The 144,179-nt window shown below is 39.6% G+C and overlaps 3 protein-coding genes across 5 annotated transcripts; 1 reads left to right on the plus strand and 2 right to left on the minus strand.

The window, feature by feature from the left end:
- Positions 1–3,552: 3,552 nt before the first annotated feature.
- Positions 3,553–57,299, plus strand: CLOCK (clock circadian regulator). 3 transcript variants are annotated; one of them, XM_060778540.2, is made up of 22 exons: positions 3,553–3,671; positions 21,793–21,919; positions 22,281–22,372; positions 24,444–24,503; positions 26,397–26,545; positions 27,660–27,751; positions 29,187–29,276; positions 31,445–31,565; positions 32,430–32,543; positions 35,110–35,228; positions 36,219–36,301; positions 36,502–36,608; positions 37,248–37,395; positions 38,837–38,912; positions 40,641–40,782; positions 41,973–42,073; positions 43,866–43,955; positions 45,447–45,605; positions 46,718–46,924; positions 47,763–47,968; positions 49,130–49,496; positions 52,191–57,299. In XM_060778540.2, exons 3-22 carry the CDS (start codon positions 22,326–22,328, stop codon positions 52,371–52,373), a joined length of 2,661 nt encoding a protein of 886 aa, XP_060634523.2. In that variant the 5' UTR covers positions 3,553–3,671; positions 21,793–21,919; positions 22,281–22,325; the 3' UTR covers positions 52,374–57,299. The 3 variants fall into 3 exon arrangements, with proteins under 3 accessions (XP_060634523.2, XP_060634521.2, XP_060634522.2); XM_060778538.2 differs by lacking the exon at positions 3,553–3,671 and adding an exon at positions 3,685–3,848; XM_060778539.2 differs by lacking the exon at positions 3,553–3,671 and adding an exon at positions 3,876–4,136.
- Positions 57,300–58,848: 1,549 nt separating this feature from the next.
- On the minus strand, positions 58,849–74,557 carry TMEM165 (transmembrane protein 165). The gene is made up of 6 exons (XM_060778536.2): positions 74,129–74,557; positions 67,349–67,574; positions 66,015–66,190; positions 64,524–64,706; positions 62,764–62,869; positions 58,849–60,090 (listed from the first exon to the last, which is right to left on the minus strand). The coding sequence occupies exons 1-6, from the start codon at positions 74,525–74,527 to the stop codon at positions 60,014–60,016; spliced, it is 1,167 nt and encodes a 388-aa protein (XP_060634519.2). The 5' UTR covers positions 74,528–74,557; the 3' UTR covers positions 58,849–60,013.
- An 8,811-nt stretch (positions 74,558–83,368) lies between these two features.
- Positions 83,369–92,728, minus strand: SRD5A3 (steroid 5 alpha-reductase 3). Its single transcript, XM_060778535.2, has 5 exons — positions 92,500–92,728; positions 88,785–88,957; positions 87,039–87,233; positions 85,775–85,897; positions 83,369–84,112 (listed from the first exon to the last, which is right to left on the minus strand). The coding sequence occupies exons 1-5, from the start codon at positions 92,709–92,711 to the stop codon at positions 83,853–83,855; spliced, it is 963 nt and encodes a 320-aa protein (XP_060634518.2). The 5' UTR covers positions 92,712–92,728; the 3' UTR covers positions 83,369–83,852.
- Positions 92,729–144,179: the final 51,451 nt, after the last annotated feature.

Below are 144,179 nucleotides of genomic sequence, written 5' to 3' on the forward strand. Positions count from 1 at the left end.
AAGCATCTATCAGTGATTTGATTTATAATAGACATGCAAAGTAATAGCTATATCTCAGTTGCCCCAATAGCTCATAAACTGTGAGAGAAGTACTATTCTATAGGATGTCCCAAGTCTCCCTTCATAAGGAAAATTGCAGCTAAATATGCCCTTATTTACAAAATTTTCACTACAAATTTTATAAAATATTGACAACATACTCTCTGCATGTTGTATATCTGAAAGTATACAAACATATAAGCATATACATATATAATATAATATATTTATTTTTAATTAAATATATTATTATATTATATTAATTTAATTTAATTTTTCCAATGTATGGAGACTTTTGGGATGCCCTGTATATTCAATTATGACAGACTTTATTGTTGTAACGACATTAGGCAAATTCCCTTTGAAATCAATTGGTATTTCCCAGCTGCATTCTGATCTCTAACCTTCTGATAAAACATTACATTTGTAGTTTTTTCCACATCAGTCTAGAGGTGGACTACCATGAGCACTGACCAGCATAGCCGGTGGAAAGGGATGGTAGAAGGTATCTGGAATATTTGAAGGGCTTTCCATTTTGTGCTTCATGCCATAGGTGAAGGAAGGGTGGGCTCCTAATGTTGTTGCACTACACCTCCTATCATTCCTGAACACTGGTCAAATTATTACGTTGGATGAGATTTGCAGGCCAATATCAACTGAGCACTCACTTTCACTCTATTTCACAGTATTTTGTTGCAAATATTTAAAGACAACGTTTTTCTACTGAATAGCATATTCATTTTATACATGTTTATATAGTCCAATAAATTCTATGTGAAGCTCCTTAAGAAAATAAGATAATACATACCCAGGCTTAAATAATTCTTAAGCCATGTGTGTGGCCAGGCTTAAAAGTTCTACAAGGAATAAAATATTTACATTTTGAAACAAGGCCTAATGTTTGAACGTGTTGCATTATGCATGCTTAATTTCTTAGGCTTTGCTGATTCTTCACATAAATGAATGAATGCTGGAAAAAAACATCGTTCTAGAGCAGTGACATCTGTTTTGTGGGAAATCATAGGAGTGTCATTCAAAATAAAATACAAAACATGTATTCAGGACAGCCAAAGCATGCCTTCTTGTGTAAGAGAGTCTATTGTGAAGCTACCATCTTTGAATTCAGCAATAAACCATGTCTGCTTTAGGCTTTTAATATTTTTAAAAAGTTTCACAATCATAATTACTGCGAAAATATTTTCTATGAACTAAAGATACAAGTAGGGGGCAAGGAGATTCAATGGCATATCTAGCATTTTTGATACCCAGAGTGGATCATTTAAGACACCCCTTTCTCTATTGCATCTATCTATTTATCTATCTATCGCATGGAATGAAACACATAAAAACATAAACAAATGCAGACAGTGAAATGAACTGTTATTGAACTTTACAAATACAATCAAATCTGTATAAATGAATGAATGTGATATATATAAATATATATATGTTAGATAAATATAATATAATTTATATTACATAAAACCCTGTCCGAATGCATCCCCCCTATGAACCATCATGATTAAGATCCTCTGGGGAGGCTCTGTTCTCCGTCCCGCCATTGTCACAGGCGCTACTGGTCACAGGGCCTTCTCGGTGATTGCTCCCTGGCTCAGCATACTCAGCACTTTTTAATCTGTGCCCAGTACATTTGCCCGGCCTAGTTTTATTGTGTCAAGGTGTGCTGTTTTTACCGTTTACTGTTATTGCTTTAATGTTTTTGATTTGCTTTTGGTTTATATGTAATTAGGTTCTTGTGGGTTTTTTCAGGCTATAGGGCCATGTTCTAGAGGCATTTTGGGCCCTACAGCCCGAAAAAAAAACCCACAAGAACCTAGTGATTCCAGCCATGAAAGCCTTCGACATTATATGTAATTGTTATATTGTTGTTTTATTGTGGCCTTGGCCTTTGTAAGCCGCATAGAGTCCTTCGGGAGATGCTAGAGTGGTACAAATAAAGTTAATAATAATAATACTAATAATAATGAGTCCCCTTCGGGGTGGGAAGGCTGGAATCAGATATTTATGTATTTATCATGTCAGAAGCAAACCAAGGGTACAGTTGTAGTGTATTTAAAAACACAAAGGGCGGATTCCAACAAACAAAAGTCAAACATTCAATGCCTTGACAAGAGCATAAATGCAAATACAAGTACAGTACCAACCTGACCAAGTCCTAAAATAAACCAGCATCCACATAAATTGACATCTATATCTACAAAATAAACCAACATCTATATATATATATATATATATATATATATATATATATATATAAATGCTCTGTGCATAATGAGTACCTTAAAAACAAAAGAACCAATGAACACACAAAATTTGGCAACAAAATGTCTCACAACACAAGGAGTGACCATCACTCAAAAAATTATGGTTTTGTCATTTGGGAGTTGTAGTTGCTGGGATTTATAGTTCACCTACAATCAAAGAGCATTCTGAACTCCAACAACGATGAAATTGAACCACACTTGGCACACAGAACTCCCGTGATCAACAGAAAATATTGGAAGGGTTTGATGGGCATTGACCTTGAGTTTGGGAATTGTAGTTCACCTACATCCAGAGAGCACTGTGGACTCAAACAATGATGGATCTGGCCCAAACCTGGTACAAGCACTCAATATGCCCAAATATGAACACAGATGGAGTTTGGGGGAAATAGACCTTGACATTTGGGATTTGTAGTCACTGGGATTCACAGTTCACCTACAATCAAAGAGCATTCTGAACCCCACGAACAACAGAATCGGGGCAAACTTCCCACACTGAACCCCCATGACCAACAGAAAATACTTAAGGCCATCCAATCCAACTCCCTTCACCAGGGCAAAAAAACGTAATCAAAGTCCTAATGACAAAGAGCCATCCAGCCATAGATATAGATAGATTGATAGATATGATTAACACAGAGAGATATAGTATCATAGATTTGAAAGGGACCTTTAAAGAAGGACAATATGTTGCATGTTCCAGGGTGGGCAAACCAGACACTCTCCACATCAACACTGACAAAGAAACAGCAAGAAATACTGTTTACCCACAAGCATAAAGAAATTACATATATTAGAAACCAGCACTTTCTCATTACTTTATTTTTGAGTTCAACAGATTGGGCCACAGCAACGCGTGGCAGGGGACAGCTAGTCTATTCATAAAGTTGTGGATCAGAAGCACTCCTTTCAAATCCTGACAAAAGAGGAAAAGGAAGCCCTAAACCATGGAACAAAACCTGGGAGGATTTCCCTTTGAGTGGCCAAACCTCCCCTCCCTCCCTGCTCCCTCCCCTCCAACCCACTCTCACTCTCCAGCGAGGTAATCTAAGGTCAGGCAAGAACAGCGTGTTCTTTCGCGACGCATGCGCAACACACCCCTCGGGGCGGCTCCGGCGGCGCATGCGCGGAGCAACCACCACCTCCCTCTCCTCCCCGCCCGCCACTTTTGACGAAGAAGGGGAATCACCATTTACCCCCGCGTTGGAGTATGACGCCACTGCGCATGCTCGGCGGCGGCCAGGGAAACACAAGGAGGGCTTCGTTGCGGTTTGTCCCTCAAGGAAGTGACGCATGCGCAGTACGGCTTCTCCGAGCTTGGCGGCTGCTACTGCTGCTGTTTTGCCGGTAAACTCGAGGGTGGCGCATGCGCGGTGCAGCCGAAGGCAATTTCACCTCCCCCCCCCTCCTTCCACAGGCCTGGTGGTTGTTACCATCGGAAAAGGGAGAGGCGAAACCATTTGCTCGGCGAAAGCGGGGGGAGTCGGCTGAAGAGGATGAAGAGCGCGAGACGCGACTGAGGCAGTAAGGAGGGTGGGGGCCGTGGCCTCGCTGAGGGAGAAGGGGCTGTGTGTGTTGAGGCGGTGAAGGGGCTCTGAGGTAAACTTTGACCTGAGGGACGGGATTTCATAACGGAGACCGAGGGCGGAGAGGGAGGAGGAGGAGGCCTGCCCGTGCCTTCCCTCTCGGTGGCAGCCTGCCTGCCTGACTGCCTGGGCGGCAATGAAGGATCCCGAAGGTCTCCCGAAATTGAGGCACCCCGAACGAGGGCGGTGGGCTTGGCAGCTCCTCATTGACATGCTGTCAGTGCAGGTAAGGAGGGATGCCCTTCTTGTTCCCCCCTTGTGAGGGAATCCAGGGCATTGGATCTGCCAGAAGAGCGCCAGGAATATCCATTCCTTCGCTTATTTATACGCAAATCCACTGCTTATTTACTCTCAGTCTATTCCCGCCAACACACACTTTGGCCCCTTCCACACAGCTGAATAAAATCCCACATTTTCTGCTTCGAACTGGGATATATGGCAGTGTGGACTCAGGGCCCTTCCACACAGCCCTATATCCCAGAATATCAAGGCAGAAAATCCCACTTTAAACTGGCTTATCTGAGTCCACACTCAAATAATGTGGGATCGCCTGCCTTGATAGTCAGAGATATAGGACTGTGTGGAAGGGCCCCCAGATAACTCAGTTCAAAGCATATAAATATAACTACTGAAGCACAATATGGGTGAGGGAGCAGAAGGGAAGGGGAAGCAGGGTAAAAACATCCAATGCATCTTCCCTTCTGCTCCCTCACCCATATTGTGCTTCAGTAGTTATATTTATATTTTTAATGTACCAAACATACCAAGTTTGTATGAAAATGTGACTATTTCCTGTGCTGGTCAATGACCAAAATAAATGATTTGATTTGATTTGATTCAAAGCATAAAATGTGGGAGTTTCTGCCTTGATATGCTGGGTTACATGGCTCTATGGAAGAGCCCTAAAAATGCCTCAAATCTTCGACCTCTTTCTGAGTCTGACTTGCTGATTCCCAAAATTACAACGCCCTGTTTACATTGGCGAGATTGGTGGGGATGGGGGAGAGGGCCTTCTTGGTGGTGGCCCCCCGACTCTGGAACTCACTCCCCAAGGACATCAGACATGCCCCAACCCTGGCAGTCTTTAGGTTGTTGTTGTTCATTCGTTCAGTCGTCTCCGACTCTTCGTGACCTCATGGACCAGCCCACGCCAGAGCTCCCTGTCGGCCGTCACCACCCCCAGCTCCTTCAAGGTCAGTCCAGTCATTTCAAGGATGCCATCCATCCATCTTGCCCTTGGTCGGCCCCTCTTCCTTTTGCCTTCCACTTTCCCCAGCATAATTGTCTTCTCTAGGCTTTGCTGTCTCCTCATGATGTGGCCAAAGTACTTCAACTTTGTCTCTAGTATCCTTCCCTCCAGTGGAGCTTGAAAAGGTGGTTGTTCCAGTGTGCCTTCCCAGAATAAGGAAAACTCTCAGCAATATGCCCTCAAATGCACTTTACCACAGATTTAGGACTGACTGTGGTTCCCTCATCTCTCTTTGAAAACCCTATACCAGTTATATCCTACCTTGTTCATGCCCAGTGTTGTTGTTTTTTTTATTATTTTAAACTATTACATTTGGCCTGGCCATAGGTTTTTACATGCTTGTGTGTTATGGTTTGTTGTTTATGTGATTTATATTAATTGTATTGTATTGACTGTTTTTGTTATTGCTTTTGTTTATTGATATACTGGGGGCTTGGCCTCATGTAAGCCACACCGAGTCCCTTGGGGAGATGGTAGCGGGGTATAAATAAAGTTTTATTATGATTATTTATTACATTGCCGTATACTAATCGGATTATAAAAGCAGATCATCTAAATTATCTGCTCTGAACTGGATTATCTGAGGGCGCTTCCACACAGCCATATAACTCCAGAATATCAAGGCCGATAACCCATATTATCTGCTTTGGATTATCTGAGGGCCTTTCCACACAGCTATATAACCCCAGAATATCAAGGGCGATAATCCACAATATCTGCTTTGAACTGGATTATATGAGGGCCCTTCCACACAGCCATATTTTCCCAGATAATCAAGGCTGACAATCCACAATATCTTCTTTGAACTGGATTATATGAGGGCTCTTCCACACAGCCATATAACCCCAGAATATCAAGGCTGATAATCCACAATATTTGCTTTGAACTGGATTATATAAATCCCTACAGCCATATAATCCAGTTTAGTGTGGATTTTGTACAACTGTGTGGAAGGGGGCTGAGTCCTCACTGTCATATAAACTAGTTCAAAGCAGATAATCTGGATTTTATATGACAGTGTAGAAAGGCCCTGAGAAACTAGATGCTGTCTATCCAATGCAATTTTCTGAATCAGCACCTCAAATAACCCCAGGAACAGGCTTAAAATATGTTGTTTATTGCAATCAAAGGGTCCTTTACACAGTCATATATAACCCAGAATAACATAGAAGAAAAGTTGCTACTCTGGGGGTCCTAGAAGTATACCATCCCCCCCCCCCCATCTCTTCCCCTTCACATTTTTTCTTTTCTTTTTTTTCTCTTCCTCTCCCCCCACCCCCACTTCCTACTTTCTATATCACATTATTCCCACTGTAACCATGTTACCTTTTTCTTAAATGGTCAAAAGCAAGTATTTCACTATGCTCTACTTTCTTGAGAACAACTTTTATTCTCAGTAAAAACAATTGAAAAAAGAATATCAAGGCAGAAAATCCCACAATATCTGCTTTGAACTGGGTTATCTGAGTCCACACTGCCGAATATTCCAGTTCAAAGCAGATAATGTGGGAGTTTATCCAGCTGTGTGGAAAGGACCAAAGACCATTCTCCATCTTCCCTTTAGTGACAAGGAGGGGATAGGACAAGCATGTTAGGACACTGTTACAGGATGCTGAAGTCTATGCAATTTGATTCTTGACCATGGGCCCTTCCACACATCCATATAACCCAGAATATCAAGGCAGACAATCCAGAATATCTGGTTTGAACTGGGTTATCTGAATCCACATTGCCATGTAATCCAGTCCAAATCAGATAATGTGGGATTTTATACAGCTGTGTGGAAGGGGCCCATGTTATCCTCTTCCTGTAATATTATAGGCTGGGTAACCTTTTTATCGGAAATGCTTGGCATCATAAGTGTTTTGAATCCCTCCCCCCCCCCCCCAGCTTGATTTTGGAATATCTGCCTTTTCATATGCATGCATAATGTGTTATCCTAGAGATGGGATCTAAATCTCAACACAAAAATTAATTTATGTTTCATATGTAATCTTATTTTATCCACAATATTTGTAATCCTTTTGTGCGTGAAGCAAAGTTTGTGGACGCTGAACCACCAAAGGAGATAATTGTGAATTTTGGAGTCTTTCAGATTTTGGAATTGTAGATAAGGGATGCCCAACCGGTATTTGTGGGTGTCTAATTTGTATAAAGTGGAATGCTTCCTGCTTCTCTAGCATTGTGCTTCTTTCTATTATTTTTCTAAATAATGCTCAAGAAAAAGTGCAAAATTAGAAACAAATCTTGTTCAATTCAGAGATTTCTTATCAAGATTCAGGCCAAATACAGGCATTCCCTGAGTTGCAAACATCCAACTTACAAGTTACTCATAGTTAAGAATGGGACTGAAACAACAGGAAGTGAGAGAAATGTACCCCTCTGAATAAGAAATTTACTCCTGAAAGAGCTATCATGGGGGAAAGGGGTTTCCACTGTAGGTTTCTTACCAATCCTTGTTTTCACAACAAACCAATTTTTCCCCAAATCCAAATAGTTTGGGATCCATTTACTAAAATCTGTTAACAGTCATTGTATAAAGCACTGAGTGGGCAGGACAAATTATAGCTCTGCCTTGTTTTGTATATAGTGTTCTGTAAATGATTCTTCTTGCCTCAGGTGTATATATCATGGTTTATTTGTAGTCTTAGGGTTGATATCTTGTTGCTCTCCATTTAATTTCAAAAGCCTTTTGCAAATGTACAGATTCTGTCCCTAAACAAAAGGAAGGAAGATAGAGAAAAGGGGGAAGGATCACCTGCTTTAAGGCTTATCCCCCACCCACCCATCCTTTTTGGTCTTTCTCGTCAACAGTTTATTACTAAGGAAATGTAAACCTTAACAGAAGAAAGGATTGCCCACTGATTTGTCTGCTTTTGAATTTGGAAAAATTTCTTGAATATGAAATAAAAATTGAGTCTGTTTTAGCTTCAAAACCTGAAACCTCTTTAGAGCTTTAACTATGTGTGGGTACAGTGAAAGTGGATACTTTGGGTGTTTTGTACACACCATTATATCGTTTTGGAAGAATCTGTCTGCGTCAACTGGCAGCAGTGTAATGTTGATAATACTTCCTCATGGCATGTGATGTGAGTGGGCACAGTGGTGATTCCATTTTGTTGGGATATGTTGCAATGTATTAACTTGTTAGAAAATTTATAGTTGTGAATATTAGTTTTACATTTTATTCCTGAGATGCAGAATTTAACTGAGAGTCAGTGTTGTTGGATTATGGGTTTTTTTAGTATTGCAAAAAGATTTATACTTCTGAAAGAAACCTTCATCAGACACTCAGTGGTCAGAGACCCTACTGCTTTAGTTATGTATGAATGTGGATCTTCAGAAAATGTATTTTTGAAATATAATTGGCTCATATCAGTATACAGTATATACTTGTTCCTTGATCAGTTCCGCCTAAAGAACAGTATATATGTGCTAACCCTGCAGCTGGGTCTGTCCTACTGTGATACCCAGTTGCATAGACTGGTTAACTTTTTGTGGGCTTTTCTGGCTTAATTGCATTGCTGTCCAATATACTACAGTGCTTATATTTATTATATTGGTGCTCCACTGTCAGAAGGCTAAAATCAGTATTTATATCCCAGGTTTGCAGGAACTTTAGTTTAAAATAACTAGCATAGCCTTTCTCAACATTTATATTTTCACCCATTGGTACTATTATATTATCTGGGTGGAGGCCAAAAGGGGACGCTAGACAGAGAAGGATAGTCCATTTCCGGGGGGGGGGGGGGGGGTTGCCGAAGGAAAACAATTTCCCCTGTTTTCACTGGTTACTTCCCCTTCACACTTTCCACTTCATGAACGGGGGTTGATTCCACTGTGGTGACATGGGTGGGGGGAATGGGACTATCCTTCTCTGTCTAGTGCCTCCTTTTGGCCTCCACCTGGATAATGGAACAGTAGCCACCCTTTTGACTGAAATTATTTTGACATCTGTTTAGAAACTCCTGCTCTAACTTGTGAAATACAAGAAATGGTGTTGGATGATTGCAAGGCAAGCTGCAAGTAATACAAGACAAAATAGAAGAGCACGCAGCACCAATTTAAATAGACCTTTGATGGGTTATTGTAATTCCTTTTCCTCATTATAGTGATAGATATTACAGTTTTATACTGTCACTTTGAATGCTTAATATTATTTCAATGACTTCACTGTTATGACTCCATTAAGAATAAAAAGCACATGTTTGTCCAAGAGTCATTGATTGTGTCGTGTAGATAAAATAATTGCAACAGGCTAGTGTATTTTATCCTGTGTTAAAAATATTTTGTTTTGCTGTTATGTGCCTTCAGGCTAGTATTCTATTATAGAGTTTCCTTGACATTTATTTAGAAGAGGGCTGCCATCGCCCTTCCTCATGAGCTAATATATAAGAAATCTTTCTGCAATGTTTTTAAAAAGCACATGTAATTGTTTTAAAAATGTAACAACAGATCAGAAGGCACACACAATCTTTTATCAGGAAACTAGGAGATTACAATATAAAATTTAAAAATTCAGTACTCTGGCAAACAGCTTGGTTCAGTAAAAAACCAAACACTCCAGATTGCCATGGGAGAAGATTCTAAAGCTGGGACACCAAGTATTTTTAAATAGCATTATTTGTATGAACTGCTAATTGAACATAAGTGCTTGCACATTTTGTAGCAATGTTGATTTTTTCCCCTTTTGACTTGTTGGTTATTCATAATGTTACCCTATATACTCATGTATAAGTCTAGACATTATAGGTTAAATAAATCAACCCTCAAAAACCTGGGTTGACTTATCCATGGGTCAGTGTGAATATTGTACCTTACCAAAAAAGGAACCATCCACCTCTCGTGAGGAGAGTGATGAGAGCTCCTTAGCCCATCCCAGGAGAATCTTTAAAAAGCACAAACCTCCTCTGCTCTCTCTACTGTGGTGCTGCTTCTGACCTTTTTGCACGGGAAGCGTGGTCTACGAGGGATGGCTGACCCTAAAGTGGCATTGGCATTTTCCTCTCTCTGCAGAACAATCCTCAACTTATCCATGGGTCGTAATTTGACACAAAACTTGACTTATACATGAAGTCGATTTATACATGATATATATGGTGTATGTGTTTGTAGTTTTTCAAGAATTTTTCTGCCAGACCTTTGAAGATTATTAATATTTATGCCTTTAGTATATTTGTTTGAACAGTTCGCTTAATTTATATTACCATCTTCCGTGTCTTCTTCCAGGTATCAACGATGGTTTTAACATGTAGCAATAAGCACATTTATGGGTTACAGTGGTATTGAATCCCCTGCTACACATTTTGCATTGATTTCTGATTTGGCTGTTGATTTATATTATACTCACACACACCCTGCCCCCCACACAACTGGAAATACTAGGTTTGCTTTAGTTGACCATTTTAAGAATTCATACAAGCCATTGTCAGATTGGAAATTATTATATGTATTGGAGTTTTTCCGTATACATAATATATTTGCCATTCCTCGTTAGCAAGTATGACTAACCAACTAGTTCTTTAAAAAGACATTACCATAATTGTGTTCTTATGCTCCTACATTACGAAACATTTGGATTTGTTTATATCATTGTTGTCATCATCTATATAATACCAACATTGTACTTGGTACTTTTCAAGTAAAAGAAGAACAAAATTGTTCTCTGCCCTCAGGATTACAATCTAATGAAGACTTGACATGAAAAGAAAAGAAAAGGGGATGGCATTGTGGGGCAGTTAAGTCCTAGACATGATATAGCTGTGCTTGTCATATGCAAAATTTGCCCATACAAGATGAATACTAAAGTTTTCACTCTCATATCATCAGAATTACATGTAGATGGAACGTAATCCTGTACAGTTTTACTCAAAACTGAATCCTACTGATATCAGTGATAACTATTTCTAGTTTAGGATTGCATTGCTATCTGCTGAAATATCTAGTTAATATTCAAAACATTCCCTGTACATATATTTAGACTTTTGGTCCCGATTTTGCTTCTTTGCATCTGCTTCTTTAGTGATGCAGTTTTATATGCCTGTAATAGGTTTGTATGTGAATTAGGATTACCTATGGGTGTCTGCACTTTTCTCCTGAGTGCTGAAATAACTGCTCACTTTTTTATTTTTGGTATTTTTTATTACTGGACCATAAAGGTATCTTTGCAGCCTATGTGAAAGTAAACTTCTTAATGAAAGTAGTTTTTGAAATAAGGACACTTGAAAGAGAAAAGACGTCATTATAGTACATTCATGAATCCCAGCTTGGGAGAAAGGTGAGGCACAAATACAAGAATAAATAAAGTAATTTTTCAATTACTATCATTCTGGGAGAGAAGTTGGGTATAAATCCAATAAAAATCAGTTTGCAATTGCCTGAATAGTTATTAATCTCTTCCAAAAGGAGACTATTTTTAAAAAGCTCAAGTAAAGATTACCAAGTTATCTCCACTTCTTACACTTCAGATTTGGCGGATTCTTTCCTCTACCCTTGCCCCTACTTGCAATTTCTAGGGAGAAGTGAATGTGAAAACTGTAGCTGAGGCCGTGTGCAAAAGCTGAGGACTTTGCCTAAGTTGTTAGCTCTGCATTGGAGGTGTTTCAGTGTGTTCAATATTCCATTGTCTTTGGCAGGGCTAGACAGGCCTTTTTCTCTTAAGGGCTTCACTCACTTGTGGGTATTTATACAGTGGATTGCTAGAGAGGAGAAAGATCACAGGTAAAGAGACCTTCATATTTATAGAGGGCTTTTGAAGTTCAACTGAGGGATATATAAGATTGAGTTGAGAGTCAAAGGGTGCCAATCCCTTGTATTTTGTATTTTTCTGACGTGATATAACATTAAATGTTCAACATTAAATATAACATGATATAACATTAAATGTTCAACCTTTCCAAAATCAGCAAAGCCACCACTTTATTACACAATAAAACAAAATCTTTACTATTATTTTATTTGTACAGTGCATCTTAAAAAAATCTTCCATACTTAATTCTTAAGAGGTATAGTTTGAAAAAAGTATTCCTAGTTAGTGAAGTAGGAAGAATAAATTAATAAACCCATCTGCACTTCCCAGAATTCATCTGAAGGGCCAGTTTGCAATATACAACCACTTTTAGGTAGTCTTTCTACTTTAATCTCATTTGGGGGTTTTCTGTTCCCCTTCAACTTGGAGAGTATGTAGAAGTGTCTGAATGAGAATGGGCAGAACTGATGCAGAATTGTTAGGCATTGAGGTGAAATAGGTGGCATGTATGTGGTTATAAGATCAAGTTTGTAATGTCTTGAAAGCTCTTGAAGTGACCTACCATCCTTTCCCCCCGAAAAGCTTTCTCTAGCCATACTTAACAGTAGTAGTGAGAAAATTATACAAAGATATGTAGAAAAGGTGTCACAAACTTTTGAAGGTATGTATAGAGTAAAACCTGGTGATATAATAAAAAATAATAAAACATTATTTATATTCTGCCCTATTTCCCCAAAGGGACTCAGGGCAGAATGCAACAAACAAAAAGGCAAACATTCAATGCCTCAATAACAATAACAACAAGTGTAATAACTCAGAATAACCACACATAAAAAGACAGCTAAACATGACATCTATAACTTAGATGAAAACAATCTATCAAAAAATATAAAAAAATGAACATAAGACATCTGAATTATTTTATAAAAGCCAACGAAAGGACTAGTTTCCTGTATTGCTTTGAAATACACATTGGAAAATATGAATTTAGGATTCATCAGAACATTTCTCTATCTTTTAATACTCAGGTCTTTGTCTTCTGATTCTTATAAATTATACGTAGCAGCTCCCAACAATTAAAGCTATTAATAAAATTCCCAAACAATATCATGATAAAACAGATACAGCAGATAAAACATTTATCATAACTAAGAGAGCACATCTCTAGGTGAAATAGTTTCCGTTCTTTGTTATTTCTTGTACTCATGATATTTTCCATTGTATTTCTTTAAAGTTATCAGTTGAAGATTGTATGCTTTAAGGAAATTTTGGACATAGTTTTTTTTGTTAGCTACGTGGTACTTGTTCCTATATCAGCGTGCATGGAATGGCAATTTTTATCTCATATATCCCCTTACATGTGGAAACATAGGATACATATGAAAAATATATGGTTGCATTTAGCTAAGGAGATATGCAGAGTACCTAAAATAGAATTAATCTACACATTTCACCATGTATAATACCACACGGTGAAGTGTGTAGATTAATTATATTGTAGACCTTTCCTTTTATAAAAGTGAAAATATACATAGTATGTATATGACCTGTAAAGCTCTATACCTAGATCAAGAATTGTTTGAGGCACTTTATCTCTCCATAGGGAAAAATGTAATTCTATTTTAAAGTTGATCTTTTGTATGTGTTGATTTTATTGTGTTCATTTAATTTATAAGATGGTTTGAGTCTGGTTTGGGGGAGGGAATGTGGTGTAAAGTTGACAATGTTGACAATGATGACAATAATTACATGATTTGTATGTGAGGCTATTAAACATTTTTGGACTATAACCACATATAGACAGTCGCTGAGTTACAAACATCCAAGGTACAAATTACTCATAGTTACAAACGGGATTGAGATAACAGGAAGTGCAAGGAATTTACCCCTAGGAAGGGAAATTCACCCATGAGAGAGTTATCATGGGGAAAAAGTGCCTCCACCGAAGCTTTATCACCAATCCTTGTTTCAACAACAAGCCAATTTTTTCAAAACCTTGTTTCACTATGTAACAAAATACAGAAAAAAATCTGTTCCTGATTTGAAAGTGTCAATTCCTGTTTAATTGTGGGGTACTTACTTTGAAAGTACTTGTTATTATCGAGAAACTTTGTTTTTGTGGCTGCCACAAACTATGTGAAATTGGTTGAGACTTTTATTATGACTGTATTACTGTAGTTGGGCTTTGTTTCAAACTGTGCCTCTCCAAAACTTGGGAACCAAAATCTGACATTCACTGCTGCTATAATATAATATTTTGTGGTGGTAAATGAGGCAACAGGTGATCTACTGGAGAAGAAAGCATTTCAGTCATTTAATTGATAGGTACAAGCATTTCTTTGAGCAGATGGGGCAGTTGGGCCTCACAACAGGGAGATGAGGATCAACACTACTGAAGTGATTGGATAGCAGGTGCACCTGTTGCCCTAGGACAGTGGTTCTCCACCAGTGGGTCCCCAGATGTTTTGGCCTTCAACTCCCAGAAATCCTAACAGCTGGTAAACTGGCTGGGATTTCTGGGAGTTGTAGACCAAAACACCTGGGGACCCACAGGTTGAGAACTACTGCCCCTAAGAGAAGGTAGCTGGAAGATGGCTCTCTGAGCCATCTTCCTTGATGGGACATCAAGGTAAGGGAAATGATGTATGCAAGCATGCCCATCACTCGTTCTATGGGAATAATACAGTTAACTCCCTGGACTGTTCCCAGCCTTTGAACTGCCAGGCCAATGTGAAACTGTTTACTAGGGACTGTTGTACACAAAATAACTCTTTTCGATGCAACTGCACAGCTCTCAACATTAGGTCAGTATTCTCATAAGGATTCTGAACCCATTCTCCTTTTTGGCAGGGCCACACCCACTGCACATGGGTCTCAGATGTAAAATTTAGGCAGTACTCCCTTGCAGGGCTTGTTTGTATGGGTTTTTTCGTGTCAGGAGCGACTTGAGAAACTGCAAGTTTGTATGGGTGCCATGCAACTATTTCCCAAGCCATATGGTTCATGGCTATTCAAACTGGGAAACGTGTCAAAAAGCTGTGTGATGTGGCATATTGGTTTGCTCTCCAAAATACATAAACCCACCCTTGAAAAACTCTGTTTATTTGATGTACACAAAACATTTCTCTGAGGATATTTCTAACTTGTCTTCCTGTTTTTCTTTGTTCTTTCTCTTTCACTTTTTTCCTTTACTTTTGGATTTACAAGGCAAATCCAAATATTCTTGCTTTATGGTAAGAAACTTGCTTGAGAGAAAACTTCATGGTTGCATAACAGTTGCAACTGGAAGGTATCAAGTAAATTGCTGAGACAGAAAGACTGAAGCTTTCCAACAACTACTATACAATTGAAGCAGAGAGTAGAAGACTGACTTGAAAGGGCTAGTAAACAATATTGTGCAGGCCTACAAAGGGTAGTCCTAATTCACTTAACTATTCAAACTAGGTAGTTGATAAGAGTATTGAGAGATTATTGTCCTTTTCCTAGATAAATAATCACCCATTCAATTGCCCTTCCTAAAGATCCTTGTCTAGTATGTATATTGCCCTTTAGGTGCAAAATAAAGCACAACTCACTAAAAAGTGGTTATTTGCAGCACAAGCTATCTTGAAATCAGAATGGATAAGAAAAGCTTTAAGGGTGCTTTAAATAAACTGATGATCTGAAACAAAAGGAAAAGAAAGAATTGCTGCATTGGATTAATAAGTAGGAAACTTCAAAAACCCACATTTGACTTTGCACTTGTGACTAGTTTGATGCACCTACGCCTTGAAACAAAGCCAGGCAACTGTCAGAATCAGATTTTTTTTCGTGTCAGGAGCGATTTGAAAAATTGCAAGGATGGTAAAACATCAAACATTGTTCCCTAGGCAGTGTCCTTGCAGACGGCCAATTCTCTCACACCAGAAGAAGAATAAGAGAAATCTATGCTATCCAAGTCAGGCTTTAGCTACTGTGTGCCTAGAGAAGTCCCTATGGAGAGAAAGGTGGGATATGAATAAAGTTAAAAAAAAAAACAAAACAACCCAAGGCCCTTCCAGTCCGCTAAGTCTGTCCATTCCAAGTCTGTGAGGAAGAACTGCCAATAGCTTCATTCCTCAAATTACCCACTCCCAACTTCAAGTTGTGGCATCAATTAGAAGCATCTTCAACCTAGTATTGGACAATGGTATTGTTCTGCCTGCCTTAGTGGGAGCAGAGTTACAAACTCACTAAAAAGGTGTAACAATAAACAAAAATAATTTAATTAAAAGCAAGATTAGTACCCTAACTCCTCCCAGGTACTGTGATCTTAAACTCATGGATTTCTTTACATTAATTAAGATTATTGCTTTTTTCAAAAACAAATAAAATTATCTGTTTGGAAGGTTTTGTGTTGATGTTGAACATTTTGTTGAAAATAATATTATACCACATCTTAGCATGCATTGCCATGCAGGAATATACGTAAAGAATTCGTGAAAAGTGCCAACCTGGCTTTTGTTCATAGACCCCCAAAGAAAGAATCCATCACTTTCCAAGGCAATATGTTCCACTGTTAAACAGCTCTTAACAATCAAGAATATCCTAACATATAGGTGAAATCTCTCTTCTTACTATATCTGCTACATCCCTTCAGATAAAGATGGAAATCATGTCACCTTTCAGTCTTCTCCAAGCTAAACATTCCCAGCTCTTTTATCTCATACATCGCAAGCCTTGAATTCCAGTCCTTTGAGCATCCTGGTTGCCCTTCTCTGGATATATTTCAGCTTGTCAATAACTGCTTTGAATTGAAATACCTGGAATTAGACACAGTATTCCAGATGAGGTCTGAGCCAAGCAAAATTGGGTGACATTTCTGCGTTCTTTCAGACAGCATGGTGTAATGGTTTGAGTGTTGGACTATGATTGGAAACCAGTGTTTGAATCTCTGCGCAAAAATAGAAACCCACTGGGTGACTTTGGGCAAGTCACACTCACTGCCTCAGAGGAAGGCAAAGGCAGACTCCTCTGAAAAAAAAATTGCCAAGAAAACACCAAGATACAAGTTAGTATAGAGGAAAGAGAAATAAGGAAACAATGGGAAAGGGAAGCGAGGGATGACACGGGAGAGCAGAATTAGCAGGTTGGGAAGTATTCCTAGATTTGCCCTTTTCCTAGTGTAGAGGAACATTTTAGGACCTCCTGCATGTAAAATGTGAGCTGTTCCACCTTATTGCTGTGTTCTTGGGACTAGTGACCAGGTATTGTAGGAGAAGACAAATGTCTGATGATATTGTGGGTGCCTGCTGTCTCTGGTTTTGTCCCTAGCATGTTAAGTCCCCATCCCAGGCATAAAAAGGGGGATAGAGTCATATATCTCACCCATGCAGTTGGGTTGGATGTTCTTACTTTAGATTTGCTGCCTAGAGAATGGTATGATATTTTCTTTCATTCTCATATGTGCATTTTGTTATAAAACAGTAAATGACATGAATCAAAAGAGATCCAGAATCTTGTTGTAGAGATTCTTGGGGTTTGGCAAGTGCAAAACCATTAGCAGTTGTGGCACATTGGAGCTAACAGAGTGGGATGCTGTGGTACTGATGTATGTGTTGTATGTGGTAAGACTGATGTGTAGAAACAAATCCCCACAATAGGTTAATTGGCTGGCTCTGTACATGAGCAGTATGTGTGTGCCATCATTGGCAGAATCTCAGAGGACACTGATGGAGTTTCTAGGCATGATGTTTGTTTGTTTTCTTATTTTACAATTTATGTTTTTCCTTACCCAAACAAACTAAACAATGTAGTGAATAAGTCTGCTACTCTGCTAGTGCAGCAGCACTGGATCTTCAGACCTTGAAAACAATAAGTGTAGAGTTAGTTTGCTTGTTTTCCCTAGTAAATATATTATACTCCAGTTACTGTTGGACTCTCCCTCCCAGTGAACCAACATCTCTGCTTCAGTTTTCTTTTTGCTGTGTGCTGAATTCTTGTATGTTGTGCAAGAATAAATGAAATCCAGTATGCGTTCTGCTCAAAACTTGTTTTAACACTGAGAAAGTGGCACTCTGCTGCCCTGCTGGTGTTTTTGACTATTTCTGATTAGTAGCATTACATATGAATAGCTTTCTGAAGATGGGAAATGGATTGAGTTTTCAGTTTGGATAGTGTTTACTCATTAGGAATAAAACAGATAGTCAGGTGCCTAGGTATTTGTCAGAACAATGTTCCAAGAAGAAATCTCAGCAAACAGTTGTTCCAGGTCTTTGCTACTAGTAGTATGGTTTCATAATTCCATCTTAAATTGCTTATGTTTTCTCCTCCAATTTTCACAGTCTTTTCAGCAGAATCTAAACAGATAGGGTAATAACGTAGGCTTGTCTGATCCCCCTGCCTGTTAGAAACCACTCTGTTTCTCAATGCCTCAAATATTCCATTCTTCTTCATTTCATTCTGCTGATTGGGTAGATTGGGACTAAAATATACTGTACTCTATTCTTTTGCTGTGTTGAGTAGTAGGTGCTGATCAAATCTGGCATTAAATGTTCAGTGCTGAAGAAACAAACAGTAGCCTCACCTGGAGTGTTGAAAGGAGCTAAATGTATTTAAATAAAACCAGTTTTGGAATTACATCTTTTTTTGCATGTTACTTGAAAACATTTTTGATGTTGAACTTTCCATAGCTTTAAGCTGAATATGAGAAAGAATTTATAATGAGGTGTATTTAAGTTCTTGTAAATAGCAATTCTTTTGTTTTGCTTTGTAGAGTTAAATATTTTATGCTACTTAATAATACAAATAAAAATCCATGAAATGTTACGTGTCATACATGCATATTTCAAGTGAATTTTGTGTTTGATTTTTCAGTATTATAGTGGATTTGTTGACTGTATACTCATCCCTGTCAGTCTAATGTAGATATCTGTGTATGATCTTAAACCTACAATTATATGCTTTTGTCCTGCTTAGCATAGCCAGACATTAGACTGTAGGTGGTGCCTTGATGACACTTAGGCAGTAAAATTTAAGTGTCCTGAAAGTGGGCAGATATTTTGTTCTTCGGTGTGATATTGTATTTCAGCTGCCAAGGTTTTGGAGACACAGATTTGAAATTTTCTGCTCCATGTACTAAAATAACTTCCCTAGCATTGGGTGCAATGCATCTTTATGTGGGTGGAAAAGGAGTACCACTTGTTGCTCTACCAGAGGCAGCAAACCTCTTTGACTAGTTTATTCTTGTCTCTGTGTAGTTTGCTAAGCCATAGCTTTTTCTTTCCTTTGTTAACCCATTGTATAAAATGTTCCTCATTCCTGGTTTATGTCAGGAAGCAAACAACAGTGCAAATTCTTCCAAGGTACCAAAGTGACTTTAGGTTTATGTTTTTCCCCAAATCAGCCTATCCTCTCTTGTAAGGCTTCATATTAAACCACTTTTAAAACTGTAGAAAGCAAAAAAAAAAAAAAAAAGATCAAAAGAAGAGAAAAGAAAAGAAAAGAAAAGGGTTTGCTCTTGGGAGGGGTGGGGGAAGAAAAATTACTTTTGAACATGTTTAGAACAACTGATACCTGCCATAATAACCTAATATTTTACATTGTGTACTGCATAGTGAGAGTTAGACAAACTCCAAAGACTGACTGTGTGGGAGGTAAAACTTGTCTCTTTGATATTTTTTCTTAAACCTGCTTAGTTCTTAGCAAGCCACATTTTAAATGTTTTAAAACACTAGTTTCATATTACAGTGCTCTAGATTTCATAAAGTCTATTTAAGCATATTAGTGGATACATTTGCTCCCTGAAAGAAAGAAGTCTATTCAAATGGGAGATAAGGGCTTAACTCCCATAACAGGAAAAGTAGGTCAATAGGACACTAGGCTATCAGGCCAAGAAGACACAAGCAGGTTTTCTGAGTCATTTTGTGGTTGGTGCTCCTCCCTACCTCCACCCTCTAGGCAGATTCTTTTTCTTTGTATTTAGTTCCTACTTTTTAGCATGTGTTTCAAAAATAAGTTTGGATAGTGAAAGTGCCGGGAGGCTATATTAAATTAAGGTTAAACATACCTTTTGTAATTGTCTCAGGATGGAACTGAAAATAAAAAATTCAGTGATTGGACAGAAATAATTCTGAGAATGCTTTGTTTTTAAAAGGTTCGTTATTAATAGTGACAAAAAAGAACCGAACAAGGACAGTATTGCATTTTCCCCATCCTTATTACAAGACAGTAATATAATGGAAGGTAGCAGTACTTATTCTCCTGCCCCAAAGATTATGAATGGTCAGTGTACAGAGTTGTATAGCACTCTGATGACTTTTTTACTGTTAGGCCGGATTGTGTTGTATTTTGGGGTTTGTTTGGTTGTGTGTGTGTGTGTGTGTGTTTTTGGAGTATGGTGCTCGGTATTTGGGACCCACCTACCTTTGTGACCGCATCTCCTACCACAAACCTGCACAATCTCTTCGATCCGCGGAAGAGGCCCTTCACTCGCCCCTTCCTCTATCACAGACTTGTCTTATGGGCACAAAGGAGAGGGCCTTTTCCGCTGTGGTCCCCCGCTTTTGGAATTCGCTGCCTAAGGAGATCAGGCAAACCCCCACCCTAGCTGTTTTTAAGAAAGACCTAAAAACTTGGCTCTTCTGTTGTGCTTTTGGAGAATGACCATTCAACCCATCTGGTTGTCTACAGCTGCCCTCAGAATAAAGCATCTTCCCCCCACTCCCTAAAATGGCTAAATCCCATGGTTCCTCCCTGTTGGGCTCCTTTCCTACAAATGCACTTTTATCCCTATCTCACCCAGGGTTTTAACATTTTTTAACATTTTACCTCACACATTTGGCCCACCCTCCGTGCCTGGTTTCGATATGCTGTTTTATATTGTTGATTTTGTTATTTTATATTTTGTTATGATGTATTTTGTTACTGTGTGTTTATTATGTTGTATTATTTTGGGCTTGGCCTCATGTTAGCCGCACTGAGTCCTCTTTGGGGAGATGGTAGCGGGTTATAAATAAAGTGTATTATTATTATTATTATTATTATTATTATTGTGCTATGGAAACTGAAGTTGACATAAAAATAATTTGGCAAATGTTGCATGAAGAAAAAAATCAATATATTTGGAGATACTGCTAAAAAAAGAATGATGTAAATTTTAGAGACAAGAAAAGGAATGGAAATTATTAATATGTATAATGTCATCCAAACAATGGATGGATGCCAAGGGCTGTGAGACCAGAAACGAGCTTGCACAACAAATTTTTATCCTTCCCTCAAAAGCCTTCTAGATAGAAGCCCATTCCGAACTGCCATGTTCAGTATTTTAGGAAATAGTAGCAGGGTTAGGGGAATCAGTTAAGATCAGAAAGTAAAAACTTCGTTTAATATATTTACCATCAAATTACATTAATTATATTAAAACTGAAATGCAAACAGCCTCAAATAACATACAGTGCAGTTTTAAACCGCACTATATGGCAGTGAAAATGGGGCCTTTCTTTCTCTCACATTGTAATAATAAATTGAGTTACCCAGGGAGGCTAAGTATCATAGAATTTGGGACAGGCAAAAGGAAGTACTCCACAGGACACATAGTCAGTTGTGGAAATTGCTTTCACAGCTTGTGGATTTCCAGGAAATAAGACCAATGACTGCTGTATTGCTGTTATTGGAGACAGTTTGCATTTCAGTTTTGGTTGCTGGAAAACATCAGTAGGAGGTTTCATGTTCTACATGGGTGCTTTCCATGGATGCCTTGTCCCCAATGGGAAAATGGTTTTGGACTAGAATTTTATCCAGCAGGTATTTTCTTACTTTCTTACATTCTTAAACATATTTCTTTGTTCCTAAAGAGGGGGATTATATTATGTAGAAACATTAATTAGATGCTAATAACATGAACGTTTTTTCTTTTTCTGTTAAAAGAACCGAATTGGAGCTCCATGATCTTCTCATATGAATATAGTTTACAACACTCATATCCTACAGTTGGCTTCTTCAGGAATTGATCATTCTCAATCATCACCATTCATCATCCAGAAAAGTGTAAACGGTAATATGTCAAAAGATTACATTTAGATCATTAAGGTGCAGTATCAGCCACAAGAGAAGCTACTGAAAAAATGTTGGCAAGGATTTAGAGAGCTTTGTTTAGCATGCTGTGCTTTCCAGTAGGATTAAAAATATATCTGGCTACCATACAATACCATATCACAATCTGCTTTTTAAATTCTATTCAGTTTACATTTTTTCCATGTGGTTTAGTTGGGATGGGTATCCTGTTTTAAGAGATACGAGTTTGAGACTGAAATCTAAATAATTTTCTTTGAAAATTTCCGTATTGATTTCTTTTGGGGCAGTATGACCAAAAGAACTGTGATTGAGAAATCACTTTTTTCCCCATTATCTCATAGGACAGAAATACAAATGTCTACCACAAGACTAAAGTGTGATGTGTTATGTTCTTTACCATAAGTACCCATAAAATGAGCTCCATTGCAGACAGGTAAGTTATGTGCTGTTAATGATTTTACACATGCACTGTTATTCATGATTTAGAATGATTGCTTAATTTGCTACTTCTCTACTTGCCCATTTTTGTTTACTTACCATTTGTGGCACAATGTGAAATATTTTGCATCTTCACATTTTTGAGTATATTATACAGAGCAAGTGATAACAGTGCAACTTAGATCCATCTCAGTTCCAGGTTATCACACAACAAAATGTGAAATAGTCATCGAGTTGCATGTGTGAGTACTTCTGCAAGAAAGTGTACATATAGTATAATCAATGTACATAGTGCTGAACAGGCAAAAAAGCAAAAACATCATTTGCAAAAGTGTCAGATTATAATACAATTCCATCATCAATATGGGATCAAATAAGGATAACATACCAAGAGAAAACAACAACCACCCAAAAACTGACCTATGCAAAAACACAACCAAAAGAAAACAGGAAGATGATGCCAGCCAGACCATCGAAATAATGGTTAGAGAGATGATAAAGACAGAGTTGGTGAACCCAAAATCATAAAGGGAATCTAAAGACATGTATGATCACTGTGTCAAAAAAGGTCAAGAAATGTAAGAATCATATAAAAACCTATCAACATGGCAAGAAGAAGATTATCTGTGATCTTAGTAAGGTTTTTTTTTAAGAGAATGCAGTCTCTCTCTATATATATATATATAGAAAAGAATCCAGTGCAGAATCAAGGCAGCAAGTTTTAATACTTTCAGATCAAAGGACAATAAAGGGCAGACAAGAAGATAGTGGGAGTAACATTGGTTAAGAAACAAGGAGGAAACGATCAAGAGAAGACATAGAAAGATTTCAAAGCCACAGTTCATCCACCAAAGCCGGAACAAAACCTAAAAGTTAGAAGAGAAAAGAAATGATTGAAAAGTTGATAATGAAAGAGGATCAGATAAAATAGTTTCAATTTGAGTATTAAAAAGGAAACAAAGTAATCAGGGGGGGGGGGATTGAATTAGTGATGTAAAATACTTTTGTGCTGTGAAAGAAATACTGTTGTTTACAGAAGCGGGAATACATTTGTATTCAACTTAATCTACCTACTCCTTCTTCTTCGGAGGTGTTCAGTTGTTTGAGCTCATGGATGAAGACAAGACTTGGTTTGAGAACTCAGAACAAAACATATTAACAAAGGCAAAATTATCAAGAACCGAAGCAGAATTAAATGAAAAAATAGAAAAATCCAAACAACCTACATAAGTCAGGGAAAAGAGGGAAATAAGGCAATATTTGTGAAAGAACCTCACTGTTATTGCTTAAAGAATGAACAATAGAATTCCGGGGAGCCAAACTATGAGCAAGTACAAAAGAAACAAGATGAGGGTCAGAGAAAGGAAATTCAGTAGACAGAAAGCCAGAAACAGAATAAATAAAAGAAGAATAGTGCAATGAACGTGGGAATGTGTAGCTGAATCAGACTAAAGGCCACGATATAAAGAAGATAAAGAGAAAACCTAATTCCGTAGAGTCCAGGGGATTATCCACATGAATGTTAAAAATGCCCATGTCAAAGTTAAATAGGAGAAAGGAAGGCAGTCAGGTAACTGTGAATTAAAGTCCAAGGTAAATGTTAAAAGTGAATTTCATGGGTGCAGCCTTGAAAGAAATGTCTCACTGCATTGATCAGACAATATTTTATGTATCTGGGTTCTGAGCTGTTTAAGGCTCTATTTGGTAAAGCTTGGCACCTTGAATTAGGTATTTGGCACCAACGTCAAGTTTTCAGAATTGGTGTTACTATGTTTGTTCTTTGCTGCTCCTCTAACCACTTGGTCTATGACAAACATATTTAGAAGGAGGATGGAATTGCAAGGATTCATTGAAAGTATTTCACCACCACCGCCCTATCTTTGGGTGAAATAGAAAAAGTAACAGCCATTTGAAACAGACTTTGTCCGTTATAAACAATTTAAAATAGTTTCTTCTTCTACTTTTTTGTAACTGGAAGTCTGTTCTGACAGGCTTCCCTAATGTGTTGCATTGGGGAATTTATGTACCATGTGACTGCTTTCTGATCCTTGGTTTGGCTTTTGTAGGGATGATGGTAGCATTTTTGATGGTCTCGTGGAAGAAGATGACAAGGACAAAGCAAAGAGGTTTGTAATTGTTTGTTATTTTATTGTGAGCAGGAAATATATGGGGTGCATTTCTTTTTGATGCAGTGTATTGTAGATGGTGCTTAGGCGGGAGGCATGTACAGCAATAAGAAGTCCGTGCAAAGTACTCTTGCCCTTTTACATACATTGCCAAACAGTTGGTCAACAATCGGCTATAACAATGCTAATAACCTAGATTGGGAGTGGGAAGAAAGGAAAGGAGGCTGAATATAAGACATTTATTCCCCTCTTACCCTCTCAACTGTAGACAAAGTTGACACTCTGCCATCATATCAAAAGAGGAGATAGTTGCAAGTAGTCTGCAGTCGTGTTCTAAGTTATTGGGTTGGCAACTGTGGGTTTTGTGTGTGTTTGACTTGCTGATAACATTAAAAGACTGCAAATGAAAGATTAACATGAATATATATTGTAAAAGCATATGTTATCCCTTTAGAACGCCTTGTTTCAGGCTCTGCTGCCAGCAGATACCTACTGTACTTTTCATGAGAATCCTTGAATGCATATGGCACAGAATTGCTGTGCTGCAGTCTTCTGCATTTGTATAGAATCGCTATCCATTTCTGTTAGTTTCATTCATAAGGCCCTGTTTTAGTTTTCGTGCGCCTCTCCTGAAAATGGGTGCCTTTCCGAATGAGCTTTTTTGTGCTGGGTCCAAAAGAAAAAAATCAGGCCATTGGCCAACATGGGTGGCCTTCCGAGGCACTCCTTTCTCTCAATTTTAGGGCTAGAGGGGTGAAAATCACCACACATGGAGGACACATCTACCACTCTTAGCCCACCAAGTTTTATAACTTTTGGTCATTCCCCTGATTTTAGGGATTTTTTTCTTTCTATAATTAAAATCTCTTTAAAAACATTTCCTCCCTCTCCCCCCTCTAACTTCTCCAGGAGCAGCAGCAGGGGGGAGGCAGGGCAGGGAGAACACCATCTCTTCCTTCCAAATGATGCTCCACACACACCCCAGTGCCCAGCCCCACTCACTTCTTCTTTAACTGTCAGCAGTGGGGGGAATTCCCCTCCCTTTTTCATCATTTTTGGCAATTGCATGGTTTGTCTTGGAGAGCTGCCACCTTGAGTCCTTGCTTGCTCCTGCTGTGCTAGGCACCCTCCTCCATCTCTCATGCAAGGAAGGCACCTCTAGCCCCTCTCCTCTTTCTCCTTTATGCCTATTACCCTCTCCTCCTCCCTCCTTCTTGGCTCTTGGAGCTGCCACCGGTGCCTTGGGTCGTTGCTGCTGCTGCTGCCTGGCCACCTCTAGAGTAAGAGGCACGAAGGAGGAAGAGGAGGGGGCTGAAGGCACCTTACTTGCTTGAGAGGTGGAGGCAGCAGCAGCAGCAGCAACCAATGACCCAAGGTGGCACCTGGGCAGCTCCAAGAGCCGAGGAGGAGGAGCCACGCACGAACCACTTTCAGATAAGGAAGAGTGATGACCTCCTGGAAGAGAAGAGTAAATGAGGGTTTACTTTTTGTTTGCTGGGGGATTCATAAAAAAGATTAAAATGTGCTCATGAAAAGCAGGTACACAAATGGTTACCATTCAAACTTTTCTTTTGTTGCATGGTTGTTTTCATACGCCATCCGATTGAATGAAATAGTACGAAAACATGGATTAAATAGCAGAAACGGTTACCGTGTACATGACTACTATGTTGTTCACGGTGCTCCTTTTCACCAATAAAATAGCACTTGTGCCACACTCAGCAACCTTTTAGGTGGCATTTGGCAGTCCTTAAAATTATTCATGACTAACTTAAATCCTTGTGACTCAATGGGACATATGACTAACTTAGTGAGGAGCCAGCCCGTTAGCACAGAATTTGTATAAAATCTTTTTTTCTTATAATTGTCACAATTGTTGTTGGTTTTTTTTAGAGTATCAAGAAACAAATCTGAAAAGAAACGCAGAGATCAGTTTAATGTACTCATTAAAGAGCTGGGATCCATGCTTCCGGGCAATGCTCGGAAGATGGACAAGTCTACTGTACTGCAAAAGAGCATTGACTTTTTACGAAAGCACAAAGGTAACTTTGAGATTTGATGTTAAACTTATAGAATCTAAGTTGTTTTATATGCACTGAATTTTTTGATAATTATTTGGAGATAATCAGTCATATTTTAGCAAACAAGGGGTTACTTCTGCAATAATTTTTTTTGTATGTGTACGCCTCTTTAGCTATCAGGAAAGATAGCTGAATGAAGAACTGCCATTTCTAGGCTGACTGAAGGAGCAATCCACAATAAATCTCTGTTCACTGTTTAGTGTTAGATCAGAAACCTAGATGATGATTTTGAATATTATGTGTTAGAAGTTTTGGTCTAACTTCTGATTTCAGCATTGAATAGCTAAAGTAGCAAAAGGCCTTTGTAGTAAAAAAATTTAGGATTTCTAAGGCCTTCCACATAATTTTTGCAGATTTGATTATTCATGGGTTTGTACTACTGTACTCCACCACCTCACCCAATCTTTTTGTCAATCCAGATCTTCCACTGCTGTCTTTTCAACAGTGCCCATATCTCACTCCCTTCCCTAACTTGCTATCTAAGCATCGTCAACATTTTAGACGGCCCCCCATTGCCTCCGCTGGCATTTAAAGACCTACTCTTATGGTGGGATAATAGGCAATGGAGTCTGGGGGTGTACTGAAGGAAGGTGGAAAGAGGAGAAAGGTTGTGTAGGGAAGAAGCGGATGGGCAGAGAAGGCTTCTAAATTTGGGCTGATATATCATGGTGGAGGGGTCGGGGTGGGAGAAAGGTATTATGCCATCAAGGGAGAAAGAAACCTCCCTTGATGGCATAATATTCAAAATCATCATTCTTTCATTAGTAAAATAAATAAATAATTCTTTTCCCATCCTTTTTTGTATTTTGTCTCTGTGTTTTTTCTCAGAGTGCAAATGCTGAATGTTGCTATGAGTACTGCATATGTTCATCCCCCTCCCTCTTTCCTTCTTTTAATAGTAACATCTTTCATTACTGGAATGGTACACAAAACAGTTTAGTTGGAATGGAGGGAAGGACCAGTGACTTTATTTTTCTCTAGGGGAGCTTTTATTCCTTGTGCTGTTAATTAGCTTGCAAATATAGATGTGTATATTAGAATAAATATATGTGCAGATAACTTGTTTTCTTTACAGAAATCACTGCCCAGTCAGATGCTAGTGAAATCCGACAAGATTGGAAACCCACATTTCTTAGTAATGAAGAGTTCACCCAGTTAATGTTAGAGGTAGCTTCTTTATTTTTATTTTAAAAGCATGGATATTGTCTTCTCATTACTATTGTTTTGTGTTATAAGATTAGAATAGGATATATTTTCAGATTTATTTTAACCAGAACGTAGTTATATTGGTAGGTATTTTGTGTGTCAGGAGCTACTTGAAAAATCTCAAGTTGCTTCTGGAGTGAGAGAATTGGCCGTATGAAAGGATGTTGCCCAGGGGATGCCCAGATGTTTTACCATCCTGTAGGAGGCTTCTCTCATGTCCCCACATGAGAAGCTGGAGCTGACAGACAGGAGTTCACCCTGCTCCCCGGATCCAAAAGGTCAACAGTCCTGTCGGCACAAGAGTTTAACCCATTGCGCCACCAGGGGCTCCATATTGATAATTAAAACATCTATAAAGAAAGATGTTACATCTTGTGAATGCTGCAGGCAGTTTGAAGTGGGTGTGTATTTGATTTGGATAGCCATTTTTGTATACTTTTTGAACCTACTTTAAAAAAAGCAGTAGTACATTTGTAAGCAATAATAAATCATCATTTTTTCAAGGCTTGTTAAACAGACTGATTTTTACTAAGTACATTTGAAGCATTTTCTTCTGAGTCCACTTTAAACACTGTATGTTGTTGCTAACAGATTCATGTAATATCTAAAACAGATGAGAAACTTTTCGCTGTTGCCAATTTTTTCATGACCACAACACTGAGCTAAGAGAACCCCATTTGGAGTTGGGACTCTCAGTTTAAGAAACAGTGGAATAGAGCATTCTCTACAGCTGTCACAGCCACAAAAATGTTCTTGGCCTCTTTTGCCTTTTCCTCTTTTCTGTCTACTGATTTATTATATCAGCCTCCTAGTTTTGTGCTTTTGTTGTTGTATTTGTTTTTTAAAAAATAATCAGTGTAACTGTTCTGAAACATTTTTATCAAGATCATAATTCTCCTTATATGATCTTTACAGAGTGTTAAGATCCTTAGGGAGGGCTTTTCCTTGGGAATGACAAAGGGGAGAACCTTCTTGGGGGCTGCTCTCAGGCAGTGGAATTCCCTCTGTAGAATATAGACACATCGAAATAAATGCAATTGATATTTTATTTATATCTTCATACTGCTACTTGCATATTGATATTTAGCGTATTATGTACCTTCAGAATATTTACCACAAAGTAGTTTATTTTATTTTTGTAAAATAAAGTATTTTTCAGTTGTTTTTCAGCTGACAAGAGGCATAAAATAAATCTCAATATCATACAGCCTGCCTTTTCCTGTATGTGAGCTCAGTCTAGAAACTGATAAAATAATGTTCAATATTGTCAACCATCTGCCCAGATTGGGAAGGCAGGGTGATTTTTCTGTGATCATTCCAGTCAGTTTTGCCTATCTGTCTACCAAGCTGTACAGCTATTTGGTCTTTTTAATGGTATATTTTCATTTATTTCTAGGCTCTTGATGGTTTCTTTCTAGCAATTATGACAGATGGAAGTATAATATATGTATCAGAAAGTGTAACCCCCTTACTTGAACATTTGCCTGTAAGTATGAGTTCCCTTTAAGAAAGTACAAGACTTTGAGTTAGGATACATACCATTTACCATCTGCCACTTAAGATTCTACAACTTAAAGAGTATTTAAGCTTAGAGTATTTATTCTTGTATTTTTCCACTGCAGTTCTTGTTCTCTTATTTTGTATTTCACGAGTTACGTAATGTTACCTCAACATAACTTGAATTGCCAGTTTTAGGCATTCCCTCCTCATGTAAATACAACCATCATAGTGTACAGAAGTGTGCAAGTCTGTTGATGCTGCCATTAATGGCATGTAAAAATAACAGCTTGCCTATGCATTATCTTCCTTCCATGGAGATGTGTGCATCCTACGCCTAGAAATATGTATTTATTCTCACTGGTCTTAAGTGGCATTTTATTTGCAAAATCCAGTCCATATTTGTAAACACTCAAGGTGCTGTTCATGGTCATGTTTTGATCCTCACAATAACTTTGGAGCAGGTTAGCCTAGCTTCATCTCTGATTGGACATTTGAACCCAAGTTCCTAGTCCAAAATACTAACCACTTTTACTATTGTTACTATGGTGATGGAGAGAACATGGCAGAAAGATTTATGGATAACTTAGCCTATAACACTGTGTAACACAATTTTTGTTCCTGGGTTATAAATGTCATTTATGTCATTTGCAGTTTAATAAATCTTTTCCATAAAACATGGGACAGATTTATTAAACTGGACAACCGCAGTACATTTTGGTATAGTTTTTCAGTGAATATCTTCTAGAGCAGCCATGGGCAAACTTTCTAACTTGGGGGCCACATGGCAGGCTGGAGTGGGGTGGGTGGGCCGAAAGGGAGGGGGTTCTCGCCAAGTCCCCTTGCTGCCTTTTCCTCCCATTCTTCTTATCTTTTGGAGGCAGAAAGTGAAGGAAAGATGGGGAATGTTTGGATCTAGAAAGGGTTGGTCTTGGTCAGGATGAGATGGCGGATGGGAGAGGAAAAGTGTATTAGACCCCATATTGCCTCCTCTTGATGTAGAATCCTAGAATCCTATAGTTGGAAGAGACCTCCAAGGGCCATCCAGTCCAACCTCTGCCATGCAGGAAAGCACAATGAAAGCACTCCCAATAAGCCTCGGCGGAAAAGCTTCCAGAGAAGGAGACTCCACCACACTCTGAGGTTGCCTATGCCACCCTCCAGGAAGTTCTTCCTAACCTTTTCAGTTGAATCTCTTTTCCTGCCATTTGAAACTACTGCTCCCTTGTGTCCTGGTCTCTAAAACAGCTGAAAATTAGTCTTCCTCCTCCTCAATGGGACACCCTTTTAAATCTTGAAATATGGCTCCCATGTTTCCTCTCTATCTTCTCTTCTCCCAGCTAAACATCTCCCAAGTTAAGGAAAAATGAGGAAGGAAGAGAAGGATGGAAGGAAGAAGGGTGGAAGGGAATTGAGGGAGGGAGGGAAGAGAGAAGGGAGGAAGGAAAAAGATGGAGAGAGGGAAGGAGGGAGCGAGGAAAGAAGGAAGGACCAAAGGGTAGAAGGTAAGAAAGGAGTGAGGGAGGGAGAAAAATGAAGTTAAGGAAGGGAAGGAGGGAGGGAAGGAAGGAAGGAAGGAAGGATAGGATGGTGAGGAAGGATAGGATGGGATAGGACCTGAGAAAAGAGCTCAAGGGCTGCATCTGTTCCCTGGGCCTGGGTTTGCCCGGGTTCTCTTAAGGCAGTGGTTCTCAACCTGTGAGTCCCCAGGTGTTTTGGTCCACAACTCCCAGAAATTCCAGTCAGTTTACCAGCTGTTAGGATTTCTGGGAGTTGAACACCAAAACATCTGGAGACCCACAGATTGAGAACCACTGTCTTAAGCAGTCCAGACCTGTGCTGGTAATTTAAATCGAAAGTGAGTGGTTTTAAATAGAGACATAATCACAGAAAAGTACTTCTAATAGCCAAAAGAAAAGAGTGGTTCTGCTTTTTAGACAGAAGTGATGTATGTTTACTGCATTTGAAATGGATCTGATAGTATTTTTTAATATTATAAAATATTTTGGAGTGATGGAGTACTAACAATTACATATTATAAGCTGTAATAATTTTAAAGTTTTCTCTTTTGACAGCTTTATCAGTTATTTTGCACTACAATGAAATTTCACAAGGTGGAATTTTAGTTTTCATGTATTTATTTTTTCTTTCTTATAGTCTGACCTTGTGGATCAGAGCATATTTAATTTTGTCCCAGAGGGGGAACATTCAGAGGTTTATAAAATACTGTCTACTCATCTGTTGGAAAGTGATTCATTGACTCCAGAATATTTGAAATGTAAGTTACATTGTTGAGTTATAGCTGAGAGATACATAGAATTCCTAAAGACTGTGCATTTAAAATTATGTGGGTTAGGAAAGTACTGACAACAGCTTATTCTAGTTGGATAAGTATTTCCTGAAATCATTTTAATACACCAGGTACATGAGTGGGTCCTGCAACAGGATGTTGCAGTCCAGAATGCTTCTATTTAATTATTGGCCAGTGGTGAGATAGCCAATGATAGTCTAATCCACATGTATCTCCCATCAGTAATTTAGCACAGTAATTTCAGTCCTCATTGAACCTCACTGCCTTTTTGTCTGAGGTTCTTTAATGTTTCTTCAAAACTTGAAGTTTTTCCTATTCCTGCTGATACCCACCTTTCATTTGAGGATGGTGCCATTCCGGATACAAAAGGATTCAATTCAGTTCTAAACTTTGGAATTGGACAACATCTATTTAAAGCCTTTTTAAGAATGGCTTTTATCCACCATTTATTTGTTAAGAGATTGGCTTTATCCTGCTTTATTTTATGTTGCTTAAAGTCTTGTTACCTAAAGGGAGATGCTCAGATAACAGCCCTTAAAGTAAAGCTACACTCCTGTATATTCTTAACTTAAAGTTTCTGGGCTGTACTTATGAATTTGTAAACCCATTCCATGAAATCACTGGGATGAGTTCATTCCCTAGCATCTCCAGCTGAACATCATTATAGTAGCAGGTCTGAAAAAAATGAGATCTGAAAAGTCACTGCTTAATATGCAGTGTGTAACATGACACATTGCTTCTTATGTCATTGCAATATTTTATTCTTGTAAAGTTTGGGTGTTTGTTTTGGCTTTCTGTTAAGCATGAATCTTTACTATTTTGTTGTTGCAGCAAAAAATCAGCTTGAGTTCTGTTGCCATATGCTCCGAGGGACAATAGACCCCAAAGAGCCACCTACATATGAATATGTCAAATGTATAGGAAACTTCAAATCCTTAAGTAACAGTAAGTTAATTCTAGCATATATTATACTTAATAAGTAATCCCGTGTCCACTCAGGTTTGAATTCCAATGCACATATGAAACATTAAATGAAGTATAAAATACAATTTTTCTTTTATTTATTTATTTATTTATTTATTTAGAAATCAGTGATACTGAAAAGGCTAAGTAAACGAATGAATGTAATACATGTTATTTATGAAACCAGAATCTTACATTTTAGTAGTTAACAGTCTAATTCAACTTGGATTTCATTTCTTTTATTGTGTTTAATTCCATCTTTTATTATGTGAGGTGGAGACAGCAATTAATTTTTTTCCAGTGTGCCAGGGACCAAAACCATATTAGTTTGCATTGGCTGCAGCTAGTGCTTTCTTTCCTGGAAACTCTCCAGGGACTAGCAGGCAATAGTTTGGTCCCCTAACTACCATTTTGAATAGCACAGCTTTAGTGCCCTCCTTTGCATTGATCAGCACTGGTGACTGGAAGAGAATGCTTCCCCCTTAATTATATGCATTCAATGTGTTGTCAAAGGTTTTCATGGCTGGAATCACTGGTTTTCTCTGATTTTTCCGGGCTGTATGGCCATGTTCCAGAAGCATTCTGACCTGATGTTTCACCTACATCTATGGCAGGCAGCCTCAGAGATTGAGGGATCTGTTGGAAACTAGGCAAGTGAGATTTATATAACTGTGGAATGTCCAGGGTGGGAGAAAGAACTCTTGTCTGCTCTTTATTTTAGAATTTTTCTAAAACTGGTAGTCAGATTTTGTTCATTTTCATTATTCTCTCCTTTCTGTTGAAATTGTCCACATGCTTGTGGATTTCAATGGCTTCTCTGTGTAATTTGACATGGTAGTTGTTATAGTGGTCCAGCATTTCTGTGGTCTCAAATAATATGCTATGTCCAGGTTGGTTCATCAGGTGCTCTGCTATGGCTGACTTCTCTGGTTGAATTAGTCTGCAGTGCCTTTCATGTTCCTTGATTCATGTTTGGGTGCTGTGTTTGGTGGTCCCTATGTAGACCTGTCCACAGCTGTATGGTATACGGTAGCATTTGTCCTTTGCTGAATGTAGCATTTGTTGGATTTTCTTAGTGGGTCTGTAGATCGTTTCTAGGTTGTATTTCTTCATCAGCTTCCCTATGCGGTCAGTGGTTCCCTTGATGTATGGTAAGAACACTTTTGCTTTGAGTGGATTTTTGACTTTACTCTCATGGTTTGTTCTTGGTCTTGCAGCTCTTCTGATGTTGGTGGAGGAGTTTCCATTGGCCTGTAGAGCCCAGTTTAGGGGGTTTGGTTCACCTTGGAAGATGTGGGGTTCACAGATGCATTCATTTTATCTCTTCTTTCTTCCTCCTCCTTGTCCTTTTCTTCTGCTTCATTCTGAAGTTTCTTATGAGACAAGAAGGCACAATAGAAACCTGACTAAGTTGGCATAGCTGTTGACTTTTTTCTTCTTGGATTAAGGTGCCTGTTGTACAGCTTCAGTTCATGAGAAGAAAAAGCCACCTGCTATTCTGGTCCATGAAGTAATCACCAGGCCATTCCACCTGGCTTGGTATTGTGTACTGTGTAGCTGGTGGGAATATTGACAAGTGGGCAGCAGGTGGAAATATTTGCTTTCTAAGGAGGCAAGTAAAGAAATTCCAGAAGCCCAACCCCAACTGGAAATGGTAATTTCAGACTACTGCAACAGGAAGCTTCTGATCTGACCTGTGGAGATGACGCCAACCTCCAGCCTTACTGTGTCCAGTAGCATGTGAGGCTGGAGGCTCATGATCCATCATGTCTGATTTTGCATCCCAGGCCTTTGATCCAGTTTACCTTATATGAGTTCTGCACCTAAGGAAGAAGAACCAACTGAATAGCCTTCTGAGGCTAGGACTAACTCAAGTGAATATTTTACCTCTTCAAATTGTGCACTTGAAGAGCATTGCTAAAGTGTTCTACTTCTACATGATAGCTGTGATAATATATATATCATCACAGCAAATGTTTCCGCCTGCTGCCCACTTGCCAACATTCCTACCAGCCTCACTGTTACCCGCTTCTCTGCTACTCATCTGTACACCTACTCAGTGCCTACCAATATAGTCTGTTTCAGTTTTAATATGAACTGTTTTTGAGGCTATACTCAGAATCGAGTAGCCAAGTCATTTTATTTAATAATTCAAAGTTTCATTGCTGTACAGTTTCTGGTTGATCATTCATTCCACTTTTAAATCTATGCATTGTTTTACATTTCTTCCCAGTTAGTCTGATAACTTGGATTATTAATTATCTCAATTTGTCTGATAACTTGGATTATTAATTATCTCAATTTATACATAGGTTTAAATGTTGGACCATGACTCTAGAGACCAGGGTTCAGATCCCAGTTTGGCCATGGAAACCCCCTAGGTGGCCTTGGGCAAATCATATTCTCTCAGCCTCTGAGAAGCCAGAGTACAAATCGTGCCAAGAAAGCCCTAGAATAAGTTTGCCTTAGGCTCATCATAAGTCCGATGTGTCTTGGAGGTACACAATAATATGCAGCTATGATCATTTTGATCTTTCTTTCTTCTTAGTGCCTAACTCTGCACATAATGGTTATGACGAAACTATACAGCGGTCCCATAGACCTTCCTATGAAGACAGAGTTTGCTTTGTAGCCACAATTAGATTAGCTACACCTCAGTTTATTAAGGTATGTTTTAATTCTCAGCTACTCTAAATTTATTTTTCTTTTAACTTAATATAAGTTGTTTGTGTTCACTGAATGATAGTTTAAGTATCTAACTGTTCACCAGTACAGGGAGGCTAATCTCTTCTACAATATTGACTTTCTTCTATGATTTGCTCTTTGGATTGTTTGCTCTGTAGTTCAAAACACCAAAGTTGTCATTGTATGGAGCTATAGCTCTTTCAGATCTAAACATACAGCAGGTGATTGATTCTGTTAAAAATCGGTAACTATAACCATCTGTTACTTGGAAACCGCTCTGATTCCCCTCGGGGAGATAAAGAGGTATATAAATAAAGTTTTGTTGTTGTTATAGTAGGCATGGGCAAACTTCGGCCCTCTGGGTGTTTTGGACTTCAACTTTTGGGAGCTGAAATCCAAAAAAGCCCAGAACACTGAAGTTTGCTCATGCCTGTGTTATAGGGATACTCAGTCCCTAGGAACAAAGATACTCAAATGGGGGACCCTCCCTTTTCAAAGCTGCTCAGCCTTCCTCCATACAATAATTTCAAAACACATTATGTGACCTTTCATGTTGCAAAGTTATTTTTGCTGAAGTTTTGAGTCAAACAGGTTTCCCCTTTTAATTACAATTCAGATTATGAACTGCTAGTGAAAACTGGGTAACAGGCTTCCACGTTATCCGTCATATACCTGGATAATGTGGAATGTGAAGAGGTGGCAAAGCATCCTTGAATGGGCTCCATATATATGCTCATGGATTCGTCATCCTCATCCTGAAAAAAAATAGGCATACCACATGCCTGTCGCTAGTGATGAGTTGCTTGCATTATTGTTCTTCCAAGCAGCAATGAAACTGCAAAATAAAAAAATGTATTTTTTATTTTGTGCTGCATTCATGATAATTCAATGTTTTGGAAGTGTCAGTTGTAGATGAGTTTTAAAATTAGAGTAGTGCAGTTCTGAGAGACTTACGATTTTTTATTTTTTTAGGAAATGAGCACTGTTGAAGAACCCAATGAAGAGTTCACCTCTAGACATAGCTTAGAATGGAAGTTCCTTTTCTTGGATCACAGGTGCCATTTCTTACCATGTAGTATTGAACGGTAGCATTATGTTACCGTTAGTGGCAACGTATTGGCATTGGCTATTTATAGCAAGAAATGTAATGTTATTTCTTTGCTGAATATATCTCTTTTGATTGCATGCATGTATATGATAAAGAGTGTGACTCACTTTTTCTGAGAAATAAAACAACTCTTATGTCATTATCTAGGGCGCCACCAATAATAGGTTATTTGCCATTTGAAGTGTTGGGGACTTCAGGCTATGATTATTATCATGTGGATGACCTAGAAAATCTGGCAAAATGTCATGAACACTGTAAGTAAACATTGTACTCATTTTCATATGAAACTTTGCTAATTTAGATCTTGTACAGAATATGGCAAACTTGAGTACACAAACTTTGCTAATTTAGATCTTGTACGGAATATGGCAGACTGTCCTCCTTCTGTAGGGATTTGAAGACTTGGGTTTTAAAGTTTTAAATGGTTGTTTTTGTATGCTTTTGCTTTTACTTTTTTGTATTATACTATTAGTTTATTTTATGCATTGTTTTTAGGCACTTTGTGTCATATGTAAGCCGCTCTGAGTCCCGTTGTTGTTGTTGTTGTTGTTGTTGTTGTTGTTGTTATATACTCCAGTACATTTGTACCAATAACAAAACCTATTCTTAGTTTATGGTCAAATGGAAGAAAACATATGCATGCAAGATCAACACTCCATTTTTATAAGGGATATTCTCGTTTCATGTTCTATTTCCTCAGTAACATGTATATCTTGATTGTTAATTTCTGTGAACCGACAATTGTGCATGGCAGATTGTTTCAGTGGAATAATTTTTTATATTTATGACAGTAGATTAGTCTAAAAAGACTGTTGAAATAAGTGTATGCTATTTTAATCAATATTCCCAAATTTCTGTATTTTGAAGCAAAACTTTATTTTTAAATTCTTCAGTAATGCAGTATGGGAAAGGAAAGTCCTGCTATTACAGATTCCTCACAAAGGGGCAACAGTGGATTTGGTTGCAGACACATTACTATATCACTTACCATCAGTGGAATTCTAGACCAGAGTTCATCGTATGTACACATACAGTTGTAAGGTAACAGAATTCTAATTTATTTTTTAAAAGCCAAAGATTTTATTACTGTTTTTTTAAATATATATATTTTTATTGAAAATATAAATTGCTCCTAAAGCATAGGAGCTTAAAGAAAAAGACAAAGAAAACTGTTTTTGATGAGTTTATCAAGTATCGTATTTTCTGGCGTATTAGATGACTTTTTAACCCAGGAAAATCCTCCCTGAACTTGGGGGTTGTCTAGTACGCCAAGTATAAGACAATAACTTCCTGTTTTCGGTCAAGGCGAGGGAGGTGGGCAGCTGCCCTGCGCTGGAGCAGGGTGCCCGAAGCCGCAGCTGCTGCTGCACTCCTCCAGCACCATTTCGCTCTTACTACCAGGCTTCAGCCTCACTGAGGGGCTTTTTCACTCCAGGCCCACCTCGGCTGTCAGTACAGCGGAGGAGGAAGAGGAGGAGGCAATATACTCGTCGAAGAGCTGCGTCGCCGCCTCCTCTTCCCCCACTGCACTGACAGCCGCGGTGGGCCTGGAGTGGAAAAGCCCCTCAGTCAGGCTGAAGCTCAACAGCGGGAGCCAAGCAGTACCTGAGGGCTGCCCTCCGGCAGCGCTTGGCTCCCGCTACTGGGCTTCAGCTTGACTGAGGAGCTTTTTCACTCCAGGCCCACCGTGGCTCTCAGTGTGGAGGACGAGGCGGCGGCGACTATATACTCACTGGATGGCTGTGTTGCCTCCTCTTCCTCTGCTGCACTGACAGCTGAGGTAAGCCTGGAGTAGAGGTGCCTCTTGGTCAGGCTGAAGCTCAGCAGTGGGAGCCAAGCAGTGCTGGAGGCGCGCAGCAGCAGCTGCTGCTGCTTTGGGCGCCCTGCTCCAGGACAGGGCAGCTGCCTGCCTCCCTCGCCTGTTAGGAGTCTCATCTTGTTTTGGATCCAAAACAGGAAGTGATGTTTTGGATCCAAAACAGGAAGTGATATTTTGGACCCAAAACAGGAAGTAATGAGTACGGCGGTTGGCTGGCTGCAGCGGGGTCTGGCTGCCTCTATGGAGCTGGGAAGCCACCTCAAGGTCCAGGAAAGGAAACTTTGGGGCCTGAAGGGGCTGGCAGCTGCCAAGAGGGGTAGTCTAATACAGCGAGTATATAAAAAAATTGAAATTTTAAATTGAAAATTTGGGGGGGGGGGGTCGTCTTATGCGCCCAGTGGTCTAGTTTGCCGGAAAATACGGTATTTTGGGAAATAACTCACAATCAAAGAACTACATTCGGTTCCTAATCCCAAATAGAATAGATCCATTGAACTATTAGGATATTTTATGTCAGTATGTGTGTTGAGAACCATTGCTTTAGAAGAGAGAAAAAACCCACATTGTTAGTGTGATGTGGATACAAAGTGATATGTTACTGTTTGAGGAAGATAATTTGAGATGATAATATATTGACATTTGGTTTTACTTTTACACTTGTAGTTATGCAGAAGTTCGAGCAGAAAGACGGCGTGAACTTGGAATTGAAGAGGCTCTCCCAGAGATAGCTGCAGATAAAGTATGTTTTACAACGTAATCTTCTATTGGTTCTTTTCACTGCTCTATCTTTTAAAAAAGCAACCTGATTTCCAAAATGTACCACTTAAATGCAAAATATGTGTGTCTATGTGTTTGAGATGTAAGTACTCTGTCTGCCTTACATAGTATAGAAACTTGTTAATTCTCCCCACAACTTTCCAAAGAGTTAGGGAACCTGCAAAGCTAATCAGCAGTTGTGTGTCTCTCATTGTCTTTCACACTTCCTCGTAGCCTGCACTGAGCTGCCCAGAGGTTCTTTTAAGAAATAAGTATAAAAATTTGATGCTGCAGCCTTTGTCAGTATTTGTTTTCACAGTGGTGCTGTCTGCCTTGTTCATTTGATTTTTAATGCCATCTCAGAGTGGGCAGGTAGCAGAAAGAATGGCATTTTGAGTGTGGTAGGCCTCGAAGGCTGAGACAACATTTTACATCAATCTGTAGATTTAAAAAGCCTTTCCATGGAAAGCAAACATCATATATAAAAGGGCTTCCCTGGAGCCAATCCATAATATTTGCCATGAAATGCAGGCTAATCCGAAATACGGAAATAGGCAAGAACGGGTGTGACACCTAATGTCATGCTCTATGACCTTGTGGTAGCACTATTGCTGATATATCTTACATTAGTTGTATAGTTCTTAATCATGTGTAGTCATTGTCTGGATATAACAGAATGATACCCAAAGGATATTAGGTAGCTTCTCTTGTCTGGTGCCCCTTCCACACAGCTGAATGAAATCCCACATTATCTGCTTTGAATTGGAATATATGGCAGAGTGGAGTCGGATAACCCAGTTCAAAGAGATATTGTGGGATTTTCTGCCTTGATATTCTGGGTTATATGGCTGCGTGAAGGGGCCCTGGCTCTTTCACTTGTCCAGTTCATAAAATGTAGTGTATTATGGGAAGTTGAGTCCAAATTGTTTTAACAACTTTGGATTGATTTAGATCACTGTTTCTTAAACTGTGGATCCCAACCTTAGCACAATGTTGGGGTCAAATAAATAAATAAATGACAGTAATGAAGGTTTTCTGGATGCCACCCCTTTACACAAATATATTAGTAACATGCAATGTTTACAGTGGACTATGCATAAAATGTTTAAGCAATGCTCTTCAAAAAATGAAATGTTTGTTTAGCAATCTTTGCAGATGCTGATTTTTTAATCATTAATGTTTGATTTTATACCTATTTTATATACCTATGTACTGAGGCCATGTAGACATCTCTTGCGTGGAAAGGGGTTGCAAGTGGAAAAAGTTTTTAAAAGCCTTGGTTACAATTCTATGTCTGATGGAGATTTGAAAGAAAAAATAAAAGCACAGAAATAGGACCCATAGATACAACTAAGGCAAAAAAGATACTTTGAGTGGTGAGATGGCAGTTGGGGCTAGGATAAGTTAAAGAAGGTGAAGCATATGAACATGAAAAAGAAAACCAAGATAGTGGAGGAGAGCATCTTTAGCCTAAATGTTTATTAAACATTTCGTCTGTACATATATATTACATTATATCTTTATTATTCTAGCTTCCAAAAATATGCTAGCTTTTAACATCTGGGAGGAAGGTATCAGCAAAAATGTGATTACATTTCAAATATTTTAAAATATTTTTAATATACACATGTTTGAGTATTTATAAAGTTACAACCATTTGTTGCAAAGTTACATTTTTGTGATTAGCCATACATTTTTTTAATTTATTCAGAGTCAGGACTCTGGTTCTGACAACCATATAAATACAGTTAGCCTCAAAGAAGCATTGGAGAGATTTGATCGCAGTCCGACACCTTCTGCCTCCTCCAGGAGTTCAAGGAAATCTTCTCACACTGCAGTCTCAGACCCCTCATGTAAGTGTTCAACATTAAAATCTGCCACATAGGAGGCTATTTGTTTTATTGGTTTTATGTTGTGTCTTTCTTTTTGTTTGTGGTGTTGAAATAGTGAAATCATGTGCTTATAAAATAAATTATAATTAATGGTAATGAATAGTTAATAAAATGGTATTACGTATTTTGTAATGCTGACAAATTTACTTCTGTAAACTAGCCATGGAGGTATATGGGGCAGTAATTTGAATGTTGGACTAGGACTTGCCCATATTTACTTGAATCTAGGGCACCACTGAATTTGATGCACACCTCAATTTTCAAAACCTTGAAACCAAAAAAAGTATTTGCTGGCAAATATAATGCGCAGTGGCAAAAAGTGGACTCTTTGTAGTTTTTTCGAAAAAAAGTGTGTGTTTACAGTTTCTGTGCGCTTAGAATTCCTTCTTTAAAAGTAAAAAGTGTTAGATCACCAAATCTTTCAGCAATGGAAAGTAACACCTGAGAATCAATTAACCTTTGATGGGAAGATGGGAAGGAAAGGAAGACAGAGGGAAATTGGAAGGAGGGAAGATAGAAGGAAAATAAAAATGGAGGTTGAAAAGGAAGGAAGGAGAAGATGGAAGGAGGATAGGAAAAGAAAAAAGTAGGATGAGAAGGAAAGAAGGCAGTAAGAAAGAAAAGGAAGAGAGAAGGAGGGGTGGAAAGGATAGAAAAGAGAAAGGAAGGAAAGAAAAAGGAAGCGGGAGAGATGGATGACAAGCAGATAGAAGGGAGGAAGAAAGAAAAGGAAGAGAGAGGGAAGGGTGGAAGGGAGCAACGAGGAGGCAAAGGCAAGAGGCTGGTGCGCACTCCCGCTGCCTCTCCTTTGTGAAAGTAATGTGCACCCGTTTTAGCATGGTCATTTAGCCAAAAAGGTTGTGCCTTAGATTCATATAAATATGGGAGTTTTTAATCCCTATCCAATCCTGGAAAGCTACAAGGTGAAATTAGGCAAGTCACATCCTTTCAATATAAGCAGAAGTCAGTAGCAAGTCTCTTCTAAATAAATCTTGCCAAGTAAGCCCTATTACAGGAATGCCAAATGCCAGAGTCAATTTGAAGGCATATAACAATAACAAAAGTAATTGCTTGACCAGGTATAATTATAGGTAAAAGCACAGGATGGTGATGATAATGGTTAAAAGTGTCTCTTCTATTTTACATTTCAGCAACACCGACAAAGATCACAGTGGATACTAGCACTCCTCCACGGCAAAATATATCCAATCACGAGAAGTCTGCACAAAGAAGGGCATCACTTGGTAATCAGGTAATTCTTCAATGCACACACACGTCTCATAAATTTTTCATGTGTTAATAATAATAATAGTAATAATAATAATAATAATAATAATAATAATAATAATAATCTTTATTTATATTCCACCTTATCTCCCCTGGGGGACTCAGGGCAGATTCCAACATACAAAAAGGCAAACATTCAATGCCTCAATAATAATAAATACAAATATAAAAACCCAAGATAACCCCAAATAAAGAGCAACTTAAGCATAACAACTATAATTTAAATACTACACAATTAATTGAAAATGATAACTAACATAGAACTTAAACATAAAGCATCTGAATTAATATATCAAAACAACATGAAAGTTTACAGATGTGCGCATAGATTGTACAGCCAAAGTTGTTAAGTGGACTAATGTGATCTAGCAAGGTCCAAGTGTATTGATACTCTCCAATCAGCAGTCTGGTAGTAGTTTCACTTCATCTAATCCTCTCCCTCTCCATATGCTTGTGAGCAAAGATAGCTTTTCAGCTTTTTTTTGAAGGCAAGAAGGGAGGGGGGCAGCTTTATTTCTTCAGGGAGTCAGTTCCAGAGGATGGGAGTGACCATGGTGAAGGCCCTCTCTCTTGTTCCAGCTAGCTATAGTTGAGATGGTGGTGGGGCTGAGAGCAGGGCCTCCCCCAATGAACGCAGTGCCTGAGTTGTTTTGTAGGTGGAGATGCGGTTAGTCAAATAGCCTGGACTCAATCATTTAGGGCTTTAAAGGTAATAACCAGCACTTCGTATTTAGCCTGCAAGCAGACCGGCAGCCATTGGAGCTGCCTTAGCATGGGAGTGGATCTCTCCTTGTACAGGGCTCCAGTTAGTAATCTGGTTGCTGATCTCTGAACCAGTTGAAGCTTCTGAACTGTCTTCAAAGTTAGCCCTATGTAGAGAGTGCTGCAGTAATCTAGGTGGGATGTGGCTAAGGCATGGACTACCATGGCCAAGTCTGGCATCTCAAGGTATGGGCGCAGCTGACACACAAGTTTTAGCTGTGTGAAGGTGCTTCTGACAACCACTGACACCTGGGGTTCCTGGGACAGCAATGAGTCCAGGATCACCCCCAGACTGCAGACCTGTGTCTTCAGTGGGAGTGTGACCCCATCCAACACATGCTGTAATCCCACACCCTGATCCGCCTTCCACCTCTGTCTTGTCTGAATGTAATTTCAGACATCCAGTACATCACTAATGACAGGCACTGGTTTAGGGGCAAAATGACATCCTTGGTATTTGGTGGAAAGGAGTTGGGTGTTGTCCACATAAATTTGACACCGAACTCCAAATGCCAGATGATCTCTCCCAGTGATTTCATGTAAATGTTAAATAACATGGGGGACAGAATTGAACCCTGAGGGATGCCACAGGCCACTGGCCAAGAAGTCAAACAGGTGTCCCCCAACACCACCATCTGGGTCCGACCCTCCAGGAAGGATTGAAGCCACTGAAAAACAGTGCCCCCAAGCTCCATCCTGGAAAGATGACCCAGAAGGATACCATGGTTGATGGTATCGAAAGCTGCTGAGAGGTCTAGGAGAACTAGTAGAGACACACTCCCCCTGTCTAGCTCTCTTCATAGATCATCCACCAAGGCGACCAATGTCACCTCTGTCCCATAGCCAGGCCTGAAACCAGACTGGGATGGATTTTGATATTCAGTTTCATCCAGGAACCTTTGGAGTTGTTCCCTTTTAAATAAAAAAGCAATTAGCCATGATGGCACTTGGACTTGCTATGTATTTATATATATATATATCTTTTTAAATCCCAGTCTTTAAATTCACAAGCGATTGGACAGCCATTAGCACAGCCAATGATGCCTCAGCCTGCAACTTTACAGATCCAACAAGGAATGTCTCAGGTAAGAGTTTAGTCTGAATTGCATAGTTAAAAAATGATTACATTTCCATGCAGGGAACCAGAAATGTATATTTATTTCATGTAGGATTTATTTTTTTAATTTGGATAGAATTGTAGTTAACCGAAACAGGTAGTTTAATTTATATTGTTATCTTTAGAATGTCCCTGTGTGTTGATTACCTGATTAGAGCGCAGGGTGTGATAGAAGACATATATGTATAATACTTCATACATATAAGTTTTTTGCTATAATCTGGCATTACCATCTGCTTCCCAGACAGCAAGAAGGAATGGATTAATGACCTTTGCCACCAAGACCAGATTGGAGTTGCATGACCATATTGCTTTAGCCTCCAGACCTAGTTCTTCTTTATGTTTCAGCCCAAATCAAATCATCTTTATTTCCTCATACCCTTATTAGTCTTCAGTTCCTGTCTTCCTTTACTGCCTTTTTTTTGCTGCTTCTTATCTTTACATTTTCTGACATTGTTACAAGTTCTAATTTTTTTTTAAAAAAAACAAACTTTCCCTTTTCTGTTATTGCTTTACATCCCCATATCATTGCAAACATGTTTTTAGCCCATCCTGTGTATAAAATCACTCCTGTGGGTTGACACAGTATTTTCTGCTTTTAATTAAATCGCATTCCTGGACCAAACCTAAGAATTTATATATGAGTCAGTCCTGAAAAAACTCATCGGTCACTTTGGGCTTATCACAGAACAGAAAGAAAAAGAAATCTATTGCATATTGAGGTTAAAACCATCATCTAAACACTGTTGATTATAGTTTTCAATCTATTGCTATTAAAACATCTTAGTGCTGAATTTGTAATAATTACCATATTGTACTGTCAAATCTAAAATTGCATGGTTTTAACTGGATCTGCATCCCAGAGATAACACTATGTAACAAAATTTGAAAAAAATGTATTTTCCTGGTTTGAAAGTGTTATTTCCTGTTTAATTGTGTGATTCTTACCTTGAAAGTAGTTGTTATACTCCAGAAAATTTGTTTTTATGGCTGACACAAACTGTGTTGAATTGATTGAGACTCTTTTATGAGACATTCATTGAAAAACCATAGGAAAATGTGCTATAAATGTGCAAAATGTTTTTGCAGTTGAATAAACCTTTTCCGTGTTTTATGCTAACATTCATTGCCAACAGGAAAATGACATTTATAACCCAGGAACAAAAATCATATTACATAATGTAATATGTGGATGCATTTGCTTAAGCAAGGACTCCTATTTTGGAATTCTATCCTGTATTTCTATCTCCATGGATTTGTACATCTGTGAAAGGAAGTCCCTCCTATTATTTGATTTGTCTCTTCTTGGTTCAGCAGTTCTAGTTTTCATTCTAAATTTCAATTTTTGTATTATTCAGTGTGTTATTAGCAGGATATTAGTATAGCAGATTATTACTTTTCTTACATCCTATTGGTTACAAAATCAAAACCTATATTTTGCGTCAATGTTATTTTGCAGCCAATGCTTCAGTTTTCAGCTCAACTTGGAGCTATGCAACACTTAAAGGACCAACTGGAACAAAGAACACGGATGATAGAAGCAAACATTCATCGCCAACAGGAAGAGTTGCGAAAGATTCAGGAACAACTCCAAATGGTCCATGGGCAAGGGCTCCAGGTTGGTTAAAGCTTTGCAAATACTACCATGACTAATGATTCTTTACTCAGTGTATATGTGTATACATATGAGTGAAAGGGGAAATATGAGCAAATACAATAGAGTCTTGCTTATCCAGCCTTCACTCATCCAACGTTCTGTATTATCCAAGGCAGTCTGCCTCTTGCCCGGATCCACAACTGTTTCAATATATTGCGATGTTTTGGTGCTAAATTCGTAAATACAAAAATTACTACATTACGTTACTATGTATTGAACTGCTTTTTCTGATAATTTGTTGTAAAACATGATGTTTTGGTGCTCAATTTGTAAAATCATAACGTAATTTGATGTTTAATAGGCTTTTCTTTAATCTCCCTTATCCAACATTTTCACTTATCTGCTGGTCCGTTTATGTTGGATAAGTGAGGCTCTACTGTAAAGCATAAATGGAAACATATTATGCTGTACGACTTAATTCAGTAATCTTTAATATAAAGTTTCATATTTTGCTGAAATACAGTCAGCCCTCCACATTCGCCGGGGTTAGGGACACAGGACCTCCATGAATGTGGAAAAAGCTGAGTAAAAAAGATATTTTTTTAACCTGAGAGAACATTTCTCTAGAATCTCTAGGCTCTCTAGCATGATGGTGCAAGGAACTTCTTATGAAAATTGACTAGAGGGCCTAGAGAATCATGAAGACTAATGAAATGTCAAACCAGCAAATGTGGAGAGCAGATTATGTTTGATATCGGTAATTAGTGTTATATCTGTAAAATTAATATTGCGAATTCTGTCATTAACAGGAGATACAGTATATTATTTAGAATGTCATGATGTTCCCTAGAATATCATAGGTGCCTATTATACTTGTCTCTTCAAGAGTAAATCTCACTGAGTTCAGAGGAATTCATTTCCAAGTAAGTTTAACAGGGGTTGCAGCTTAAGATTCATGTGTCCGTTGATGTACTAGAGATGTTTCTGACAAACAATATTATTAGACAGTTTAATAACATGGGCACCTCTTATTTCTAGTCATAAGAATTCAGAATTGTTGTTTTTTATAAATTATATTCTCAGTGTTTAATAATATTTTAAACATTGGTATGTGTTCTGTTTTCCTCTGAAAGATGTTCTTGCCACAGCCAACTCCTGGATTAAACTTTGGTTCTGTGCAGCTGGCCTCTGGAAACCCATCAAATATTCAACAGATAACACCAATAAACATGCAAGGTCAAGTTGTTCAAACTAATCAGATCCAAGGTGGCCTAAACACTGGGCATATTGGTAGTCAGCACATGATTCAACAACAGCCTCTTCAGAATACTGCTGCACAGGTAATTAAGCTGGTTGAGCTCTCTCGCTCTCTCTCTAAATAGGCCAATAGATACTAAAAATGTCTCCTGGGAGGCTGATATGGAGCCTCCCAGAGTTGCCCATTCTATGAAGATACTGCAAGAGTATGTGACTCATGTGCCAAAGCTTAACTATTAGGAAATTTCTTTGGAAACTGGGTGGATTTTGCTTGGCATAGAAAATCAGCTTGGTGGTTAGGCAAATATGAGACAGTGTCTAGAAAAAGCAAAATACTTATGATACGAAGTTCTTGAGAAATAAACAGGCTTCTGTTCTGGGGAAGAATTGACAGGGAGCCTTTAGGTAAACCATAATCTGTAGTGATGCAGTGTTGTTGGCATGGTATATATATTAATTGACAGGTCAGCGCTTAGTGGAGTCTTTTGTGACATACAGTGCCATATAAGAGAAGTTCTTTGTTTCAGTAAGCTGTTAAAAACCTGTATCAGAAGGTTTTCTTCTTGTCTTTTACATTTTTTAAAGCTAGAGGTGATTGTTGCATCTATAGAAACTATAATTATGATTTAACAACAACTATTGCTAATTGCAATTTTTCAATTAAATTTTTGATTAGAACTGTTCTTGTGTTGCAGTTGTAAATAACAAATGCCAAACTTTGACAGAATAAAAAAAGATTTAGGCTTTCTCATAGTTGGGCTAAGGTAAAGACCAACAATTCAGTTGTCAATACCTGTTCTTTGATTATGCTAGTTGGAGGATTCCGTAAGTTATTACTTAATGGAGTGGTGGTGTGTCTGCATATGTACAAATGTATTCATACTAAATCAACTTGTTGATCAAAATATTTTCTTTCTGCAGCATAGTCAACAAGCCATTCTCAGTGGGCACAGCCAACAGACTTCTCTTGCTACTCAATCTCAGAATGCGCTATCAACCCCATTGTATAACACTATGGTGATTTCCCAGCCGGCTCCAGGCAACGTAGTCCAGATTCCTTCAACTTTACAACAGACTAATAACCAGAATACTGCTATTACCACATTTGGCCAGGACAGACAAATAAGGTGGGTGTTGAGAGACAAATGGGATCTGCAACACAAAGTGCTGAGAGTTGAGCGCTCCTATCATTCTGCCAGTCTACTCTGCCTTCTTACTGAATATTACATTTCATTCTTGCCTGCAACTATTATCTTGTCTGTCCCTGTGATTTCTTCCTTCCTAATTATATATTTTTTCCTATGTGTGCTGTTTTTACATTTCTTCCAAGTATGTAGATACTGCTAGCTTCCCACAAGTTTAGTATTCATAATTCAAGTTTGGCTATCATCACTCAGCCCCCAAGCCCCCACCCTAGCAGCCTTTAAGAAAGATCTAAAAACTTGGTTCTTCCGTGGATGCCTTTGGAGAGTGACCATTTAATTAATCCATTTTGTTTGTTTCCATCTACAGTTGTCCTTTGATGCACTTTCCCCGCCCTCTGTGTTTGACTTTTATGTTATTTTGCACTGCTATTTTATTTTGTTATTTTATGTATTTTGTTGTGATGTCATCTTTCTGTTGTGTTATATTTTATTTTTCTGTATTGTTTTTGGGCTTGGCCTCATGTTAGCCGCCCGAGTCCCCTTTGGGGAGATGGTGGCGGGGCATAAATAAAGATTATTATTATTATCGTCGTCATCATCATTCAGCAACTGAGTTTACTGTTGCTATTTATAATAGTTCCTTTTAGAAAGATATTACTTTCTTTTACACTTAATTTTATGTTCTGAGTGTCTCACTTGGAAACAAACTAGGAAAAGAAGGGAGGAAGGGCCAGAATAATGGGATTATTAGATACAATGGCTAAGTGAACTCTCCCAAGCCGATGATACATCTGTATATGTTAGTTGCTGGGTGAAACTTGTAATAATTGGCTGTTGCCTTAAAAGTCTTGCTTGTGAATTTCTAAGAGGAGAAGCTATTTGAATTGCAAAGTTTTGCAATCCAAACAGCTTCTTCTTATAAAAATTGCAAGCAAGACCTTTGAGACATCTAATCGGGGATACTCTCTCCAAGGAAGCTTGGTTGACACGTACTGTCACAATTTTCTCGTGCCAGGTAAAGATCTTATTTTTCCTGGCTTTTAAATTTCTGGCCATAGAAATATTGTGCTGCAAATTGATTTGTAGTGTTAACCTTGTTTAGTGTACCTGGGATGGAGAACTAACACACCTTTCTTTTCACAGATTTTCTCAAGGTCAGCAGCTTGTAACAAAATTGGTCACTGCCCCTGTAGCCTGTGGAGCAGTAATGGTACCAAGTACTATGTTTATGGGTCAGGTGGTGACTGCCTATCCCACTTTCGCTGCTCAGCAGCAGCAGCAACAACAACAGCCACAGACATTATCAATAACTCAGCAGCAGCAAAACCAGCAGGAGCAGCAGCAGCAGCAACAACAGCAGCAACAACAGCAGCAGCAGCAACAACAACAACAACAACAACAGCAGCAGCAGCAGCAGCAGCAGCAGCAGCAACAACAACAACAACAGCAACTTACTGTTCAGCAACCAGCTCAGACACAGTTGGGTCAGCATCCACAACAATTCTTGCAGGTAAAGCTACATGTATGTCCCATACAATGAGCTTATTACATGTGCTGCTTAACCGAAGCAATATGTTGCTTAACAAAAAAAACATACATAGGAAGGTATCCCTTGTGACAGATGCTGCCATACAAGTTTTGCTTTGTAATGGTCCAATCTGATATCAAAGTGACCGCACGAGATGTGTTGGAATAATATGAGGCCCATAATGAAAAGCAAATAACTTTGATATTTTTGGATGCAAAAAATGCCTTTGACAATGTGCCTTCACCTTTTTTATGTAGGCAATTTTGGAGATGAAATTCGAAACCAACATTCACAAATTAATGTATTACCAAAGGCTTTCATGGCCAGAATCACTGGGTTGCTGTGAGTTTTCCGGGCTGTATGGCCATGTTCCAGAAGCATTCTCTCCTGATGTTTCGCCTGCAACTATGGCAGGCATCCTCAGAGGTTGTGAGGTTTATATATCTGTGGAATGTCCAAGATGGGAGACAGAACTCATGTTTGTTTGAGGCAGGTGTGAATGTTGGAGTTCTTTCTCCCACCCTGGACATTCCACAGATATATAAACCCCACTTGCTCAGTTTCCAACAGAACTTACAACTTCTGAGGATACCTGCCATAGATGCAGGCGAAACGTCAGGAGATAATGCTTCTGGAACATAACATACAGTGTGGAAAACTCACAGCAAACCATTCACAAATTATTCAGACAGATTTTGATCAATGGAAAATTGGCTAGAACATAAAAAGTACAGAAAGTACAGACTAATGAGAAAAATGAAATATAAATATGAATGTATAGGAATTGAATTTTTGACAAAATGTTTAAACTGCTGATAGCAGTATCATAAAGTGAATGTTCTGCAAAGGTGATGTTCTTATTTCAGTCTTTACCAGCCACACTAAATGTTCAGAAGAGGCATTTCTTTACAATGAAACTGGCTGACTTATAAAGATTTGCTAACATTAGATAGTGATCAATATTGGTTAAAGATGAGAGAGGAGTAAATGATGGAGGGTTGTTCCCTTCAGTGGTTTGCCTGTAGACATTACGGAACAATTTCAGATGGATAAAATGTAACAGCATTTGGAAAAATTAAATCAGAGTTTACCAAATTCCATAACTGAAATGAATTCTGAACACTTTGTTCAAAAACGTTCATATATGATTTCTCAGCTTTTGTGCATTATTTGTGGCGAGAGATGTTTCAAAAAGCTACCTCTGTTCCTTATTTTTTTGCTACATGAAGTTTCCTATATAGGTCAAGCACATGTGTCATACGTAAGACCCGCAGGCTAAATCCAGTCTTCCGTTTCGTTTTATGTGACCCATGAGGCCTTCAATGCCAGGGCAACATAGATACATTTATACAGTCTTACAATTACAAATGACCCTTTGAAGACAACCCTAAGACTGATGTAGCCCTTCGTGAAAATGAGTTTTACAGCCTGCACAACATGGTAGTAGTAAGGGTCCAAAATGAAAATAGGCTAAACTTCTTTGGGCCATTCCTCCTTTCTCTCCCTCCACACTCAATCTTGATTAGATGCAACTCCTCACATGACTACCAGTTCATCCCTTACCTTTCCATCTTTTCTCCCTTTTTGTTTCTCCTAACCTTTCCTCTCTTTTGTCTTTCTCTACTTTGCCAGCACCTGTGGCTCCCATGCCCCTCATAGCCCCCAACCAGCCCTTCTCATCACACAACTCTGTCAAGAGCCCTTCCCACTTTCTCCACTCACCCCTGCCATTTTGGGAGCGCTCCAGCCAAGTAGCAGCGATGCGCCAAGTGCTTGAATGGGGCCACTAAGCCAATGGCAGCACGGCCCAGGAGAACTCAAGATGGGAGACAAAAGAAAGAGAAAAGGGGGGGTGTCTGGCTTGGTGAAGGTGGCCAGCTCTTTGGACTTCCCATGGGCCATTTGATGTGCAGATCTTATCAGAAATATTAAAATTTAACTAGGTATTTTTAATTACAAAAATGTGAGTCAAGCACATAAAGGGTTAAGCCGATGCAATGACTCAGCAAAGCTGCAGTTCGATATAAGCAAGTGTGCCTGTTGCTTAGTAACTCCTCAGTCTGAGAGAGCTCTCAGTGTGAGAGAAGCCTCTCTGTGTGAGAGAATGTGTCAGTGGAGAAAAGGCCTCAGTGGTAGCAGGCCTCACTGTGGAAGAATAGGCCTTAATGTTATTAGGCCTCATTGTGTGAGATAGGCCTCGTTATGAGGCCTCGTTATGAGAAGGCCTCATGTTTTTATAAATAGTGCAATCATATTATTTTGCTATAAAGAAAAGCCTCCTAAGGAAGATACCACATTGGTCTGTCTGTTTTTGTTCTTTTTATTACTTTGGGCTACTGGTGCTGGGTCACCCTAAGTTATTCTGCTGTGCGTTTATGAGGAGGGTCTTTTGTTAATAAGCCCACTCACCTAAATGATATTTTTGACCCTCAGCTGTTTGCTTTGTCTCCTCTTCTTGCTACATATGCTTGTTCTTGATTTTGCGTTCTTTGGCAAGGCTTAAACAGGAGAGCGGAGAGGATGAGTCAATAGAAATAGCATAAAATTATGTGATTCCTATCTTTGAAGCTGGTGCAAGGGATATGAGCCACGAGACAATGGTTCTCTCCTCTGCACCTCCAAGAATGAACATCCATGGTGAGTAACAATACCTCATTCTTCCTTGTGTGTTCTTAGACATCCAGGTTGCTTCATGGGAATCAGTCGACTCAGCTTATTCTCTCTGCTGCTTTTCCTTTACAACAAAGCACTTTTACACAGTCACACCACCAGCAACATCAGTCACAGCAGCAACAGCAGCAGCAGATTTCAAGGCACAGAAGTGACAGCATGAGTGAGGCTTCCAAAGTCCAACCGTAGTAGGAAGAAGGTATCCTTCTGGGAGGAAACACAGGGTTCTCCCATTAGAAATTGCACTGGTGTGTATGAGAGAGATGGCTACAGACTTTGCAGAATCCCAGTATTTATCCTAACAGCTCAGAAAGTGTCTGCTGAGGAATATAATGCAAAATACTGTTGGAGGTACAGTAGATATAAATGCAGAAAAATGCTGGAGACAAGGATGTGGCTACCTTTGCCCCAACTTCTGTGTTTCACTTTCCTTCAAAAGTCATGTACTGCCATGTATTAATTTGTCCAGATCAAGTCACAAAATATTTGGTGGACTAAACAGGGCACTTAAAATATTATGATGTTTTAAACACTTCTCAGATTAAGTGTTGCAATGGACGTGCTGTTGCTACAACAGCTTATTGTTTTGTTTTTTTTAGTTTGCCTGCAATTATGCTCCAAAAAATGTCAAGAGTTAATTTTTTCATATTATGGGACAGTAAATATTTTCAAAATATTGTGTGGAATCAATCTTTATTGTACAGATACTGTAAAATACTGTGTATATGTCTGGATAAAAAGCAAAGAGAGCAGAATATTTTATATGATGCATGAAACTGTTGGGTTTGAATATGTTTTCCCCTAATTTTCACACAATGCTCAGATTGCTGTTTTCATCTGTTATTCCTGTTTGTCTTCTATAACATGCGCCATCATTTATTCCCACCTATATTGTGGCACAATTCTCCTTTGTGGTTTATGTGTGATGTCATGGTTTGTTCAATCGGGTTATATAGTGTGCTGGTTTGTGGAATTTTTGAAGTAAATTATTGATGAAACTCTTTGAACTGTGGAGGGTTCAAGGCATTAAGTTTCATAAATATCATATGTCATTTCATTTGGAAAAACTCTAATTTTTTTCTTTGGAAAAAAATAGGAATTTGCACTGCTCTATTGTAGATGGTTTGGAATTTTGCTTCCCCAAAGCTATCTTTTGATATGATATATAGTTGGAAATATTTATGTAAAAAATGAGGTTTAAAAATATAAAAGTACTTTACAAGAATGTCTCAAATGTAGGAGTAATTTGCACAATAATATATTTGAATTTAATAATTGTAGGCACTTTTTAACCTTCTCTGTGGTGAGAGACCGAACTTCAGAATTTGTTGGAATCTTTTTATTCTCCTTTGAAAATTATGACCTTCATTTAATCGGAAAATGATTCAGGGTCATTTGAAACAAAACAAAACAAAACCCCATAGTGCCTTGATTTTGATTCAGGTGATCACATCATAATGAATTTATGACTATTTTTGAAGTCTTAGTACATTGTTAACACAACATTCTATATAGCTGTATCTCTACTGTATTTGTATGTGCATGTATTGTAATGCTCATTGAACTTTTTTTAGCAGTTTGACATTCTGCTTCTCAACCATTAAGTTTGCAGATACACATAATGTCATGACTTTTTATATATTCATCTAATAAGAAATTTGGTTCTTCTAAACAACGAAATGAGAAGCTAATAGTAATTAATATAACCACTTTGTAAAGCAGCTCACATTTTACATACATTTAATGGAAACTATAACTAAGAGATAATCAGTACTGCAGCCTCTGTGACACTGAGACTTCAGATAGCAAATTCATTTCATAAAGATAATAAAAAGATCCAACAGAAATTCTGTACATTAAAAAATAAACATTGAGTAGCTTTATGGTACTAGTTTTAAAAATCACATCTGCAAAGCAAAATGGGTTTTAATACCGAGCTAGATTAGAAATAAGAATATGATTATGAAGAAAGAATGTCCAAGTCAAGAAAGACAGAATATTATAGAGGAGCTTTATTAACATAACCAAAGTGCAGTGAGATGTTAAGAATGTAGTGCTGGGTGAACAAAGCTGCAATGCAGGGAATGCCATGGTAGCAAATGATAGGAGCAGTTCTCTCTGAGTTTATTTTCTAGTGAGTTCCAAATTGAGTACATCCATACCTGTTGACTCAACAAGTCCCATTCTTGTTGGGGACTGACAGTTACTAAATGTTTTGCATGTTTCCCCTCTCCCCTGGAAACGCGGACATAATCATCACCATCATAAAAAACGCAAGAGGATTTAAGAAGTGGAAAACCAAAGAGTTGGACTATTTTCCAAGGCCAGAAAATAGTGGGCATGAGTAGTATCTGGAACACCTTGTAGTTATAGCCTTGAAAGGGACTGTGGCATACCCTAAATTAGTCCAAAGTGTAGGAAGCACATATTGTGAGGACATAACTGCTTTAAATAGCATTGTCCTACCATGCCATTCTGCTTGTTCCAAATTACATTGTGTGTAGATAGAACAAAGATTTGTGCTTTTGTGATGTTGTAGTGAAATGTTGTAGGATTTGATTCACCACCATAACAGTATAGCACTCAGTAAACCATTGGGAGAGCTTTAATAGGATTTATAGGCAAGGATGGCAAAGCTTTAGTATTTATAAGAGGAAATGTAGAGTAAAGCTGACATATATTGATTACAATAACCTTTGTGGCTGTTTATTGAGGAGCTGTGATTTATTTGTAGTAATGGGTCATTACTACAAAAGTGGGGAAGCAGTGACAAAGTGAAAAATAATGGGTAAGGTCTTAAAAAAACATTTCTACTAAAGCTCAGGCAGTATGTGAAGGAGGCCAAACAAAAAGAAAAAAACGACCTCTTTGATATTAAAATTATGTTGGCACTGATGTTCTTGGCATGGTGTTTCTGATGACTGGTATATTTAAAGAGAAGCTACTGCTTCTGTTGTGTTTAATTTCCGCTAAAACAAGATGTAAGATTAGACTCTGGTGCACTGTCAACATGATCGTAGTTTCTGTAAGACTGTTGTCTTATCCAGGTAGTGCTGGAGGAATGAATATATTCCTCCTTCCGGAATTTAGTAGAGTCAAATCTCTGTGCCTGATTTTGAGGAGGGGGTGGGGGAAGTGATTTGTTAGTGAATATTGTAGTAAAGCACTAGTGCTAAAAAAATCCAACAAGGCCAACAGGATGTATGCTGAAGAAAAGAATTGTGGGTTAGGCATGCTTTAATTTTGGGAAGGGAAAATAAATCTCAGAGATGAGCCTTGGGAAATGTTAGAGGGAATTGTATAAATATTTTTATATTATATTTAATATATATACATATATACTATATTTGTACACATATTAAAAGAGTCTAGTCAGAGCTCTCCATATGCCTTCCATTTTTAAAAATTTAAAGTTTACTTGCTGGTGTTATGGCTCCAGCGTGTCGCAATTGTGTAGGCTGCCCACTTGCTGCCAACCAATAACAAAAATTACCCGACATTCATACAAGTGCAAAGCTGCTGGTCCTAATTCAGCTAAATGCTTAAGGACAGGACTGATCAGTACCTAGAATCACTGGAATTACTAATAGTTAGGGTAACCACATTTTGGGGCAGGACAGGAAACAGATTTAAAAGGCAGTAGAAAGAAGAATCTGCTCTGATCCTTGGCTTCATCAAGAAGCCAACCCCAAATGGTATGTTTTTGGCTGTGGAGATTGACAAGCAAGCCTGTTTCTCAAAAGTGCCATGTTTTTGTCCCTCCACACTGGTCATCCATCATCCTTGAGCATAATATTGATTTGGGGTAGAGGAAAAGATGTGTGTAAATGTAAGCACTTTATGGTGATGGGAAGAGAATATTCATTTGGAGGTTTTTTTGTTGTTTTTAGACAAGGGAACTGTTCATATAGAGGGTCCAAAGGAATCAGAATGTAGACTTATTGTCAAAAAGAGGCATTGCTGGGAAATGTTTCTCAATATGGTGATCCCTTTGAGGCTAAATATGCAGGCATTCATTGTTGGTTGGCTTGGTATCTAATGAATTAATCTACACATCTGAGCATTTTAGATCTTTTTTGAGTTGCACAATTGTCAGAGAGATGTCTTGAGGCTTGTGACGATTCTTAAAGATATGATTCTAAGTGGTCCTTAGGATTAAAATGTGTAGAGGGTTTACAGATGTGGCCTTGAGTAGACTGCTTCAGTCACTATGATAGTTCGTATGTTTAGAGAACGCTCATTTTGTTGTATGTGTGCACGCATGTGTTTTCTGTTATGGTGTCATGTGATTTAGCATGTCAGACTCATACATTGTCTCCCAGGGAAGTATGTTGCTAAAACATATGTGGTGGGGAGGACTGGAGGGAGTAGTTGTACTTTAAAAGGGAGGAAGAGAGGGTCCATTCTCCCTCCCCATCCCCAGTAAAAACAGTTGGAAATCTTTTTTTAATAAACCAAGTTGTATACAGTTGTCTGAAGATGAATGTTTAACAGTAAATGAGAAAAGCGTTGAGAGATTTTAAACAAAGTAATTTGGATGCTTATGAAACTGGGTAGTTTGTCAATATACATATATATATTTTTAACACTACATTCCTTTGTCTTTTAATAAACAAGTACTTTACAGTCTGTGTTGCTATGCTTCATGCTTTCTCATCCGCATGGGTGTTAGCCAGCCAGCATGATATTGCTAAGATAATGTATCTACCAGTAACACAAAAAGCAAAATGAAACACTGTGTATGAACAAAATACTGTGTTGCCTGATACACAGATCCCAGCTCTAAGGAGAGGTGCTGCACTAGTAGACAATCAAAATCTATGGAAGACTTTGGGGGGGGGGGGGGAGGTGGGTTCTTAAAGATACAGCTGCTTTGAAACTGTTTTTTATTCTTAAAAGTATTTATTTTTTAAATTGTCTAATTGGATACTTTTCAGTGTTGATTTCACATCGTCTTGGTTTTGCATTTTTAAAATTTGGCATTAGATTTGTATATGTAGACAACCTGTGCAATTTTCACGATCTGACATCAGGAAACTGTAGATATGGTTCCCTAGTGTTCATGTGATCATTACCAAGTGTCAGTTTTTAATTGAATAAATATAACATTTGAAATTTCTGCTTCTTGTAGCTTTACAGTGATGATAATGTTTCTGGGTATCTTTGTGTCTTAACCTTTTCTCAGTCTGTCTGATGCTACAGTCCCTCAGCAAAAAATAGCATGGGGAAGGATGGGGTTTGATTGCTCAGGGTGGGAGTTGCTTATGCAAGTGATACCAAGGTAAACATACTGAATCCACATAATGGTCCTGGTGTATTATATTCACAGAATAAAACTGTTTCCCATTCATTGTGCCTACCGCTTGCAAACTCAAGATCAGAAGTACTTTAGAGCTCTTCCTCACTACATAACTAGAGCACAATAATTCCTTGTCAACTGCCATGGTTGCATCCTATGGAATCCTGTAGTTTGGTGAGAAGTTTAAATTTTAGTAAAAAAAAAAAATTAACCCCCTAAACCTGGGTTTACTTACCTACAAGTCAATATGTGTACTCTGAGAAGGTGAGAAGGAACCACTTTCTCTGAGTAGTGACAAAAGGAAAAATCTTACTCTATCCTGGGAGAACCTAAAAGAAGATCCAACTCCCTCTACTCTCTGTGATGATGCTGCTTCTGGCCTTGTTTGTTGCCTGGATGGGAAAATGGTGGCTTGCTGCCTGAAGCAGTACTGGTGCTTTTCTCAATCCACAGAATGACTCTCAATTTCCCAAAGGGTCATGTTGAAATCCATCATTTTTGGCCCCATCTCAACTTACACAGGAATGTAGACATAGTAAGTGCTTAATCATAGAGACTAAGAGGTTAAGAATATTGGGACAGTATCGTAAGACAAGCAGCCTTCACACTTGCCACCTTTGTGAAATCACCATTAAACCAGGACAAGAAACACTTGCACACTACTTCATGACCTCAGTCAGTGCAAAGTCAGAATCCCAGGACATGTCGTTAATGTACATTTAGTTCATGCAAGAGCACTTGTCACAGCTCTGGAGTATTATACTGTGACTCCTTAAACTAAGGATGTTCCTCAGTAAGGACTAAACTCAGGGTAGAAAAACCAGTTTTTCAGGGGACTTTGTTTGCTTTTATTTGTCCTAGATTAACCCAGTCATCTAAAGCATTAGTCTGCAATGATGGTGAAAGCTAATGTCACCGGCTCCATAATCTTACACTCCAAATCAAAACTGGCCTTTTGTACTTTGTGAGAACAATTATGAGTCACACAAAATGTGTATTCATAGCTTCAAAGGTGTATTCAGTTGTCCTTCGACTGCTTGGCAAGCAGTCATTTCCCCCTTATCAGTGTTCAGAGCCAAGTGCTATTTCTTATTCAAAGGGAAACACTTCCTGCACAAGAAGCAAGGTGTCACCAAGAAACTATTCAGGTGTGTAGGACTATAAAGAAGCATTTAAGGAAAAAGAAATTGGCCCGGGGGGGGGGGGGGGCACCTAAAAACACAGTTGACAAGCCTGCTTAGTGGTCATGAAAACTTGGGGGAGGAATGTAATTGAGTATTGTAAAGGAAGGTTTGGCTCACTGGCTGGAATGGCCAATAGACACACCACACACCAAACTGTTTTCTCAGTAATAAAAGAATAAGGTCAGCTTTACAAAGGATTTTATTTTTTCAAGTAATCTCTTCATCCTGATGAATTATACATACAGTAATATTCGCTCTTTGGCTATTTAATCCTTTTTTTTAAACTAGGAGTTGTACAATGTGTGCTTACACCCCTGTTTTGGAAAGGTGCTTTGTTTCCTACTGCTGCTATACTGTTCATATTGAATATGCATACACCAATTCTAGCATGTGAACTACTGCAATTACAGTACTCAGAAATGTTTGTTTTCGACTATTTAGAAAACGACAGTTCAACTGTCAAACTGAAGTCATGATAGAATTGACTTAAAACAGGTAGAATAGCAACCTTTCCCAAAAAGAAATCACAGAAAAATGAGCTCAGAAACACTGAAGGTTGTCAAAAGGTAATGTTTCATATAGTTCAACATCCTGATAATAAATTTACTACCCAATATTTTCCTCTGAATTAAGCTAAGTTATTACATCTGATGACACCTAGTTTCTTCATGTTCTTAAATATTATACTTTAGTACTAAAAGGAAAACTTAACTAGTACATTAACCTGGAAATGCAACCAATGTTTAGCATAAATACAAAAAGATTTTGTCTGGTAAATACCTAGATGGATTGTGTATTTGAATACATTTAAGTTCTGAATAGCACACTCCATACCAAAATAACCTGATTCACTGCAAAGACATTGGTTACAAATTTAGGTATTTATACATTTTTGTGTAGGAGAGCTTAGTCTGAAGAGCAGCTCTTCATCCCCCCCACTTTCAGTTTTGATCGTGGAATAATGTGCTTGGATTGCAAGATCAGAGGCAAAAGGTTCTCCTTGATATTTAATATTAGACACTTTATAAGGCATGACTGCTAGCCATGGGCAGCAGTAATTCATCCAAATGGGATCTTTAGGCAATGGCTAGTGGCAATCTGTAGGTAAAGTAGCAAAATCCCACTTCAGGACCTCAGTTCACCTGAGCAAACATTATTCACATCCCAAATATTTAGAGGAAACGGATCTGCAGCACGCACTGTGTCCATGAAGTGTTACTATAAAAATTACAGCATCTCAACTTCAGTGCTTCTTTGACTAAGTAGCTGTACATTATATACAGACAGAAAGGACAGAATTGTTGCTCCGAATTCTCAGTCTTTCCAGTAACAGGAAAAGCACCTCATTAAAAACCAGCATCTGGGCTTATAAATAGTGCAGAGAATGCAAATGCTAAGAAAACAATGCCTCCTATGATTGTCACTGCAAGAGAAAACAAAAGAAAACAGTTAAAACTGTAAGTAAAGGACAAATATTACAATGCACAATAGGATATTACCTTAGAAAACCCCCATACCTCCAAAGTCATGCTCAACATGTAATAATAATAATAATTTATTTATATTCTGCCCTATCTCCCCGATGGGGCTCACAGCAGATTCTAATCACAAAAGGCAAGCATTCAATGCCTGAATACAACAACCAATATACATATAATGGGGCTATGTGTTTGTAAAAATGTTCACTGTTTTGTGTTTTGTTTACACTGTAAGTTGTTATTGTATGTAAATAAAATATTTATTTAAAAATAATAGCAAAAAATAACCCAACCTATAAAAAACAAATTATAACTTAACTTCTGGAATTACGATAAAACATATCCTAGCAAGTAAATTACATCAACATAGAACAAAGCATCAAACAGAAGCATAAATGTAAAGAAGCTTGTGAGTTCTGTATAATCACAGCTACATACAATTTATTTTTCCCCACAGCCGTGAAGTCACAAAGGGCAGAATCAAATGTATCCTCACTGTTTAAGCACTGTGTATTTGTAAAAAAAAGTCAGTGTAGCTCATGCGTAGAAAGATCTGGCAGGCCGACATGAAGAAAATGGATGTTGTAGGCAATAGAGGCTTTTATAAAATGCTATTCTTCACTTCCCCTCCTGCAATTTATCATGCAAAGTGGATAATTTACAGTCAACATAAAAAAGATGAATTTGCAAGGAGGAGTTAGGTCATCAAGGTAGAACTGTTTAAAAATATAGGAAATATTGGAAGCTGACTGATAATAGCTTTATTCCAAAAATCCATCTAGTTTATTGCACTGTCTGCACTAGTGCTACTCAAAATTGCTGGTTCATGGACCAGTGCCAGTCAATTAGCCATCAACTGCCAGTTCTTGGGAGAGTTTCCAGGAAAGAAATAATTATATTGTCGAAGGTTTTCATGGCCTGAATCACTGGGTTGTTGTATGTTTCTTTGGGCTATATGGCCATGTTCTAGAGGCATTCTCTCCTGACGTTTCACCTGCATCTATGGCAAGCAACCTCTGAGGATGCTTGCCATAGATGCAGACAAAACGTCAGGAGAGAATGCCTCTAGAACATGGCCATATAGCCCGAAAAAACATACAACAACACAGAAATAATTATAGTCAATTGTAACAAATACAGTATGATATCCTACATCAGGCCGCTTAAAAGCACTGGTCTATGCTGTTTATGACAGAGTTTTCAACCAAGGTTTCCTGGAACCCAAGGATTATGTGAAAGATCATGATTGGAAAAAAACTTTTAAAGCTGTAGATATAATTTCTATGGAAAGTCCCTGAGACCCGAACAAACTTACAAGGATTTCTCCAGGGTAAAAAATGATAGAAAAGCTAATGTGGGGCCTAACAGGAGACAACAGTCTTCCCCAGGACTACTTAGGAGATTTCAGTGACTGAACCAGCAACAATTTATAATCATAGAGTTGGAAGAGACCACATGGGCCATCTAGTCCAACCCCCTGCCATGCAGATAAAGCACAATCAAAGTACCCCTGACAGATGGCCAGTCAGCCTTTGTTTAAAAGCTTCCACCACACTCCAAGGCAGAGTTCCACTGGTGAACACCTCTTACAGTCAAGAAATGCTTCCTAATGTTCAGGTGGAATTCATGAATAGAGATGCAGTATTTCTAGAGGTGTTCAATCCATGGAAAAAATGAAGACTGAGGAAAATTTAAAATATATGCAATACTTATTTCATACCAAAACATAAATCTTTTTCATGATTTCCTTGACATAAAATGCTGCATCCATTTGGCATGCAGTGGAACCTTCACATCCACTGGGGCTTCATTCTATTAAATATGAAACCTTAAACTGTATGTGTAAAAGGATGAATATACTGGATAGGGCTTCAAACTGGTGCACACGTGCCCTATTTTTTTATCATCAGAACAGGGGGAAATGAAAACCACGATTTTGTAATACATCACAACACTAAGGACTAGATCTGCAACATATCTTGATATAAATTTTAACTCAACATACAAATACAAATATTGTCATTGGAATAAATGATGGACAGGTATATTCTTGAGTGTTCATTCAGGGAAAAGTTCCTTCTATATACTTTACATTAGTTGATATACACTTTACACTTTCTAGGTCTGCACCTAATATCCTTTTCTAAGAAGTTCTTGGGGCCTCTTTTGGGGGGGGGCTTTGCTCCTTTTATCTCAAGAATCATACCAGCATAAGTCTCTGATTTCCTCACTCTTTTTAAAACCTTACAAATCTTGGAGAAGTGCCCTATTCTTTTCCGATTTGGCTCCGTACTTGTAAAACATTCTCTGAAATCTGTGCAGCAATGAGTTATAGCAAGCTACTTCTTCACTGCCAGCATGCCCTCCTTTGGGCAGAATTTCAACCTGAAACTGCTATTTGGACGATAGTCAAAACACTGAAATGTTGAAGCTGCCAACATGATGTCTCAATGGGTTATGGCTACCAGAGACACTCAGACATTCTCTTATTATTGAAGATACATTGCAAGGACATTTTTAGAGTCCATGTATGTACAAATTGCTTTAAGCTGCAAAACAGTATCTAAACTTTAATATTCCCCATGTTCATGAACTTTTCCAATAAAGACCACACTTACCAGTCCGGACAGAGATTTTTTGTGCTATCATTCGCCCTCCAATCACTGCCAGGCCGGTACACAAACTATGTCCAACTGTTCCCCCCACTGCTACACCATAGGGATCCTGCACAAAATACAAAGAGTTGACTTTAAGTGCAAGATGAAAGCTACACATCTTGACAGCACTTTCCTTAGTGGGAATACATATGACTTCAAAAGGTATACACAGGGAAAAAAATAGAGAATACTGTTAACTAAGTCAAAATAGGGGTGAATCACAAGTTTGATGTCATTGTGAAATCGTTCCAATGGTGACAGATACCTGTAGGGTTAAATATTAAAGCAGGGAAATAATGGAAAAAAGTGCTTCCCCAGCACATTTTAAATACATACTTGGCTTCAGGAACAGAAGGACAATCAAAATACTGGCCTGATTGCTTAAAAGGGCCCAAGTTACATAGCAACGTGTGCGGCAGCCAGGTGATTGCAGTAGCAGCAGTCATTAGCCAAGAGCATTAGGGGAATCTAGGAAAAAGGATCTACGTAGGTGGCTGTATCTGACAGCTGTTGCTCTAATCACTTGGGGGCACAGAGAGAATAAAATAAGGGATTCAGACCCTGAAGCAAGTGAGTAAATGAGTGAGTGTGCAGGCAGTATTATTATATTACAGTGTTGTCCTATTGCAGTACACTATGTAACAAAATTTAAAAACTTCCTGGTTTAAAAGTGTTATTTTCTGTTTAATTGTTCAGTGCTTACTTTGAAAGTAGTTGACATACTCCAGAAACTTTGTTTTAATGGCTGCCACAAATAATGTTGAATTGGTTGAGACTCTAAGAGATATTCATTGAAAAACTATAGCAAAATGTGCTGCAGGATGTCCCACAAAAACAAAGCTTTTGCAGTTTAATAAACTTTCCCATGTTTTTATGTTAGAACCAATTAGGAAATGACATTGATAACCCAGGAACAAAAATCGTGTTACACAGTGTTATCAGCCAAATTCTGTCCCCAAGGAATATGTAAGTTTCTTCCTCAATAGTTATGAAAAGATATGTAGAATATCACACCCCTAAGCACATTAAGCATGCCTTAAAAACATCTTAATATTGATGTAACTGAATATTGATGTATTGATGCCAGGCCTTGATTTGAGACTGGAAGCCACATGTAGTCACCAATTCACAAAACACTGATTAAGCAGACAGGACTGGAGATGGCACAGTTTCCGGCCTACAATAGTCAGACACACAATGATGACACTAACATTGAGATCTGTGGGGGTCCTGCAGAGGCCCCAGCACTTCCTCAATGACTGCTCACTGGTGGGGGTGGGTTGCAGATGCTTCTCCAATCCTGCCAGCTTGCACTGGTGCAAGGAATGCAGTTTGAGGAGGCTTCAGGATTTTAAAGTAAATTGGGGCTCAGTGGTTTGCATTTGAACAGTTATGGTATGTTGAAAGGATGTTGAACTGAGCTTATAGTTTGTTAACAGCAAATTCCACTATTATTCAGTAAGGAATTTAAAAACACACGCAAAGCCCCTTTCCAGAGAACTTAAAGGACAGAAATAACATAACACATGATATTTATTATTAATATGGATGATAAATAGACTAAAAGTAAAAGCATTGCTAGAAAGAACCAGGAGAAGAATAACCATGTTTAAGCTTTGTCCTTAATGCAGCCATGGCATTAAACTATCTACATCTAACCAGATCTTGAGAATCCAGTCTTTGTGGTTTGACAGTAGACATCTCTTACATGATGAACTCACCTCTCTTGCTGCCAGAACTATTGTTGTTAACTGGGAGCGGTCACCCCATTCTGCTAAGAACGTCAAAGTAAAAGCTTGCACAAAAATTGGAGAAATAAAATGCAGCCATTTCCTCTGAGGCATAGATGGACCAGTTCCTGTTTCCACATCTCCAGGCCCATTTAACAGTTTTGTTCTTTGCAGCTAAACAGAAGAGGAAGATGTTAGAAAACAATACATTACACTAGAGGCACCATATCCTGATTTTTGAAAGCTAAGTAAGGTCAGCCCTGATTAGTACTTGGCTGGGAGACCACCTAGGAATACCAGTTTCTGTAGGCTAAATTTCAGAGGAAGGAACTGGCGAAACCACCTCTGGTTATTCCTTGTCTAAGAAAACCCTTAGAAATTAATTATAGTAATGGGCAACAGCAACGTAAAGGCACACATACTGACACACATCAATGCCACAAATACTTGACTATTACTCTAGTCCCAGCTGTCTTCTTTTTCTTTACTTGTCAATACTGTTGGAATAGTGATTTATCTGTAAAGACTTCTAGGTTACTAAGTCTGGAATTTTATCTGTAAGTTAAATGTTTCTCCTGTTATTATTCCAAGGGGGAAACAGAATTATCTCAATGGGGGGTGGGGGTGGCAATGTATGGACTTCTCCCACTATTTTTGCAGCCACTCTAGACTTACCCACCCTTGTTCAGACTGATAGTGGTGACATTAAAAATTGTGCAGAGGTGATAGTTCCAACATAAAAGATATGCAAGGCATGCATATTTTGTTCCTTCTTGCAACACCTTCGTGATACAGAAATTGTTCAGTTAATGTAGTACTACATGGTAGATACCCCTCTTAGCTGGTATAGTTATTTTGTCAATTTAATGGCTATTTTTATACAAAAACCCCAACACAAACAAGGCAAATTAACAATGCAAAAGAAACTGTGTGCTTGTTTCTTAAAACATAATAGCCTTTTGATTGGTTCAGTTTATGAAGCGGAGACCCCAGTAGCGCAATGGGTTAAACCCTTGTGCTGGCAGGACTGCTGACCAAAAGGTCAGCGGTTCAAATCCGGGGAGCAGGGTGAACTCCCATCTGTCAGCACCAACTTCTCATGCAGGAACATGAGAGAAGACTCCCATAGGATGGTAATACACCCAGGCATCTCCTGTGCAACGTCCTTGCAGACAGCCAATTCTCTCACACCAGAAACGAATTGCAGTTTCTCAAGTTGCTTCTAACACACATATACGCAAAAAATTATGAGGCTCTCTAAACCTAAGCTAAGACAAGAATAAATTGTTCAAAGGTCTCTAGAGCAGCCTCAATGTCACTTGTTTGGGCATAATTTTTCTTAGGTTTAACTATGCTCCTACTGCACCAATCCTAACCAAAGAAGAAAGAATAAATTTGTCTAAGCAGCCAGTGGCACTCTGTTAATTCTTTGATTTCACCAAGGTCTTCCACAGTGCATGCACCTACATACTTTTAACTTACTTCTTCGTCTTTCTTCTTGAGTTCTGCTTGAACTTCCTCAAGCTCTTCCTGACCCTCATCTGCACTCATCTTCAGGCCTTCCCGAAGCATTCGGATGCCAAAAATGGCAAACAAGGCTGTTGACACATAGTAGGTGTATACTCTGGGGATCACAGTGGTGGCATAGCCGAATAAAACTAAGGATAGAAAAGCAAATAACAGGTTGACTGCAAAGTACAACTTGCTCATTTCCTTTGCCTAACAAAATTCAGCTTGCAATCTGGGTAATTGAAAATTACACATTCTGAGTTATTTAGGAAATGCTAATCTCTTCCAGAAAAGACCAAGCAGGTCCTTCTAAAATATTCTTGCTTTCAGTTCTTGCTAGCTCTTCCGGACTGTTGCAATGCACCTGTCTCTTAAAAGATCCACCAACTATTGATCCCACTGAATTCTGACATTTACTGAGCTTAGAAAATAACATTTTTGGACTACCAGAATTCCCTAGTTCTTTTACCGTTACATCACCAAAATTAAGGAAGCTCAATTGTTTACATAGTTTTGGTTCTATGTCTTATATTCTAACAGTACAAAGACCATTTTTCTTAGTTTAGAGCAGTCCTACATAAAGCATACAAACAGCCACTCTACAGTCATCAGCTAGACAAATTACTACTGTGTCCTTAGATCCATGAGGTCATATAATGTATCGGGAAGTTAATATTTATACAGGTTTGCACACTTCCAGCTTGTACTGGGGGGATACTTTTTCCTTGTTTAGCAAATTGGACATGACTTATTTTTGTATCTTCATTTTTTTCAAACAAAAAAAATCTAATTGCCAAAATTAGTATCTTGCATTTTTTTTTTTTTGTTATTCAACAGACAATTTCCTGCTGAATGTTTGAAATTGCCTGGTTAAATATATGCCCTGGGTTATACTCCTTTTTTTTCTAATACAGTCTTTCAGCAGATCAAGTTTACTATTTGGATGCAAAATGTTTAATCAATGAAAATCAGTTTCATGTGTCACTTTTAAAGGCTACTGTGATGTCAATTATTAATAAATACATTGCTGATCTGACTCTGAAAGATGAAGACATCACCTGTCTTTTTTTATACAATACCAGCATCACAGTAAACTCAACAAATTAGCAACATGCAAAATGCTGACACTTAGTAAGATTTCTTCCATGAATTGCTGCGACCCTTGTTTTCTGAAGCAGAAACAGTTGTAATAGACAATACACAAAAAGCATGCTTTGGATGTGCTGTTTTCCCTCTCAAGTAAGTACCACCTCAAAGAGTTTGACATTAATTCATATATTTCAGGACAGAGTTACCACAATACTAACCTGATAAACAAGTCATCAGCCCTAAGGCAAGCATAGCCCCAGCTAGCACTGTTAAGCGGTTGTAACGCATTGCCATGATGGCTGCAATAAAGAAAGTCTTATCACCAAGTTCAGAGACAATGATGACAGAAATGGCAGCTACAAATGCATGGATGAATCCCAAGTTAGTCTTCTCTGTAGAATCTTCACTAACAGGATGAATGGGAGCAACAGGGGTGGGCCCTTTCTGAAAAGGAAAAAAAAAGAAGCTGTTTTCTTTCAAGTTGTTCTACAGTTTTAAATATAACATTTAAACAATCAGCACAATACTTGGATGAACTTAATTTGAACATCTGTAACATTCTCCTAGCTCCCATCTTTAAAATAACTAAGTAAAGACACAATGTTTTCAACATCCTCCATAAACCTTCTATATACTTTTCCAATACTATATTATTTATTGAAGAGTTATGGGATACAAGAAAGTCACATCATGTCTTATGATCCCTGATTTTGCTAATACAGATGTAACTTCAACATGGGTTTAGAGATTTTCCAATATTCTTATTATAATATAGTACATTTGCCAAGTAGCTTGTCACAGCTGCATTATTTAGTATTTCTGGCACTTCAGAAAGAAGCTACCTTTAACATTTGTTTGTATCTTCCTAAGGTCACCCAAGAGAAACATGAAATTGAGAAAGAAATAATTCAGGACAAGAAGCTGTTGTTAATTGCATTCGCTGAGAGATGTGTTGAACAATGACAAATATGTATCAGAAGAAGAGCCATGAATGCCAGTGGCAACCCGAAGGCCACACTGAATGTGTTAGACTTTGGCAGTAAATAGAAGAATCTCTTGTTTTCCAAGTATGAATTCAAGAACTTAAGGAATATGAATGCTCATCCTGGAGGCTAAATCAAATCCATATTATTCCTGCAGTTTACTTACAGTAGGAGACATGAAAGTATTCCAGTTTTTGTGTCACAATACATCTCTTTAGGGCAGGGGTTCTCAACCTGTGTGGCCTCAGGTGTTTTAGTCTTCAGCTCCCAAAAATCCTAACATCCGGTAAACTGGCTGGGATTTCTGGAAGTTGTAGGCCAAAACACTTGGGGCCCCACATGTTCAGAACCACTGGTTTAGGGGAACAATAATTGGGACAAAGTCTACCAGTATCATTCAGAACTATTGAACTGAAAATTTGACACGGTTATTCTAATTCAAGGGCAATGTTCTTTACATCGCTTTGAGGGCATCAAGGGATGTCAACTAACAGCTACACCTTTACTGATAACTGTTCAAGGCATCTCATACATGTGTGTGCATGCACACATATTCAAATCTCTAACACCTATGGCATTTTTAAACAATGACATTTATTTGCCTTGAATGAGACTCACTTCCAGGTAAAAACCCAGCTATAAATTAAAATGGGAAGGGAATAGCATAATTCCCACTGACATATAAAAACAAAGTAGCAATTTAGTTTGGTGAATAATGTGCCTTGTTACAAAACAACTCTGTTCATTCATCAGTTAAATGGCTAGTTTTAGCCAATCAGATTGGAGCATTTCAAATGTGGGTTTTTTGGGGGTTTTTTTTTGTATTTTGCTACAAGCTCCCTCAAGCAAATCACAAACATTAACTCCAGCTCTAATCCCATGCCTTCTAACCACTTCAGCATATTTTCCTTTTACACTAGCATTCTTATTAGCAATTAAAAGCTTAATAAAACTAAGCTGTCCTGATTTTATCTTGGAAGGTAATACAGTGAACACTGAAGTATGAAAATACTTTGCACTTCAGACTTTGAGTCAACTGCACTCTGGTAATTTTCATGTTATACTTTTGCGACCTCTTACATAAACTGCAATGACTCCAGAGAGTTGTTCACTTCTAAGGCTGGTGGGTCCATGATCACAGCCAGTCCTCCTCTAGGTGCTCTGCGCTGGACAGGAACTCAGTACCAAACCTCTGATAGCTCCTGACAACCTGAGGCAACTGAAGGAGCTTTGGTAAAATCAGTGGTGAATTGATGACCCTTGTGGGAGCACAGTGCCCTGCTGGCTTTGCCTTTAAGTCAAACTCATCTCACACATAATCTCTGACTATGTTGGCAATCTTTTGTTTGCCACTCTGCTTAAAAAATTCTATAGCATCCTTTGTCACAAGACACTTGTGTGGTATATGACAAGAGGAAATAATATTTAACAAAAACACTGCGAGAAATGAATTTGAAGCCTATATTTTCATGAATTCAATCTATTTCATCAGATGCATTGAAAATGTTGCATAGATGCACAGTCCAGGAAACTGTAATATTGCTCAAACATGTATACACTACCCTTGATTATACCTTATGAAAATAATAGATACCCAGACAGGTTTGGGTAAATTACAGTAACTGTAAGGTTTTAAAAATAGTGAAAATATTTAAATATAAGTTAGGTTTGCCATTTTAAGACACTCACTGGCACTCAACTGACATACAGAACATGTTTCACTCTGCTAATCCTTTGTCACGGATGACTCAAACTGTCAGTTAAAAATGGGAGATTAGGAACAAGAAAAGTTGGTTTGTGTGTAACAATTGCGTGAACATCTCTGGTTCACTTAAGATTGCCTGCCCTGATTTTTCCAGTCAGATCAGTTAAGTCATGTTGTAACGGTTAAAAGCTTAAATTCCTATACATTTTGAACAAGAAGCACCTTTACAGCAATGTGGCTTCTGCTCTTTTAAACCCTCCTAATTACTATATCGGAAAAAGTCATAAATGTTAAAGATCAGTACAACTTTATATTAGCAGTATTTCAAAAAAGAAAGATCTTGAAGGAAGTGGTCTATCAATATACTAATGATCTGATATGCTCACCAAAAAAAAAAAAGGAAAGTATTACTACTAGAGCCTCTGAACATGGAAATTATCACACATAATCCAGAGAAGAATGATGAGTAAGTTGTCAACAGAAACATTAACTACAAAGTAATGTTTATATCACTAGAATCTGAAGTGCCACATTTTACCTAGTAGCAGCAACATTTCTACAAGGTTTCTAGGTTGCTGAGAGGACATAGTGCCCTGAAACACCTGGTTTGGGTCAGTACCTTCATTATACTGGAACATTATTCTTAAAATGCTGATCTCCAGCTGGGCTATACATAAGCCATGTATCTCACTCAGTCCTATAAGTACTTTTTATATGTGTAAGAATTGCTTCACATTTTATGTAACAATTGTATTCTGTGGATACAGTAGTATTTGTTGCAACATGCACAGAAATCTGTATAGTAGGTCACAAGAACCCAAGCTGAAACATTTGCCCCAGGTAGAAAGCAACAAGGAATATGGAGAGAGACTGAGAGAAAGCTCTTTGAGTCCTACCAAGATGTCCAGATCTCAGGCAGGGCTCTCGCATTTTGGTAACTCTTAAAAGCAACAGAAATTCTGCAGGAGAGGTTTTTCATCCTACAGGGTGATTTATCCATACTGACTTACTATTACCATGCAAGAGTTAAGGGAAACAAGAGCCCCTCTATTAAGAAATATAGCAAAAGCCTGAAAAAGTCAAAGAAGGCAATCCCTTTGCTGCCCTCCATAATGATTTGAAAGAGGTGCCAGCCACATTCCTGTACACTTTCACGAATGACAAGCCAGTTTCCAATCAAGCATAATGCTGTCAGTTATAGTGCATACATTCTCTCGATTTAATTATTAAACCCACCTCCTTAATTATCTCTCCTGTTCACATGTCAATTTAAAAAAATCCTATAGGAATGACTACTAATAATAATAACAACTTTATTTTTATACCCCGCCGCCATCTCCCCAAGGGGACTCGAGACGGCTTACAAGGCAACAGGCCCAAATACAGATAAAACCAACCACAATAAAATCAATCAAATAAAACACAATATAGTAAGAAACATCATCATAAAACAGTCTTATGGCTGGGATAAAGTCAACACTGGATTCGGGTACAAGTAAGTGCAGAGCTTCCTAAATGGGGCCAATGGAAAGTGTAAGATTCAAATAACTTTGGGATAGGAATATCCTTAGTGTCATAAGCCAAATAGAAGGGCCACAATAAAGTGTAGAACTTAAAATGGCATTGAGATAGTTTTCCAGTGAAAACTGCCTAATCGAAAGCACAACGGAAGATCCAGGTTTTTAATTCCAGATTTTTAATTTATATTAATGCCTTCAACATGAAATCCATAGGAAAGAGTTCCTATGCATAATGGATATTGAATAAGGTTACAAAGATTTTGATGCGTAATAGAGACTGTTTATTACGCACATCATACCATCAGATTGTTTAGAGACATACTTTTCTCCTCTCGATTCCATCTCTTAGTATTTTCAGTAATGGACAGAAACAAAAGTCTTTTCCATGTAATTCTTGGCCTTCCACTTTGAAACTATGATTTCTTAAAACTGCTCATTCCACTCTATGATCATATTCTTTCTGCTTGCAAGGCTTTATACTGTATGTAAAAAAGAAAACTTTCTCCAGGTATATTGAAAGACACTTCTTTTCAAGTGTAAAATTACATCATACACTTCTCTCGAAGTGGATCATCCTATATAGGTATCCAACAAAAAGGTAGGGCTTGGCACTTTTCTCTTCACATCAAAACACTGTTCCTTTTTTCTTCACAGAAAAGAGAAAAGTGTCTCTGTGATAAGTATTGGAGCCGTTCAAGTAGTCTAATACCCACAGAATAAGTCAAAAAAAGAGTTTCCCTTAAGCTATCTCTGTGTAAAAAGCCAAATAGCAGTCAGGTTTTTCCAGCTCTTCGACCGCTACACTTGCTGACCCAATAAGTCTTATGGCAATGTCAATTCTTACAGTATAAAGTTTCATGAGCAGAGACATATAATTCATCAAAAATGCAAAGTACTGTGCAAAATAAACAGACATATTTGTTCTCATGAACATGTGTGTGTATGAGAAAACAAAGAAATCATTCCATATAACGTAAATCATTCCATAATATGTTAGAGTCCTGGAGGTCACATTTCCTTGCAAATTTAATGAAGCAGGATCTAATTCAGTACTTCCTTTAGTGGTGTTTGCTTTAACCAAGTATTTTTAAAGTAATTTCAACATACATTGGGAATGAGAGCTGCTCTCTAATCAACACACTACTTTTTAAATGTTTCTCTTCCATCTCTCACACATAAGCCATGCTGAAGGTGTGCCTTCTCCACCTCCTCCCAACTTATCTCAATGGAAAGGTTGAAATTGTAGGAGAAGAAAAAAAAGATTAAATTTAAACATTAAGAAGAACTCCCTCGAAGGAAGAGCTGTTTGGCAGTGGGACTATGGAGGCTCCCTCTCTAGTTTTCGAGAAGAGGTTGGGTGGCCATCTGTTGGGGGTGCTTTGATTGTGCTTTTCCAGCATGGCAGGGGGTTGGACTCGATGCCCATATTTATTCATTTATTTATGATGTTTATATGCCGCCCTTCTCACCCCAAAGGGGACTCAGAGTGGCTTACAAGTTATATGTAAATACAATATATTATATTATTAGCATAGCACAATATTAGTAACAGACATTCCCATATTGTATTACACCAGTATACTGTAATATCATTATCAATATTATATGTGCTAACAATATATTATTAGCACAGCACAATATTAGTATTATGTATTACGATATACCACTATGTATTACTATATACCACTATAATTTATATTATCTATATAAATAAAAATGTAATGTTCGTTTGTGATATTCACAGAACTCAAAAACCACTGGACGAATTGACACCAAATTTGGACACAAGACACCTAATAACCCAATGTATGTCCTTCACTCAAAGAAATTGCTTTTGTCATTTGGGAGTTGTAGTTGCTGGGATTTATAGTTCACCTACAATCAAAGAGCATTCTGAACCCCACCGACAATAGAATTGGACCAAACTTGGCACACAGTTCTCCCATGACCAACAGAAAATGGAGGGTTTGCTGGGCAGTGTCCTTTGGCTTTGGACTTGTAGTTCACCTACATCCCGAGAGCACTGTGGACTCAAACAATGATGGATCTGGACCAAACTCTACACAAATACTCAATATGCCAAAATGTGAACACTGGTAGAGTTTGGGGAAAATTGATTCTTATCATTTGGAAGTTTTAGTTGCTGGGATTTATAGTTCACCTACAATCACAGAGCATTCTGAACCCAACCAACGATAGTATTGGGCCAAACCTCCCACCCAGAAGCCCCATGTGGGCCACAGCAACGTGTGGCAGGGGACAGCTAGTTAGTAATATTACATGTAATATGAAATATAGAATTATTATATTGTATTACATTGTAATATTATCAATATTATATGTGCTTACAATATATTATTAGCACAGCACTATATTAGTATTATGTATTATTATGCCACTATACTGTAATATTACTAGTAATATATATAGTAATAGTAATAGCTCTATATTAATATTACATGTAATATAAAATATATTTCTTATATTTTATTATTTAGTAATATTATACTGTATTACATTATAATATTATATGTATATACAATATATTATATTATTACCACAGCACATCAGTAATATATGGTGTCTTCCAATTCTTTGTCCCGATAAAAGGAGGGGTGGGCAACGAGGCCCTGTCAGGCCCCTGGACTACAATTCCCATCATCCCACTGGGCGCCGTCGCCTAGTAACGACAGCCGGTGGGGCCTGAAATGGGAAGTGACTCCACCTGGGGAGCGAGGATGGGCTAATAACGCCATATGGTTTGGGGAAAAGAGCGAGGCCGTTCCTCACCTCAGCCCGAGCGACTTCCGGCCCTTGAACCGCCGCCGCCTGCTGTGGCTCCAGCTGCTGAGGCGGAGGGGGCTTCTGCTGCTCTTGCTGAGGCAACGGCGGCGGCTCTCGCTCGTTGCCGGCCTCTGGTTCCGCCGCGGCCCACAGCGGCCCGGCGGCCAAGAAGGCCAGGAGCAGAAGCCGCGGAAGGCCCGCCATGGCCGGCCCGCAACCCGAGCGACTTCCCCGGCTAGGAAGCGGAGCGCGGACTCCTAAAGTGGAGGAGAAGGCGGCACCGCTGTCCCGCCGCCATGGCCGCTTCCTCCTTCCCGCGCCCTCAACCAACCCTGGCTTCTCTCTTCGCCACGCCAACGGAGCCTTGGAGACGCCCCGCCCTCGCTCTGGAACCGCTTCTCCCATTGGTCGCTTCGCCTTTCGCTCAGCCACTGGGTTTGGAAGAGCCCCGCTTCCCCCAATTTTAAAGAGAAGGAAAGCGACAGGCGCCAGCGAGTGGGCGGAGCCTAGCGACCGGGATCACGTGGTTTCCCCTCGCGCTCCTTTTCTCTCCGCCCCGCCCACTTGAGGAGTCTGCGCAGTGCATGCGTGGCAGCCTCCAAGACTATTATTGTCCTATGTATTGTCAAAGGCTTTCATGGGTGGAATCACTCAGTTCTTGTGGGTTTTTTCGGGCTATATGGCCATGTTCTAGAGGCATTTCTCCTGACGTTTCGCCTGCATCTATGGCAAGCATCCTCACCTCTGAGGATGCTTGCCATAGATGCAGGCGAAACGTCAGGAGAAATGCCTCCAGAACATGGCCATATAGCCCGAAAAAACCCACAAGAACTGAGTATTATTGTCCTGTTAGGCCCCCTCCACACAACTGAATAAAATCTGGGTTGTTGTAGGTTTTTCCGGGCTATATGGCCATGTTCTGGAGGCAATTTTTCTCCTGACGTTTCGCCTGCATCTATGGCAAGCATCCTCAGAGGTAGTGAGGTCTGTTGGAAGTAGGAAAAATGGGTTTATATATCTGTGGCATGACCAGGGTGAGACAAAGGACTTTTGTCTGCTGAGGCTAGATGTGAATGTTTCAGCTGATCACCTTGATTAGCATTCAATGGCATGGAAGTGCCTGGGGGGAATCTTTTGTTGAGAGTGATTTTATGTGCCTGTTTGTTTCCCCTCTGTTGTTTTGCTGTTGTAATTTTTGAGTTTTTTAATACTGGTAGCCAGATTTTGTTCATTTTCATGGTTTCTTCCTTTCTGTTGAAATTATCCACATGCTTGTGGATTTCAATGGCTTCTCTGTGTAGTCTGACATGGTGGTTGTGAGAGTGGTCCAACACTTCTGTGTTCTCAGATATTGTGGATTATCAGCCTTCAGGCATGTAGCCAGGGGGGGGGGGCTCGGGGGGCTTCAGCCCCCCCCGAAATTCTCATGGTGGTTCGCGAAAAGGCCTTACTGGTGCATTATTTAAACTGTTATGTTTATTAATATCATGATTTGATCACCATTCTCAATATATCCCATATGTATGGGGTATTGGGGTAATGATACAAAAGGTTTGCTAGGCTAGACCCTCTTTCACTCAGACTCAGCCCCCCCCCCCCCCGAAACTCAGCCCTCCCCGAAACCCCCCTGAAAATTTTTTAGCCCCCCCCCGAAACGAAATCCTGGCTACGGGCCTGTCAGCCTTGATACTCTGGGTTATAGGGCTGTGTGGAAGGAACCTAGTTGCCCTTCCACACAGCCATATATCCCAGAATATCAAGGCAGAAAATCCCACAATATCTCCTTTGAACTGGGTTATCTGAGTCCACAATGTCATATATCCCAGTCCTGGGGTTACAAACCTGTTGTGCTTGAGATCTGAAGCACACTTGGATAGGACTTCTTAAAACTTTGGGCCTGAGAAACCTTTCTACGGTTATCTGCTTCATATTGATAATCTGGACAATATGGCGGTGTTTATGATCTCAGGTACAGTGCAAGCTTTTCCAATTCTGTGTATTCTGCAAGGAGGAGGTGTGCTTAAGAATGCGTGAACATGCCCAAGCTGGAACTGTGGCAAAACAGATGAAGGAACTTGCAATCAGTAAGGAAATCATCAAGTGGGGAAATCCCTATCAGTGATTGGAATTGCATTGCATAGTTACATAATTTTTTTAAAAAGGGAGTGAATGCAAAAGATATGGCTTTGCGGCCTGAGATCTTGAACGGCTTTGCAAAAATGGAATGGCAATCCATTTAGGGACAGGGAAGAGGTTGAAGTTAATCCCCAACGCACCATCAATCACATATCAAAGTCCCTAAACTCATGGCCATCCAGCCTCTGTTTAAAAGCCTCCAAGAAAGAGCCTCCACCACGCTCCAGGGCAGTGAATTCCACTGCTGAACAGTTCTCACAGTCAGGAAGCTCTTCCTAATGTTCAGGTGGATTTTCTTTCCTGTAGTTTGAAGGCATTGTTCCCTTGCATCCTAGTTTCCAGGGTAGCAAAAAACAAGTTTAATCCCTCCCCCCATGACTTCCCCTCACATATTTATACATGGTTATCATGTCTCCTCTCAGCCTTCTCTTCTGCAGGCTAAACATACTCAGCTCTTTAAGCCACTGCTCATAGGGCTTGTTCTCCAGACCCTTTCTCATTTTAGTTGCCCTCCAGCTTGTCAGCATCTCCCTTAAATTCCAGGTGTGGTCTGACCAAGGCGGCATAAAGGGATAGCATGACTTCCCTGGACCTCGACACTGTACTCCTACGAAGGTTGAATGAAAAGTAATGGCTCCACCTTCATTACTTGGGTTTGGATGGGAATATTTTAATAAATCAAATGCAGAAATAATACTTCGAATGTGCTCTTTAGCTTGCTTGAAATTTCTCTCTGAGTGATACGACAATCATCCTGAATCAATCTGTCAACCTTTTGCTTGTGAAACTCGGTGGTTGCTGTCACAAGACGTCCAACTCTTTGTCACGCAAACCAGATGTTTCCACCTCAACATCTTTATACTTACTCACCCAAAGGTGCATAGTACTCATATCAACACAATCACCATAAACAGCTTGCATTATCTGATGAATCTCCTTTGGGGTGACACCTTCTGCTGTCAAGAATTCAATTACTGCATGTTGCTTAAATCACATTGACCGACCATCTGTGCAGGGTTCCATACTTCGCAATTTAACACAACCTTTCAATGTCAAGGCTTCCCACCAAAATGGAACTGTAGAGGAGAGTCTACTGAACAAGACAGTACCTGCCACATACTAGTACTGCCATCTCTTGAGGAGTTGCGAAGGTGGAGGCATTACTTTTCATTCAACCCTTGTATTTATGCAGGCCAAAATCCCATTGGCTTTTTTAGCCACCACATCACATTGTTGGCTCATGTTTACTTTGTTGTCCATGAGGACTTCAAGATCTTTTTTATACATACTGCTGTTGAGCCAGTCATCCCCCATTCTGTATCTTTGCATTTCATGTGTTTTCGGTAGTGTGATTTTAGATGTCATGCTTATTTACCATTGATAGAGCGATCTGCCTTAAATCAAAGCAACATCAGATTTAGCTGGTGAAGTGGCCTTTAGCCCAGGAAGTTTTTGGCTAAATATTTATTTATTTATTTATTTATTTTTATGGCATTTATATGCCGCCCTTCTCACCTCGAAAGGGACTCAGATCAGCTTACAAGGTATATATTACATACAATATATTATATTATTAGCATAGTAGAATATTGGCAAATAAAACACATTTATCTTTGGAGCCCTCGGTGGTGCAGTGGGTTAAACCCCTGTGCTGGCAGGACTAAAAACCGAGAGGTGGCAGGTTCGAATCTGGGGAGAGTGCGGATGAGCTCCCTCTATCAGCTCCAGCTCCTCATGTAGGGACACGAGAGAAGCCTCCCAAAAGGATGATAAAACATCAAAACATCCAGGCGTCCCCTGGACAATGTCCTTGCAGACAGCCAATTCTCTCACACCAGAAGTGACTGGCAGTTTCTCAAGTCGCTCCTGACACGACAAAAAAAGGCATTAATCTTTGCCTTTCCCAGCTCTAAAAAGAAAATGTAAGATGCTGTTTTTTGCTTGTCTCATATTTATGCTGATAAAACCATTGCCACAAAGTGTATACATCTATTGCACAGGCCACCTACATTCTCCCATTATTTTGGTTATTTTTACAAGCTGGGATGTGCTTTGGTAGAACAGGATTGCCTCCTCAAATGGATATTTGGCTTAATGATAAACATGTATGTTTAAATCCATGTATTCAAGATTATTCTAGAATGACTGGAGAATTTAATTGTATCCATCTCTAATAAAATGTATTCAATGCAAAATTTGGGGAAATTTTTTCTAAAAGACTATCACCATTCCAGAGGCCAAACTGGCTAGTTCATAATCCAAAAAGAAACACTTCAAAATGTTGTTCAAATTAGAAAACTGTTCAAATGTTTGTTAATTCTGCCTTCTAACAAGAATAACAACACTTTATTTATATTCTGCCCTCCCCAAGTGGACTCGGTGGATTACAGCATATAAGCACACACAGGCAAACATTCAATGCCTTCTAATTCTGATGAGTTCTGCTTCAGATGCCTCTGTGAGAAAGAATGTGATCTATCACTTGGTATGGAATGAATTGCCTGGTCTGCTCTCATTGAAGTATGGATATTTTTTTATGTTTACACCCAGTTAGCTCATGTACCTGTCAATAAGATCTGTTTAGACTGGTGGACATGCTAGGATGTTTCTGTAGTGGAATTCTTTACAGAATTGCCTTCCTCTGTACCTCTGCAGTTATATAAGGTTTTTAGCCTCCTCTGTCCAAGAGTGCTGGTGCTTCAGCAAACTGCAAATCCCAGGAATCTATACGATTTTACCTTGGTAGTTAAAGTGATGTCAAACTGCATTAATTCTAGTGTAAATGGACTCTAAGACACAGAACACAGAAAAACAGATTCCATCTAAATATTAGGAATAACCTTTTGATGGTAAGAGCTGTTTGACAGCGGATTACACTGCCCTGAGTATGGTGGTCTCCTTCTTTGGTGGTATGTAAACAGATATTGGAAGGCCATCTACCAGGAGTGTTTGATTGTGTACCTGAATGGCAGAGGGATTGATTGGATGGCACTTGTGGTCTCTTCCAACTCTGTGATTCTACATTGTTTTATAGAACTCTTTATGTTATATTGAACTGTCCTGAACTCGTAAACACCATTGTGAACATTTTGCCCACAAAAGCGATAAATGTTACCAGTGCAACTACTGCAGAGATTTAGATCCATGTGGAAATAGGGTGGACTGGAAGCTTAGTGGTAAAGTTAATCAGTCCAAACAGCAAAGGTTACTTCATTTACTCCACAGCAGACCTGCTGATTCTATTATCTATTCACTGCCATTAATTAAGAAGTTGAAAAGAGTGTGCAACCTTAGCAGCCTTGACATTATTGACTATGGAGTACAAATTTGTTGTGTTGACATAAGCCCTGTTCATTTTAGCAGCTTTCACTGACACTGTATTTGAGAGATCTGAAGTCAGAGTGACATGACAATAATCCCACCATATGTTTCCAATTTTTTAAAGTGGATTTGGGCAGGTATAGGAGCAAGCATATTTACTAAGGCTCTTTTTTATACATCTGCTCTTGCTGACCTTTGTCAAGTAAATTGACAGAATTGGTCATTTTTTTTCTTGTTTACAAGTCTGTTCATCACAACCAGAATGTTGCCAATGTTTAAAAGCTTGGAAGAAAAGCCAGGCGCCTGCTCTTGGGAATCAAGCCCAATTTATGTCCAAGAAGCATGCATTGAAGGAAGGAATTAAGTAATGAGTTCCACTAAAATTGGAAATTTTAAAACTAGGATCATTATCACATAAGGCTATAAATACAGACCTGGCATTGCTAACCCATCACAGGTAAGTTGGAGCACATCGTGATAGCCAGGAAGAAAGGAAGGTAACAAATAAAACTATTATTATTATCACACCAATCAGTTCCCCAAGCAAGTGCACTTAGCTGACCGCATCCGTTGAGACTTGTCTCCTCCCAATCTATGCATTCATTCACTGTTCATTCATGACCTCTCCCTTTTCAACTAGAGGAATTGTGCAACTGTGTGAGTTCAAAATCTTCCGAGAACGAAACTACACAATTAAATACTTCCACAAGGTCACAAGCATTGTCTCTTTAAGCACTTGAAATATTAATAAAAAGGGAGGTATGTATTTTACACTCATTATTCTTTATGTGATAGCTATTTCTCATTGATAAGCATGCACAAGCTGCTGCTTTACTGAACCTCCCTGTGTTGCAAAACAGAGGATTCAACAAAAGAAAGATGCATTTGACAATTAGAAGCCTTTCCCTAGTTTGTAAATTATACAAGGCAGAAGGCTGTTTCTCATTGCCAAACCAACTCAAGCTGCAGTTTCCAATTTTTTGTGTGCAAAAGAACAAAGGAAAGTTAGCAAACAGTATGAAATTGGGTTGCTATGAGTCATGTTCCAGAAGCATTCTCTCCTTATGTTTCGCCCTCATCTATGGCAGCCATCCTCAGAGGTTGTGAGGTCTGTTGGAAACTAGGAAAATGGGGTTTATACTGTATATTAGGCCTGGGTAACAACGGAAAAAATTGTTTCTAAAATAGATTCATTTTTGGGGGTTTTTTGTGTTTCATTATTTAAAATAATTACAAAATTTTCCTTTAAAAAAGTTCGATATTTACAAAATTTCGTAAATGTGAAAAAAATTACAAAACATTAACGAATCGATTTCCGAAACAATAACGAATCGATTCGTTAATGGCGGACGCGACCGCGAAATACGCTAAAAAACCTCCAAAAACTTCTGAAGCTTCCCTCTCCCTCTGTTGTTGACTGTTGGTGTGATATTATAATTTTTTTTCACTAATTAAACAAAAAACAACCATAAAACTTGCCCCAGACATGCGGAAATAATAACTAAATGACCTCAAAACAATAACGAAACGAATACGATAACGAAATACGAAGCATTTACAAAACTATTTAAAAATTCGTTTTTTTTAAAAATTGCTCCAGAATGGTTCGTTATCGTTTTGTAATTGAAAAAATTAACAAATTATTAACGAATTACGAATTAACGAAACGAAACCGCCCAGCCCTACTGTATATCTGTGGAATGTCCAGGGTGGGAGAAAGAACTCTTGTCTGTTTGAGGCAAATGTGAATTTTGCAATTGGCCACCTTGATTAGCATTTAATGGTCTTGCAGCTTCAAAGTCTGGCTGGTTGCTGCCTGGGGGATCCTTTGTTGGGAGGTGTTAGCTTATCCTGATTGATTCTTTGTCAATCAGACAAGAATTTTTCTCAATAGACAAGAATTTTTCTCTAGTTTCCAACAGACCTCACAACCTTTGAGGATGCCTGCCATAATTGTGGGTGAAACGTCAGGAAATAATGTTTCTGAATCAAGGCCATACAGCCCTGAAAGCATACAACAACCCAGTGATTCCGGCCATGAAAGCCATCAACAATAGTATGAATATGCCTAATCAAGAGGGTAAATTCCTGTAAGTGTTTGGAAGGAGCTTTAGAAGTGTGCAATTTCGATTTTTTAAAGGGAAATTATGGCTTTATAATCACAGCTTCTCTCTTTCGGATGGCCAAAGTGAAAATGACAACATTATGGCCATGGGGAAATGAAGAAGATCAACACACCCACAACCACACATCAGCCCCCAAACTTTCTACTGAAGTGCTTTTGGATTTAGCAGACATCTGAAAATCAGGTTTTATAAAAATCCAATTAAAACATTCATTCACAACAATTCAATATTACCAAAAAACACTCCAATAATAATAATAATAATAATAATAATAATAATAATAATAGTGTTAAAAAACAAAGTATGGATCATTGATGTTGCAATCCCAGGCGATAGCAGGACTGAAGAGAAATAACTGGAAAAGCTGACACGATATGAAGATTTAAAGATCGAACTGCAAAGACTCTGGTACAAGCCAGTCAAGGTGGTCCCAGTGGTGCCTAAAGACCTTGGCCTGCACTTAAACACAATCAGCGCTGACAAAATTACCAGCCGCAGAAGGCCAGCTTACTGGGATTTGCATGCATTATTTGCCGATACATCACACATTCATAGACACTTAGGAAGTGTCCGACGTGGGATCCAATACAACAGCCAGCAGAGTTATTTTGTCTGCTGTGAACTCATCTTGTTGTGTTTCTAATAACAACAACAAAAACAACAACAACAATATATTCGTAACCCACTCTATCTCCCCAGGGGGACTCATATAATAATAATAATAATAATAATAATAATAATAATAATAATAATAATTTTACTGTGTTTTTGTGTCAGTAAAATAATAATAATAATAATAATAATAATAATAATAATAATAATAATTTATTTGTAGCCCACCCTATCTCCCCAGGGGGACTCATTCTACAACTGCACATCTTTCTACCACAAACAGTTAAAGGCTGATGGTTTATTTAAATAAAAGCCTTTGCCTGACATGAATCAAAACCGGAGTGGAGTTCAAATTGAACTTCTCTTGGGACAGAGCTCAATAATCTAGGAGAATATGCCCCCGTTTCCACCAAACTGCTGCATTTGTTAACATTTTGCGTGTGACATTTCAAACATTCACCTGAAACCCTGTGATACTTGATATGGTTCTAGAAAACAATAAATCGTGCAAACTATGAGCTCTGCCAGAAACTTTGCAGAAAACAGATGTTTTATGATGGGACTGGAATTCAATAGGAAAGTTGGAAAGTGAGATCATGCAGCTGTTCTGAAAGGAAATTCCAAATAGAGAATTCCTTACATTGGATTTTAAGACACTCTTTTAAAATAAGATTCCAATTTCGTCCAAATATAAGAGTTTTGAAAATGTATGGACTGAGTAAAAGAGCAGAACTTTAGGAGGAAGAGAAATTATATGGCACATTGGTTTCCTTGGACTGAGAGAGCAGGGCTTGATGTCCTCCGTAATTCTTTGCTCTTGCCCCCAACTAGCCCAGATGACATTTAAACTGTTATGTACAAATGATGCAACTGCATGTTACAACATTCAGCTTTTTAAAAAACGCAGCCAATTTGGTTTCTTAACTATGTGAATGGACTCCCCAGACTTTTGATGTCTTATATTATAAAAGTGCTTTGTAAAGAATCTAGCTTGTTTTTCTGCTGCAAACAAAATAAACTGTACATTTTATGCTTTACTCATCCATAATAGTTATCTGATTAAAAAGCTTTTATTAAATATGTATAAATATTATATTCATATTCTCTATACAATAGATGGAAAATAGTTTCATAAAAACAGTGTACCATTTGACCATATGAAATATTCATAGAGAGGACCGAAAATCTACATTGTCAGTAATATTGTGGGCACCATTCTTTTGTACTTGTATATCATACAAAAAGTATAAACCCACATTCACAGGTTTAGTCCCATCAACTGTTTTGTGGAATAATCCACTCAACTCAGTGGGATTTAGTTCTGCAGAAATATGCAGTATGAATATGGTGTGCTTCTCCTTAATGTCATGAATATTTGTTGTTTTCATATGCATCACAGCATTGCCTACTTAAAATAAATTATCTAGGCATTTCAAATCCACATGTGACAATCTGATTTCACCCAAAGCCACCCACTGCACACCGAATACTTCAGATTTCAATTTTCTTTTGGATGAGATTTTCAAATAAGCTGGCTATAGAAGGAAAGGTATGTATGCTCGGCGACATTTGGGGTAGTGTTTAAAGTTGTTCTGGTAGTATTCGTGACACAAAACAGCACTCACAGCCTGGTTAAAGAACACATACATCACTACCAGCCACCAAGTTAAATTTTTACATCCAAATATGATAGCCATTGATATGTATATTAGGAGCTCAGCAAAGTAATGAGGACACGACACCATTTCAAACCAGTCACCAAATGGAATGTCATGGTTCAGGTTCACAACTTTTCCTGGAAATGGAAAAAAACAAAGCAATATAAGAGTTAGTAGGCTTGTGCAATTTGGCCATAAGAAATGCTGTTTGGGGGTCCATTTTCAGTTAACCCTTCATTCTATTTACTGGAAAGTTACTCGAATTAGGAGGGCTGTAAATAAATTGTGTTGCCATTTCATTCGCCAAAGAGTCGGCCCATTGGCTACAATGGGACACTTTAAAGGCTCAATCCTCAGTCATTTTAAGGCCTATCTGCATGAAACCTGTCTCAGGTTTAGATCCCATTTACAACTGCAGGTCTGCCAAATTTCAGAACAATTCACCAATCTACTGATTTGTTAGAATTATTTAAATTTTTAACCATAACATTTTTTAAAACAAGACAAACCACAAGAGAGGGATCTGGGAATTGTAGTCGCTGGTCGTGTCCATTCTCAGCCAATCAGAGCAAGGACATAGACAGGCCTTTTATTGGCTGAGAAACACATAGAGGGAAAACAAACAACTCCCATTATGCTCAAATTCGCCTCTCTCAATCCGTTTTGTCCAACTTTTCGGTTCCTTCCTTCCTGTTCAGTTTTCAGGTGATTACACGAAATGGATCACCAATCACTTTTGTCAAACTGATCTGGGCCCAAGCCTTATAGTGAGCCTTGTCAAAATGCCCTGAGCTTATGCTACTAGTGAGGTGTCTGGATACTAGAACTATGGTCGAAGCATTACATGGTACTAGCTACAATGTCTAAAGCTATACAAAATTAGGGCTAAACTATCTGAAAGATTGTAATATCTCGCATAAGGCTGCTCAGATTTTTAAGGGAGAACTTTCTGCCATGGTAATGGTGTCAAATTGCATTAATTCTACAGTATAGATGCACTCATAATCCCAACACCATGCACAAGTTAGCATTTTAGCTAATCTGTGTTGCTCCAATGTTCCTGAACCTGTATGCCTACGCAGGGTACACTGCAGTAATCATGATGCAATGTGACTCAGCCATAGATGACTGTTGTGTATACCCTAATATAAGAAAAACAGTGGTTCTCAACCTGTGGGTCCCCAGATGTTTTGGCCTTCAACTCCCAGAAATCCTAACAGCTGGTAAACTGGCTGGGATTTCTGGGCATTGTAGGCCAAAACACTTGGGGACCCACAGGTTGAGAACCACTGTCTTAGAACCTTGCTAGACTCGTGTTAGCCAAAAAGTGGGATAGAAATCTAATGAATCTACAGTACTGGTGCAGTTTTCAGCTACTTGACTGCCAATTCTTGAACTACCATATTCTGTTGATCCATAAGGTCCACTTTCCATAGGGGCATACTGTACCACTGAGAGCTTATTATGTCACATAATATTTTTCATCTATACTTATCTAAGAGCTCAAGTGGGGAAGTGTGCCTACAGAAGAGGATATTTGGGGTCAAAAACAGTGGGTGGAAAAGAGGGTTAAGCACCCTTCAACCACACACTCCATTTGGCTCTTTGACCGGACCTTCCCTCCTATTTAGGATAGAGCTACATTTAAAGAGACAGAACTCTGCTATTGTTACATCATATGTATACTTGAGGTTTAAATATCTCTAGGCCTTTCAGGAAGATAGTTGATATGGTTATTGTGGTAATTTTTTTACATAAAAGGATAAAAACGTACACGACAAAGCAGCAAAATATCTTACCTGATTTATTTTTTCTTAGGTTAGCTAGGATCACATGGCATCTGTGTTGGTGAATAGAGGCCCAAATAAACATCAACAATCCAAGGGCGTGATACCAATAGACTGCCAGTTGAGGATTTTTGCCTGTATTAGAAAGAAAGAGAGTTTATTTATTTTTTATATCCCCATCATGCTCAATCAGAGCACCGGGACTGTGGCGCAGCTGGCTGGGAGTCAGCTGCATTAAGATCACTACTGAGTTCAAAGCCAGCCCGGGTCGGAGTGAGCGTCCGACCAATTTGTGTAGCTTGATGTCAACCTTTGCAGCCCGAAAGACAGTAGGAAATGTAGGTACTGCTTATGCGGGGAGACAAATTTAACTAATTTGCAAGGCCATAAAAATCTCCAGCAAGCATGCAAAGAATGAGGAAGTACTTCATCAGTGTCACAAAAGGTTGGTGAAGGGATAGCTCCCCTGGCCTGGGGGCGAAAATACCCTCAAGACAAAAGCTGGAATGCTAAATTGCCTCTGTGTCTGTCTATATATGTTGTGTGTGTGTATGGCATTGAATGTTTGCCATGTATATGTACACTGTAATCCGCCCTAAGTCCCCTGTGGGGTGAGAAGGGTGGAATATAAATACTGTACATAAAATAATATACTCCTCATCATCACATTCAGACTCAATAGTTAAAGTAAAGCATATAAAGGCAGTCCTGGCTTACAAAATCTTACTTACAAAGGACTCCTAGTTAAGAACGGGGTGAGATAACAGGAAGTGGGATAAATCTACCCACTGGAAGGGAAATTCACTCCTGAAAGAGTTATCATGGGGAAAATGTGTCCCAACTGATGATTTGTCACCAATCCTTGTTTCCACAACAAGCCAAATTTGTCTAAATCCAATTATTGCAAGGACAGAAAGTGAGGTGAAATCTTCTAATATGGCACAGGCAGAAAAACAAACACCACAGGCATATAAACCCTTCCCTATGCTATCCAAAGCTAATATATGTGTGTTATTGGCTGGAGTTACACTTAAACTTGCGAACTGCCTATATATATTATAATAGCCCAATTATATTTGGAAGAGGCTCTTGTGATTGGTTCAAGAAGGAAGTATTAAATGTTGGATTATGGCTACCAGATTCCTCCATGCTGCCTAAGAAAATATTGGAGTTGCAGCACAATGGAAGTGAAGGTGAACAATTAGACATATGCATATGAATGAAAAGCGTTGCCAAACCAACACTGTATTACAAGAGTATGAAAGACAGCACCTACCTTGCCTGACGTTGGCTGGGACTTGGCATAAAACCGTCAAGCCCAACAGGACATAGTAACAGAGTCCAAAGCAGTACTGTACAATATGAATGACACCTCCAGAGAATACGCTGATGTGAAGACACTCGAATAATCGCCGACAGCTGCTTAACCAGACAAAAAGGCACACCAGGAGAGCGGACAGGGACTCTCCTCCTAGAAATCCAACAAAGGTCTTTGTGTAAACAACTCATCTCTTCACTAGACTTCACTTAAAAGCTGGTAAGCAGTAGAATTGGAAGATGGAAGTCATATATCCAACAGACTCATTGCACTGAGCAACACATGATTATGCAGAATTCTATGGAGTCTGAAATATCAGTGGAGGAGATTAGACATATTACAAGTTGTTCCCATTTCCTGCACATTTATTCTATAACATCTTGTTGCCTCGGTTATGCATTTTCCAATGCTTAGAAATACTCATTGCCGTCTTTATGATTTTATGAATGGTCCCAGTAGGAAATGGGATGCCTATGTAATGGGACCTTTTATAAAATCATGCAGTTGATGGTCTACAACTCCTATCAGCCCCAGATCTGCATGGTTTGGAACTGGCAATGATACTGCTCTCTGGATATGGCTTGACTACAACTCCTATCATCCTTTATCAGTATTTTAACTTGGATCATGAAGGGTATGTGTACCAAGTTTGGTTCGGATCCATCATAGGTGGGAATCACAGATGTGACTGAACTGCAACTCCTATCATCCTCTATCAGCCCTCTTTATCCCACCAGTACTTTACGCTGGCTCATGAAGAGTATGTGTGCCAGGTTTGGTCCAGATCCATCATGCATGTAAGAGCCGTTGTGGACTAAACCTACAAACATATAAACAAATTTATGTATACACACTTTGACGTTTAAATACATAGAGAGGAAAAATCATTTCACTATAATAGTTATATTTCTCTAAAATAGATAATTTATTCTTATCTACAGGATTTCTTCATTCTGTGACATATTATGATTTTTGTGTGTGCCAGAAGCGACTTGAGAAACTTCAAGTTGCTTCTGGTGTGAGAGAATTGGCTGTCTGTAAGGATGTTGCCCAGGGGATGCCCAGATGTTTTATCATCCTGTGGGAGGCTTTTCTCATGTCCTTGCATGGGAAGCTGGAGCTGACAGACAGGAGCTCACCCTGCTCCCTGGATTTGAACCATTGACCTTTAGATCAGCAGTCCTGCTGGCACAAAGGTCTAATTCATTGCGCCACTGAGGGCTCCTACTGTTATGATTTTTTTTTGTTCCTGGATTATAAATGTAACTTTCTAATTGGTTCTAACATTAAAAAAACGGGGAAAGTTTATTAAACTGGAAAAACTTTGTTTTAGTGGGACATCCTGCAGCACATTTTGCTATAGTTTTTCTAGGAATATCTCATAGAGTCTCATAGTTTGTGACAGGCACAACAACTACTGGCCCTTCCACACAGCCATATAACCCAGAATATCAAGGCAGATAACCCACAATATCTGCTTTGAACTGGGCTACCTGAGTCTACACTGCCATTTAACCCAGTCCAAGGCAGACAATGTGGGATTTAATACAGCGGTGCAGAAGGGGCCTTGGACAGCATAGACCCAGCATTTCTGGGAGATGCAGGTCAATAATGCTTGGATTGCTACACAATGCCCACACCTGGTGTAATACAGACATCTTCTGTTCTCCAGGGAAAAAATACACTATAACCAAAGGTTCCTACCATTCACAGAAGCGAGCATGCCTCCATCTGGGTTCTGCAATGCTCCATTCAGAATGCTTAGCAGGTCCTGGAGCCAGATAGGGAAAGGCCAGGACACCAGCAAGCTTTGGAGAAGCACCAGGAGCAGGAAACCGTTCCAAATGACAGATACAATATAGAAGTGATAGAACCACCTGCAAAAGAAAGCATCATTGATTTACTGTATTAACTTACAAAGAACCCACCTAGGCCCCTTCTTCACTGTTATATAATCCAGATTATCAAAGCAAATAATCCACATGATCTGCTTTGAACTGGATTATGTGAGTCCACACTGCCATATAATCCAGTTCAAAGCAGATAATCTGGATTTTATATGGCAGTGTAGAAGGGGCCCTAGGGCTCTTCCACACAGCCCTATATCCCAGGATATCAAGGCAGAAAATCCCACAGTATCTGCTTTGAACTTAATCTAGACAAGACAGAAGTCCTCCTGGTTAGTCGTGGGGCTGACCGGGGTATTGCGTGGCAAGCTGTGCTCGACGGGATTACACTCCCCCTGAGGGCGCAGGTCCGCAGCTTGGGGGTCCTCCTGGACTCAACGCTGTTGCTTAATGCTCAGGTGTCGGCGGTGGCCAGGAGGGCCTTTGTACAGTTCAAACTTGTGAGCCAGCTATGACCATACCTCATTAAGTCTGACTTGGCCAGGGTGGTCCATGCCTTGGTTACATCCAGACTGGACTACTGCAATTCGCTCTACATGGGGTTGCCCTTGAAGACAGCCTGGAAATTTCAACGGGTACAACAGGCGGCAGCTAGGCTCCTTACAAGAGCAAATTATAGGAAGCGCACAACACCCCTATTAAAACAACTGCAATAAGTTGCCGAGTCAAATTCAAGGTGCAGCTTATGACCTATAAAGTCCTAAATTATTTGGGCCTCACCTATCTTCGCAATCACATCTCTATCTATGAACCACTGTGAACCCTAAAATCTTCCAGGAAGGTCCTTCTTTCCCTCCCACCACCGTCACAAGCATGGCTGGTTGGGACGAGAGAGAGAGGATCTTCTCGGTGTTGGCTCCCCACCTCTGGAACGCCCTTCCAAGGGAAATAAGACAGGTCCCATCCCTCCCCTCTTTTCGTAAGAGACCTGGTGGTTTCACCAAGCCTTTGAGAATGACCAGTATTAGCCCAGCCCTGGACATTATAAAAATCCACCCTTGTATCGTCTACTTATTATCCCAGATGGTCCTCTAATAGGCCCTGGAAATGAGCAGCCACAGGCCCATAATTACTATTGCTGGTTTTGGCACTTTAACCATTCCTGACCCCCTATATCCTGGTTTACACTAACCAGCACATTTCCCGGCCTTTCATATCCTGGTCTGCACCAGGCCGGACCAGCAATTCTTAATTGTCTAGGCCCATTTTTGAAATCTCGGCCCTAACGATTTGCACAGAGAATAGGGAGGATTACTTTTAATATATACTAGCCATCCCCTGCCATGCGTTGCTGTGGCCCAGTCTGTGTATATGTGTTTTGTGTGTGTATAAATGTGTATATGTGTGTGTGTATATATGTGTATATATGTGTAGTTGCTTATATATATATGTGGTTTATCACATGCATTGTAATGTATTTTTTGGTTTTTAAAGTCTATTCCGCTGTGTTTTCCAGTGTTTTTATGATTGATGGTCACTCATTGGCCTGATAGGTTTATTGTGTCCAAATTTGGTGTCAATTCATCCAGTGGTTTTTGAGTTACGTTAATCCCACAAACAAACATTACATTTTTATTTATATAGATGTGTCGTTTTGATTACTTTATGCCTATGTTGTTTGGATTATTTTATTTTTATGTTGTTTATCTTTATGTTTTGGTGTTGTTACTGTAAACCGCATTGAGTCCTCTTGGGGAGATAGAGCGGTATATAAATAAAGTTTATTATTATTAATTATTATTATTATTATTTTGTTGCGTCAGGAGTGACTTGAGAAACTGCAAGCCGCTTCTGGTTTGAGAGAATTGGCTGTCTGTAAGGATGTTGCCCAGGGGACGCTCAGATGTTTTGATGTTTTATCATCCTTGTGGGAGGCTTCTCTCATGTCCCCGCATGAGAAGCTGGAGCTGATAGAGGGAGCTCATCCACGCTCTCCCCGGATTCGAACCTGCAACCTGTTGGTCTTCAGTCCTGCTGGCACAGGGGTTTAACCCACTGCGTCACCGGGGGCTCCTATTATTAGGTTCTTGTAGGTTTTTTCGGGCTATAGGGCCATGTTCTAGAGGCATTTCTCCTGACGTTTCGCCTGCATCTATGGCAAGCATCCTCAGAGGTAGTGAGCATCTTCACTACCTCTGAGGATGCTTGCCATAGATGCAGGCGAAACGTCAGGAGAAATGCCTCTCGAACATGGCCCTATAGCCCAAAAAAAACCTACAAGAACCTAGTGATTCCAGCCATGAAAGCCTTCGACAGCTCCTATTATTATTATTATTATTATTATTATTATTATTAATATTATTATCTGAGTGTGGATTTAGAGATATTATTATTATTATTATTATCTGAGTCCACACTCAGATAATGTGGGATTTTCTGTCTTAATATTCTGGGATATAGGCTTTGTGGAAGGGCCCTTAGTTTCCCCATATCCTCATAATCTAAGGCCCCTTTCATACATCTGAATACAATCCCACATTGTCTGCTTTGAACAGAGATATATGGCAGTGTGGACTCAGATAGCCCAGCTCAATGCAGATACTGTGGGATTTTTCTGCCTTCATGTTCTGGGTTATAGGGCTGTGTGGAAGGGCCCGATGGCGACTAAAATGATCAAGGGTCTGGAGAACAAGCCCTATGAGGAGCGGCTTAAGGAGCTGGGCATGTTTAGCCCGAAGAAGGGAATACTGAGAGGAGACATGATAGCCATGTATAAGTATGTGAGAGGAAGTCATAGGGAGGAGGGAGCAAGCTTGTTTTCTGCTGCCCTGGAGACTAGGACACGGAACCATGGCTTCAAATTACAAGAAAGGAGATTGCATCTGAAAATTAGGAAGAACTTCCTGACTGTGAGAACTGGTCAGCAATGGAACTCTTTGCCTTGGAGTGTGGTGGAGGTTCCTTCTTTGGAAGCTTTTAAACAGAGGCTGGAGGCCATCTGTTGGGGGTGCTTTGAATGCAATTTTCCTGCTTCTTGGCAGGGGATTTGACTGTGAGAGCCGTTCAGCAGTGGAACTCTCTGTGGTGGAGGTTTCTTCTTTGGAAGCTTTTAAACAGAGGCTGGATGGCCATCTGTCGAGGGTGCTTTGAATGCAATTTTCCTGCTTCTTGGCAGGGGATTTGACTGGATGGCCCATGAGGTCTCTTCCAACTCTATGATTCTATGCCAACTGTACATAGAAAAGAGCTGTGACCATTTGATGGTATAAAAGGAAAGCACTCTGCACATGCATAGAAACAATCACAAATCCATGCAAATCCCTATCGCTGAAAGGTGAACTAGAGAGGGAGGATCAAGGCATCTCCACACTAGTTTTAACGCGGTTTGACACCAGAATGGCTCAAGGCTATGGAATCCTGGGAGTTGTAGTCCTGCAAGGCCTTTAGCCTTTCCCACCAAACTACAACTCCCAGGATTCCATTGCCTCGAGCCATGGCTGTGGAAGTGGTACCAAACTGCGTTAATGATACAGTGTGGATGCACCCATTCATTCATTCATTCATTCGTTCACCTCTTGGGGAGATCAAGGTGGCAGAGCTGGGCGGGGCGCTGCCCGCAGCCGCCTTTGGTCTTCCCGTAACGGAGCAGGTCCTGGAAAAGCAGCGCTGCCGGGCTGAGTGAGGCGGAGCCGGGAGGAGGAGGAAGCTTCAGAGGCGGGAGACGCAGGGCCAGCAGCGCGGCCAAGAAGCAGCCCGCCAGGCCCAGCCAGAGCAGCGCCATCATGGGGAGAGGAGGAGGAGCAGAAGAGGGGCGGAACCCACCACCTCCCCCTCTCCCACTCTCCGGGAGACTGGCGCTGAAGTAAGGGAAATGTGCCCGAGAGCGCTCGCCTTGTTAGCCAGCCAATGGGGACAGGGAATAGCGGCCATGGGCGGGCCCTCGACTCAGAATGGCCCAATCGTCTTACACGCTTCTTGTATAAATCTAGATGCATTTTGATTATGCGTTCCCTTTTCCTATTGGGTGTTCTGTTTGTCACTCTGAAAGCAAGTAGGATCATAGAGGTATATCAGACAAGACCCCCTTCCACGGCAGGTAAAGATATAGCTAGATCAGGAATCCTCAACATCTACACAAATGACCAGCCACTGCCAGAAGGGACAGAGAGTTTCATCTATGCTGATGATCGTGCCATTACTGCTCAAGCAGGGAGCTTTGAGACGGTAGAACAGAAGCTTTCAGAAGCTCTAGTGCTCTTACTAGAGAAGGTGGCGAGACTATAGAGAAGATCTGTATAGGAAAGATAATAATATCGAGGATAGCTTTGACGGTGTGGTGAATGAATTAGAACCAGACATCCTGAGGAGTGAGGTTGAATGGGCCTTAAGAAGCATTGCTAACAACAAGGCAGCAGGAGACGACAGGATCCCAGCTGAACTGTTTAAAATCTTAAAAGATGATGCTGTCAAGGTGATGCATGCCATTTGCCAGCAAATATGGAAAACACAAGAATGGCCATCAGACTGGAAAAAATCAACTTATATCCCCATACCAAAAAAGGGAAATGCAAAAGACTGCTCCAACTTCCGTACAGTGGCCCTTATTTCTCATGCCAGTAAGGTAATGCTCAAGATCCTGCAAGGAAGACTCCAGCAATACATGGAGCGAGAGTTGCCAGATGTTCAAGCTGGGTTTAGAAAAGGCAGAGGAACGAGAGACCAGATTGCCAATATCTGCTGGATAATGGAGAAAGGCAGGGAGTTTCAGAAAAACATCTATTTCTGCTTCATTGACTATTCTAAAGCCTTTGACTGTGTGGATCATAATACATTGTGGCAAGTTCTTGGTGGGATGGGCATCCCAAGGCACCTTGTCTCTCTCCTGAGGAATCTGTATAAGGACCAAGTAGCAATAGTCAGAACTGACCACGGAACAACAGACTGGTTCAAGATTGGGAAAGGCGTACGGCAAGGCTGCATCCTCTCACCCAACCTTTTTAACTTGTATGCAGAACACATCATGCGATGTGCGGGGCTGGATGAATGCAAAGCTGGGGTGAAAATTGCTGGAAGAAACATTAACAACCTCAGATATGCAGATGACACCACTCTGATGGCCGAAAGCGAGGAGGAGCCGAGGAGCCTTCTAATCAAGGTGAAAGAAGAAAGCGCAAAAGCTGGGTTGCAGCTAAACATAAAAAAAAACCAAGATTATGGCAACAAGAATGATTGACAACTGGGAAATAGAGGGAGAAAACGTGGGGGCCATGACAGACTTTGTATTTCTAGGTGCAAAGATTACTGCAGATGCAGACTGTGGCCAGGAAATCAGAAGACGCTTACTTCTTGGGAGGAGAGCAATGTCCAATCTCAATAAAATAATAAAGAGTAGAGACATCAGACTGGCAACAAAGATCCGCCTAGTCAAAGCCATGGTATTCCCTGTAGTAACCTACGGATGTGAGAGCTGGACCTTAGGGAAGGCTGAGCGAAGGAAGATCGATGCTTTTGAGCTGTGGTGTTGGAGGAAAGTGCTGAGAGTGCCTTGGACTGCGAGAAGATCCAGCCAGTCCATCCTCCAGGAAATAAAGCCCGGCTGCTCACTGGAGGGAAGGATACTAGAGACAAAGTTGAAGTACTTTGGCCACATCATGAGGAGACAGGAAAGCCTAGAGAAGACAATTATGCTGGGGAAAGTGGAAGGCAAAAGGAAGAGGGGCCGCCCAAGGACAAGATGGAGGGATGGCATCCTTGAAGTGACTGGACTGACCTTGAAGGAGCTGGGGGTGGTGACGGCCGACAGGGAGCTCTGGCGTGGACTGGTCTATGAAGTCATGAAGAGTCGGAGACGACTGAACGAATGAACAACAACAAGTGCTCTTACTGCCTATTACAGGGAAAACCAGCTGATCCCCAACCCATCTAAAACACAGACATATGCCTTTCATCTCAAGAACAGAGAAGCATCCCGAGCTCTGAAGATCACCTGGGAAGGAATCCCACTGGAGCATTGCAGCACACCCAAATACCTGGGAGTCACTCTGGACCGTGCTCTGACCTACAAGAAGCACTGCCTGAACATCAAACAAAAAGTGGGCGCTAGAAATAATATCATACGAAAGCTGACTGGCACAACCTGGGGATCACAACCAGATACAGTGAAGACATCTGCCCTTGCGCTGTGCTACTCTGCTGCTGAGTACGCATGCCCAGTGTGGAACACATCTCACCACACTAAAACAGTGGATGTGGCTCTTAATGAGACATGTTGCATTATCACGGGGTGTCTGCGCCCTACACCACTGGAGAAATTACACTGTCTAGCCGGTGTCGCACCACCTGACATCCGCCGGGAAGTAGCAGCCAATAGTGAAAGGACCAAGGCAGAGACATCTCCAGCTCATCCCCTGTTTGGGTATCAGCCAGCAAGTGAACGACTTAAATCCAGACATAGTTTTCTAAGATCTACAGAGACACTTGCTGGAACACCTCAGCAAGCGAGAGTCCAAAAGTGGCAGGCTCAAACCCAGAACCTCAACCAATGGCTGATACCAAATGAGAGACTCCTCTCTGGGCACACAGAGGACTGGGTGACTTGGAAGGCGCTGAACAGACTGTGCTCTGGCACTACGAGATGCAGAGCCAACCTTCAGAAATGGGGCTACAAAGTTGAATCCTCGACATGCGAGTGCGGAGAGGAGCAAACCACTGACCACCTGCTGCAATGCAACCTGAGCCCTGCCACATGCACAATGGAGGACCTTCTTGCAGCAACACCAGAAGCACTCCAAGTGGCCAGATACTGGTCAAAGGACATTTAATCAACCACCAAACTCACACATTCTGAATTTTCTCTGTTTGTTTGCTTTGTTCTGTTAGAAATGTAATATAATTGACTGGCTGCCCTGACACGAGAAATAAAAGGAGTCCTCAAACTTTTAAAACAAAGGGCCAGGTCACAGTCCCACAAACTGTTTGAGGGCAGGATTATTATTTGAAAAAAAATCAATGAATTCCTATGCACACTGCACATATCTTATTTGTAGTGCAAAAAACACTAAAACAATACAATACTTAATATAAATAACAATTTTAACAACTATAAACTTATTAGTATTTTAATGGGAAATGTGGACCTGCTTTTGCCTGATGAGATAGGATTGCTCTTGTTGTGTGCTTTCAAGTCGTTTCAGACCTAAGTTGACCCTGCGCGAGGGCCGAGTAAATGACCTTGGAGGGCCATATCTGGCCCCCGGGCCTTAGTTTGAGGACCCTTGGTATAACCAGATCAAAATCTATAGTTCCTCTGAGAAATACTCATAATGAGCAGGAAATTGTAATTTTATCTAGCTTCACCTGGACTATTGTGTCCAATTCTGAGCACCACAATTAAAGAGAGATATTGACAAGCTGGAATGTGTCCAGAGGAGGGTGACTAAAATGATCAAGGGTCTGGAGAACAAGCCCTATGAGGAGCGGCTTCAAGAGCTGGGCATGTTTAGCCTGCAGAAGAGAAGGCTGAGAGGAGACATGATAGCCATGTATAAATATGTGAGAGGAAGTCATAGGGAGGAGGGAGCAAGCTTGTTCTCTGCTGCCCTGGAGACTAGGACGCAATGGAACAATGGCTTCAAACTACAAGAAAGGAGATTCCATCTGAACATGAGGAAGAACTTCCTGACTGTGAGAGCCGTTCAGCAGTGAACTCTCTGCCCCAGAGTGTGGTGGAGGTGCCTTCTTTGGAGGCTTTTAAACAGAGGCTGGATTGCCATCTGTAGGGGGTGCTTTGAATGCAATTTTCCTGCTTCTTGGCAGGGGGGTTGGACTGAATGGCCCACGAGGTCTCTTCCAACTCTAGGATTGTAATCCAAATTATCAAAGCAGATAATCCACATTATTTTCTTTGAAGTGGATTATATGAGTCTGCCATATAATCCAGTTCAAAGCAAATAATCTGGATTTTCTATGGCAGTGTAGAAGGGGCCTTAGAAAAGTAAAGCACATCTGCTTTATGAACTGAGGGCCCTTCCGCACAACCATATAACCCAGAATATCAAGTCAGAAAATCCCACAATATCTGCTTTGAACTGGTTTATCTGAGGCCGCACTGCCATATATACCAGTTCAAAGCAGATAATATGGGATTTTATTGTGTGGAAGGGGCCTGAGGCATACCTGTATTTGTAATGGAAGAGAATACTCATGGCCTTTCACCACGAGATGGCACCAAATCCCTATTTTTGGGTTTAAAAAGACAGGAAGGCTCCTGCAGTCTGTCAATTCATCATATCTCTGGGGTGTAGTCCACTGAAATAGTTTCATGTGTTGTCAGTCTTCAGTGGGATGCTTTGGACATGCAATTTCCTCTCAGTTTCCTCAACGATAAGCATCACAAAATGTACAGTCTTTATTTTAAATCTCTGTTAGAAATGATCTAGAGAGACATTCTAGTAAGAGTTAAGCTTGAACAACAACAGTGATTATTTCCTTCTCACCTGCCTGTAAGCAAGAGATGCCTGTACCATCTGAAAAATTGACTGAAAAACTACTAAAAATATTTACATCGAAGGCCCCTTCTACACTGTCATATAATCCAGATTTTCAAAGCAGATAATTCACATTATGAACTGAATTATATAAATTTATGTTACCATATAATCCAATTCAAAGCAAATAATCTGGATTTTATATGGCCATTTACATCCAGCCTCTGGCCCCTTCTGCACTGCCATATAATTCAGTTTATCGAAGCAGATTATCTACATTATCTGCTTTGAACTGGATTAGTTGAGTCTCCATTGCCATATAATCCAGTTCAAAGCAGATAATCTGGATTTTATATGACAGTATAGAATGGGCCTAAATTCCCATGGTCAAGCGCAGGGAGTTTTTTGGACACAGCATGTGTTTACAGTATCCATAGAGTTAGTATGTCCCTTTGGGGAGAAATAATAATAATAATAATAATAATAATAATAATAATAATAATAAAGTTTGGATTATTGATGTCACCATACCGGGTGACAGTTGTGTTGAGGAAAAACAACAGGAAAAACTCAGCTGTTATCAGGACCTCAAAATTGAACTGCAAAGGCTCTGGCATAAACCAGTACAGGTGGTCCCAGTGGTCATTGGCGCACTGGGTGCCGTGCCAAAAGATCTCAGCCAGCATTTGGAAACAATCAACATTGACAAAATCATAGTCTGTCAACTGCAAAACACCACTTTATGATCAGCATCGAATGATGCGTGATCTGCACGCATCATTCGAAAATACATCACACAGTCCTAGACGCTTGGAAAGTGTTTGACTTGTGATTTTGTGATACAAAATCCAGCATATAGATCTCGTTTGCTGTGACGTGTTTTTTGTGTCAGTAAAATAATAATAATAATATCACCACCGAGTGGCCTTGGGAAAGTCACACTCAGCCTCAGAGGGACTTGAAGGCAAGCAGCAACAACAGCAATATGCCATAATGAATGTGCCCATTGTTAACAGTGAGGGAGAATGTATGTTGTAAAGAAGATTTTTGGGGCAGGGGGGAGATCTAGTCTGTCTTTGCCATGTTAAGTCTTAGGCACCAATGAAGCATCCAAGCTGAGCTATCTGAAAAGTCTGGTGTAATATCAGAAGAGAGTTCAAGAGTGGAGAAATACAGCTGGATATCATCATCATAAAGATAATATTGAAAACCACATGAACTGATAGGATAACATAAAGATAAGGTATAAAGAGAAAACAATAAAGAACCCATAACAACACCAAACTGAAAAGTGAAAAGAAATACAGTGATACCCTGACTTAAGTGTTTAGTTTGTTCTATGTCTGAACTCTTAACTCAAAACACACTTGTCTCAAAGCAAATTTCCCCATCAAAATGCTATTAATCCATTCTGGCCCTCTGCCCCCTCCCCCACATTTTTTGTTATGCATTTTAAAATAAGAAAACATACTTTAGAATTAACTAATACTGTATAAATGCATATTCACCAGGAACAGAAAAAGAAAGATCAACTTAAAAATAGTAAAAGCACCAAGTTGTGGTACAATGGTAGAAGCGCAAAGTTGTGGCAAGGAAGCATAAAGTGAAGAGGCAGAAGCATCATTCTCTTCATACGCTACTTATTCCAGCCTCCCTCCTTCTCTTGCTCTCTTTCCTTCTCTCACCATGAAGCCAAGCTTAACAAGTATAAAAAGCACACAAAATCAACAAGCCTAAAGTTCCTCAGTGCTATCTTCCAAAGCGGACAAGAGCATGAGGTGTGGAGGCTGTTCCCTCTGGTGCTGACTCTTAACTCAAAATGCTGCTCTCATGTCAAAATGAAGCTGGGCTGAGTGATGACTCTTAACTCAAAACACTCTTAAGTTGGAACACTCTTCAGTAGAGGTTCCACTCCAGTTCTCATATCGAATGGCCAAACTGAGAGATTAGATGCAAACCATCAGAGGACTGAATAAGTAAATCCTGGATCATGAAGTGAATCCAGCAAAAGAGCGTGATCAACCGTGTCAAAGACTGCAGAGAGATTGAGGAGTATATGTAAGCCTTTTGACTTGGTCTAAAGCTCTGTGTTTTTTGTAAGAACTGTCTCCGTGGAACACAAATAGATAAATAATAATAAATAAAACTTTATTTGTACCCCGCTACCATCTCCCCAAGGGACTCGGTGCGGCTTACATGAGGCCAAGCCCACAACACATCAGTAAAAACAATAACAGTAATACAAAACAATAAAATAACACTCATAAACAGAAAATAAGGAGATCTGTTACAAAAATATGATAAAGTTGAGGCAAGATGCAGAAACAGCACATTCCAGAAGTTTTGAGAATGCACTCATTAGAAAGGGTGATAGTTTGGAAAAAAAGATGGATCAGATGAAAGTGTCTGAAGAATTGGACAAACAGTAGCATGTTTAAACTCAGAAGGAATTGGATGACTAGAAAAGGACAAATTAATAATATTGCGGAGTAGGGAGAATGAGAGAAACTGTAATTAAGAAGTGAGAAGGAACAGGATCAAGAGAGCAAGCAGAAATATTCAAGGACTTCAGCATTTTGGATCATTCATCTAACAAGAAAGGAGGGAGGAGAAAAATAGGGGGGAAAACAGACATTTGATAGGTCCGGGTGCAGAAACAGAATGGATAGTTTCAATATTAGTATTAAAGAAAACTTGCAGAATTGGACGGAACCAACAATCAGGGACTGACATTGCAGTCTTACGGGCAAATACATTAATGTAAACTCAGGTGATAGTATGATGTCTTTCAAATAAATAAATACTTTAAAAGATGGGATAGTATGTTAGTGAAAAGCTAATGTGTGGTTTATTTGGGCACCATTCCCAATTAGTTTGATTGCATATTGCAAATCACTTCTGATGTAAGAGAATTAGCCATCTACAAAGATATAAATTACAGTAGCTATTTCCACCAAATGCAACGCCCAAACACGAATCGAGGAACATGAAAGGCACGGCAGACTATTTCAACCAGAGAAGCCAGCCATGGCAGAGCACCCGATGAACCAACCTGGACACAGCATATTATTTGAGTACACAGAAATGCTGGACCACTCTCACAACCACCATGTCAGACTACACAGAGAAGCCACTGATATCCACAAGCATGTGGACAATTTCAACAGAAAGGAAGAAACCATGAAAACATGGCTGGATGTGGGGAATAATAATAATAATAATAATAATAATAATAATAATAACAACAACAACTTTATACCTCGCAACCATCTCCCCAAGGGGACTCGGGGTGGCTTACATGAGGCCAAGCCCAACAACACATCAGTAAAACAACAAAGCAATAAGCAAACAAAACAATACAATTAATATAACTCACATATAGGCAATAACACACATTTTTTAAAAAAAATTAAAAACCTATGGCTGGGCCAGATGTAATAGTTTAAAATTTTAAAATCAACACTGGTGTGAGCAGAGGTAGGATGTATCTAAGCAGGAGGGTTTTAAAGGAAATGTAGGGAGAGCAACACCAACGGGTAAAGTGCTTCTGAGGACATTTTGCAGGGAATTGGTCAGAGCAGGACATTGTTTCCTTTATTCAGGGAAGGCACACTGGAACAGCCACATTTTCAGGCTTCTCCTAAAGACTGCCAATGTGGGGGCTTGCCTGATATTTTTGGGAAGTGAGTTCCAGAGTTGGGAGGCCACCATAGAGAAGGCCCTGTTTTGTTGTACAGGCCACCAGACGAGCACTTATGTGTGCATTTAAAAATACTGTAAATACATTATTTAGTTACTTTTAATACACAACTAGATTACTACACAGCAAAAAGATCACTATTCTGGCTTATTTATTTATTTAGCAGTTTTTGTATACCGGTCTTCTCACCTCTGTTGAGGGACACAGGCCGGTTTCCAACATCAATATTACAGACAGTCATTAAAAACATCAAATTCTAAATCACATTCAAACATTAAAAGAGCAAAATACAGTAATATAATTACAATGGTCAGTCGTCATAAAAAATTGTTTTTTGATCACGTTATATTTGATCACATGTCTGACACTGCGAATAATGCGCGCAGATCCAAGTTGGGTAGCCTTTTGTAGCTGATAGATGGTAATTTGGTCAGTGTTGATTGCTTTTAAGTGCAGGCCAAGGCCTTTAGGCACTATTGGAACCACATTTACTGGCTTGTGGCAGAGTCTTTGCAGTTCTATCTTTAAATAGCATATTGTGTAAGCTTTTCCAGTTGCTTCTCGTCAATCCTGCTGTCACCTGGGTTGCTGTTGTTGTTGTTGTTGTTATTATTATTATTATTATTATTATTATTATTTATACCCTGTTTCTCTCTCTACCAGGAGACTCAAAGTGGCATACATTAAAAGCATTTTCATACAGTTTAAAATCTACAAATATACAAACATTAAAACAGAATTAAATATTATTGTTATTTTTAAAATTCAATTTTAATCCCTAAAAACATATTCAAAACCAAAAAACACAATGAGGGGAAACCAAAGCAATCTTGTTGTATTTTAAAATAATTATTCTAAAATGGTAAATAATTGCTTTTTCGTGTCTTAGAAATGTAATAGTGATTAATTGCTTTTTAAAGACATCTTCCCAAACTCTGCCCTTTGCTGCCCTTAAGCAGTGTTTTCCAGAGATGTGAGTAATGTCCGTGACATTTCTATTATCAAAACGGAGAAAAAGACTACAAGTGTGCAGAATAATAATAATGCACACTCCTAGCATTTTTTCCTTGGTTAAAGGAAGTTACAACAAGCATCACATCTTTCTTCCATGCTTAAAGTGAAGAGGAAATTGTTCTGAATTATTAGTCTCATAAGCACAGATATCACTGTGGATATGCACATATGTCCCTGTGTATAATGAAAAGTCATGTGTGTAACAGCTGTATACTTGTAGGCTGTTCTATATAATTCATAAGCCTGAAAAGGTGTGATTGGTTTTTTAAAACTACACAGGGTGTGCAGCAAAAAAAAAAAAGTTTTGAAAGTTTACCTCTGATCTCATTGTGCCTCTCTGCTTCAATTTCACTGTCTCTCCAAATCCCACCAACATTTTCTCCTTTCATGTTAAGGGGCAGGTTACTTGATAACAACAACAACAACAACAACAACAATTGTGCATTTCAATGCCATCTTCCCAATGTGCGCATTTATTTATGCATACTATCTAAATGGTGCATTCCCCATCCTTACTGAGAACATGTTTGTGCCTGGTTTTTGAACTATACGCATTGTTCATATTTTATACAATCGGATTCTGTGTATTTTAATTTTTCCAAAATGCAGATGCACCTTGAATGGAAGGCTGGCTATCTTCATGCTGCACAGCTACTTGCCTTGAGTATTCTGGGTTTGGGGTGGGGTGGGTAAATGGACTTTGCCCCACTTTAAAGTAAAGTAGGGGGATACTCTAGAGTTTGCTGGAATCTCTGGAGTATCCTATGGCCTTGTGGCAGTATGGATAGCTGGACTGGATTAGATTCAGCCTAGTCCACTATCTAAATGGGTTGCTGGCACGATTACACTTAGATTTGCTCAGAAAAGGGGGGTGGATCATTCTGTATTGCCGCAGTTACTCCTAGCAGCTACCAAGCTCCATCCAAGCTCTGTGGCTTGAGAAGCTGGAACATGTCCAGAGAAGGCCACCAAAATGATCAAAGGTTTGGAAGCCAAGGCCTATGAGGAGCAGCTTAGGGATTTGGGTATGTTTAACTTGGAGAAAAGAGGGCTGAGAGAGGACATGATAGCCACATTTAAATATTTGAAAGGATGTTACATTGAAAGGGGGGTTTTCTTCTGCTTTAGAGATGAGGGACTTTATCACATTAACCTATGGATTTGCCATGCATTGTGGTAAATATGTAGGGGCCTGGCAGAGGGCATGGGAAACCCATTGCCCAACTTATCCTTGGCCCCATCTACTGCCCGGCTTCCCCCCATTATTGTAAATGCAACACGGAAAGCCTCCTGTGTTGCTGAGGCAGTGACGTAAGCTTCTTCCGCTCCCCTTTTGCTACGGAGCTCCTCTGGAAGTAGATGTACATTGTGGGATAGGCTCCGTGGCAAAAGGGGAGAGGAACCAGTATACAATGGGCAAATTTGTCCATATGATAAGGTCATAGGATACAGGGCAATGGATTCAACCTGTTCTTAACCTGAACATTAAGAAGAACATCCTGATGGTAAGAGCTGTTCGGCAGTGGAATATGCTGCCTCGGAATTTGATGGACTCTTTTTCCCTGGAGGACTTTAAGCAAAGCTGGATGGCCATCTGTTGGGGTTGCTTTGATTGTGAATTTCTGCATAGCAGGGGGTTAGATTGAATGTCCCTTGTGATGTCTTCAAACTCAATGATCCTATCATGAATGCCTCTTCTGACATCAGAACTGGGTACCCGCATGAGCAGCATGGGGCAGGGGGATCCACCTCCTTCTTTCTGGACATGCAGGATTCTGAATATATGAAGAACAGAAGATGGCTATCACCATCATGTCACACCATCAGCCATGACAGCTACCTGGCCAGTATAGATGGGCTGGGTGTTCATCTTAGTGGTCCAATAGACAGACTTACAACCTCAACACACTCACCTAAAAAAGCATCCCAGGACGCTTTCACCCTGTCTTCTGGAGAGAGCCCCACAATGGCCATCACACAACATTTTGTGACTTCTGGTGGAGGCTCTGCCCCCAGCTGGGATGAAAGCAACATCGGATGCTTCCCCCACAACATTGGAGGCTTCCCGTGTTGTGCTGGCTCCAATGGAGCTAGCTGTTGCACTCCAGGACAGGAATAAACCTCTCACTTTAAAACACCACATGTTGATTAGGAAAACAATCCTTTTTTATTGAAGATAAGTAAAAGCAGCAAAGTAAAAAAAAGCACTTTAAGGGAATAGGTAAATCCAATTAGGTAAGAAGATAAGCAGGAACAAATTAGTCCAAGGTATGGTTCTGCAAAGTTCAAAAACAAAGTTCAGACTTTTTAAATAAAATCAAAAGAACCAGGAAAACGTTGATCCAAGGCATGAGCATGTAATCACAATCGACAAAGAGTCAAACCATAAAACAAGAAATCCTTAATATGAATCTTCCAAGCAAGGCTTCCACGAGACAAGAGCAAGAACTTAGCAGGATTCTAAACAATACTTCATCTAACTATATTTCCCATGCTTGGAACTTTATATCCCCCCGCTAAGCCATTCCAAGCACTCAGAAATTGGTTTCGTTTTCTGAATGCCTCGCATCGTTATCTGTCGGCCTTGGTCGAGCTGTCTGTTTTGGCTAATTTCCACCTGCCTGTCTATATACTCATTAGTTTCTGCAGGTGCCAAGTTGTTTTCAAGCCCCAAATCCTGGGAACTCTCTGGGAGGAATTCAGGGAGTAAACCATCATCCCTATACCCTGTAGGAACATTCTCATGAGAAACTACACTTTGAACAGGTGTCTCTATGTCATTCTCTGCATCAAGATCATTGACCAAACCATTGCCATCTTGAACCTCATTGACATAATTCCCCACATCCAAAGCACCTTGATCTTGAAACACTATCACAGGCTGAACTCCAACACTAGCACGGGTCCTGCATAGAAGAGCGACTTTCCCTCGTGTGATGGGGAAAGTGGGAGCTGAGTGTGCGGTGACAGATTCACCCCTCTGCCCCTGTCTTTTCTCCCCAAAGCCAGGTAAAATGGGATGCTTCACCTGACCTTTGTGATGAGGCCTCAGTATGGCCTCTTAGACCTATAGGGTCGACCTGTGGGTGGAGTAAACACCGTTCCACAGCCCTAATTTTGCAGGACCCGAGCAGTGCTGTTGAGGACAAGGTGACTTGAAGGTCTCATTCATAGTGCTGCCATAACTTGATACAAACACACTTCTACCACCTTTAGCCTCCTGCTCCCCTGAACTTTTGTTCTTTGGCTGCTTTGTCTGCAGCTGATCTAGAGATAGGAGGTTTGCTCTCTTAAGTCACACTTCCCTTTTTGGCACGTGCTTAATGTTTTCAACCTCTGTCTGCCAAGGGCTTGCTTGGGAGTTTATTTTTGTAGTCATGGGGTGGCTTTTCTCTTCTGTTTTTCAAGTTTTTTAAAAGTCCACACATTTCCTTTTCCCTGAAATGGCTTTGTAAATATTTATTACAAATGTGTTTGGGAGTAATGCTCTGACCCATAAATATGTGCTCACATTTGCTAATCTTAGGAGACCTATGATAATATTAATCTCAGGCTACAGGAAATAAGCCAGCCGTAAGCATGTCACGGGCTTTGAGTGTTTAAGAATAAAGGTGTGAAGAGCTGAAATATTTGAAAGAGTCAACGTTAATGGTTATTACACTTTAGGGACATGCCCCCCTTGCATCCCTCAACACCTTGAGCAATTCAGTAATGAATGGGGCAAAATGAGCGCTTGGAAAAATGACTTTTTGGACGGCAACTGCGAGATTCCCCAGCAAAGTCTTAATACTGATAGGTTAGTGGTATCCGACTCATTTTTTTATTGAGAGCCACATCAGCCTTATCGTTGCCTTAAAAAAAAGATAAATTTGGGAATTATCCATTGCATACCTCTTAGAGATAGATAGATACAGAATGAGATACAACCACATTGTTTATTGATGGTAGGAAAATTGATGTAGCAACCATGCGGACTAAATTCTGGCAAGCTTGGTATCAGTGGGAGTATTCCAGAAGACCGTGCTTCATGTAAATCACATTTCAGTGATCTGATTTTCCGTGCTAGAAAAGCAAACCATTCTGAAAGGCAAGGTCTGCTTGGAGAGAGTTCCTGGCGAAACAAATGATCTCTAGATTGCTTTGTTAGATGCTGCCAGCAACACTAAATAATACTGCAGCCAATTTGGCTGTGCACAGCTGGAACATGAAAGTGTCTTCCAGGATAGTATTTCATCAAATTACTTTCTGCTCAGGTGCAAAACAAGGACATACTTCATGTCAATGAAGTTGCCCAAAAAGCTTGACAATGTTGTATTTATTTAATATGTCTCAACTCCAGGCTGTGGAGCATACTTGCCAGAAGTTTGGTTGCTTATCTCCTTATTGTCCTTTTCCCATCTGATAAACTTTTAAAAAATTCATACATTTTGATAGGATGCTCACAGTGCGATGCACTGATTGTTGGGATTGTAATTTTCATAACAAAGTCAAACATGTAATATGTGTTGTGTGTTTTTTAATTGTTTTAAAATAATGCTTTAAATCAGTGGTTCTCAACCTGTGGGTCCCCAGGTGTTTTGGCCTACAACTCCCAGAAATACCAGCCAGTTTACCAGCTGTTAGACTTTTGGGGAGTTGAAGACCAAAACATCTAGGGACCCACAGCTTGAGAACCACTGCTTCAAATTAATTATAAATTTTATAAATTGATTGATTATTTAATTTAAAAAATCTTTTGTGTCACCTATTGTTTTGCTGAATTTGTTTTAAATGTATTTATTATTTTACATATTTTGTTGGGATTTCCTTTTGCAGGGAAATGACAGCTAGGGATTGGCTGGCTGGGAAACCAATCAGCTGGTGGGACACTCCCTGGGAGGGCTCAGTCAGGGGAAAACAAATGTTAAAGATATGTTGATGAGCTTTTGATCAGCTCAAATGTCCCGTTCTGTACCAAACAAAGATATAAATCTTAGGAAATAAAGGTGCCAAACTTAAGGGACAAAGGTGCTGATTGTTGTAGTTTTTTCAGGCTATATGGCCATGGTCTAGAGGCATTCTCTCCTGACATTTTGTCTGCATCTATGGCAAGCATCCTCAGAGGTAGTGAGGTCTGTTGGAACTAGGAAAAGGGGTTTATATATCTGTGGAATGACCAGGGTGAGACAAAAGACTCTTGTCTGCTGGAGCTAGGTGCTGGTTTCAACTGACCACCTTTTTCCTAGTTCCAACAGACCTCACTATGTCTGAGGATGCTTGCCATAGATGCAGGTGAAACGTCAGGAGAGAATGCCTCTAGACCATGGCCATATAGCCCGAAGAAACTACAACAACCCAGTGATTCCGGCCATTAAAGCCTTCGACAATACAAAGGTGCTGATATTGGATAATCAAGGGCTTGGCTGTCAGTAAAGTGGTTTAAAAAAATGTACATACTCTGAGCTTCTGTTTTCAAAGTCAGCAATCTCTCAGCCTCAAGTAATCCACTTAACTATACAAACATTTCTGGGCTAATCTGGGCTGACACGGGAAACTACCCATCTCTGCATATATATGAACAATCGAGTTTGATTTTTACCTGGCTTGGGAAATAGCCAGAGGGAATCACTCCAACCTTCTTGTTCTCATGGAACTGTCTCAGCAGGGTTATGGAAAGGTGACTGTCTTGTTACATTTTATAAAGAAGTTTATACATGTTATATATAAGTTTATACATGTTATATATTATAAATATATATAGTACCAGGAAAGCAGGCCTGTAGCGAGGGGGTGGTTTTAGGGGTTCAAACCCCCCCCCCCCGAAATGTTTCAGATTTTTTAAAAAAACCTGGTTTACTCATGAATTTTAACTGGTTAACCAAATCCCCATGTTAAGTCTATGAGATGCAAACAAATTAAGCATTCCTCCAGAACTGCAAGCACTATCTCAGGCAAATATTGACAATTTATTCACACTGTCATTACTCGCAGCAATAGCTGATGCAGTGAAGCAACCAAGTTGTGTGTGTGTGTGTTGAATGCTCTCATTAAGGAGGCCAGACTTGGTGGAGGTGGTTGACAGGGCTCTTGAAGGTTGCTCTGTCCCCTGCTGTGCTCTTTGCTTCAGTATGATCTAGGAGGCAGGTTTCAACCCCCGCCTCCTGAAATTTTCAACCCTCCCCGAAATTTTCAACCCCCCCCCCAAATTTTCAACCCTCCCCGAAATTTTTTTCTGGCTACGGCCCTGCAGGAAAGATACAAATTATACAGAGAGTCAAAAGAAGCAGATACAATTTATTAAAGGGTTAGAAATGACAAAATCTGGCGGGGGGGGGGGGGGGTTAAACCACGCCACTGGACCATTTCTAATCTCCAATGCTTCAAACTCACAAAATTTTGAAAAATATTTTAGAAATAATAAAATAATATATTTATTGCAGATGATGTCGTACAATGTTTTAGAATGATTTTATTGTGAATTGTAATTTTTATGGTATTTATGCTGTTAGCATCCTCTGATGCTCATGTGAGGCCACGCTGAGTCCGACTTGTGGGGAGAAGGGCGGGATATAAATATATGAAATAAATAAATAAATAAAAACCCTTGGTGAACTATAGATCTTCCAGCGGGGGGAGGGGGGTGTCATCATGGCTCAACAACAAAATCACCATTATATCTGGAGCACTGCACTAAACCTAGTAGAAGAACATATAGTAGTTTTCTCATGAAAACAGGGTAGAACAGCCTTGGAAACTGCTGAGAGAAAAGGACGGAGTATGTCATCCAGTTTATATATTTTTAAGAGTAAGTCCAACTGAACATTGGGAAACAAAGTACAGAGTAAATATCTGTAAAAATGTAAAGTAAGGCTGCAAGTCTTTGTATGGGAGGAAAGCCTACCAAAGTCAGTAGGAGAATTGGCTTCGTGGTGTACACAGATAGGATGCATTGTAAATTCTTTGGCAATTCTTAGGTAAACCTATATTTTTTTCATGGGGCTGACTTGGCCAGGGTCAACCAGTGGGTTTCCAAGGCCAAGTGGAGAGTCAAACTCTGGCCTCCGGAGTGGTAGTTGAATACTACGCAGCTGGTTCTTACATCTCAAAAACCATTTTCAAATTTCACAAATTGTTTGGTAGGTTTGTGGAAACAGCACAAATCCCTTTGCATAATAAAAACATTGATTTATGGAAATGGTGTGGTCTTGTCATCCTTCCCAGGGGATCCTTTGCTCCATAAAATCTTCTTTATTTTCAAAAACCTTTCGAGCTGGCAGAGAATCTGTTCAAATTGGTAGGTACTGCTATGTATTTAATTTAATTGAAAACGCTGTCCACAGAGCATGAAACATGACTACCGAGTTAACCCAAACGGCAAGACATCTCAGTGGGCCCAACTGACCTCAATGTTCGCAGGGGATAAATCAAGGCTACGATTAAGTCTTTGGTCTCACCTCACTCCGTATAGCTGTCAGCCCTAATTGTTCATAATGCAGAACAAATTGATATGTTATGGGGCACTGCTGTTTCCCTTGCATACGGGAGTGAACCTCATAATGCAAATTATGTGGCTAGGAATTCAAACAATACGTTGTGTCTTGTTATAATAGTTTGCTCCCCTGTAAAATGTGTGTGTGTGTGTGTGGGGGGGGGATGCCTATGATTTGCACTGACATTTCAACCCATGTATAGACTATTCTGATAATTGTTGACTACTATTTTTTATGGATATTAAATAAAATAAATCCAGGGCCACAAATGTTTCTTCTCTACTTCCAGATCTCTCACCAATCTATATATAACGAATGAAACTACAGTAGAAGAGATTTTGCCAGTTAACACATTAACACTAAGATAAAAAATGACATGACATGCTACAGTATTTGTATATATGGATTCCCTTCATCGGGAAACTGTAGCCGAGTGGCTTTAACTTGTTTCAGAACGAATAAGTGGAATATATCTGTCTAAGTAAATGGGCCTGTAGTTTGCTGACTGTCCACATACTTGAAGCACTCCTGTTATGGGCAGATAAGAGAATGTAATCTTTTAAATTAACATCTCAAATGGTGAATTACATACCAAGACCCGTTCCTGATTTTCTCTCCCCTCCTGCTGAAGATACATTTTTAGTTTAGATACCTGATAATGACCCTCAATATGTGTTGCAACTGTTCTTTCTAAATTACCAGTGGTAAATTACAATAATACAATGAAATAACTTGGTCAAAGATCCCCCATCCTGTTATACAGGATGAAGAATAAAGCAGCCTCTAAAGTTACAAATAAGTACAAATTTGTACTCATGACAAGGTACAAATGATGATTCCAGGATCTTCGGGTGACATACATAACAATCTTCAGTAAGGAAACTATTAGGCTGGATCTGCACTGTTCTATATCCCTGGTCCAATCCCAGATTATCTGCTTCGAACTGGATTATATGAGTCTCCACTACCATATAATCTGGGATAGATAGATTTTTTGGGATCAGATCCTGGGATATAGGACAGTGTAGAAGGGGCATTTGAGACTATAAGTATGTAGAGAATTACTTAGAATATTCCCAGTAGAAATTTTTGCTATTTTAACAGTAGTTTCATTTAATGGAGTCTGAAAGTACAAGTGTAGAAGAAAAAAAAAGATCAGATCTAACTGGAAACGCTGCCACAATTGGAATATTATATAAAATATGTATAATACAGCATACCAAAGGGAAATACATTCCCGGACGTCATGTGGATACATGAAGCCTTGGAAAATAGCAAACCCTATTGAAATTAAGGACTTCTGGCCAAGAATACTATAGACTTACATTGGAAGACCTAGGCCCCTTCTACACTGCCATATTATCTGCTTATATTATCTGGGTCTACACTGCCATATAATCCAGTTCAAAGCAGATAATCTGGATTTTATATTTATTTATTTATTTATTTATTTATTTAGGGCTTTTATATCCTTTCTCAACCTCCGCAGAGGGACTCAGGATGGCTAATAAAGTGGAACCCCCTTGGCGCCCACATCAAAACATAAATATACAATTAACAGCAATGTAATAACAACAACAATATAAAACAGTATAAACAGTATAAAACCATATAAACAATATAAAAACAGACAACAAATAGTCAGCGGTCACCGATTTAAATCATTATCCAAGGGCAGTCCATCAGTTCTAAATAAGTCAACACATCAGTAGGTCAGCTTATTCTCCAAAGGCCTGATCCCATAGTAAGGATTTTACTTGTTTCCAGAAGGTCAAGAGGGATGCAGCAGATCTAATTTCACTTGGGGAGGGGGGGGGAGTTCCATAGCCAGGGGGCCACAACAGAAAAGGCCCTGTCCCTTGTCCCCGCCAGGCGCGAATGTGACAATGGGAGGATGAAACTTTTCCTGGGATAGGATCATCTGAGGAGCAGGGTCTTCTCAGATGATCTTAGGGCCCTAGGGCCTTTCCACACAGTCCTATATTCCAGAATATCAAGGCAGAAAATCTCACAATAATCTGCTTTGAACTGGGTTATCTGAGTCCACACTCAGATAATGTGGGATTTTCTGTCTTGATATTCTGGGATATAGGGCTGTGTGGCAGGGCCCTTAGTTTCCCCATATCCTCATAATCTAAAGCTCCTTCCGCGCAGCTGAATAAAATCCCACATTATCTGCTTTGAACTGGAATATATGGCACTGTAGAGCCATATAAACAGACAATCTGGATTTTATATGGCAGTGTAGAAGGGGCCATAAGAAATGCCTAGAAAGAAAATATTTTGTGTATCAATAAAACCACACATATTGGCCCTGTGGATATGAGAGCTTGTACTGTATATAAACGCATATGTTCTTATAGCAGATCAGACAGTAGAGAGGCATACTTGTTTCAGCCGACTGACCAGAACAGACATATTGTGAGTAAATTTTAATCCCTCATAGTCCTTACCTAGCAGGCTGCCATGGAAGATTTTCCTAGAGATCTGAACATTGTACAGGGTTTTACAAATTAGGCTGATGACTACAAATTGCCCACCCCTAATTTATGGCATCCCTTATGTCTCACGTGTACACAGGTGGGTTTTTTTTTAAATGTAATATGCCGGGTAATGGATGAAAGACAACTCTCTTTTTGCTTTCTGCTCTGTAAAATACCAAAAACAAATTTAGGAGCTTTAGGAACATTTGGAAGGAGAAGTAGAAGCATGAAAGATAATGCACTTTCAAAAACCATTTGATCACCATAGACTTAGTGCAGTTTATATTCACAATCCAGTGTGCAGCAGGGAAGAAATTTTCATTCGATCACGCTGACTTCCCATTAACATCCTCATGTTGACAGAAAGAAAGAAAAAACCCTCTAAAGCAGCCTTTAAGATTTTGTTAACATGTCATAACAAAACTAAAGCTTAACAGGTTTGTGAAGGATTGACTTTCAGGCAGGAAATGGTTTAAAAAAACCCAAAAAACATTAAGCTAAGGACATGGTCACTGTTTCCCCTGAGTGATAAGGTTGATAGATCCATGCCAGTTGTATGTGGCTTAATCCTTTTGATCCAGTTCTGTGCCCTTCGTTTATGCCATTAGAGCCTCAATGCCATTAGGGCAATCGACACCTTTTAGGCTGGCGCTGTGGCAACATCCAGTGCTTCCTCTAATATCTCTTTTAACATAAGTTTCTTCTCATGCTGTTATCCCAGGAAAAGTTTCATGGATAATCCACTTGATCATGACTTTTTCATGTTTAACTGCATATATAAAGTGTTCCTAGTAGCACTTTTTAATGCAAACAGGGTGCCTTGGACCTTGCAGTAAATGTGTGATATATATTTGGTCTAAAAGGTACAGCACTTATGAAATTATATGTAAAGTTAGGTAGAAAGATCTGAGTAATGCTAGTGAGAAGCCATGATTCAATGAAGAAAACACACAAATGGGACATAGGAATTTAAGGAGAAACAGCTTTGAGAAATGATTTGCTCTTTTTAATTTCATTTAATTTCATCAACACACCTACCTAGACAACAACAATATTTATAATGGTCTATTAAATTAATATCTCATAATAAATTTAATAGAAAATTGGTATAAAGTGTTTTATATATGGTATCTCACACCGGTAAAACTATCCAAATTCTATAAAAATTATAACAGCCAATGTTGGAAATGTGGAAGTGAACCAGGAACATATTACCATTCATGGTGGAGCTGTAAGATGGTTAGGAAATTTTGGACATCAATTCACAAGCACAACCAAAATATTCTTAAGATAAAATTTGAAATGAAGCCAGAATATTATTTGTTGTGCATAATGGATTTTGAGATGGGGAAAAATAAAGAAAAAAAATCTTTTTTTACTTAGCAGCAGCAGCGAGAATAATGATAGCGAAGAAATGGAAAATCAGAGAGACTCCTTCACAGGAGGCTTGGCTTTCCAAAATAGTGGAATACATGAATATGGATAGGCTGTCATACCTCCTTAAAAATCAGAATAATAAACACCAAACTAACTGGAATCAGCTCAGACTGTATTTGCAGGAAAAAATGAAACTAAATATTTAAATCACGATATAAGACGTACAAGCAAATAGAAAAATCACTCGGTAGTGACTGACTATGGAATTCTTTTTTCTCTTTATAATTTAAGATAATATCATGTGGAATGAACTGGAAGTTACCAACGCTTCATTCACCCCCCTTCCTTCCTTCCCCGTCTCATTCATCCCCCCTCCCAACTCATCCCCCTTTTCTTTTCCTCCTTCCCAATTCATTCCCTGGCTAAACCTCCCCCCCTCCCCTTACCATTCTCCTTACCAATCCTGCTTACCCTTCCATTCCCTTTTGTTTCCTACTTTCCTATTATCATATTGTTCCCCTTCTTTTATTGTTACCTTCTAAAAAGCTAATAAAATAAATTTAAAAAACTATATTTATTATGGTGCGTAGTCCCATCAGTGAGCAAACAGTAATTAATAAATTCTCCCATCTCGTTGTCCAAGATTAATATACACGGTTTCAAGTAATACCCCTCTCCGAAGTTAATTTCTTTCTCAGCCTTGTTGCCACTATGAGGGTCACCCTTTGTCACTTGTCATCTAAAAGATATCTAACAATCCCTTGTGGAGGATGACTGGTCATGGGGGACAAAATTGGATACAAAAGTTGGCTACATTTCACTGTGTAATAGCAGCACTTCAATAAAATGTGTTGTATTGTTTCTGCTTCATTTCCTTCACAGGGACATAGTCTTTGGGAGTAACACCTATCTAGACAGTACATTCCATTAAGTTCAAAGGATTTACTTCTAGTCAGATCCCACTCCCCAATACACTACCTTTGGATGTGTTTTTGAGTAAAATAATTTTCTGTTCTTTTTTTTTGAATAAATTTTTATTTGGTGTAAAGAAAAATATAGTTCCCAAGTAAAGTGGGAGAACATAGTATTTTGAAGAAAAGTAGGAAAACAAGAGCATAGAAGTGAAAAAAGAAAAAAGTATTATATATAAAAGATAAAAATGAAAATAAAAATAAAGTCTTGTGACTTCCTTCTAATCCTACACGGGATCAACTTTATTGTCTATATTATCTTCCTGATTTTTTTTCTTGTTTGTCCACTCTTGTGTCCCATATTAATATAATATTCACAGTTAAATTTCTTTACTTCTCTTTTCTATGTATTCCTCCACCTGTACCCAGTTTGTTTATTTAACCGGATTTCCCATATTCCTCTTTAGTAAGAAAGTTAATACGTCCATGTCTTTAATTTCATTTATCTTTTTTATCCATTGGTCCCTCTCCGGTATTTCCTTCTGCTTCCAAAGTTTCGCATAATTTATTCTAGCGGCTGTCGTCATATACGTGAACAGAATATCTTCATTCAGATCCAGTTTTATATCCCCATCAGTAATAATAATATTACTAATAAGTAATATTCCAATTTTTTGGGATAATAACTTTCTGTTCTTATTATGTTATGTTATGTTCTTGTTTATCCTATTAATGTATTCATTATAAGATGTTTATAACATACATCCAGAACACACTGCAAGAGTTCTCACTTTATTTTTAAAACTCTAGTTTTAAGAACACATCACACTGGAGGGCACGGACATCAGCAGATATTTATTCAGCTGCTTTTGTATAGCTGGACATGATGCAATCAATAGGCATCTATAGGAATCTCCTGGGGGGAAGTATATTTAGGAGGTCCCTGCATATGGGGTCCCTGCAATACATCTACAACCAGAAAATCACTGGAGGCATCTCCACTGATCCAACAACACAGAAATATGTTGAGAGAGGGAGCTGGATAATTTAAAAATGGGTTTGGGGGAGGTGGCATAGTTGGTAAAGATTTCTGATCACCACAAATAACACAAATTAGACTAATAGAGAACCAGGGTGGTGTGATGGTTTGAGCATTGGATTATAACTATGAAATCTCTGTTCAGCCATGAAAACCCACTGGGAGACCTTGGGCAAGTCACACTCAACCTCAGAGATCACACATTCTAAGTCCCAACCACCTTGGAACAAATCTTGCCAAGAAAACCCAGTAATGGGTTCACATTAGGGCTACAATAAGTTGGAAATGACTTGAAGGCAGACAATGACATTTGACATCACACATGGTCTGGGCTCCGTCCTAGAATGCTTCCTAGATGGAGGCAGGATGGAGCCCACTGGAGCCAATCACATGAAGTGTCCTAGGATGGATCCCTGAAGCTTCCTAGGGTGGAGTCCTGAGAACATGGGAGGCTTCCCATGTTGTCATGAGGTAAGTTGGGGGAAGCGTGGGGAAAACAAGCTGTGATGGTTTTCCCCCATGGGATGGGGATGGGGACAATGCGGGGTGACAGTTTCTCCCACTGCCTGGCGGATTTGCCCTACTGCTCCCAGATGCCCCCACTTTCTCCTGGCTTGAGGACCTCAATGTAATGAGGTCCTAACTCATTAGGTCACCAATCATTACTGAAGATGCAGCTGAGTATGACACTATTGCTGAAACTATCAGTGGTTTGTTGAGTTTCTCCTGCATGGTGTACATGCATCCTGCTATCCAGAGTGGGGAAATGTATATTCCCAAGTCCAGCTATTCTCACAAGGTGTAGTATGGGAAGGAGGAGACACTGGCATTCATTTTCAATGGGAATTCCATATGGATGATTATATGTATCTCCACCTTTCATGAGTACAAGAGTTTTAACGCCTGTCATATAAATGCATGTTGGCTAGAAAACAACTGCCATTGTGGCCTTTGCTATGCTCATAAATCATCGCAGCAAGTACATTGTTAAGACCATTATTGGATTACAGGTCTTCTAAACTATTGTTCTTTGACCCCCTTATGCATTTTGATATGCTTGCAATTGGTTGCCAGAAGGTTCTCATTAAAAGAGGAGGAATCAGCAATAAAAACATGATTTTACCATCTCCTGACACGTCTTAAAGGTCAGCAGGACAGATAAACAACTTCCTGCAGCTGTGGCTACATCTGGCACACGACTCACTGCAGAGAGCATGCTCTGGAAAGATAAACATATCTGCTTGTATCTCCTTGGTCTCCCTATACATTTCAATGAGGCCAAAGGGTTGAACTTGACCATAGAGTTTTATCAGTAATTATTATTATTTTAAAATATGTCAGGATGTAAATGAATAAAGAAAAAAAGCTTTAATATAGGCATTTGGGACCTAAAGGGTAATTTCCCATGATCTTCTTGTATCTGGTTGTGGGTTTTGGACGCTCCCCAGGACATCGCGGTGCCATTGTCCTTGGGCCTGTGTAGACAACAGCCTGGAAAATGCCCAGTTTTTTTTAGTGATGGTGGGAGTCCTTTCAGTATGAGGAAACAATATTTTCAGAATGAGGAAACAGAACTGTCCTGAGCTTGAATGGTAGAGAGAAATGGAGCACGCAGCTTCTTTGTGGGAAAAACATATGTATGCACAATTCAATTCCCTGTTCACTCAGATTCATTGTAAAGAGGCGTAACATGGAAGAATACCATCTGTGATGTAGCAGAAAAGAAAGAAATCATCTGCAAATGGCAGAAATATTTCTATTCTTTGCGTATCTATTGATCATATATCCCTATCACAGTCTTCTTCAACCTGTGACTCTCAAGCGAAAACTCCCATCTTTCTGAGATAGCACGGATGGATTGTTTGGGGTTGGTGGGACTTAAGGCCCTTCCACACAGTCCGATATCACAATATATCAAGGCAGAAAATCCCATATTATTTGTGTGTGGACTCAGATAACCCAGTTCAAAGCAGATATTGTGGGATTTTCTACCTTGATATTTTGGGAGATAGGGCTGTGTGGAAGGGACCGTAGATTCAAAAGGACTTGATTGGGAGAGGCTTCCCCAGATATGGGTGGAATAGAACTTGGAAAAGTTACTTTTTTGCACTGCAATTTGTAGGTTCTCCCAGACAGCATGATTCCCAAAGTAGCATTTCCAAGATCCAAGCTTGATTTATTAATTTATTAATTTAGACACTAGCTGTCCCCTACCACGCATTGCTGTGGCCCAGTTGCTGTGGCCCGGTCTGTGTATATATGTTTTGTGTGTGAATATATTTGTGTGTATATATTTGTGTATATGTGTGTTTGTATATGTATGTGTGTGTGTGTGTGTGTGATTTTGAGCATGCATTATAATTTAATTTTTGTTTTTTGGCTTTTTAAGTCTCTTCTGATGTGTTTTTCAGTGTTTTTATGAGTGATGGTCACTCGTTGGCCTGATAGGTGTATTGTGTCCAAATTTGGTATCAATTCATCCGGTGGTTTTTGCGTTATGCTAATCCCACAAACGAACATTACATTTTTATTTATATAGATTTCTATTCCACCTTTCTCAACCCTAGAGGGGACTCCAGACAGTTTTACACATAGACAACTCTTTGATGCCTTAAAACAGTGATTCCCAATCTTTTTTTTAAATCAGGGACCACTTGACTAGGGACCACTTTGACCAAGGAGTACTTTGACCAGGGACAACTATTCAACGTTAGTACCAAAAGGGTTACCAATCAGTTTTTGGTCAACTTTAGATTTGGTTTGGGGTTCTGATTCAGAAAATTGCATTGGATAGACCACATCAGCTCTAGTTTCTGATACAGAACATATGCCATGGTCAGCGACAAGGAAGGAGTGACAAGCAGAATAAAAGGAGTGGAAATAAAATAACTAAAATAAAATAAATAAATAAATAAAGAGAAAGGCTGCTAGCAGACCAGGTTTTCATCCTTGTGGCACACTGGTGGTCTGCGGCCCACAGGTTAAGAACCATTGTCTTAAAACAATGTACAATTAAAATAAACATTTAAAAACATGATTATAAAATGCATTAAAATATTTAAGAATATTTAAAACGACCGCACTATCCACAATCATAATCCAGGCCGTTCCAATAGTCATTGCACATAATTCCATACCTATCTATTGTACAGGTTCTCCAAAGTCTTGATCACAAAGCCACGTTTTCACTCTTTTACAGAAGGTCAGGAGGGAGTGGGTTTATCTAATATCCCTGAGGAGGGAAATCCACAATTGTCAAGGATTAGGATAGTTCTACAAAAGTATATGAGAGATTTAAAAGCCTGGAAGCAATTATGTGATGCTATACCCTCAGATATCAGATGCTATAATAATAATAATAATAATAATAATAATAATAATAATAATATCATCATCATCATCATCATCATCATCATCACCACCACCACCACCATCATCTTTATTTATACCCCGCCACCATCTCCCCAAGGGGACCTGGGGTGGCTAACATGAGGCCAAGCCCAAAGTACAATACAGCAAAATAAAATACAGAAGGCAGACAACAAAAATTACTACCCTCACTACCTCTGAGGATGCTTGCCATAGATGCAGGCAAAACGTCAGGAGAGAATGCCTCTAGACCATGGCCATATAGCCCAAAAAAACCTACAACAACCCAACAAAAAATTACATCAGAATAAAATACATACAGTAGTAAAATAAAATAAATAAAGCAAATTAACACATTATAAAATCAAAGAAAAATATATAATTGAGGGGAGCCCCAAAAGAGCAAATAGTGGGATAGGTTTTCAGTACAGGACAGGAGAAAGTGAATCACAGGGGCAACACTATAGATGGAGCAAACAGAAATGGAATAAATGGTCATTCTGGCTGCATATTTCAGAGGAAGGAACAAGCAAAACCACCGCTGAGTATTCCCTGCCTAAGGACCCTTCCACACAATCATATAACTCAGAATATCAAGGCAGAATAACCTACAATATCTGCTTTGAACTGGAATATCTGAGTCCACACTGCCATATACCCCAGTTCAAAGCAGATAATGTGGGATTTTATCCAGCCATGCGGAAGGAGCCTCAGAAAACCCTGTGAAATTCATGGGGTCGCTATAAGTCAACAGGCAATTTGAAGACACATACGTACACACATAGTTCAAATGACTTAATTATCCTATGCATAATAATAGATTGAGAGATAATTTTAATAACAGAGGCAATTGTAGCATTTTGTGGTTACATCTTGACTGCCATTTCCCAGCAGCAAGGATGTATTTGGTAGAATGTTTATGCTCTGGTGTTTCTCGCTAAACTGCCGGTCAAACATTTGGTAAGATCACAGAAAGTTCCATATCTCTTGATTAGCATTTAAAGAGCTTAGATAATTAGGAAGAACCCAGAGGGGCCTGAAAGAGTTCATCAGTAGCTGATAAGCCTTAAGAGTGATGAATCGCAATCTTCCCATGCACCCTGTCGTGATTCTCTACATCTGATTAGGTATTGCTTTTAAAAATTGATCTGTGGCGATTACTTTGAGGAAGGAGAAACAATTGTTTGAGTGTTGCTAGAAGAGAAATGTAGGCTGGTTTCATTAAAATAGATCAATCTCACCCAACCTGGCATTCTCCAGATATTTTGAACGATACGTCCCATCATCTATGGCAACCAAACACGGATCAGCGATAATGAGGATTTAAATAGTACAAAAGGAGCCAGCATGGTGTAGTGGTTTAAACATTGACTTTAGAGACCAGGATTTGAAATCCCTGCTCAACCATAAAACTTACTTTACTTAGGCGATCCCTCGTTGTCCGAGTAGGATTGTCTTCCAAGATCAGTGTACTGGAGGTGGGTATGTAGGTGACTGTGGAGCCCTATAGTGTAGTGCTGCCTTCCATGGGAAGCCTGCTTGGTTCCTTCCCTGCTCGTTTTTTGATGTCAGGTGATATTAAATGTTTTTAACTGTTTTAACAATTTTCTTTTTAAAAGACGATTTCATTCTTTTTAAACTTCTGTCAATTATTTCTATCTTAATCTATTTTAGAATGATGATAAGCCACTATGAACCTGATCTTTGGAGAAAAGCAGGATCAATCAATCAATAACATGTATGTAGTGTGAAAGGGCTTTGGATTTAACAAGTTGTCACCTTGTGAGAAATCCTTTGAGTTTTGAATTTATTTATTTATTTGTATACAGCTTTTCTCAGCCCTCCGGCAACTAAAAGCGGTTAGCAATAGCAAAATTCAATGCTCAGAATAACATGAAACAGTTAAAAACAATTAAAACAGTAGCATATTAAAACAATCATTATACATCAATAAACATCTCGTTAGCGTCTCGTAATTACAATCAGGATCCAGTTTCATCATCTAATTGTTCCATATTCTTATATTCTTTACACTGCCTATTCAAATGCCTGCTCGAACAACCAGGTCTTCACTTTCCTCTAGAAAGATAACAAAGAGGGGGCCTTGTGGAATGCCCTTCTGTAGGAAGGGCATTCCACAGCTGAGGGGCCACCACTGAGAAGGCCCTCTCTCACGTCCCGTCAGATGTACTTGTGACATAGGTGGGACCGAGAGCAGGGCCTCCCCAGATGATCTTAATGTCCTAGTGGGTTTATAGGAAGAGATGCGTTCGGACAGGTAAGTTGGGCCAGAACCATTTAGGACTTTATAGGCTAAATCCAACACTTTGACTTTTGCCCAGTAGCAAACTGGCAGCCTGTGGAGCTGGTGCAACAGAGGAGTTGCATGCTCCCTGAGTGCCGCTCCTGTTAGTAATCTGGCTGCCGACCGTTGGACCATTTGAAGCTTCCGGACCGTCTTCAAATGCAACCCCACGTTGAGAGTGTTGCAGTAGTCTATACGGGATGTAACCAGAGTGTGGACTACTGTGGTCAAGTCAGACTTCCCAAGGTACGGGCACAGCTGGTGCACGTTTTAACTGTGCGAATGCTTCCCTGGTCACCGCCAAAACCTGGGGTTCCAGGCTCAGCGATGAGTCCAAGATAACACCCAAGCTGCGAACCTGCGTCTTCAGTGGGAGTGTAACCCCATCCAACACAGGCTGTAACCCTATGCCCTGTTCGACCTTGCGACTGACCAGGATTACCTCTGTCTTGTCTGGATTCAATTTCAATTTGTTCGCCCTCATCCAGGCCATCACAGCGGCCAAGTACTGGTTCAGGACCTGAACAGCCTCCTTAGTAGCAGGTGGAAAGGAGTGACAGAGTTGGACATCATCTGCATACAGATGACACCGCACCCCGAAACTCTGGATGATCTCCCCCAGCAGCTTCATTTTATTTATTTACTTTACTTGTATACCGCAGTTTCTCAGCTCAGCCGGCGACTCAACACGGTTTACAACAAGGGTAAAAAGTCAATCAACGATATACAATTTAAAACCATAAAAACATAGTACAAATATTAACACCACAATAACAACACAATACATCTCATAACTAGAGTTGTGATCCAATTCGCCGTCCATATTTCCATTCCTGTAGTCATCACATTCATTGCACTGTTAACCAAATGCCCGTTCAAACATCCAAGTTTTTAATCTTCTTTGAAACACCATTAGCGAGGGGGCTGATCTAACCTCCATGGGAAGGGCGTTCCACAGCCGAGGGGCCACCACAGAAAAGGCCCTGTCTCTCGTCCCCGCCAGCCGCACCTGTGAAGCAGGCGGGATAGAGAGCAGGGCCTCCCCAGAAGATCTTAGGGTCCTGGCGGGCTGATAGGCAGAGATACGTTCGGATAGGTAGCTTGGGCCATGAATGGTATAGTATGGGAGGAATCGATCTTGAAATGGTACATCAAATCAATATTTTCAAAAGTTTTTGAATGTTGCGTAGATTGTTGATGGCTTGAATCACGCATTGCAATATCAGGCCTTTCTTTTGGGCTCCCCACTAAGGTATCCTCAATGGAAAAAGTCTACTGGTTTTTCCCATGAGCTCTGCTCTGACTCATGAACAGAGTGTGTAAAAGTTACTTTTTAATCTGCAACTTCCCCATTTCCCCAACCAGTATATTTAATATCCATCCTGGCTTGGGGATCCTGGCTGCTGTGGTCCCAGAAGTATCCTTTCCAAGTCCGATCCTGGGTCTGTGAAAGGGTAAGACAGAGCCCTAGAAGAATGGCGAGGATTTCAGCCCTGCTACAGACTAATTAGTTTTCAGATGTCAAATTGAATCTTTCTTCTTCCTCCTCCTCTCTGTTTCTGTTTGAATAACATCCCTTGTCTCGTAACAGTTAAACAGACAAACAACATACTCCGTTCTGCAAAGCAAGCTATATCACATTTTTGATTGCAATCTGAAAATTTCAAGGAGCTAACAAGCTGAAATCTCCCTCACAGCTTGAGGTTCTTAATGCATTTTCCTCAGCCATTCTTCAGCACAGCAAGAGAAAACAAACAACAACATCACCTGTTTCCCCATTATTAGCCAGGTTCCTTGTTTATCTCCCGCTTCCTCTGATATCTCAGGAGGGGAGAAAAATCTTTGTCTAAAACTCTGAAATGCTGCTCTCAGTTCCAAAAAAGCTTGGAAAAGTTATTATTCTTTACCAACAATTCCTGGAATTCCCTTATCAGCAGGGAAATTAATAATAATAATAATAACAACAACAACTATTATTATTATTATTATTAAAATACACATTGTGATTCTATGCACCCATAACTAGTAATACAAAATGTAAGTTGAGTTTCTTTTAACCAAAATGTTTGAGACCAGAAGTGTTTAGGACTTTTTAAAATATCTGTATTAGCATAGATGCATATAATGAGATATCTCTTGGAAAGGGGAACCCAAATCTGAACATGAAATTCATTTATGTTTCCTATACATATTAAACACATAGCCTGAAGGTAATTTCATACAATACTAGCCATCCCCTGCCACACATTGCTGTGGCCCAGACTGGTGATCTGGAAAATAAAGTAATGAGAGAGTGCTGATTTCTAATATATGTAATTTCTTTTTTTAGCTTATGGGTAAACAACAGTATTTCTTGTTGTTTCTTTGTCAGTGATGTAGAGATTGTCTGGTTTGCCTACTCTGGAACATGCAATATATAATTGTCCTTCTTTAGGGGTCCCTTTCAAATCCATGATACTATATCTGTCATATACATATATGTGTGTGTGTGTCTGTGTGTGTGTGAATCATATATATCTATCTATATCTATGGCTGGATGGCTCTTTGTTAGGAGGGCTTTGATTATGTGTTCTTGCTCTAGTGAAGGAAGTTGGACTGGATGGACTTAAGGCAGCATTTCTCAACCTGGGGGTCATGAGGGGGTGTCAGAAGGGTCGCCAAAGACCACCAGAAAACACAGTATTTTCTGTTCGTCATGGGGGTTCTGTGCGGGAAGTTTGGCCCAATTCTATTGTTGGAGGGTTTCAGAATGCTCCTTGATTGTAGGTGAACTACAAATCCCAAATGTCAAGATCTATTTTCCCCAAACTCCATCTGTGTTCCTATTTGGGCATATGGAGTATTCGTGCCAAGTTTGGTCTAGATCCTTCATTGTTTGAGTCCACAGTGCTCTCTGGATGTAGGTGAACTACAACTCCAAAACTCAAGGTCAATGCCCACCAAACCCTTCTAGTGTTTTCTGTTGGTCATGGGAGTCCAGTGTGCCAAGTTTGGTTCAATTCCATCATTGGTGGAGTTCAGAATGCTCTTTGATTGTAGATTAACTATAAATCCCAGCAACTACAACTCCCAAATGAAAAAAATCATTTTTTTGAGTGAGTGTCACTCCTTGGGTGAGTAGATGTCTTGTGGTCACATTTGGTGGGAATTAGTGTAGCGATTTTTGAGTTATGATGTCACTCAAAAAGAACAAAGGGGGGGGGAGAGAGAGATTTATAATAATTTTGTACATGAAGAAAAATTTGTGCACATTGAACCATTGGAAAGCAAAGGCATTACTCTCTCAGATTTTGGAATTCCAGATACGCAATGCTCAATGTGTATATCTAAATAACTGTAACTGCACCCCCAATAGTAGTAAAACAGTTACCGTTATATTGCAAAAGAAGTGACGTTATTCCTTGTTGATTTGCAATTGCAACGTGACTTTGTTTTGCCTTAGTTATTGAAAAAAAATTCATCGTGAATAACTTGTGAGTTTGTAGTGAATGACTGTCATGCTACGGAAAGATATGTCTGTGAATTACAGTCTTGGGATTTTAGCAGCTAGAAAAATGTGCCTTTGCATAAGGGAAGGCCAACTGTAGTGTTAATGAGAGAAGTTGGAATGGAGGTTACACCATATGGCAGGAAGCCATTTATCTGACTTCGTTGCTGGTGGGAGTGAAAACTGACAGGACAATGCTATCTCCAGGGCTCACGGACAGCTAGTTCCTGCTCATCTCACTGCCTTGAAGGCTCACATTGATCTCCTGTGTGACAAGTAGTGTGGATAAGGTGGCCAAGCTTTGTTATTTCAATAATAAAGCTTCCATAATGGTTTGTTCTGGTGAGATCTGTTTCACTGCAAACTGGAAAACTACTTCTAGTTCACGTTTGGGTTTCCATGAAATAATCAACAGCAGAAGACAGGTTCATTGATGTCAAATTAAACAGAAACAATTATATTTCTTAGTCTAATTAAAATGAGATATTTAGACAGCTTTTAAAGCAGTGCTTTAGTATGAGACACAACCAACCTTTCTAAATGCTAAATTCCTCAATGTTTTTGCTCCAAAGTCCCACTGCGTTCAGTAGCACGATCTTCTGTATAAGTATGCATAAATTAATTTCACTTATGCTCATATAAATTGTTACTTTTACTATTCAATAAACACAGTCATTTATTATGGAAACATTCATATACCATATGCAAAATGTAAAACTTCATTGAACACAGTCTTCCTGGTATCTTCTTTCTATTTCTCTATGCTGCCAAAATGGACTCCCATAGAGTCCATCACATGATGTAAGGCAACTTCCATTGGGACACCATCCAATTCGGCAGCATAGTGAAACAGAGCCCAAAGTACCTACCAGTAATAGCTGTGTTGAGGAACATGAAGAGAAAGTAAGGAAAGAATGGGAAAGGAAACAATGTAGGAAAGGAAATAATGTAGGATGGGAGGCTATCTCAAAAGACAAGGAAAGGTGGTAGGGAATGAATGAGGATGGTTTCCTCCTGTTCGTCTGATGAAGTCCCTTTGTTCTGTCACCGCTGGGCATGTGAAGTTGGTTGGCTTTAAAAATAGGATGTGTGCTCTTTGCCCTGCGGGAAGCCAGGGGCCTAAGGAGAAGTTCTCAGAGGTTTCCACTACAAAGAATCTTCAGATGGCTTGAGAAGTACAGCAAAGTCTTTTATTAATGAACAATCAAACAGGAACTTATCTTTAGCAAAGTAAAGCAAATAATTCCAAGCTTCTAGGGAACTGGTGAATTCCTAAACTTGCCCACGAAGGACAGGCAACTATCTTCAGTAACTTCTTTAAAGGAAAAACCCCTTTTTTAAACTTCTCCCAGGCTGACTGAAATCCAACCCTCACTGATCTGGGCTCCACTACCGGGCTGAACTGCTTCTCAGACACCGAGTGGACCTACCAGCAAGGCAGTGGATATTCTTCAGCTGGAGTTCTTTAGTCTTTAAGGCTGTTTTCCTGGAAATTCCCAAAGTTGTGGGAATGCTTCCCTGGAATTCTTAGGAGACTCTTAAAGCTGTTCTCCTCTGGATTTCTTTCCCTTCTGTTTCTGTTGGAATTTCTGTAACCCTGGAAATTCTTAAAGCTTGAAGCCTTTGTACAGGGGAAGTGACACACATCCTATATAAAAGTTAACCTGGCTGAGACTGACTAACAAAATGGCTCACTTCCCTTCCAAAGCCCAAAAGGGTGGCAGGACTGGGGAACCTAATGATAATTGACAGGTGACCTGCCCTGTAACTGCAAACTTTAACAGGAATCCACCCTTCTGCAAAATCCCAAGCCTTGGGCTAAACAAACACTTGATACAAAGCAAATAAATTGGGAGCTTCTGGTACATCAGTACCTGCACACCCTTATCTCCATTTCCAGAAAAGGATTGTCATTTGGCTAGTAGTTTACAATACTATAGATCCAAGTAATACCTACAGTTACTTTTTAGTTGTTGTGGATGGTTTCCTCTGCTTTCCCCCTGCTTGTCTGAAGAAGTCCCTGATCTCCATTTCCAGAAAAAGATTGTAATTTTGTTAGTACTTTACAACACTGTAGATCCAAGTAATATTTGCAATTTTTTTTAGTCATTACAAAGGTTGGAATTTCCTACTTGACTGCACAATGGTCAACACATCTAAACTAACTTTTAAGCTACTGTGGCCCCCATAATATGGCAATTAATTCACCAGTGGAAGGCAGGGGAAACTGGTAAAGCAAGCACTTCACTTTGTTCCTGAAGATGGGCACCAAACAACGACATCTCATTGAGGTTCTAGAGAATGTATGTCACTGTGTGCACCACTATAGAAACATAATGTCTCTTCCATTCCTTCCTGGCACCCCAATCTGCCAGTAAATTGCTGTGTTGTGGAGAGATTGAACAATTTAAAATATGAATTTGATTTAGCAATCTTTTTGTTTGACAACTAGTTCCTGGTTAGCATAGGAGAGCCACTTTCAGAAGAAAACAGAGGGTAGTAGACAATGCCCTTTGCTCCTTTCTCCAAAGCAATCTTCCTTTGACAGCCACATGTGCAATTTCACTCTGCTGCATTGGGTACCTGGAAGTCATTTTTGGCTTGCTGAATTGGTTGACACAGCAGTGAGTGAAAGAGTATGGATGCATTACACTGTCACTTTGGCACCACTTTAACTGCTGTGGCTCAGTGCAGTGGGATCCTGGTATCTGTAGTGTGATGAGCCACCAGCACTCTTTGTCAGAGAAGGTTAAAGGCCTTGTAAAAGTATTACTCCCATGATTCCATAGCATTTAACCATGGAAGTTAAAGTGGTGTCAAATATCATTAAGTCTACAATATAGATGCACCCATTGGATACTTTGGAATCTGACGTGGGTGGGTTGCACCATCTGCTATTTTCCATGGCATGATATCATAGAATCATAGAGATGGAAGAGACCTCATGTACCATCCAGTCCAACCCCATTCTGGCAAGAAGCAGGAAAATTGCATTCAAAGCACCCCCAACAGATGGCCACCCAGCCTCTGTTTAAAAGCCTCCAAAGAAGGAGCCTCCATCACACTCCGGGGCAGAGAGTTCCACTGCTGAATGGCTCTCACAGTCAGGAAGTTCTTCCTCATGTTCAGAGGGAATCTCCTTTCCTGTAGTTGAAGCTATTGCTCCATTATGTCCTAGTCTCCAGGGCAGCAGAAAACAAGCTTTCCCCTCCTTCCTGTGACTTCCTCTCACATACTTATAAATGGGTATCACGTCTCATCTCAGCCTTCTCTTCTGCAGGCTAAACATGCTCAGCTCTTGAAGCTGCTCCTCATAAGGCTTGTTCTCCAGACCCTTGATCATTTTAGTCGCCCTCCTCTGGACACATTCCAGCTTGTCAACATCTCCCTTCTATTGTGGTGCCCAGAATTGGACACAGAATTCCAGATGTGGTCTAACCAAGGCAGAATAGAGCATGGGGAGCATGACTTTTCTGGATCTAGACTCCTATTGATGCAGGCCAAAATCCCATTGGCTTTTTCATGGGCGAGCTTTGTGAATGGGGCTCATGAGTTGTCCACAAAGTTCTGTTTTTTGAAAACCACAGCAATACTACCAGGGGCGGCTCAACCCATTACGCAAAGTAAGCATTTGCAGTATAGTTGATTTTGCCCAGGGGCGCTCTTGAGGTGCTCTTGGGGGAAAATAGACCTTGACATATGCGAGTTGTAGTTACTGGGATGTATAGTTCACCAATAATAAAAGAGCATTCTGAACTCCACCAATTATGGAATTGAACCAAATATGGCACACAGAACTCCCACAACGAATAGAAAATATATATCAGTGATTAGTTGGGGGGCGCCAAAATACTGTTTGCTTACCATTGAAAATTACCTAGGGCCACCTCTGAATACTATATTACCCAGATCCAGCAGTGATACTCCCTTATTGTTGCCTATGGTAACCATAATGGAGAATTACTTTGGAAAAAATCTTGCAAGGGATTTGGTACACTTAAACTTGCCAGAAATAACTACCCACCCACCCACTGATTAATTTCATAGTAAGATACACATTTTACTGATTGTATCCTTCCTTAAAATATTTTGAGATATTTTAAAAAGAGAAATAAAGATAGCTAGCTATTGGCTTCCTGGTCCCACCCCCAGTTATTATTTTAACAGTATAATTTCATAGAAAGTTTTACAATGGATTGTTATTTTTTCCTTTAAGAACTGATATGATTAATTAAAGAAGAATGTATTTGAAGTGATGAGATATTTGCAGTGTGCTTTCTGCTGTTTTTATTGCGACTTCATGCACTTTGCAAAAGAAGTCCTATTGTTTTGTGTTATCAAGTAATTCAATAGGAATTCCCCAGAGAATTGTGTACTTGGTTGAAACCATTATTCATTTCAAGTGCTTGGAAAGAAATAACTGCAGTTGGGGTAAAATTATAGGGTTAGGAGGAAACAATAAAAAGTGTCAAATGTACTGGAATGGTTTGTTCATTTCTTCATATCCCTTTAAACTGTTTCTTTCATATTATTATTTCAGTATCAGGCTTCATATTTCTGCCAGACATCATAGTTGCTTTAATGTTCTCAAGGACTTTTTGTGTTTTTTTCATGCACTGCGTTTCTATATAAATACATGTATATTACGTCTACAGTTTTACAATAATGGAACATTCATCATATCAGAGTGGATTCAGTCTTCGCAACCCAAAAGTGCACAGACTATATCTATTCATTTCTAAAATAAAATTCAAAGCTGCTCAGGCACAGGAACAAGGGTGACACAACATCTGTGTAAAAATATCCTCTGTGGTTGAAATCCAAAACACACTTCCTAAGATTACACCTAATAGAAAACAGTGGGACTCAGTTCCAAGTAAACATATAAGACAAGGCATTGCATGTGTATATATATTTTCTTATTTCAGACACACAGATGAGACTGAAAACACAGTGTTGTACATCTTGACTGCAAGAAGTGTTGCATGACATCTTCATTTGAATTGCGGCATTGATAAGATTGCTCATTCATCGCGCCACTGTTTGAGTACTAGGACCAATGGAAAAATCTGTCCGTTTCATTTTCTCAAATGTTTCATTTTTTAAAAAAGTCTAATGGATTTTAGAATGTTAAGACCAACACCAAACAAAATTAAATCTACACTAGCCAAATTAATTTTGTTTCTTTTTACTTGTTATGAAGTCATTTTCAACTTATGGTGATCATAATAACAATATATTATAATACTGATGGCTGAAAGCGAGGAGGAGCTAAAGAGCCTTCTAATCAAGGTGAAAAAAGAAAGTGCAAAAGCTGGGTTGCAGTTAAACATAAAAAAAAAACAAGATTATGTCAACAAGAATGATTGACAACTGGGAAATAGAGGGAGAAAACGTGGAAGCCATGACAGACTTTGTATTTCTAGGTGCAAAGATTACTGCAGCCAGGAAATCAGGAGACGCTTACTTCTTGGGAGAAGAGCAATGACCAATCTCGATAAAATAGTGAAGAGTAGAGACATCACACTGGCAACAAAGATCCTCATAGTTAAAGCAATGGTATTCCCCGTAATAACCTACGGATGTGAGAGGTGGGCCATAAGGAAGACTGAGAGAAGGAAGATAGATGCTTTTGAACTGTGGTGTTAGAGAAAAGTTCTGAGAGTGCCTTGGACCGTGAGAAGATCCAACCAGTCCATACTTCAGGAAATAAAGATTGACTGCTCATTGGAGGGAAGGATATTAGAGGCAAAGATGAAGTATTTTGGCCACATCATGAGAAGACAGGAAAGCTTAGATAAGACAATGATGCTGTGGAAAATGGAAGGAAAAAGGAAGAGGGGCCAACCAAGGGCAAGATGGATGGATGGTATCCTTGAAGTGACTGGCTTGACCTTGAAGGAGCTGGGGGTGGTGACAGCTGACAGGGAGCTCTGGCGTGGGCTGGTCCATGAGGTCACGAAGAGTTGGAAGTGACTGAACGAATGAACAACAACTTTATAATACCTTATTTGTAACCCACCCTATCTCCCAATGAGTAACAAAAATGGCAAACATTTTTCTACATATTTTATTATGCTTAGTATAAACACAAATCAGCAAACCATATTCCAAGTATTACAAGCATACATCCCGAGTAATTCAACAAATATTAATGGCATTATGCTAATTTACACTGGTGTAGATTATATTTGGCAAACATTCAATGCTGAAAACAGACAAATAACAAATCAGGTCAAATCAGGATAAAACAATTTCAATAAAACTTATAAAACTAACCAAAGAATAGCCAAAAATTACACTTAAATAAATATAATATAACACATAAACTCATACAAATTCAACTAAATGCATTAAAAGAATAAAATGATTTACGACATCCAGAGGGCTGAGGTAGGTGTCCGATATCTAGCTGAGGATATATATCAAGATGTACTGGTCCTCCTATTCTCCGCAAGCTAGGGTGTACAAATAAAAACCTTTTAAAGGAGAGGAGTGAGGGAGACATTTTTAGCTCTTTAGGGAGGGAGTTCCAGAGGTGGGGGTGATTACAGAGAAGCCCCCCCCCTGTTCCCACCAACCACACTTGTGATGGGGGTGGGACCGAGAGCAGGGCCTCCTCCGCAGTGCTTGTGCTGGTTAGTATACAGAGATGCGGTTTTTCAAATAATCCGGATCTAAACCATTTAGGGCTTTTTAGCACTTTGTATTAAGCCTGGAAGCAGACTGGCAGCTAGTGGAACTACCATAACATGGAAGTGATGATCTCTGAATTAGTTGCAGCTTCTGAACTATCTTCAAAGGCAGCCCCATGTAGAGAGCATTGCAGTAGTCCACATGGGATGTAGCCAAGGCGTGGACTACCATGGCCAGATGTGAAATCTCAAGGTATGGACGCAGCTGGTGCACAAATTTTAATTGTGCAAAGGTGCTGCTGGCCACTGCTGACACCTGGGGTTCCAGAGTCAGTGATGAATCCAGGATCGCCCCCAGACTGTGAACCTGTGTTTTCAGAGGGAATGTGACCCTATCCAGCACAGGTTGTAACCCCACACCTTCATCTCAGCTGACATCCTGGTCAGCAGCTATGATTACAACTGCTAGGGATGATCATGAACGATTGAATGTGACCCCCAAATCTGCCTGTGGAGCTTTGCAGTGCACCAGCAAAAGCTGCTGGAGATTGGAGCACTGGGAAATGCACTCTGTATATGTGTGTGTGTGTGTTTACACATTTTTCTGGCTTGTTTTCTGGGTTTGTTAATACTTTCAGTAAAAGCAGAAGCAATGTGCCAAAAATATAGAGGTGCCACTGAAAGAAATAGTTTTTTTTCTTGAGTTAAGTCAACATACAACTTGACACTTGTCTACACACTGATTTAAAAAATCATACTCACTTCATAAATATCTTAATCCTTTTAGTAGCGAATGTGTTTTTTTAAAGGCTCTAATGCGATATACCAAAACTCACTTCTTGCTCTGCAACTTCCTGGAAAATCTGGTCTGTTACTGTATCTTGCTATGTGTGTACGGTTTTGATCAGGGTAGCTTTGAGGAAGGTTGTTGGGGTTTCAAACATAACAATTAAAAAAATGTCCAGTGCAACCTGCTGGAGGGTTATATTTATAACATTACAGATTCATTAAAAAACTTTTGGAAGTCCTTGTCTGAATGAGAAAAACATGCCAGTGAGTGAGATTGGATGTAGTGTAAGCAAGGGGTAAAGGAAAAGTGACTATTTGCTTACTCCTAAGTTTGTTTATTTATTTAAGATACTTTTACCCCGCCTATCTCTGCGAAGCAGACTCAAGGCAGCTTACAACAGTTAAAACCATACAAAACAAAGGTTAAAAACACTGTTAAAATCACAATTACATTGACCCCTTACTACCACCCCTTTCTGGTCTCCATAAAGATGTACAGATGGTTGACTTCTTAAAAGTCAACCTAGCCCTAACACATTCCATCTTTAGTTAAAAAGCTTTCTGAAGTAAGAAGGTCTTTACCTCTGTTTCAGAAACTCAGTAAGGATGGGACAACTCTTAGTTTTTCCAGAAGAGAGTTCCAAAGTGCCGGTGCCTGTCCTGAGAAGGAGCCTTCCCTGGTCCTGCTTAAGAAAGGGTCCGAGTGGTGATAAGGGTCTCCCCGCTTGACCTCAATGCTCACCCCGATATATATAGGGGAATATAGTGTTCCAGGTAGGCTGGGCTGAAGCCGTATAAGGCTTTATAGGTAAGAACCAGCACCTTGAATTGAGCCCGGAAACAAATGGGCAGCCAGTGGAGCTGTCTCAGGAGCAATGTGGTATGCTCCCTGAGACCAGCTCCAGTTAAAGGTCTGGCTGAAGATCTTTGAAGGAATTGTAGTTTCTGAATGCTTTTCAAGGTCAGACCTATGTAGAACATGTTGCAATAGTCCAATCTGGATGCAACCATTGCATGTACCACTGTGATCAGGCCCAATTTCTCCAAGAACGGACACAGATGGCAGACAAGTTTTAACTGTGTGAAGGCCGTCCTAGACACTGCTGCCACCTGGGGCTCCAGATTTAAGGAGGAGTCCAGGATGACCCCCAAACTGCGAACCTGAGATTTCAGGGGGAGTGTAATCCCATCCAGCACAGGTTGCAAACCTTTTCCTGGACCCATTTTCCGCAAGACCAGCAGTAACTCCGTCTTGTCTGGATTAAGTTTGAGCTTGTTCACTCTCATCTAAATTAATTGCTTGTTCCTGAGTAAACCACTTGCTCCCAAGTAAATTGCCTGGTTCTGAGTAAACTACTTACTTTAGCTTAAGGAAAGACAACATTTCAGTCATTTTAAAAGAAAACGAGAAATATAAATAGTTCTGATTTGAATTTGGGATGTGGACAACGATACAGGTTCGGTGTGGGATACAGGTGGTGTATTAGTGCCAAAAATCTCCTCATTGGGATTTTCTCCAGGTCTACTATTTGCTATGGATTACAATCAAGCCAAAGCACTTATTAAACTACGTATCACTGACACAGAGCAACAACTAGATCTGGCCTCGGTTCCAACCTTCCTTATCAATGAAGACAGCAGGTATCTTGCCTCCCCTATGGCATATTTAAACAACTTAGAGGTTTCTATTCATTGAAGGGCTTTCACCCTGGCCCGATGCCACGCTCTCCCATCAGCTGTACTTGAAGGCCGCTACCAGAAGATCCCTTTCCCAGAGAGACTCTGCCCCTGTGACTCGGGTCATGTAGAAACGATAGAATATGTGCTCCTTCAGTGCCCGTTCTACAGGGATATCCGTGCCAGGCTTATGTTATCTCTGATATACAAGCACCCAGGCCATTCAGGACAATTTTATACCTCCCTGCTACTTGCAGATATTAATTCAGCTACAACTTACAATGTTGCAAAGTTCTGTGCAGCAGCATACAAAATCCGTCAGGGAATGACCAGTCCCAAAAGTTAACTGTGTGTCCAGTAATCTTCTTCCCTGAATCTACAATTTGGTGATGGATCTGGGCATTGTATGTTTTACCCTGTTTCCCCTTCCGCTCCCTCACCCATATTGTGCTTCAGTAGTTATATTTATATTTTTAATGTACCAAACATACCAAGTTTGTATGAAAATGTGACTATTTCCTGTGCTGGTCAATGACCGAAATAAATGATTTGATTTGATTTGATAGTGCCAAAAGAGTGAATTCAGGGCACTTTCTGGGTTGAATAATCTGGATTACAGATGCCTTCTTTTGGTGGTATAGACAAGGCATGAAAGCACATAATACGCAAAACTGGATCAAAAAGGGAAGAAATGACAAGTAAACATATCTTTATGTGCTTCAGATATTTGTCATACAGTACTTAAAATATAAATTATTTGATATAAACTTATTCTGTTTGAGCTTTTAACCACACATTCAACCATTTTATCACATAAAAGAAGGTTCTGTGAATGGGAGGCAAGTTTGCATGTGACCTGTGGCTGTTTGAGGTCCTTTGAGGTCTTCAGAAATCTCAGTGAAATCCTAATGCTATTGGTGACATCAAAAGAATGGTCCCCTGGGCCTTATTAAATCATGGCTTGACCCGTTTTGGTGTAAATTACACTGCCTCCTCCTAATCTCAGTCTTGAAAAGATCCCTTTCCTCTTCTACTTTTCAACAATGGAAAAAACTCACAGTTTTTAGAGTGCTGAGCTTCGCTTTTGGTCTCTTCTAAAAGAAAATAAGAGATCAAGGGTCAGTTGTAAGCAACAACTTTTTAAAAGCATGTTTTCTTTGAGTAAGTGGAGTCTTGACTTGATCTTCAGTCAATGATTTCAGTCATTATTGGCCCCTGAAGTGGCTTTGGTTTCAGGGTCAAAGAGGGCCTCCCTTGGAGATGGCCATCAAAACATGACAGGAGAACCATCAACTGAATTACTGTATGTTTTCAAAAGAAGGCAGGAAAAGAGAGGAAGAAAATAAAGCCATAATCTATCCTCAACTACGGTGGAAGTGAGACTGCGATAAAATATTTAACTGTGAGAAGAAAACAAGAACAACAGGAAGAGAAACCCAGACATTTTCATTGGAAAGATTGAAGAACTTCACCTGTAACACTATCTTCTCTCCGCTCTTTGCTTGTGTAGCTAACCATTCCCATATGAGCAAACATCCCTGGTGATACTCCTCTTTTAGGGTGTCTCTCATTTGTGTTTTCAGTTGAGCTCTAGAGATTTAATACTAATTGATTCTACTTTAGTTTTCACTCAGAGCTGGCCCGAGAAGTATTGCTGTTTGAGGAAAATGAAGAAACACAGTACCAATTTCTCCAGTTTACAAACAGAAGTGAACGATTATAATAGCTGGATTTTATTTCAACACTAGTGATGGAATAATGTTCCTTGCTCAGCGGTTGTATGAGGACTTTTGTTACTTGAGCAGCATGATACACACTGCAGCTTTTCTTTGCAACACCCCAACTGCTGTGCCACCCTCTGCTACTCCAGATCTACTTTCTGTCACCATTTCCTCAACCCCATATACCCTGGTCAGAGCCTTTTTTAGACCCAGGTGTTATAGACAGGTGTTTCTCAGGAGATCATGCCTCTTCAGAAACTCAAGAATGCCGACAATACTTGACTACAAGCAAGACATCGCCAGTGGTTTTTGAAGACCGATTTACCACCCACTCCTGTATTATAGTATTGCCCTTCTCTCAAGAATTTACCGCTTCTGAGTCCCAGTAATATAGTTCACTCGCATCCAGAGAGCACTGAACCCAGCCAACGATGGATCTGGACCAAACTTGGCAACAGACCCAATATGGCCAATTGTGCGTACGGGTGGGTTTTGGAGGAAGTTGAGCTTGGAATGTGGGAGTTGTAGTTCATCCACATCCAGAGAGCACTAAACCCAGCCAATGACGGAACTGGACCAAACTTGGCACACAGACCAAACATGACCAACTTTGCATACTGGTGAACTTTGGGGGTGATTGACCTTGAAACCTGGGAGTTATAGTTCACCCGTATTCAGAGAGCCTTCTAATCCCCACCAATGACAAACCCAACACAGCAAATTTTAGAGACTAGCAGGATTTGGGGGTGATTGACCTTTGCATTTGGGAGTTATAGTTGACTCATATTCAGATAACACTGAACCCAAAAAATGATGGATCTGGACCAAACTTGGCACACAGACCTGACATGGTCAACTGTGAATACTGGTGCAGTTCAGAGGGAGTTGATCTTGGCATTGCCGGGTCCACAAGCTAGGTTATTTTATTTATTTATCGTGTCAGGAGCAACCAGACAGTTGTATTACATTTTTAACAAAACAAATAAACAAACAGATAAAACACAAAGTTTGCAAGCTTGGTAGTTGATTAAATGTCCTTTGACCAGCATCTGGCCACTTGGAGTGCATCTGGTCTTGCAGCACAAGCTAGGTATAAATAAAGTAACTATAAAGTGTCCTGGGATGGTTTTTAAGGAACTGATTTTAAAGTGGATATCAGTGATTTTAATGTTTGTGTATATTTATGGTTTTATGTCACGGCATTGAATGTTTGCCTTATATATGTTGTGAGTCCCCAGCGGGGTGAGAAGGGTGTGGTATAATTTTTTTTCAAATAAACAAATAAATAAGTAAAAAATGGAACTGGCAGCAGTCTAGGAGCCAGGATGATGTAGTGGCTTAAGTGAAATACTATTGCATGCTTCTCAGTTGTATAATGCTGAAAAATTCTAAGGATAGCTGCCCTTGAGGGTTACATTTCCTTGTAGATAAGAGACTATTCGAGATATACTGTATTTTGGGGAAGTCTCCCAAACATGAATGAGAACTCTAGCTCTGGAAGGCAGAGACAAACTGGCTGGCCATGAAAGTGACAAGCATTCCCTTTATTGTTGGATACATCTCCTCTCTGCCAGACTTGAGGTTATCTTTCAATATTTAATTCATGCATGCATTTAAATATTAAAATACAAATATTTAAATATCACCCTATGTGATACTATCTCTGTTTAGTTTGGACCTGTGAGTATTCAGAAATTCTGCACATACACCAAGGTACTATTCTTTATTATTGTTTCACACATTCCAGGGCCCAATAAGTTACTGAAAACAAATAACATAGCTAAATCCTGATGTATTGTCAAAGGCTTTCATGGCCAGAAAGCCTTTGACAATACATCAGAATCACTGGGTTGTTGTAGGTTTTTCGGGCTGTATGGTCATGTTCTAGTAGCATTCTCTCCTGACCATTCACCTGCATTTGTAGCAGGCATCCTCAGAGGTTGTGAGGTCACAACCTCTGAGGATGCCTGCCACAGATGTAGGTGAAACGTCTCGGGAGCGGAGCACGGCCGGAAGGGGGCCGCCTCTCGCCCGTAGAGCAATGCACGTTCGCGGTCCGAAAAAACTACAACAACCCAGCAAATCTTGATGAATTCTAGCAAAGATTATGACACGATGTTACCACATAGCACTTTCCCTAAGTTATCTCTGTTCTTATGGAAATATTTATGAAATAATCCACCCTTCCCACTTATGATCTCTCTCAATGTATCATAATCTCTCCAAAAGCATGAGCCTCTAAACTACACAGTGAGAGAGAAATGCTGCATTGTGTTGCACAGTAATTTTGTTGATGGCATAAAATAACATCCTGAAGTGCTGCCATCTAGTGGCTAAGAAAATATAGAAATGTTTATGCCATGTGTCATCAGGATACAATATAAAGTTGTACTCTATTTGGGATAAACATCTGAATTAGAACATTTTCTCCAAGAACAATGTTCCACATCAATAACGATTTAAATTAGTCAATTGTATAGATTTAGCTTAATGTTCTTGGTTAATGAATGTTGTGGATCCCTCCACCTTGTTTAAGAAGAATGATAAACAAATTTGTACGAGAAAAAAAAACAACAATTCTTTGTTGATCCATTTTGGGAAACTACGGGAAACATTGTCACAAGCAGGAAGACACTTCGGAAACAGCAGTCATAACAATTGCCTTGACGAGCATCCAGTTTTGTTTCTTGTACATACATAACACAGTATCTCATAAATGAGGGCCAAATAGCTTCTCTTTGTTTGGCGGTGCTTACTGAGTTCGTACATTGCTATCATCACAGAGCAATGTGTTTGTGTCAGGTTGCAGAAAGGAGACCTTTTCGGATTCCAATTTCCAGATCCTCATTTAGAATATGAATGCTTGAAAGTGTAGTCCAAGAATGTTCCCAAATTCTCAACTTCTGCTAATGTTATTAATACAAGGAGGCTTTGCCCAAACCAGTGATTCCCAACCTGTTCTGGTTTTTTATTTGTTTGTTGGAGTTGGGATTAAGAAATTCTGAGACCTTACACTATGTCTACCTTAGGAGCCCACCCAGAATTCCCTTAAAACATTTTTGATTAATGTATTCACATATCAACCCAACTTTTTGTATTGAACTTATTTATCCATTATCTGTGACTTCAGCTGGAGGTTTTTTTTGTCGTGCCAGGAATTACTTGAGAGAGTTGGCTGTCTGCAAGGATTTTGCCCAGGGGACGCCTGGATGTTTTGATGTTTTACCATCCTTGTGGGAGGCTTCTCTCATGTCCCTGCATGGGGAGCTGGAGCTGATAGAGGGAGCTCATTCACATTCATTCATTCGAACCTCTGACCTATTGGTCTTCAATCCTGCTAGCACAGGGGTTTAACCCACTGCACCACGTGAAGGTAATAAAGGGTATCAGTAGATATTGTAGTACAGGAAACCCCAAAGTTATGAACAAGATAGGTTCTATAGGTTTGCTCTTAAGCTGAATTTGTATGTAAGTCAGAACAGGTACATTTTAAGTGTGATTCCAGCCATATATATATACATATCATTTGTTTTGCTGCCAATGCTCTATTCAAAAGATTTCACTTCTATCCATGTTATAATTGGCTTGTTTGAAAAATGTGGCTTGTTGTGGAAGCAAGGATTGTTGAGAAAACTTCAGTTGAGACACCTTCTCCTCAATACTCTTTCAGGTCCCTATTGATAATTTTCAGGACTACAGATCAATGGTACTCACTTCTATCATCAAGAATTGTCTTGAAAAACTAGTTTGTAGGCATATCATTTCTAGCCTTCCACATACATTGGACAAACATCAGTTTGCATATAGATCTAATGGATCGACAGAGGATGCCATGGCCATCACGCTGCACACTACTCTGACCCACCTGGAATGATGGGGGAATGATCTGAAGAAGGTTTTTGCAGACTTTTGTTCCACGTTTAACACAATCCTCCCACATAGACTGGTGTCTAAACTTATGGATCTTGGATTGTGATATTCAATTTGTTCCTGGATGATGGACCATTTGTCTGGACGTTCCCAGAGGGTTAGATTAGGTAATCATACCTCTTCAGTTCTCACTCTCAACACTAGGATGCCACAGAGCTGTGTGTTGAGTTTTTTGCTTTATACTTTGTGCAGATATGATTGTGCCCCATCCATCATAGCGGATGATACAAGGGAATGAGTCTGCCAATTGAGATGAGGTGGATTGGCTGCTCTTGTGGTACAGGGACAATAATCTGGTTCTTAAAATCAATAAGACTAAGGAGCTCATACTGGACTAAAGAAAGAACAGAGCAGAAATCCAGCCATTGGCCAAAAATGGAGATCAATTGGAGCGGGTGGCCAGTTTCAAGTTCTTGAGTGTAGTGACACTCAAGAACTTGAAACTGGCCACCTGCTCCAATTGATCTCCATTTTGTACAAGTGCCCCAGGTCAAATCCTCTTTAACAGTGGTTAAGGAGGATCTGACATGGGGCAGTTGTACAGTAGCACTGGTTAAGAGGGCCAACAGAGATTGTATATATGAGACTTCTAAGTAACAAGGAACTGAATGATAAACTGCTAGTGACTTTCTACCACTGTGCTATAGAGAGTGTCCTAACCTATTGCATCTGCGCATGGTTTGGCAACTGCACTGGGGCAGATAGGAAGGTGCTCCAAAGAGTCATCAGTTCTGCACAGAAAATCATTGGTTGCCTTCTCCTCTCTTTGGAAGAACTTTATAATTCTCGCAACCTTAAAAAAGTTCAGAGCATTCTTAAGGATCCATCTCACCCAGAATGTTCGTTTCTTGAATTATTATCAACAGGCAGACAGCACAGGGTGACAAAGACAAGGACAAACAGACTGAGAGACAACTTTAACCTGGAACTGTAACTATATTGAACTCCATGGTTTTGCACTGATGTAGCATTGGGGGTTGTGCAGTGGTGGTTGGGGTGTGGAAGGATGGAGGTGTTGTTTTTGTGATATGTGCTGGGGAAAGCATTTAATTTGGCTGTACAATGTACAATGACAATAAAGTTATTCTATTCTATTCTATTCTGTTCAAAAGTGAGTTTCACTCACTTCCTGTTGTCTCACCCTCATTCTTAACTAAGTTTGTAAGTCATATGTTTATAACTCAGGGACTACCTGTACTCTGAATATTGAAAAAACATATACAAACATGTTTGCAAATACATGCACAACTAGTATAGTAAATTCAACCAGTGATATGACTGGAGGGTTTACATCCTGTCCTTGACTCTATCCCTCCCCTCCACCTCCCATTTAATATCCTGACACTTGATGGTAGTTTACTACAGGAAGTAGTAGGGTTATCAGACTGTAAAACCAGCCAGAAGGAGATGATGAATCCAGCCACAAACTGGAGCAGATAAGGTCCATACCTCATTCAACAGGAGACATAAAGACAATGTGTTTTCTTCCTCATTATTCTAATGTCTCCAAGAGATGCACACCTGGACCCCTTTCCCTTGCTAAAGTTATATGCATCACAAAAGATGTGATATAGAAGAGAAACTGTCATGTCAAACCTTACTTAACTTCCCACACATACATCTAAAAGGAAGGGATCATTATGCAGCCAATTTGTTTGTGGCTGCATCTACACTATAGAAAAAATGCCATTTCACACCACTTTAACTACATGGCTCAATGCTATGTAATCAAAGAATTTTGTGGTTTGGTGAGGCACAAGCACTCTTTGGCAGACAAAGCTAAAGAAATGGCAAAACTACAGGTCCTATGATTACATAGCTTTGAGATATGGTAGTTCAAGTTGTCTCAAACTGCATTAATTATACAGTAAACCCTTTGTAGACCAAAAGATCAAGTCAGTCTCACTTTCCAAGAAGGAGGAGTGGTTTGAGCATTGGACTCAAGGTTTGGTTGAAAACCCACTGGATTATCTTGAGCGAGTCACACACTCTGAACGCCAGAAACCCCCATTACAAGTTTGCCTTCGGGTGACCACAGACTTGAAGGTACACAAGAATAACAAAGATTATACTATGTAACATTATTTTTGGTCCTGGGTTGTAAATGTCATTTCTTTATTGGTTCTATCGTAAAAAAATGGGATACGTTTATTAACCTGCAAAAACTTTGTTTTCGTGGGACATCCTGCAGCACATTTTGTTATAGTTTTTCTTTTTTATTGTGATATTTATTAACATTTACAAAACTAAAAGAAAAAAGGAACAAAATAACATAGACACGTAGGAGAGTGGGATAATGGGGATGGGGAGGGGGAAAATGGTGTGTGTGTGTGTAAAAATAGAATAAGAAGATAAGAATGAAAAATAAATAAAGAAAAAACAACAACAGCATATTGGGAGTAGTGCAAGCACATAACTTATTTTGACCTCCCATCTCCTTTGTTGTTGTTCATTCATTCAGTCATTTCCGACTCTTCGTGACCTCATGGACCAGCCCACGCCAGAGCTCCCTGTCGGCTGTCACCTCCCCCAGCTCCTTCAGAGTCAAGCCAGTCACTTCAAGGATCCCATCCATCCATCTTGTCTTGGTCGGCCCTTCTTCCTTTTTCCTTCCATTTTCCTCAGCATCATTCTCTTCTCTAAGCTTTCCTGTCTCCTCATTATGTGGCCAAAGTACTTCAACTTTGTCTCTAATATCCTTCCCTACAATGAGCAGTCGGCCTTTATTTCCTGAAGTATGGACTGGTTGGATCTTCTCATGCTCCAAGGCACTCTCAGAACTTTTCTCCAGCACCATAGTTCAAAAGCATCTATCTTCCTTCGCTCAGCCTTCCCTATGGTCCAGCTCTCACATCCGTAGGTTACTACAGAGAATACCATTGCTTTGACTATGCGGATCTTGGTTGCCAGTGTGATGTCCCTACTCTTCACTATTTTATCGAGATTGGTCATTGCTCTCCTCCCAAGAAGTAAGCATCTCCTGATTTCCTGGCTGCATCTGCAGTAATCTTTGCACCTAGAAATACAAAGTCTGTCACTGCCTCCACGTTTTCTCCCTCTATTTGCCAGTTGTAAATCATTCTTGTTGCAATAATCTTGTTTTTTTTATGTTTAACTGCAGCCCAGCTTTTGCCTATCTCCTCCCTCCTAACAAATGTAAGTCTATTAGTCTTGTATTCCTCCTTTGGGTTCCATCCTTCTCTCTATTTCTTCTACATTTTTCTTTAATTTTTTAAAAACTTCAGTCCAGTTTATTTTCTCTTGGTCTCCCTGTTAGTGGGTGCTAAGCTGTTGAGACAGGGTGTCCATGATCATAATATCATATACTTAGGGTAGCCAGCCCTCTAAGGTGGGTATTTCCTTCTTTTTTCAGTTCTTAGCAAATGTCATTCTCGCTGCTGTGGATAAATGGATAAATGATACTTTCTTATTTCTCTCGATGTCTATGTGTACTATTCCCAATAGATAGTTCTCAGGTTTCATTTCTATTTTCAATCCTAGAATATTTTGGAAGAGCACCCACGAATCAACACAGAATATTGCTATAGTTTTTCAATGAATAGAGTCTCAACCAATTCAACTTAGTTTGTGGCAGCCACATAAACAAAGTTTCTGGAATATAACAACTACTTTCAAAGTAAGTACTGCACAATTAAATAGGAAATAACACTTTCAAACCAGCAACAGAACATCTTTCAAATGTTGTTATATAGACCTTATCACATGAACCCACCCCACCCCTACCTGTGCCATTTTACCAGCAAGCGACAATGCTGCCTCCATCACATGGGGGAGGCACATGGGGGAAGTGTCCTAGGACACTTCCACTCCGGTTGGGGGCAGGTCCTCCACCAGAAGTTGAGGGACGTCGTGTGGTGGGCTGCATACCCATCCATTCCTCAGATGGCTGGCAAGCATTCTAGGATGCTTAAATTAGTAAGTGTTATGAAATCCCTTGTATTATCCATTAAAAAGCAGAAGAACAGACATGGCCAACAGAACAGAACGTAAGTTGATAGTAAAATGTGATTCTTGATTTGGGGGAAAGTACATTATCCAATGTATGTAACAATTGTAAAGGAACACTTTTACATTGTGGTTCAACATTGAGGGAAGTGCCAAGAATAGTTAAGAATAGAATTCAATGGTTTCTGGCCTGAGGACAAGAGTGGTCACGCCCTAAGAGAACTCTTTAAAGTACTTTGTTTTACATTTCATCAACATTGTCTTGAAAAGTTTGCTTGGAAAGGAGAGTTGCATTTATTCTGCAAGTGCTGATCACAGTCTTCAGGCACAGTCTTCATGCCTCACTTTAAGTTCCAGATTCTGGTCCAGAACAGGTGTTGGATTCCACTCTTCACCCCTGGACTGGTAGCTCTAGAGCAGTGGTTCTCAACCTGTGGGTCCCCAGGTGTTTTGGCCTACAACTCCCAGAAATCCCAGCCAGTTTACCATATGTTAGGATTTCTAGGAGGTGAAGGCCAGAACATCTGGGGACCCATAGGTTGAGAACCACTGCTCTAGAAGCTCAGCCAGAAACAAAGTCCCACCACTTCTTCTCCTGGCTACTTTCTCTAAAAGACATCTTGGAAAGCAAAGCTGTCAAATTTTGTTGCACCAAAGTGTCTTCAAAATCACATATTGCCATATAATGTGTTGAACACCGCTTTCCTCAAATGGAGGTTTAAACTCCCACTAACAACAGAATTCAAAATGATTGTAGTCAAAGAGCATCACGCAGCTCAGGAGCCCCGCAGCTGTCACAACCCTCTGTATAAAGGTCTCCGTCAACTTCTGAAAACTTGCTGAAGTCACCTAATTTTCAGTTAACAAGACAGGAAAACTCTGCGTCATCATCT

This window comes from Anolis sagrei, chromosome 5, assembly GCF_037176765.1.
Source record: "Anolis sagrei isolate rAnoSag1 chromosome 5, rAnoSag1.mat, whole genome shotgun sequence".
Lineage (NCBI taxonomy): Eukaryota > Metazoa > Chordata > Lepidosauria > Squamata > Dactyloidae > Anolis > Anolis sagrei.

Excerpts from the sequence above, each read along its gene's own strand:
- SRD5A3 (XM_060778535.2), bottom strand. The coding sequence starts at position 92,711 with ATGATGGCGCTGCTCTGGCTGGGCCTGGCGGGCTGCTTCTTGGCCGCG. Across the intron at positions 85,898-87,038 it reads CCCAGCCAACGTCAGGCAAG|GCAAAAATCCTCAACTGGCA; the intron begins GTAGGTGCTGTC and ends TTTCTAATACAG. Across the intron at positions 84,113-85,774 it reads CCTAAGAAAAAATAAATCAG|GAAAAGTTGTGAACCTGAAC; the intron begins GTAAGATATTTT and ends TTCCATTTCCAG.
- TMEM165 (XM_060778536.2), bottom strand. The coding sequence starts at position 74,527 with ATGGGAGAAGCGGTTCCAGAGCGAGGGCGGGGCGTCTCCAAGGCTCCG. Across the intron at positions 64,707-66,014 it reads TCAAGAAGAAAGACGAAGAA|CTGCAAAGAACAAAACTGTT; the intron begins GTAAGTTAAAAG and ends TCTTCTGTTTAG. Across the intron at positions 62,870-64,523 it reads TAGTTCTGGCAGCAAGAGAG|GATCCCTATGGTGTAGCAGT; the intron begins GTGAGTTCATCA and ends TATTTTGTGCAG.
- CLOCK (XM_060778540.2), top strand. The coding sequence starts at position 22,326 with ATGTTCTTTACCATAAGTACCCATAAAATGAGCTCCATTGCAGACAG. Across the intron at positions 42,074-43,865 it reads GGGCATCACTTGGTAATCAG|TCTTTAAATTCACAAGCGAT; the intron begins GTAATTCTTCAA and ends TTTAAATCCCAG. Across the intron at positions 45,606-46,717 it reads TCCATGGGCAAGGGCTCCAG|ATGTTCTTGCCACAGCCAAC; the intron begins GTTGGTTAAAGC and ends TTCCTCTGAAAG.